General features: G+C 35.6%; 1 protein-coding gene across 3 annotated transcripts; it reads right to left on the reverse strand.

Annotated features, from left to right (window-relative positions):
* Nucleotides 1-2,843: 2,843 nt before the first annotated feature.
* CABCOCO1 (ciliary associated calcium binding coiled-coil 1) lies at nt 2,844-114,258 on the reverse strand. Of its 3 annotated transcripts, none has more exons than XM_026504292.4 (8): nt 113,841-114,258; nt 100,777-100,880; nt 95,595-95,764; nt 84,401-84,545; nt 80,101-80,173; nt 8,951-9,073; nt 8,405-8,545; nt 2,844-3,241 (listed from the first exon to the last, which is right to left on the reverse strand). In XM_026504292.4, the coding sequence occupies exons 1-8, from the start codon at nt 113,913-113,915 to the stop codon at nt 3,167-3,169; spliced, it is 906 nt and encodes a 301-aa protein (XP_026360077.2). In that variant the 5' UTR covers nt 113,916-114,258; the 3' UTR covers nt 2,844-3,166. The 3 variants fall into 3 exon arrangements, with proteins under 3 accessions (XP_026360077.2, XP_048075051.1, XP_048075052.1); XM_048219094.2 differs by lacking the exon at nt 113,841-114,258 and adding an exon at nt 97,734-97,803 and having other exon boundaries at nt 100,777-100,866; XM_048219095.2 differs by lacking the exon at nt 113,841-114,258 and adding an exon at nt 97,734-97,798 and having other exon boundaries at nt 100,777-100,864.
* Between the last annotated feature and the right edge of the window lie 9,375 nt (nt 114,259-123,633).

Here is a 123,633-nt window from a genome sequence, read left to right on the forward strand (position 1 = left end):
CAAAGACTGCTTCAAGTAGGTGAACGCTGTGACTTCAAAAAGTCAAAATTTTTCTTTATTTCTCTCACTCGTAGGAATTGCTAAGAAGTGGAGCTTAGCATCATTAGCAGTAGGAATCCTTTTGTGAAAATACTATTTTCCTTGTCTCCATGGATAGAAGTCCTAGCACCAGGGAGATGACCTTTTAAAAAATATGAATCTGATGTCAATTGCTATTTAAAATTTATCAACAAGTTTCCACTGCTATTAGCTTAAAAATGAAATTCTGTAATATGGTCTATGGGACCCTGCAAGAGCTTTGACTGTGTCTAAGTTGTTCAGCCTCTCCTTGTGTCCCAGGGACTTTGCACTGTGTCTGAAATTCCTCTTCCTTCACTTTCTTCTGTCTAGTTAGTTCTAGGTACCCCTCAGTTCCCAGCCCAAATGTCAAAACCAGTGGGACATGGCATGATCTCCCAGACTCCTTTGTTCAATACTCTCATAATTCCCCAAAGCTTGTCCTTATCACAGTTAGTATTAACTGTTTCCCCTACTAGATTATTCGGACAGAGACCATGTCTGTCTGGCTTACTACTAAATGCCCTGGTACATAGTAGGTACTCAATGCTATATACTGGATAACAAACGAATGAATGAATGAATGAATGAATGAAGCTGAGTTACACTTTCCTTTCTTGCATGACTTTTCTAAATACTTAATATGCTAACAATAAAATGGGTGTTTCCTTTATTATAACTGATTACAAAAAAGAAAGGTCAGTTTTCACTTTGTTTCGTATCGACAATGAGATAGTTCAACGAAGATAAAGGTGAAGAACATGGGTTTTGTGATCATAGAGACCTAATTTCAAAACCTGTTTCTACCACTTACTGGCTGTGCAATCATGGGAAAAGTACCTAAAATTTTTCTGGGTTCCAGTTTCCTCGTCTATAAAATAGGTCAGACCTGGGTTAAAAGCCCAGATCTATCAATTACTAATTGTGCAACTTGGTTCAAGTTGATAATTTCTCTAAGCTTCAGGCTCCATAACAGGTACAATCATACATGAGGCTAAATACCTATCTTTCTCCTCTTTAGGGTTATTAAGAGGATTAACCACACACACACACACACACACACACACACACACACACACAATTTCCTTATAAACATATGAACGTTGCTCAATCTGTGTGGAGTAAGAAGATAAAAGCAAATTAACAGTGTGACATTATGTTCTACTTATCAGAATACCAAAGATAACAAATTGGCCAATGCTTGTTTTTGGTAACAATGTAGAGAGAGGTACGTATTCTCATTTCACTATTGGTGAAATATCTTTGAAAGGCACTAAATTTGACCTAGAAATTTCCTTTCCTAGGAGTTCATCCTACAAGTACAATCATTTATGTTCATAAAAATGGCAATGTAGCACTGTGATAATAAATTACTGGAAGCAATAAAAAGTTCATCAATAGGACTATTTTAAAAAGTTATGGAATTGATAAAATGAAATACTGTACAGTCCTTAAAATGTATTGATAGGGAATTATCTCCAAAATATATTATTTGAAGAAAGGAGCAATGTAAAGAACAATGCAAATTATGTTAAAAAAATCACTCTATACAAGTATCCAGTTATTTAAATGGATAAAAAATACTTCTCCAAGAATTTACTGGGGGGGGGGGGTGGCTCAGTCGGTTGAATGGCTGCCTTTGGCTCAGGTCATGATCCCAGGGTCCTGAGATCAAGCTCTGCATCGGCCTCCCTGCTCTGTGGGAAGGCTGCTTCTCCCTCTCCTGCTCTCTGTTTGTGCTCTCTCTCTCTCTCTGTCAAATAAATAAATAAAATCTTAAAAAAAAAAAAAAGAATTTACCGGAAGCCACAGTTGCCTTATGGGGAGAGAATTGGGGGTACCTAGCTTGGGTGAAATTTATGTTTCATTGTCTACCACTTTGTTGTGGTGCCTTTAACTAAGTGTGTATATTCTTTTATCAACTCAAAATTACTTTTTTAAAAAAGATTTTATTAATTAATTAATTTATTTATTTATTTGACAGAGATTGAAAGAGAGAGAGAGCGCAACAGGGGGAGTAGCAGGGAGAGGGTGAGGCAGAAGCAGGCCAAGCCGGGAGCCTGGTGTGGGACTCGATATCAGGACCCTGAGATCATGAACTGAGCCAAGGCAGACGGTTAACCAACTGAACCACCCAGGCACCCCTAAACTGGAAACTTCTGGAAGGAAGTCTCCCCTTCCTAGTAATGCTCTCCATTCTCAAATACTCTGAAGTTTAAGAAATTTGGAAGGGACCTAGCTAGTAATTAATTTAGTTTATCCAACCCGAAAGAATCAGTTGGCAAATGAATATTTTGATTCTAAAATCATATTTTAATAAAGGTATTTAAAGGCATGAGATGTTTCCAATCATTCTACTGCAATACAATGGTTAATTTTAAGAGCTCTGTGAGTTTGATTTGTATTTAAGATTTTTACCATCTATATATAGGTTGGTCTTTAATAACCATTTATACGTTGCTTCTTTTTATATAGGTCATGTATTCTCCTGGGAGAGTAACGAGATTAGAAATAACAAATACAGTACAGAATAAATTAAAGTGCTTCAAACTGCTTTATATAATTTCGGAAAATTGGTTTCACACTGAAACGTTTAAATAAGAAACCAAGTGATTTAAGGGGGAAAAAAATACCCCACAGTATATGCATTTTAATTGCTATTGTTTGGCAAGTTTTGTCCGTGGCAGTGTGGTGTCTGTTCACAGGACTCCAGCAATGTGGCAGCTCACTAGGTCAATATGGATAAAATTATTATTATTTCTCCTTATTTAAAAAAGTTGGCTTCATTCCCCTGAAGATGAATAGCATTTATTAGTCAAAATGTCAAAGGAGTACCGTAAAAGTAATTGTATTTTCATATATAATTCTCCAAACTCTTGTATACAAAATGTTCTTATTGCACTTAGTGCCATAAATTCGGAGGCTCTTATGGGACAGGAGATAGCAAAATGGGGGCCAATACTTTTCTAATTACTCAGGATAATAAAACGTAGGGCTTGGTTTTCCTCTCCCAACGAAATGAAGGAGATACGCTGCTCTAGAGTCTACTGTTGCGGCTGGTTGTGTTTGTTTCTGTGAAGTTCAGCAGCACTCTCCTTGTACTGAGTCCTCAGGCCTTTTTCAATTTTTCTATTCGTGCATTAAAGGCCTCTTCCTGTATTTGCAGCTTTTCGTTTATCTCGGTCTGTGAAGACAATCATAAAAAAGTGGTTATGATGGAGCTATCTTTTGCTGCACATTGTCTTTGTGGTTTTGACATACTAGAGTGCCCAAAGACAGACATTATCCCTCACACACCTTCCTGTTTTGCAGACAGAGCCGTGTTTCAGCCTGTAGTGATGTGATAACACTTTATCATATTTCTCTGCACATTCCCGATGTATAGCATGGCTGCTATGAACAGGAAGTGGTATTTGGACAGCCATTTTTCACATAGCCTTGTGTTGGAAGATAGGGTAATTTATCTGTATTTTCAGACAGACTTTACCAATAAGCACCGAATCAGAATAACTGCTCTGGGCTCAGTTAGTACGGTGTTGTGGGTCCCCCCACCCCTTTGCAATGATGTTTTTGTCTCCTGTGTGATACATCCTAAATGGGATCTCAGAAAGCTTCTGTTGTGAAATCACAACACAAATAATCTCACAATTAGAACAATTCTTATAATTAAGAATATTCATCATACGTTATAACTCTTGGAATTATGCCACTTTGTGGTATAGTTTGCGTAGAAAAAAGTACGTGATTGCTGACAGGTTTTCGTGTTTGCTGCAGCTGTGATAGCATTTAGCCTCTGGCAGTGATATTCTGTGGGCTGACATTGCTACCTGCACAATTCCAGAAATCCTTCCACATTATCTGAACATGAGTAGCCCGGAAATGTCTTCCCTTTTTCATGATAGATAATAAGATTATGTATAGAGAAGCCAGTGGTGAGCGATGTGGCAAAACCGGTGTTTTGTTTAGGTGATTTAAAAAACGTTTACGAGCGTATGAGGAGGAGTTTATACACATAACTATGAACAAGCAACTTGAAGTTTAGAATTCTAATGTTTATAACATAATTTGATGTCTTCGGGGTAACTGTATGTTGAGAAACTTCTGTTATTTCAATTTATACAGAATACATTTTTAAAAAATCAAATACTGCTTTGGGCTACATATAAATTTACATTCTTAGTCATTTATTTATGAGTGTGACTGTAATAGATAGTTTTGAAGTATATACCCTGGTTACCTTATCTGATGAGATTTTGTTGCACCTTCATGGTAAGAATCAATATTTCTGGAAAGATCACACTGGAGTCAATTCTGGATCCTTATGTGAGTATCTGTCTTTTTGATTCAAGTTTTTTTTGTTGTTGTTTTTTTTAAAGATTTATTTTAGAGAGAGAGAGAGAGTGTGTGTGTGCACGTGTGAAGTGGGAGCAGAGGGAGAGAATCTCAAGCAGACTCCCTACTGAGAGCAGCACATGACGTGGGGCTCCATCTCAGCCCCTGAGATCAGCACCTGAAATCAAGAGTCCAATCCTTAACCGACTGCATCACCCAGGGGCCCCTGGCTCAAGTTTCATCAAGCCCTAGATGAAGCTCTGCCTCTGGTTCCTCATTTTTTCCATTTTCCTTTCTTGGTGGTTGGGTGGAGGAGGCAAGGAAGAATGAACATGGTCCTCCAGGTTATAAGGGAACTCTGTCATTTTTCAGGAATCACTAATCCCCTTGGTCATGTTTTTAGTAGAGGTGGAAAGAACATTGGTCTAGGAGATGGAGACCTAGGGATTAATTTAGTTATGTAGCCTTGGACAAGGCACTTAGCCACCTTAGGTATTAGTTCTTATCTGAAAAATTAAGTAGTTAAAAATTAAGTATGTTAACATTACATGCTAACTTTTAAATTCATAATTCCAACTCTTAATTTTCTGGTATATTCACCAATGTTATATTTCAGTAGTATGGCCTTGTGAAATATTTTTAAAATATGGTACTCCAGCTTCTTTCTGGCGTGCAACCTATTAGACCATATAGGAATTGACATGGTTTGAAGAAATAACCTTGTCACAATTCCAAAGGATTGAGAAGCACCACTCTACCTAAACAGTTAACTCTTCCCACTTGCAATTAATGTGTTCTATGTCCACTAATAATTTCATTTCTTTCAACTAAGGAGACAGGTGCTATCATCTACCAGCTTCTGTTTCACTGTGTCACCACTATTTGCACATTAACCTGGAGACCTTTCTGGTATTTCACTGAAACAAAATTCACTGACACAGGTGTGGGCTTGGGGGAGAAGGTTCGTGAGGGTAAGACACATGCCAAATAGCGTCGTGTGCTGACAGAGGAGAGCTACATTTCAGATCTCTAGACTATGGTGATCGGTCCTTCGGTTCAGGCACGACCAGTAGGGCCTGGATGAAAAGGCTCCTGCTCTGGTCAAGAACAAGTTTGTCATCAGTCTACCATGTCTCCTTGTTATTCCCCGGAACATGGCTGAGCAGATCAGCTGTCCCACAACCACTAGCATAGAGAAAATTTCTATTGCCTTTAAGGGATGAATGGAAAACCTATGACCTGGGCTCAATAGCCTCTCACTGACCACTACCTTGAGGCATTCTCCCACTCAGCTTTTCTAACCTGGAAATTCAAGTTGACCAAAAAATACCTATGGTCCCAAGATGGCAAACTTCCCTCAAGGTTTTTACATTATTTTACCCTGTTGCTTAGACAGGGCCAACAGCCAACATTTAATGTTAAGAATTTAGTGTTAGGATTCATATTTCTCTGAAACGTAATTCTTTAAATATATTAAAGTTTGCTCCATTGGGTATAATTTTTATTACACAACTCAGGGCCAAAATAATTTCATTTCGAATGTATCTTTAAAATTAAAATACCTAAACTATATAAGCTTAAAATGTTTGCTCTATTCAGTATAATTTTAATTAACATCTCAGAGCCAAGATAACTTCATTCTTAATAAATCTCTAGAACCATAAAGTGCGTCAATGGGAAAGTAAGTGGATTAACATAAAAAATTTAAAGATTCACACTACATTCTCTGAAATTTCTGAATTATAGAAAGTGAAAAATGCCTGAAACCACACTGGAGAAGGAACTCTAAAAAAACTATTCAAAACATGAATTCTCTCCTGCCTATTCCTCCAAAAATTGTAATAACATCATGGCTCTTAAATAAAGGAGGAAAAAAAAACTTGGAAAATTGAAAACATCTTACAAATACTAATTCACTAAATGTTCCTACAGCAAGTCGGCGTGTTCCTACCTGACCACTGACATGTGGCTGCTTTTGAACAGGGGTGCTGTAGTTTTAAGAGCCAGCAACATTGGAAGGCAGGGCTTAGAAGGGGAAAATGACTTACCTATCTAAAACACGGGAAAAAATTTAGGTAGGCAGAGAGTAATTAAACTTGGGACTTGACCAAGACACAAGGGTAAACACTGAAATCGTGCCACGCCATCGGAGTATTAAAGTCCAAAGTAGTCTGGTCGTGATATTAGAGGTTGTGTGGTTTCTGTGGATAACACTGGGATTAGAACTAGAATCCAGGTCATAGCTCCCGTTCAGGGCCTTTCAACAGTTTCCGACCCTGGAAACACTGGATAAATGATTTAGTCTTTCCGTGTCTATCATTTTCCAATTTATTTATCAGGGAAGTGCCTGGCTCGTTCTCATTAGTTTACCAGGATTGTTGAGAGAAAATACATAAAGGGGTTGCTATAGCTTGAGACATTGTGTAAATACACATCATCAAGCCATTTTATTGAAAAATCGGCAGGAATTTGGCCCAGACATATGTCCATGAATCCGCTTAAAATGGAAATGACTGTGGCACCTAAAGGATCTGCATCCCCCACCTCTGGTCCAAGTCCTTTCTATGCCTAATTGCATTTAGATGAACCAGCTAATGAACTTCCAGGCCCAGCAAGGTTGGCTTCGGGCCAAAGGGACAATAACACACACATACAGCAATCATATTCTTTCTGTTATGGAGTAGTGGCCTCAATGTTGCAAACTCTAACAGTAAAAAAAAAAAAAAAACTCAATGAACAGTTAAAAATATACTGCTCACTCCATGGAACATGGCCTTGGTAAAGATGTTTTCAATTTTGGGGGCCTGCAAACAATTCTATTACTGTCTCGTAGTTCCTCAGCAATAATTTCAGAGCTGCAGGATGGCAAAGGAGCCCAGGGCCATGATTATACATAAACTATATTTAGATGAAATGTTATCAAATCTAAAAAGGAGATATGTTCTGAACTCAGTTTAATTCAGCTGCACTCTGCCCTTCCACACAGTAACCAGTTATTACATTCATGGGATTGTTAACAATAAGGCTTTGTGTAAAACGTGTTCTACCACTATTTCTGGTAAACACTAAACACCCCTTATTAAGCTGAGGACTTTGGCTGATTCTGTTGGTATCAAATCATTAAATCTTCGTGTAAATAGTGCATGAACGTTTGATGTTTAAACAAGTTACAAGGTATGCTGATGCCAAGCTAATCTTTTGCTCTTTCTAAATTAGTTATTAATATAATGAGCTTTCGATAGATCATCTCATGTTCAGATAACAATTAAATCTTTCCCTGCAACGCATTCATATTTTAAACATGTAGTATGTTTTCTATTGATTCATGGTCATTTCCACAAGAAATCATAAATCTTCTCAAAATATGCAATTCACTTATTTAACCATTTTGCCTGAAAAATGATGCAAGCCTTTGTGTCGAGGTAGAGATGGGTGTTTGTTTTGTTTTGTTTCGACAGGAAAAAAAGCTTAAACATAAAGTTCAGCTGACTGATCCAGCTGCTACCGGGATGGCTGTCCCCACCATGTCCTTGCAGTCTCCGGTGTACATTGCTTAGCTAGTAGCGATATGTAAAAAGGAACAAACTATCTGAGACGGAGTTCAAGGATTTGAAGGCCTCTCTTTAGAAATTCGGTGAGAAGACTTACCTAAGGGTTATGGTTGATCTTCCGTGTTTGCTGTTAGAAACGTACTCCATTTACTCTTGCGTGAGCCCTGTTTACAGTGTGACAGTCATGAAGTCTTTATCATGTTACTTTTTGGGTTTTGATGATGGGTGATGTTGGAAACTGGCAACACACCCCACACTAGGGGCTGCAGGTGAATCTGTTTTGTGATCTATTTGAGTCTCGGATGACTCAACTGGGAATTACGGGGAGGGTGAAATTGAAGTCCTCCATCGTAAACATCACTCTTGCTGGCAGAGTGTGGGTAGTGTTTACAGACATGAAGCCTCAGGTTGGCTAATTAACCAGTATTAATGAAGTAAGTGGGCACACTATGAAGGCTGAGTACCTGAATGCCGATTAAAATATCATCTGTAACTTGACCCAGCACTGCTTTTATATCTTTGGTGGTGAAACCCACTAAAGGATCCACGTCGGAAGTGTTGGCTTCTGACTGGGATTCCTCAGGGCCTTGTTCTTGATCCAATCCCTGGAATATTAAAAGAAAAGAACACTCAAGTGACTTCTGGAACATTCGGTGATTTATATGTAACCTCAAACTTCTCCTGGGTACTTTCTACAAGGAATGATGTCGATCTGGAAGAGGATTTTGATTGGATGCTATCCTGCTTTTGTGTTATTCATGAGCGGCAGGACAGATCAAGTCATGGTGCTGCTAATCGGTGCTTACTTTGAGGAAAGTGAAGGTGGAGAGATGAAAATTGCTGGGCCATCCTCAGCTGGCCCCCCAGAGAGTCCACCCTAAAGAAATATCTATATTGAGCTGGGAAACATCAGAGGGAAAGAAAATGGAAGAGCATTTGGTTTTTTTCCTCCTGCCAGTAGTGAATAGAATGTTGAGCCAAGGTGAATTAAGAGACAGAAGGAAACTTACCTTCATTTCTGTATCCAATGTTAGGGGTGGCTCTATGAATGTAGAATAAATATCAAATGAGATTCCTTCTTCTAAAGGATCCGGGAAGAGACCACCTGAAGGCTTGACGACCTCTAACACTTGCTGGAAGGGAAGAAAAGAGCTGTATCGTGACAGAGCCTTTGGTGACTAACCACAGTTTCAGCCAATTCATTCATTTCTTTCTCCGCACTGTAATGAATATAATATATAATGCATAGCACATATTATCTAACATATATCATATAACCTATTATCAATTAAATTAAAATTATATGATAATATATAATTATATATAATATAACATAATTTTTATATAGGTGTGCATATGTATATATATAGTTCCAAATCTATTATCTTTTAAGTGCTATCTCCTCTGAATTCTTGACACCACGGCCCTCTGAGGTCCTTATTGCTTTTTGCTCTCAGTAACTCTGTATCTGATAATTAGCGTCTTATTCTTTCTACTGTCTTTATTCTCTGTCTATACTATGTGGCATAAGTCTTCATTTTATACTGCCTTGATCTTTAATTGTTTACGTGTTGGTGTCCCCTTTCTGTTGCCTACGAGCTCTCTGTAGGTAGAGACCATGCTTTAGATCCTCTGTATATTTTCTCCAGTTCTGGCAGAGGTTGGGTGCTTGAAACATTCACCAACAGCCTAATGGTGACCGATGTTACTCAGCGGAGTGTGGCCGTTCTTGGTGGCAATGGCAAAGTGGCCACCGAGAACTTGGTGATGAGGACAATAAAGACTCTGAAGGTTAATGCATAAAGCCAGTACCCTATGAATCAGAGAGGAGATCTGCAAAACCAACCAAAAACACAGAGGGCAAGGCAAGACCTCACCGTGAGCACTTCAGAATTGTGTAGCAAGTGTGCAAATCTGAGGGAAGGCGATGGTTGGTCAACACTGGAAATGAAGAAACAGGACTCAAAGAAGTCATCCCACCGTGACTTGGAGGTGAGAAAGAGAGGAGGGTACTGATGACAGCAAACATCTGAATCATTTAACATTTAACATTTTGATCATAATTTGACTTCCCATCTCCATTGATCTGTAAAGACGTGCCCAGCTCAGTGCTTGATCTTCATGCCTGTTACATTCCTCACTGTAACTCGGTATGTTGATGTTCTCATTTATACAGTGAGCTTGCTTTCGAGGCCCAGAGGTGAAGCCACCACCATGTGCCGACAAAGTCAGACCCTGAACATACATGTTGAAAGACAAAACTCTAGAAATGCATAAAATCACCAGATAATTACCATCCTATGGGACTTGGAAAAACCTGAAATCATCATCCATTCATTTCTAACTTCTCCACAGTATTTCAAGTTAACTTACATGTTAAACGTGTGATTAGGTATAACTTACAGGTTGTAATGTCTCATCATTTGAACATCAATAATATCTTTTATTTAGATGGGTTTGAGAATATCCTGAAAGCTCAAGCTATTGCCTGGTCATCCCAATATATTTTGCATTGAAATCATATTACTAACTTTCATTTTATTTCATAGGAAGTTGCTGCTTAGTATAAATATGGAGGAGGACTGAAGTGTTAGAACTTTATAGTCAAGGCAATTTGGAAACCAAGTGATTAAATGGCTGGCTAAAGGTGAAATCATCACTTAGTGTCCGGGCTGGGAGTTAAACCCTGCTGTGCCGACTTCTCGGCCCGTGCAGTTTTCAGTATCCATGTCATCATGTTGCCATACTTGGAAATTATTGATTGTTATTAATCACTTAATCTCTATTCTGTTAGGTGATATCATTCCAGATTGTTCTTCTTAAGTTGACTAAATGTTAATCAAAATAGAATGTAAAGTATATATATATATCAGAACAATTCTTTTCTCTTACCATGTTCATAAGTCATTTTTTCCCCTAAATGAGACATGCAAACATTTTCTTCTTCCCACAAAATTATTTGTACCTTTTTTCATCATGCTTGTGTTTCATCCTCCCACACCTTATATTGCTCTTTATTTTACCAAGCTAGGAAAATGAAACAGCTAAATATAATTTAGTGCCCTTTGCAACATTATCAGTAAAATAAATAAGCTGCACATGGGAATCCAGAGACAAAGGCAGATGATGAGGCATTTACTGAGTGGTATAGACTTTTACAGAGGGTGAGGAATGGGAATTTGGGGGAAGTGGTGCTGAGTTAGACATTGGAAAGCGGAGAGAAGGGAACCCAATAGAGCTTACTGTGTTTACCGTAGACCCTGAGAAAGAAAGCATGAGCGAATCTGCAAGGTAAATATTTCTTTTAATGAAGCAGAATTTTATTTTGTTGCTCTTGCCAACATTGTGTTGCAGCTCTGCTTTTCTACACACAGGCTAGGATGTTGTGCTAATTTTTTCTGGCCCCTTGGTGGAGGGTCTCAGCAGACTGCCCCTGCATCCTGGTGGTATCAGATCCCCCCCGCTCCAAGTAGATATTTGTGTTCAAGTTTCATTCCTTACACCTCTGTGGTCCGCATTTCTTTACAAGGCTCATCTGAACTACTTGCCAACTACCCACTTTTCCTGGTCTTTGGCAGTGTGTGTGTGTGTGTGTGTGTGTGTGTGTGTGTGTGTGTGTATGTGTATACTGGGCACATACTTGGGAACTTGGACCACTCCCAGCCCCGCATTATTATTTTTTTTGGTGGAGTGAAACTCCTGTTTATCTCAAGAACTGCTTTTGCTTGATTTTTATGAATATATCTCACAGCTCATACAGGTATTCATTTGATTTAATTCCTGCACAAAAACTCGTGGTGAGAATTGCTTCAGAGTGTTTTGCATACTATCAGTGAACCAAATCATAGCTACATTTTCCTCTTGCACAAAGTTGCATTGGGCTTTGTTACTAAGATACTACAAAGGAAAGAAATGCCCCAATTTCAGATGGGGGTAAATATAAAGTCATCTCATTAATAATAAGAAGGCATACTGTCAAATATATAGCTTGAAATAAACCTAGTGCCAGAAGCATCATAGTGATTTTTCCCCCCATTAAGTAGTCTTTTTAGAAAACAAGTTTAAGGAAAATTAGAATCAATAATTGTGGTGAGAGCACAGAGCCAGCAAATATGTTTAAATGAAACCGTCTGATGCAATACTTTCTTAAAAAAATACAATTAGTCCTTTGTATTTTTTTTTTTAACAAAACCTCATGTTTTACAACATCACTGGTTCTGTAATAAAATCTATTTAAAACAGAAAGACATGGTCAGCTTTATTAAGTTAGATTTTCTGAAAGAACGTTATAATTTCCTCAAGTCTATGAATAGTTGAAGCAAATTAAATAAAGCTAGTTTTATAACTATTTTTATACATTCCTGTAGCATTGTAATTGTCTCATATTTTTTTCCTCAAAAGTCTAATATGTTACCTCTTAAACCTAGAAAAATAAAAACAGAAAAAGGATCAAGTATGTTTATTAAAAAAACTCTCCTATTTGGTACCCGGACTTAGCAAGCACCCTTTCTTCTTCTCCGAGAGAATAGCACCCATAATCTTCAGATCAGGAAACAAAGGAAAAGACTTTAAGTGACTTGCCTGAGGCCTAATGCTGAGATTAAAAATCAGGAGTTTCTGATTATACACATACATCCATTTGGCCAAATGATTGGTTTTGCTTGACTTTCAAATACCCCCTAAATATTACTTTGAATGTAAAGCAATAAATGTGTTTCTCTTGCCATTTTTGAATGCTTGCACACAAATGGATATAATAAAAACAATCATGTTGTTCCATGTGAATGCCATTTATATTTTTTCTGATAATGAGCAGACCATTTGAACCAAGGTGAGTACATTAAAAGCTCTAATAAAGAAGAGAATAGATTTCTAAACAGAATAATGGACTGTTAAGTGAACATACAATAAATAACATCTACAGATGTGGTCGCTAGAAAATTAGTTTTGCATAACTTACCAATATACATTTCCCCCAGATGTTATCTGTTACATGAAAATTAACTTAAGTTAGCTATATTGTTCATTACGTGCACACTGCATTAGTGTTATTTAAGATGGTTTACAATCTGAGCTTTAGTTGAATTGTGCTATGGTATTTAAAGAATATCAAGTAAATGGCTTTTTGGCATAATTTAATACTCGTAAGTACAAAATTTCATCACTGAAACATTACGTAGGTTTTAAAAAATCCAAGATCTTTATTTTACAAGCCAAATGAAATCAGTAGAATACTTCTAAGGTTTTACATACTCAATATGAAATGGACATCTATCACGGGAAGAAGTGATAGGAATTTTGAGTCCTCCTGGAACTAGTGCAGGGTCAGGGTAGGTTTAAAGACTGCTGATAGGAATTAGAATCTGCTTCAGATCTTACTGTCTGAGAAGAAGTATAAAAATTTTATCTGAAAATTGTGTTACTTCATGTTTTCTTTTTCTATTTGATGTGTTAGTATTATTGATAGTATCAACTCCGGCTTACTGTTTTTGTTATTGTGTTGTTTTTCTAATGTTTTTGTTTATTGTTACTTATTTTGTATTGTTTTCTTTGGGGAAAAGTGTGGGGATTTGTGGGGAGTGGTGGTACTGATGAAATCTATGGTCAAGGTGGCAATTACTAACTTATTACATCCAATTATTAAAATATTCAAGATATTAAAAAATGCCATTGAAATGACAACTTTCCACTGTTTTGAACAGCAGAAAGCAAGATAAATCTGTTAAACCTTTTTGGAGCGATAGAAATACATACAAAAAACTGGTATGCTTTAAAAAGACATTTGTTTCAAATTGTCAGATGATGACTTCATATGTAAATCAAAACTTACTACAAAATGTCAAAGTTTCAAAAAGCAAACTTTATTGCAAACATTTCCCAATACTAACTAAGGAAAAAAGGCACAAAAATTCCTGTAACGTTTTAACTATTTTCTGCCCTTGAAAAAAGGCATTACTCATTTGCAAGTCTAATGAAGAGGTACATGTGTGGTTCTGGAAATTTTTAACAAAAATTGTAACCCATTGCCCACCATATACTACACAAAAAGTAACAACATATGAGTGCCACCTGCAAAATGCAATAAACCCTGGTAATGTCATACTGAGGCCATAAATTTAAAATCAAAAGAGAGGAAATTCAAAAGCTCAGATTATCAGAGAAACTTCAATTAATCCATTTCTAAAGTGTTTTCTTTTGTGTTCGGGCCGTTACAAACTTCTTAATATACCCCATAAATGTAGAATATCAATTCTGCTACAAGAGTCCTCCCCCTTTGCATTTTTGACTTGGAAATAAATTTGCAAATGCAGCACATTAATTTTCTTTCCTGTGCTTAATATGCAGTATTTACATTTTGAAAAGGTTCAAAATGTTGCCAGGCTTCTGCAGGGTATGAATAGACATCTAATAGCAACATCTATTTTTATCCACAACGTACTGGCGGTTTGAACATATATGACTTAACAGAGCTTTGAGACCACCAGGGCCACATGCTGATCACCTCAGCAGTGACCGGTGACACAGGACAAGTTAGGACAGGAAACGAAGACTACTCATTCCAGCTGAAGTGCCAAGGAAGAGTTTAAGTTGGCCGGGCCACAGTAAACCAAATTGCAGTCTGGCTAGGACAGTCGAGTTAACACCTTGTGCCCATTTTTATTTATATCTCTTGATTTGATCTTGTTTAACTCGGGCTTGAAATTTTTTTTTAAAAAGTGAAATAATGAAAGAAACTGATTCCAGAGTATTTTAGACATCTTTAGTATTTCCAAGCTAGTTCTGCTTAAGGCCAACATTACAATTCGAAAAGAAATCTGAGTACTCCTATCTTAATGACCTCAGACAACAAAATCCTCTCTAATGAATTTGAAAAAAAAAAAAAAAGTATCTTCTTGTAGTGTAAATGCAATTTAAAAGGAAAAGATGTTTTGATCTGGCTTTGGGGTAAACATTTCCTGAGGGATAGAACAGTTCTTCAGATACCCAGATATTTTCTAAAGATGGCAATAATCTGGAAGATAGACCACTGAATTATAGGCTTTAGACTTGGCTCTATTCCTAATTGTGTGATGCTAAGAAAATCCCTAGGCCTCAGTTTGTTTATCTGTAAAAGTAGGATAATGATAATTGCTACCTGGCTACTTCATTGAATTGTTTCAAGCACAAATTAGATAATGTGGATGAAAATTCTGGGAGTTCTTCAAAGGGAAAGTATTATTAAACCCAAAGGTGTATTATTATTATTACTTATAATTACTATTATTATTGAAAGGATCATCTTTCTAACGCCAGCCCTGCAAGACAGAGTAGAGTAGCCATATCGAGAATACTGGTTCATGCCGTTTCTATGTGAAGTTGTTAACATTGCCCTAAGAGTCCAGCTAATGCAGAAGAGTTTGTTAATAAGGACACACCATCACCCTGTTTCCATATGGTCACAGCCTTTAAATTACCAAATATGTATCCAATGTCATCTTATTTGAAGAATTCCTTGGACCCAAATAACTTCTCTCTGGAGACTTGTGGCATAGTTGTTCTGTGGCGTGATCAGGACTAAGGCAAACCACCTATTTAGTAAAGGAGAATGTTTACATCTAACTTTCAAAATTAGAAAACCTTCCTCTCCACCCTTCCCTACCCAAGTTATCACTCTTTCCACCTTTCATTTTTCAGCATCCAGTGTGGCCTGTGGTTGTCCAGACTGAGTTCACTTCCAAAAGATTTCCTTTAACAGATGTCATCAAAGGTAAGGAGTTAGGGCCTACAGGACACATTTTTTAACATGTCCTTCTTATGAAAACTGAAACACTGGAGCTCTTGAGACTGCTAAGTTCAACATTGTATTTTTGGTTCTTAGATTGACCTTATCTTGCAACTTTCTCAGGTTGAGAGAGGAAAGTATGGTTGGTTCTATTATAAATAATTGGAAAATAACTAATGCTTTTCAAAGATATTTTTAAAAAGCCACTCAGAGTATATTTGTTTAGATTACTAAGTTACACTCTAAAAGGCATATCCTTGAACTCAGTGTAAAGTATTTCAAACAGTTCTGATCATGGATAAATGTGTTTTGACTTCATCTTGGCGTTCTATTTAAAGCTTGATGGTTTTGAATATTTAAAATTGAGGAAATACTCTAAATTACCTCCTATTTCAAGAATTAAGTATCAGTAACTGTAAATTAGTCGGCATGATAAAGATGAGTTACCGAATTATCTTTGCAGAAAGCCGGTTTTGAATTTTCAAATATAAATTTTAAAAAATTGATTTTATATATGTTGCATTCTAATTATATCTTATGATAGCTTCTATGAAGACGAAATTATTTCATGGCCTTTATATTTGCAAATACTCTTTTTGAACAAGTACCTGGAATTTGCAGAAATCATTCAAGACAATAAGTCATAATGATTAGAAGAGAAACTATGATAAATGAAGGAACCCTAAGTCTTTGGTTCTAGTCTTTCTCTTTTCATGGACTTCCTGCTATCTTCACAGCTTAAATTACCTGAGTAAGAAGAGGCTGAAACTATCTGGATAAAGCTATCCATGTAATTTACTTAACTTCAAAGCATACCAATTGACTTGCACTTCAGTCCTGAAGTTATCATACTTTGGAAGCAAAAAAAAAAAAAAAAAAAAAAAAAAAACCTCCAAAACAAAACAAAAAAAATTTCTTAAAACTATATTGAAATTAATTTCACTTAGAAATAGTAAAGCTGTTTTTTAGGCTAAAGTAGAATGTTTGTAGAGTGCTATGAAGTCTTTAGAGAAGTCAACATAATATTATTATTCCTGACCTCTTAGACCCAAGATGTCTATTTTAAGTAATCTGACATTAAAAATGTGCTGACAAATATAGATTAAAAAACAACACAGGAAGTTGTAAATCAGTTGGTAACCCTTAGCATCAAGGAAATAAGAGACCACGAAAATGTAGTCATTTACTTTAGTCAACCTCAACTTTAATTTTTAACTAAAGAAAATTCGCAGAAGGCATGATGTTTACATTTTGGATATTTTATTCATAGTTTGTGTGTTTCCTTTTTCTCCAGTGGGCTCATAAATTATTACAAGGAAACATGTTGTCACAGTTATAAATATTTCCCTCTCAGCCTAGCTCCCTCCACCATCCCTCCCCCAGCCCTCCTTTTAAAAACTCCACTAACTGGTTCTTTAAGTGCAATAGTCATTCTTCTTTGATCAGCAGGGCAGGATTTTCGTGCTTCAGAGAAAACTGCTGTTGATTACTCTTGTGTGCCTGACGTTCTGGAAACAGGGCTCTTTCAGGGAGCACCCAGGCCTTCCATGCCCGGGCAGCCCATTATTATATAGATGGGGGTGTCATTATTTCAGTAACCTAAAAAGAGTCTTGTCTTTCCTTCCCAGGAACAGCTCTAGGTTCTCTAAGTTTCCGAGGCTTTTCATGGAATCTGAATTCTTGGAAATTAATCACAAAACAGGTTTTGTGGACAATGGCACATACGGCAATAGATTTTTGCAAAAAAGACCTTTCACCTAGAATCAGTTAAAAACAAACTGAAATCATGGCAACTCTGAAAAATTTAGGTGGTATCTGTCTTCCAGATTTGAATGTTTAAGAAATCTGGATTTTTTTTTTTCTCCCCTTAAATGTGTAGTCGGAGTCCTGGATTGGCTCTGCTACCCAGTAGAGAGTATCTCTGGAACTTGTTTATTTTATTTGTAAAGAAATAGAGGGAAGGGGGCGCCTGGGTAGCGCAGTCATTAGGCGTCTGCCTTCGGCTCAGGGCATGATCCCGGCGTTCCAGGATCAAGTCCCACATCGGGCTCCTCCGCTGGGAGCTTGCTTCTTCCTCTCCCACTCCCCCTGCTTGTGTTCCCTCTCTCACTGGCTGTCTATCTCTGTCAAATAAATAAATAAATAATCTTAAAAAAAAAAAAAAGAAAACTGGAAACCTGATATTTAGTGTCCTCCAGTGATTTAAAAAAAAAAAAAAAGAAAGAAATAGAGGGAGGGCTAAGCTAGGTCATCTCTAGTTCAGTTACAGATGTTATAGCCTATGTTCCTAAATTTCAAATGGCCTTTTCTCTATTTATCCAAGCCTCAAAGTCACCAGCCTGCGCAGATCCTCAGATTCAGTATTTTCCTGTCATGATATGGAAAACTATTTGGATGACAGTCTCAGTACTTAATGGAATCTTAGACAGGCTGCAGCTTGTCCATTATTTCTACTTAATTATCTTCTGCAAACCTGTTCCTCCTTCATTTTCTTTATCTCTCAGTGACATCACCAGCTTCTTGGTTTCTGGACTCAAAACGTTGAGGTTGTCTTCAGTTGTTCCCTCTCCCTTGACCCTAACATTAAATCAGGAGTTGGGGACACCTCTGTGATGTCACACCTGCCCCCTTCTTTTTCTTAACCATGCTCACCGTGTAGCCTCCAGAGCCAAGATCTTGCCTTCAGAGATCTTCAATTCCAGTCATACCATGCACAGTGCCCACAACATAGTGGGTGCTCAATAAACATTTGCTATGGGAAAACAGAAAGCCAGCCTAGCCAGCCAGCAAGCGTGATGGAGGTGCTTCCCAGCCGTGAGTCTTGCCTGTGTGGTCCTCTTTGCTGGGAGGGCACTTCTTCCTCATCCTGGCCAATCAGTATTCCATCTGCCCTTCCACGCTAGCTCATTCACCTCGGTGAAGTTTTCCTTGATCTCCCTTGTGCTTCAGAGCGTTATGCTTGTTGCCCTGGCAGAGTATTTGTTCCATTGTACTTTGAGTTATAGCCCTGCAGGAGTGATCTCCCACCGCTCTGTGGAAATGACTTGAGGGCAGAGACTATGTCATTCATCTTGGGACCCTAGTTCAGGTCTTTGTACAAAGGCGGTATTCATTAGGTGTTAAATACTCCATTAGGGTAACGAGTCATTTAAAAATTTTCAGGGCTGCCGATTTGTTTGATCTGCTATGATTCAGTTTTAAAAGTTTAACATGAAAAATTGTACCACTTGGAGAAGCAAATCTAATGGTTTATTGTTGCGTCAGTGCAATACCTGTATTTCTCAGTTATGAATGAGTCCTAGAGTATTCGCTTGTTTACCATAATACCAACAACAAAACCACCTCTCACTGACTTGACTGCATTGCTTAAACTAGGAGTTGTTTCTCCGACTAAGAGTTGTTTAAAATTCTAAAGAATTCCTCAGGGATACTGCTCCCCACCCCTACCCCCCACAGCTCCTGATGGAAGTAACATTAACATCAGAAAATCTCTAGATTTTCTGAGTTGCCCAATTCCGGGGTCCATGATTCACATTGCTCTCCACAGGCCTCCCATCAGCATCCCCAGTCCTCAAAACGAATGTGAATGGTATCCATTGGAGTTGTGGCAGCACTGACCACCAGCCAGGAAAATGAACATTGCTGATGAAGAAAAGAAACTCTCGCTTATTGAGAATCTACCCTGAGCCCAGCAATGAGCTGGTTAGAAAGCACATTATAAATATTAGGTCCTTCAATTCATACTACCTTGTGAAGAGAGGTTTTATTGACCTCATTTTTTGGATGAAGAACCTAAAGCTCCTAGAGGTTGAGTAACTCGGTCAAGGTCACACAACTAACTAGAGAATGGAAAATTCCGGTAGAACTTGAACCTGGATCTGTTTGACTACAAAGCCCATGCACCTAATCCTTGGCAGCAAGAGCAACCCCACTGTTTTTTGTTTTGATTTGTTTTTTGTGGAGTTCCAAAAATGTTTCTCTTTGGTTTATAGGTGAAAAAATACAGGATCAGAAAAGTAAAATGATATATGAACACTAGGGATCTGAAAGCATAAGTTCTCAGGGAATTTCAGAAAGAATTTGTTCACCGGTTCCTCACAGTCCTATAGTGCATAATTCCAAATTAACTCCACAAAAGTAAGGCATGGAGGTTGTAATTTTTTTTAAGATGGCGAGATGTAAAAGGCATTTGGTTTATGAGCAAATTGGAGAACATGCGTAATTCATTTGTGTAAGCAGGAAGGTGTAGGAGCATCGGTTTGCTGTTGGTGACTAAAACTGCATGTTCCCGCTCAAATAGCATTTTGTCTCATTTGTTGTAATTGTAATTACTGTTTTCTCTGGAATCACAGTTTTTTCTAGGAACAGGCACATGCAGAAAAGCAACCAATAACCCAGACAGTTAAAAAACACATTGAGAAATGAGTATGGTTGTGTGAACAAATCTCTTGTGATTATCCTTCCACTGTGTGCTGTAATGTGCTTTAAATCCATTTCCATATTTTTAATTAACACTTAGTTCCAAAAAACTTTCTGGAGGCTATTTAAATCACAAATGGAGGAAAAAACAAATTTGCTTTATCAGAAAATTGACTATAGACTATTTTGGTGGCTTTTATTATTTTTACATTTTAATGATTAAAATTAAGTATAGCCTGATTACTCGTGACAGAAGACAGTGAAATAATTTTCATGGCTGATATAATTTTAAAGTCAAACCTGGGTGAATGAGATATTCGTTCTGTTGTGGACGAGTTTCATTGTCCATCCTGTGGCTCTAATTTCTGATCAGTCCCATCCATTTCATAAAAGGAATTAGACAGCTGTACCAAGTTACTCTTCTAGCAGAGACCCAGTGGTGCTTTGGCTTGATCTCAACAGCTGTCCTATAGGGACTATAGTGTTTGTTCTGTCTTACAGATTTTAGACACCTGTTTTCATAGTTTGAATCATTCATTTCTTTTGAGTGAGAAACAGAATGCACAAATTTTATTTTAAAATTCTTTGCACCAAAATATCACCTGCTATATTAAAACACAGTCATTGTCACAAGTAAAAGGCATAACTGTAGCTCTCTGAAGATGCTTATTCATATGTGGTCTTACAACAAAGGCCACTGTCCTTGTCTAGAAAATGGGGATAATAGTAGTTACCCACCACATGGGTTTTGTAAAGATTAAATCAATATGTGTAAAGCACTTACACAGTGCCAGGAATGTAGAGACAGCTTAAAAGTGTGAAGCTTGTTTTTTTTTTTAATATATATTTTCATGTCACTTATTTATGTTGACAATAATGATAAACAAAGATCTCTCGAGGGTAGGGACTTGGTGTTTTGTTCCCCACTTCACTTCCTGCAGGTGGCAGATAAATAATGGGAAAATAATAAATATTCATTGAATAATTAAATGTAGGAAATCACTGTGGTCAATAGATCATTCTATTACCATTTCCCTCTTATGTAGAAGTCTACTGGCATACAGGGTGCCAAATTTTGTGATTCTTTTTCTGTCTCTCCTCCCTGCCACCAGCCCGTGTCCCAACTTCGGCCATCTACTATGACCTATAACTCAGACCGCTCCTCATCCAGGTGTCCAGCTTGGCTCCCTGACTTGACATGTTCTTCTCCTATTAATGGTTCGATTCTTCCGAAAGGCATCCATGTGAGATGGAGTTATGCCAAATGAATAGATTGTGGTGGTAAGACTGGAATATTAGGATGAGTGTAGCCTCTTCCCTGATGAAGAAATTATTCAGGCCAGGAAAAGCCTTGAAGGATCGTTCTGGTTTTCACACTTGTATGAACACAGCCCTGGCATGAAGGGTTGCTAATGAAGCCAGAGAATGTGGCCCAGCATGTTAATTTACTTGATGCAGGGAACTTCCTGGTATTTATAAATGAACTCCATACATTAGGCAACTGATATTTAGATAAGAAAATCAGAAAACAGCCCATGCTGTAATATAGTGCTTCAGCAGATTGTAGTATCAATCGATTCCAGCAAAGCTAACATCATTTAAGTAATCAAAAACAAGCAAGGACAATAAGGTACTGTTTCGAATTCCTACGAGAAATAAGAAACAAGGACTAAAACCATTCAAATAATAAAGGTGAATTGCAAAACGAAGCCATAGTATTAATTGGGTTAATCTAATTATACGATCTACAACTGAGCCTTAACAGATTTCGGACTGGAGTATCATTGTGAACATCAGCCACCTGATTACCATCATTGCCCTCAGAGAAGACGGAGATTTTATCTTTGAGGGATCTGGTGTTCAAGGCATGTTTTGAAGAACAGATCGAATATCAAAATGTTATGAAAAGGCACATTTTATCTCTTTAGCTTCTAGTTGTATTTGAAACATTTTATTCTGTTCATCTCAGCAATGATTGTAAATACTAAGAAACACCAGGGAAGATAATATTTTACAGTCATTCTTTATTCTAAAAAAATACCATTTTCCTTACAGCTTATTTTGTTATAATTGGTTTGCTTACCTGCTCATTGGCAAGTAATTTTATTTTTGGTTGTAGACACAGAAGTACAGCCTTATACCTGATTTATTCTTTTATTAGATCGATTTTCCTGCTGGTAGATCATAAGACATTTTATTATTTTAGCAAGAATTTTTTAAAGCGTTTGCTGCTACATCTCTGAACTTCACCATCTCACTAGCATCTGTCAGATTTAATCACCTACAAAACTACCTTATAAAGATTACCTTATCAGAAAAAGTGTCAACTTGTGAGCTTCGGTGTGAGAATTGCAAAACAGAGCCGAGCTACACTAACAACTGCAGTGCTAATTTATTGTAAATTATGTTTTTTGTTTGCGGAGATAAGACACGAGAAGTGTTTCTATTTAAATTCATTTCCTATTATTTCAACATAAATACCAAACAGCTCCACAAAAATGTGAGAAGGTAGAATATTCCTTAAATAGGTGCTAGTGATAGTGAAATTTATTTTCTAAGCTATCGGTACCAGTCATGTCACATTGTTCTAGGTGCAGAAGCAGACAGCACAATTAACACAAAACATGGATGTTTAGAATATTAGATGGAAATTGCCGATTGTCATGTGAAGAGTGATATTTATAGGATATGAGCTGGAAATAATTGCATAGCAAGCTGGGCTACAACAAAGCTTTAATTCACTGGGCTGACACTGTAAACTCATAATGTGTCGACCTGGCACCAGCCATGATAGATTATGGCTGTTCAGAGCACATAAGCATATCCTTTTCATGAGCATTCTGGGAACCGTAGTTCAGATGACCCCAGTAAAAACAACTGCAATGGTTTGGCCAAGCTGGTTCTCTAAGAAATGTAAAAATCATGATGAGTCATTATGTTATTAAAATTCAGAACTAGGTGGCAATGAATCACACGAAGTTATCACCTTCAAATCATCAAAGGGAATATAAATTGGGTCGTATAAAGTACCATGAGTCTCACTGCATTTTTAACTAGATGAACCTCTTATATAAACAAGGTTTTATTGTTATATTTATTGTTATTATTATTAAAACTAGAGTGAAATTTAGTGCCCATAAAAGTGAAGGGCTAATATTGCCGGCTGGAGCCAGAAAGAGGATAGGTCCGTGTTTGTAGACTGCTTTACACAGCATTGTCATTACATTTTGACCTATTCTTGTCTTATTGAGTCAATGTCAGACATGGGAATTTGTATAATTCTTAAAAATGCATGAATGGATGGGGCACATGATGAGAGGTCCTCAAATCAATTTTGTTTTTTAAACTAAACTAGACTTTGGACTAGAGAACTTGAGAGCCAACTGTAGGGTAACCCAACTGTTCCATTATCCTCTGTCCCCCTTTTTAATACATTGGATCTTTCAAAGAAAACAGACTAGATATACCATTTAACAGAAAAGTAAAAAACCATTTTGCTGGCTTTGCTATGACTTTTTTCCTAGTAAGCTATATGCTGTATCCGATCCCATATTTAAAAGAAGAGTTTTGCCTCTTGCGTAAGATTTAGATTTCAATTCAGTTCAATTGAGCTGGATGCATGCCATCCGGGTAGGATTTCTGCGCTCACAGGGGTTACAGTCTGGAGGTGAAGTTAGAAGGAAGGAGATACAAAATCAATTATAACAATATGTGGAAATGGCTACAGCTGGGCTAGATAAGGGCCTACTGGGTCAGTCATACCTTATTTAGCTGATGACTGAATGATGTACCGGTTAGGGAATCAGCCAAACGAAGACATTAGCAAGGAAGGGAAGGGCACGGTGGAGTATGTGGGTATTTCCACTGTCAGCTAGCTCTTCTTCATAATAATTATCCAAAGCCAGAGGAATAAGTGGCATTAAACCACTTGACTATAAAAACATTTTAAAATAAACTTGGCTCTTGAGGAAGTTGAGCGTAATTGTTAATTGCCGATAAATATTACTTTGATTATAAGAAGAACAGAAGAAAACTATTGTTGGTTAATGGTTATTTTTACTTAAAATGTTTATAGTTGGTGGGATACAAATAGGCCTCTGGTCATAGATTATGGAAAATGCATTGATAGTTAAATATATTTTAAAAATCCAAATATTAATAACTACTGACATTTGTGTAGTCCTTTTCTCCCAAAGCTCTTGACAAACATTACTGACTATACACATACAGGAATAGCACTGAAATGCTGCTACTCTTTCAAAGGACAAGATGTTGATTCAAGAGAAAAGCAGCAACTGGCTGATCTACTTAAATATAGGTCTGCAGAAGATAGGTGTGCATTTGGAAATGAAAACTCACACCACAGCACCTTTCTCCCAAAGCATTTGTCATGTTTTATTTCAACCTTATTGAATTAGTGGTTTTATTTAACTCCATTTTTTTTTACTAAGACACAGATGGTGTTTGTATTTTATTTTTCTTACATGGAGATTGAGCTGCTTTATGGTTGCTGCGTGGAGTAAGCAAGGACCAGGGCTGATGGCATCTCCTTTGTGAGCATGCCGGCTCTGGCTCTGTAGCGCCTCCTAGGGCTGCTAGACCGGTGCAACACGAGAGTACGGCTGAAGGACTGGTTTTGGTTGATTAGGAACCAAGATCATCTGAAAGAAACCACCTGTCTCAAACAAGTGTCATTTACGAAATATTAGATCAAATGAATTGTTGCTGGGCTGCTTGGTGACACCGATCAAAAATATGCCGTGTGTGTCATACTTACTTGAACAAAGTGTAAATTGCGTGGCAATAATAATTTTTAAAGATGAGAGAACATAGAATGTTTAATGTATACTTTTAGGGCTCTTACTGTAAAATGTTAATTATCTTATTGCATTCTCAAAGTATGACTGGCAGTGACAGAAATATAATTTGTTTCTTTACATTTCCTGTAAAGATGTTAATATAAATCCTCTATGTCTTCAAAAGTTCAACAAAACTCCCCGCTCCTCCTTAAAGACTTCATCATTTTTTTTTTCTGAAAACAAGGCACTTTATGTTTCTAAAACTCTCACATACACAATAATTTTTAGCATACCTTCACTGAGTGTGTACTAACAAGCCAAGCACTGTCTAGACCCTGGGAATTCAGACACGACCAACATACATCCCCCTTTCAAGGAGGTCACAACCTAGTGCGTGGCTGGTGGCTTGGTAGAGATAACATACACAGTAATTGGCAGTGTGAAATAATTATTAGAAGAATATGTAGGGTGTCCTAGAAACTTAGAGGAAAGAGCCACTTCATTGTGGTGAAAGGGAGGAGGGGAGAGAGTCAGGGAAAATGTAAAAGGGAGATGGTGCCTGAATTCAATCTTGAAGAAGAAATAGGGCTAGCAAGCAGACAGGGTCAGACAGAGAGGGAAAATCCCAGACAGAAAGACAGGCAGGGAAAGTGGCATTTACAAAAACAGAGAGAGCAAGAAGAGTGTTCCGAAAAGAGATGCACTCAGTATTGGTGAAGAGCTGGGGTCACGAGGGGCGGGTGTTTGTTAACTACATAACCTTTGGACCAGTCATTTAATTTCGCATAGGCTTTAGATTTGCCCCCTGTCACATGGGGCAAGTAACCTGCTGACTGACATTTAATAGGTAGAACCCATTTTCTTGGCGATTTTGTGGGAACATATATAAAAAATTCAAAGCACAGAGCAATGGGAATAAAAATTATGATGTAGGGGCGCCTGGGTGGCACAGCGTTTAAGCATCTGCCTTCGGCTCAGGGCGTGATCCCAGCGTTATGGGATCGAGCCCCACATCAGGCTCCTCCGCTATGAGCCTGCTTCTTCCTCTCCCACTCCCCCTGCTTGTGTTCCCTCTCTCGCTGGCTGTCTCTATCTCTGTCGAATAAATAAATAAAATCTTTTAAAAAATTATGATGTAAAAGTCTAACAACAAAATGAAATTTTGTTTGAGGAGTGCTAATGTTTTAAATATTTAAATGTTTTAAATTTAAAATGTGATGTATAGTCTTTTAGAGTAAGTCATGTCTAAGAGGGAAGTGTGTCTTTGTCTTTTGCTCGAGCTACATAGAAACGATGGGAAAAAATTAAAAAGAAATCAAGGGATTTATTTTCCATATGTCCAAATAGTATCCAGCAATTTTTAAAACAAGTTTAGTAAAAGTTAGAACAATACAGTTCCCTCATCCTTTGCTGAGAGGAAGCCTGCTTGATTAATGTAATTAAAGGGTTGCTTGTAACTCAAGACTCAATTAAAAAAATAAATTTGGCCTTATTACTTTACTTCCAACTGGTGGTTTTCCTAGTGTGATTTTTGAGCTAAAATCTGCAGCTGCTTTGTTCATGACACAGGAATTGTTTTAGCACATCCCTTCCCCTGCTGTGCATATGATTAAGAAAGCAGAGGTTAAACAGTGCAGTAAAGAACTGGGTAAATTCATTCTATTTTTGCTCACAGCGCCTTTTCGTTCCCCTCCCCCTTTTCGGGACTGAAAGAGTGCAGAAGCCTATTATCTTTTCCTGAAATAATTTAAGATATGTTCTTATGCTGAAAGTGTAACTTTTCTCTCTCCACACTTCCTAGCACACTGATTGTGATGTCTGTGCTATAGATATTACCCGTATTAGCAAGAAAACCCAACGCGAGTGCGTCCTACCATTTATTCAGTGCTCGTGGACGCTGGGCACCGTGAGAAGCATTTGGCATACGTTGTTTTATTTTTACTTGTGATAATCCTACCAGGTAAGGATAATCATTCGCATTTCTAGATGAGAAACAAGAGGCTCTGAGAGGTTATGGTATTTTTCTAAGATGCCACAATTGGCAGGAGACTGAAGTAAGGTGCTAAATCTGGTCTACTTCATTCTAAACCTGGGTTCTCATCCATTTGCATTTTTTTGTAGGACAAGTTTGATTCAAAGGATTTAAAACTAGTTCTGGTAGAGCGTCTTGTATGTGTTTGGTGTGATACATGTTAAATTCATTTGAATGGAACTTTTAAGCTCCTGAGGGCAAAGAGCAGTGAGTCCTCTACTTTACTTGAGTTTATCGTCTGATGTGGGTGTGACTGTAGGATGAAGTTCAGTATGACAAGCAGCATGAAAGGCCGTGTGGTATGGGGGGGAGATCATGACAAACTCCCCATGTCCAAAGGAACTCTTCCCTTAACCTGTTCCTTCCCCAGTCTTCCAGGAAATGGTGCTAATAAGCATCTGGCTATTCAAATCACAAGCCTGGGGCCATCCCTGCTTCCTCCCTCTCCTTCACCCTTTGTATCCAGCTCTTCAGCAAGTCCTGTCAGATCTGCTCTGAAATATAACGGCCACCTACATCCACTTCCGTCTACCTTCCCTGCCCCCACTCTCTCCAAGCTCCCGGGCGCCATCGCCTTCTAGCTGTGGAAATACGTGTCCCTGCTCCCCCTACCCAGTAAGAACCATGTACAACGGGCAGCCAGAGTAGGTTTGGGGAAGCCTGAAGCTAAGTTATGATACAAAATTACTTACAAAAATGAATACATAGAATGATAGCAGTAGAAACGAGAAATTTCGTATATTAAAAAGCTGACAGGGGTGCCTGGGTGGCTGTCAGTTAAGCGTCTGCCTTCCTCTCAGGTCATGATCCTGGAGTCCCAGGATAGAACCCAAGGGGGGTGGGTATCTGCTCAGCGGGGAATCTGCTTCTCCCTCACCCTTCCCCCCGCCCCCCCCCCCCCCCCGCGCTCGCACAGGTGCGCACACTCTCTCTCTTGCTCACCCTTTCTCTCAAGTAAATAAAATCTTTTAAAAATCTGACAAATTCTACAAATATCACAAAACAGAAAAAGAAGTTAAAGATTATTAACTGCTTGACCCCACATCTGTAATATATTTTACTTTTTTGGGTTTCGTACTCTAATCGGCTGTTCACATGACGACGATTTTGTAATACTATCTTCCCTAGAAAGAATGTCAAGATTAGCGGGTCTTTCCTCTAGCTTGTTAATGGAATTTCAGCCTTGCAACTCATTATCGGTAGTATCATGTACATTTGAGGATTGATGTCAAATTTCAGAAAACCTGTATCTAAGTTTCCTTTCGTATATCACTTGCAGAATTTAAGATGCTTTCAGGTTCTCTTCTGCAGTGAACAATTTCAAACAATCTTTACTCGTTGAATGGATGGCAGTCATTAATCAATTTGTGTCGATATCTTCGTTGTAGAGGCATATTATACGTTTGATGTTATCTTCATTGATGTTAGTATTTTTTGTAAAAATGAAAGACATTGAAATCTTTTTACAATGTGTTCCTATGATTCAATCCTCTTCACTAATTGGACTATCAAGCAATCTAGAAGCCTATTCATTGCTTCGATTTAAAATGTATTTCTTCTTCTTATTGGATTACTACTTTTGTTCTGATCTGAATTTTGGGGGCTTACAATTGCTCATTGATGTCAGAATAATTTCTACTGATTTAATTGCTCATCTGTAGTGCCCTTGTTTCATATTCCACTATACTTTAAATTTTTCTCAGTTCTTTAATAAATCAATTTAAAGATGACAAAAGAAGGTACTCTGAATGTAAGTCCAAATCACAAGCTGTAATTTCTCACTTGTTGAACTAAAACATTCCAAAAGTCTGCCCAAATTGCAGTTAAAATGGTATATTCAAAATTTATTGAATAAAATGTTTGCATTTCATTTGCACTTGGGTTTTTCTTCCAAGTCTTCAAAAATATATTTTAGAGTTCTTAAAATGTCATTTAACTCTTATTGCAAGACTTGAATAACTTTTTACACTGCTGATAATTATTAGAATTTTCCATAGACTAGCTTCTAACTCAATACATTTCAAACCTGGTTTCTCTTCCACTACTTAACACATGTCCGGGGACTGGTCCTAAAGGACACACTCACATGGCAATATGACTTTGGGCCCTGCGCTTTTTGTCAAGATGTCATAGTGGGTGGTAGAAGCCATATCTGCACAAGATGGTTAGATATAGATTATTATACAAGAAAGAGTTCTCTCTCCTGACTCAATGACCTTTCTAATGTATCTAGCTATATATCTCCAACTGTCAGTAGGAAGTTTATATTTTGTCATTCCATTATCACATTAAACTTAATGTATTTAACACGAAAGTCATCATCACAACCCTCACTATCATTATGAAAATGTCCTTTCTAATTATGTCAATGGCACAATTACTTTCAGGTCTTCTTGCTCAAATCTGTACAAGATTTGGTTCACCTTAACTTCTTAGTCTTTCAGTATCTAAATGGACATCAACTTCCGTGTTAACTTTTCTTTATAATATTTCTTACATATGCTCATTCTTTTCCATTTCCATTGGTATATCCTAGGCCTATTTTTTATTATTTCTCAATTTCCTAATTTCCTCATTTAGCTTTTTGTCTCTAATGCATTTTCATTTCAAATGTTGTACACAACATTTATATACGTATTATATACATATTATACACAATGTTATATACATATAACATTGCCACGTTATTTTGATCAAAATATTGCTTCTATCATACCGGTCTCATGCTTAAAAACTGTAATCTAGAATTGTTTTTTTTTAAACATTTAGATAAGCGTTCTTGTCAAAATGGAATAAAAAATGAGTTCAAATTTCTGAAGAATTCAATAATATTATTAATTTGGGTGACTTGAGTGAAAAGTCAGTCTCAATTTGACAGCAGTCACATTATAGAATCACATTATAGAATATTTTCTAAATAGAACTTTACTTTTAAGTGGTAGCATTCTCAACTTCTCAACCAGGATTCCCAGAGAAGTCAGCCTTTGTGCCTAAGGCATCCACTGTTTATAATAGATTAACTTCTCTCCTATGCATATAGAATCTTACTATGTATCATTCTTGAGAAAAATCAAGAAAATAGTCACCTAAACAACTTTCTGTAGGACTTAGTCTCTTGCAGAACACCTATTAAAAAGATTAGTGTAGTAACCGAAATAAACTGCTTATAAAATACCACAAGTAGAGATTCCCTAACTACCTTAATGACTTTAAAAAACCCCACTTTAGGGGCACCTGGGTGGCTCAGTCATGAAGTGTCTGACTGCAGCTCAGGTCATGATCTCAGGGTCCTGGGATCGAACCCCACACGGACCCCCACATCAAGCCCGGCCCCAAGACCCACATCGCATTAAGCCCTGCGAGCTCCTCATCAGACTCCTGCTCAGAGGGGAATCTGCCTCTTCTTCTCCCTCTGCCCCACTGCCCCGCTCATTCTCTCTCTGTCTCTGTCTCTCTTTCTCAAATAAATGAACAAAATCTTAAAAAAAAAAAAAAGCCACTTCAATTATAAGTGTCTATTTGTATATAAACAGTGAATACTGCCAAATTAAAATCCTGTCCTACTTAAGAAAACAAGAGGCTGTTTATATACAGCCTCCATGTAATCTTGTCTACATTATGTGTCTCTGTTCTTTTATAGACTAAAATTTTACTAATATTAGCGTAGACCAGGTTGACATTCTGAAATTTTAAGTTATTTAGGTTTGAATTAATGAGGTTTTTACTGTTTACAATTTACAAAAAGATTCAAACTGCTACAATATATATCATCCAATATAATTATTAGCATGTAATACAAGGTACACTAAAATGTCTATGTTAGAATTATATGAAAAATACAAATACTTTGAGAAGATAAAATATAACATTTTGACTCTGGGGCTATCATTAAAAATGCTTTTATTTAATTTTTAAAATTAAAGCTGGGTAACATTTGTTAATAATATAAAATAGTGATATTGGTGTATTTGGATAGAGTTATGCTATTAAAGTGACAGAAAATCCAAAATTCAACAGTTTTAACAAGATACTATTTTACCTTGCCTTCACATAAAAATCCAGAGTTTAGCAATAGAAGGTTATTATTTTAGGGTCTAGGTTCCTTCTATCTTGCTGCTCCTCCATGTTGGCTTCCATTTACAAGATTACCCCATTATGGTCCAAAATAATTGCTCCACCTGAACCCATCCCCCTCCTTTTTTTAAGATTCATTTATTGGCTCACCTGGGTGGCTCAGTCGGTTAAGTGCCTGACATTGGCTCAGGTCATGATCCTGGAGTCCCTGGACTGATCCCTGCGTCAGGCTCCCTGCTCAGTGGGGAGTCTGAGTCTCCCTCTCCCTCTGCTTCTCCCATGCTCTGCTTTATTTATTTATTTATTTATTTATTTGAGAGAGAGAAAGAAAGAGAGTTGGGGGGGGGTTAGAGGCAGAGGGAGAGGAAGAGAGAGAGAATCTTAAGCAGGCTCCATGCCCAGCCCAGAGCTTGACATGGGGCTTAATCTCACAACCCTGAGATCATGACCAGATCTGAAATCAAGAGTCTGACACTTAACTGACTGAGCCACCCAGGTGCCCCCATCCCTTTCATACTCAAGCCAGAAAAATAGGAGAAAGGCAAAAAGAAGGATATGCTCCTTCCCTTTAAGGGCACTTCCATTAAGTTCCACACTTTACTTCTGCTTACATCCCATCAACCAGAACTGTTTTGGCTAAGTTTACTTATTTACTTACTCAAAAAGCTGGAAAATGAAGTTTATTCCAGTCAATGATTTGCCCAGCTGATAATTTTCCATTTTTAAAAAAGAGTTTATTTATTTATTTGGCACACACACACACACACACACACACACACACAGCACAAGCAGGCGAAGCAGCAGAGGAAGAGGGAGAAGCAGGCTCCCCACTGAGCAGGGAGCCCAATGTGGGGCTCGATTTCAGGACACTGGGATCATGACCTGAGCTGAAGGCAGATGCTTAAACGACTGAGCCACCCAGGCCTCCCTTGAAAATCTATTAAGGGAAAAATGAGAGAATGGATTTTGGGAGACAATTCAGAGATTCTGCCACAGATCATATTGTCCTCAATTGTCTAATAATAAACCATACATACTTAGGAGATGGTAGGAACTATGCCAGCAAATTATACCTAGTTGTAGCAGGGAAAGTTTAATCTGCCAGTTTTCAACCATGCTTGTACATCAAAATCACCATGGAGCTTTTAAGAAGTAGAGATGCCAAGCCCTAACCTAGACCTGTTGAACTGGAATTTTGGTGGGAGATGTCAAGAGTTAATTTTTGAAAATACTACAAATGATCCAGGTACATGGTCAGGCTTAGATAGCAGCACAGATCCCTTGGTGGGATATTATTTAAGAACTAATAAGGGAAGGGATTATAGGAAACATTGGATTAGAATTACTAGCATCTCTTTATTTATTTTATTATTTATTTATTTGTTTGTTTGTTTGTTTGTTTGTTTATTTTTTAGAGGTAGCGTGAGCACGTTCAGAGGCGCAGAGGGAGAGAGAATCTTAAGCAGGTTCCAGAGCCCCATATAGGGCTCGATCTTATGACTAGTATGATCATGACCTGAGCTGAAATCAAGAGTCAGTCAATCAACAGACTGACCCACCCAGGCACCACTTGGGAGCGTCTCTTTAAATGTTTCTTTCTTCCCTCATTTATCTGACCTGGTTATTCATTCTTCTGTTCCCCACCTGTCATCAAGCCCTCAGAGCAATTTTGCTACAGCTCACATGACAGAGGAAGTAGGAAAAAAAAAAAAAAGGAATCTAGGATTTAAAAAAAACCTTTCCTCTAAGGAACGGAAGTGACAGATAATGACATCTACAGCTATAAAACAAACAACTTGAAGGTAAGGCCTTCATCTTTTCCAGGAGGACCTCCAGGGCCTATGACATGGTAGAAGCTCAAAAAATGTTGGGGTGAGGGAATACTAGACTGTATTGGTACCAGACTGGTTTAGCATAGTGTAGCTGCTTCACGGGTTTTTGGTGGGAACCTAAGACCCAGTATTTAAGGATTACCATCACCCAGTCTCAGATGTTTCAGCGGGCTGGCTTTATCTGATTCGATTGACAGAAACTGCCTGGAGCCTAGAAAGAGAGATGAAGTTCTTACTGTGCTGAATTAACTTTCTGAGGTGGTCTTTGGAGACCCATGTGTGCTTTTTTGACTGAGGACCACGTGATGTTCGTGTTGTAAACAGTTTTGGGGGTTTATCCTGATCCCTCTGCAGGAAATTTTCTGCCTGGGCCCCAATTTTATTCCACTGATTTTACTCTTCTGCAAAGATACTTCAGATTACATCATTCCTTGTCAATGGAATTTCCTATATTTCTGGCTTTGGAAAATCCCATTTTTCTCCTAGATTCTCTTTAGGACATAGAAGAGCAAGAATATGCAGTACTAAGCATGCTTCATCTAAAATTTTAAGGTTCCTTTTAAGTTAGGTTGAGTTTCTCAACTATGGTTCTAATCTCATTTTACCAAAGAAAATGAATGCCGTCCTCCACTCTGTTCCACATTATCTCATCCTATTTTTATTTTAAGATTTTATCCAACACTTCTAGTTTGGATGAGCTTACTTATAATCTCTTTGATCATGGCTATTGCTTCAGAAAGAGCTCCACTTACTTCTCTAGTCATGAATGTTGCCAGTTACCTAATAGTCTGTAATTACAGACGTTTAAACTTTGAAAAACCAGTGTTTTTCCTTCCCATTTGCAGGAGACAGATTTAAAGAGATTTATGTGAAAAGACAAAAATCCATTGTATTTGTTGTTGACACAAAGTGCCGCCGATAGCTTTCTGGTTTTTGTCTCAACTCTTTTTAATGTTTTTTCTCCCCCTCCTACTTCTTCAAGGAAGTCTTAATTAGGTTCTAGTGGTTCTTAACACCTGTCTAATTTCCCATTTAAGAAGGAAGGTGGGCTTTAGGCTCTGAGTAGTTAGGTAGCTTAGCATTAGCAAATGGAAAAGGCTGGGTGGTAAAGCAGTAGGCTACTGGAGGAAAGGACTAAATATGATAGGAATAATGAGACACCTAAATCCACAGATCTGAGGATTTTGTACACATTGAACATTATTATTAATATGTGCCGAGAGTAAAAAGGGCTTGGGATATGTATACATATGAGTGCATGTGTGTGCATGTGTGTGCATGCCACCGTGGTAATTAACAACAGTTCCAAACCCTGGGAACTAAGAGTAAAAGAAAGTTTGGGGCTGAGTGGAAAAACAAACAAACCAAATTATTTTGAAATAAATATCTAATATGTAACAGTAACTTATCTTCAGAAAAAAAGTTTAAATCTTGAAGTGGACAAAAAGAAATCTTGAGTTTGAAAAATGTCACCTTTTACATATTTTTGGGCAATAATAAGTAAGTATATACTCTAGATTAAACTTTTATTGTCATTTTTTTCTTTTGTAGTTTAAAAATATTGTAGTCTTTATGTTTCTAACAATAAAACTGTTTTTTATTACATAATTCTGAAAATGTCTTAGACAAAGAATTTATCTTTCTAGTTAAAGATTTGAGTATGCTCTTTCTTCTTCATTATTTAATTATTTAAGAAAAAATCAAGGAAAGAAATCTATTTCAATAAAATAATTAAGAAATATAAAAAGCTGCCATGCTTCAATTTGTATTTTCAACTGCAAATCTTCCTAACTGTGAATGCTTTTATATTTTAAAAGTAATTTAACATCTAGGTACAAATGAAGAAAATGACCAAATTATATCAAACTTCAGTAATTTAAATGTAATGATTTTGTCACTTAGTTTGAAAATCATTCTCATGGGCATAAAGTGAAGTTTTAACCAAACCTCCACAGGAGGGCACTATAGTGTGACTCTGGTATAAATTGCAACAACAGTAACCCATTCCGTTATTAGCTGGTCCTTGATTAAACATCTAAAATAGTGAGTCCTTCTCCTTAATTAGAAAATTCTACTTTTCAAAACTCAAGATAGGTAGATTTTGCATGTGGTAAATATTTTTTCTTTGGTAAAAAAGGAATATAGGTAATTTAATCTTTCTTCTGTGGCACATACTCAACATAAAATCTTACCACAAAATACAGCAAACTTGGCAAGATGTGTAGTCTAGATGAAGCAAAAATCTATATAGGTTAAAATTATACAATATTTTAACAAATAACAGGAATATTTTAGAACTATCAGGCTAAGCAATCAAAACCAAAAGACAGTCAACGGATAAGTGCATTATTACTTGTAAGTGGCACGTTTTTATAAGTAGCATATGTAAATGTTATATGTAAATGTTATTACAAATAATGGTATGCCTAGCTAACTAGCCAGTAGGTAGGTAAATCAATCTCAGTGAATATAGAAATAGAATCAAAATATAAATAGCAAAGCATTTCCAAACCTGTTCACCTCCTTCCAATAAGACTTTAAAAACCTTCACTATAATGATAAAAGTGGGGATTTGGTCCAAATTAAGATGTTTTAAATGTTTTAAGTGCTCCTGGTCCTAACTTTCAATTCCACAACTGCATTTTCCAGTTGTTCTCCAGGAGATAAAATATTTTGATATTTTACCAGAGTTAAACTGATATGAAAACAATCGTGCTCTTGGCAGTTACCATGTGCCTTCTGTGGGCCTTGCTTTATTATTTTTAGGACTAACAGAATGGCGTACAAGTCCAAAACAGCTATATTGAATAGGCAGTTTCGTAAAATTTGAAGAGTAACAAGATCAATAGTTACAGATAAAGTTACATGGCTCTATAGCTGTACGTAACAAATCTATTTCCATTAAGGAAATTAGTCATTTCATTATAGTTTTGCCAAAAAATGGCAGGCAATTGGGTAAATCTAAAAATGGAGGGAAAGACTGGTAGGAAGTTAAAGTGGTAAAAAAATCCCTGTATCAACCTGGCTTAAAATTCGGGTGGTATATATTCCTCTTTGTGGTCAAATACAGATAGCTTTAATGTCCTGGGAATTTATAGTTGAAGCAAAATATTATAACCGCCATATAAACCTCATAACTTTCTGAATCTGCATTCTATATTAGAAATTGATGGCATCATATTTTCATACAAATGCAAAGCACTTACTTAAAACAGAGAAGTTCTCTAAAACTTTTGATGGTTCACACCTGGGTTGAATAATTAAATTTGTTGGTAATTAAAATGCTAGTTCATCACTCCCCTGGGGATTCAAGACAGCCTGTTTTAATTTAAATATCTTTTCTTTTAGGTCATAGTTACAGATTCTTTAGCTAATAAAGAACTCGAGAAGTAGATTTAAAAGTAATAAAAAATAAAGCAAGACTTGGATAAACTGTTTCCATACAATAAAAAAATGACTTTTAAGTATCATTCTTATATAAAATTGGCAAGTTACATAATCAGATACTTATCATAAATAATAGAATCATATACCATTAAGGGTTTTTTTGCTTTTTAATCTGGAATCTATCTAACCAGAACATTCCATTTACTGGATTTTTTTGTTTTTTAGAGCATCTTTCTTAAAAAAATTTTTTTTTCCAGCTTTACTGAAGTATACTGTTATATATTTTAAAATTTTACATATTTAATGTATACATTTTGATGAATTTGGACATATGCATACACTCATAATACTATCACTACAATAAGGGTAACAAACATATTCGTTACCTCCAAAAGATTTCTTGTATCTCCTTGCTTCTTTTATTTATCTATTTTTTTGTGGTAACATCACTTAGCATGAGATCTATCCTCTTAAGGAGTTTCTAAATGTGCAATACCATATTGTTAACCATAGGCACTATGTTGTACAGCAGAGCTCCAGAACTTATCTGAAACTTCACACCCACTGAATAGCTCCCCATCTAGCTCCCCCTTCATCCTCTGGCAATAGCTATTCTATTCTTTGCCTCTATGAGTTTGACTATTTTATATACCCCATGTAAGTGGAATCATGCAAAATTTGTCCTTCTGTGACTGGCTTATTTCACTTAGTAGAATGTCTTCCAGATCCATCCATATGTTGTTGCAAATGGTAGGATTTCCTTCTTTTTTCATGCTGACTAATATTCCATTATATATGTATATGTATACATATATACCACATTTTCTCTATCCGTTCATCCATTGATGGGCATTTATGTTGCTTCCACATCTTGGCTATTGTGAGTAGTGTTGCAATGAACACAGGAGTGCTAATATCTTTTCAATGTGCTGATTTCAATTTTTTTGGCTACCTACCCAGAAGTGGGATTGCCGGATCATATGGTAGTTCTATTTTAATTTTTTTTTTTTTGAGAAACATCTTTACTATTTTCCATAGTGGCTGCTCCATTTAACATTCCTACCAACAGTGCACAAGAGTTGCAATGTCTCCATATCTTCATATTACCTTTTTTCTTTTAAATAATAACCATCCTAATAGGTGTGATGTGATATCTCATTGTGTTTTTTATTTACAGTTCTCTAATGATTAGTGATATTAAGCACCTTTACTATACCTATTGTTGATTTGTATGACTTCTTTGGAGAAATGTCTCTTTAAGTCTTTTGCTCATTTTAAAATCAGTTTTGTTTTGTTTTGTTTTGCTATTGAATTGTAGGACTTACTTGTATATTTTGGAAATTAACCCTTTATCAGATTAATAATTTTCAAGTATTTTCTCCCATTCTGTAGGTTGCCTTTTCACTCTGTTTTGTTTCCTTTGTTGTGCAGAAGCCTTTACTTTGATGTACTGCCACTTGTCTATTTTTGTTTTTGTCACCTATGGTTTTGGTGTTCTAGCCATATTGTCAAGACCAATGTCATGAAGCTTTTCCCCTATGCTTTCTTCTAGGATTTTTACAGTTCCAGGTATTATGTTTAAGTCTTTAATCCATTTTGAATTGATTTTTGTGTGGTGTAAGATAGAGTTCCAGTTTCATCCTTTTGCATGTGGGTGTCCAGTTTTCCCAACACCAATTCTTGAAGACTATCCTTTCCCCATTGTGTATTCCTGGCACCCTTGTCGAAGATTCTTTATTTGTAGACAAATTACTTGATGTTAGTAATTCAAAAAATGCAACTTCTGGGATCTATATTAGGGATGGGGCAAGTTTCCACTGAATTTTATATCACTCTTGGATACTAAAGTGTCTTCCTTACAAAGAGTTTTATTAAGGAAACTATTTTTCTTCTTTTCTTTCTTCTTTCTCTCTTTCCTCCTTTCTTTCTCCCTCTCCTTCCCTTTCCCTCCTTCCTTCCTTCCTTTTACATTTATTATTTTTACCAAAGTCAGTAAGAGATACAGATAGATTTTTCACAAAATTTAATATGTCAAAACAAAAGCAAGTTTTTGATTAAACAAAATGCTCCATTTCTTAAGCACTAAGCAAAATTTTGCTGCAAAATTTATTTAATTTCCAAATTCGACTCCACTAAAAAAAAAATCAGTATTTTAAGGAATGATTGTCATTTCAATTTTAAAGACAAGAACAATCAGAAGGTGAAATATGACATTAGGTGAGTACTAGAAACCTTCACACCACAATAGTTAAAAAGAGGAAGATAATGGGAAGTTTACAACCCTGGATTTTAGATGGGTTTCATCTTTAGGTAAATGAAATGATATCCTGTGCTTCCTTGGGCAAGATTATGTAACAAAATCCAATAGAAACAGGAGCCATAACATGAGGAAGCAGCTTCTTTGAAGGGCCCATATAAATTCCCAGTGCTCCCATAATTCATAACTTAAGATTTAAAAAATACTACATGGGGCTTTGGTCAAAATCATTTTTGTTTGTGTTACATTTTTCTTTTAAAGTAACTTCTAATTTACACATAAATTATGGAAATAATACATAGAGTTCCTGTATAACCATTGAGATTAAATTGCAGACTAATGCTGGATTTCTTATCAGACTTCAGTGTACCTTTAAGTACAATGGCATTCTCCTATATAATCACAGAAGAGCTATTAAAATTAAGTTTGATCTAATATTGCCATGTAATCCCCAGACTCCAATAGAATTTTGCCAAGTATCCTTATAATGTCATTTATAGGTCCAGGATCCAATCCCAAAGAAGCATGTTTGGTATTTAAATGTTTCTGCAGTCTGTTTCAATTTATAAGAGTTCCTCAGTCTTTCCTTATTTTTCTTGACCTTAACATTTTTGAAGGGCCTAAAACAGTTTTTAAGATATTGTTCTTTTGGGGTTTATTTGATGTTCCTCATGATTTATGCATTTTGACAGGAATACCCCATGATGTTATATTCTTCTCATTGCAGTTTATCAGTAAACAACAATGCTAATTTGCATAATTTCTTATAATATTAATGTATATTACTTGGATAAAATGGTATTGGCTAAGTTTCTCTGCTATGAAGTCAATTATTCAGCATAGTATACTTATTATTTAATAAACAATAACAATTTTTATGGGGAGATACATTGAGACTATGTAAATATTCATTTCCTTATCAAACTTACACCTTTGGTTTTAGCATTCTTTGATCATTCATGCTGAAATCAATTATTATTGTGATGATTACCAAATAGTAATATTCTAATTTCATTATTCTTTTTGGATTTATTAGTTGTCATTCTGCTGATGCATCCTATTTCCCCCTGTATATCTATTTTTTTAAAATTCATGTATTTATACCAGTCATTCTTCATGGATATGTATTTTACTCAAATGGTTACGGTTTGTTACTATCATAATTTATTTTGATGTCCAAATTGGCTAATAGGAGACCCTTCAAGCTGAATCCTGTGTCCTTTGGACAAGATCCCATCATTCTGTATACTCCTTTGCTTTCTAGTATGTCAACATATTCTAGACCCATCCAATGTTTTTTCCCCAAACCCAAAGTCAGCCATTTCTTTTACTGGACAATGGTTTTTGGAAGTCAAGAACTGGGCCCTTAGTGTGCTCATTGTTACCAAGGTATCATTATGCTAGGTTCTCTCAGCAGAAAATATTAGAAAAAAATTATCGTTATATTATACTCTATCATATATCTATATTAAAACCCATTAGTTCACATTGATAATTCTAACACCATGTGGTTTGTTGTAGTCTTCCTCTTACCACATATATAATTTCCTTCTCCTAGAGTGACAAAACCCATTTTTCTTGACATACTTATTTGCTCAATGCCCCCCGCCCCCCCACCCCATGCAACCAATTTTCAATGTTGTGCCAATCAGAAGTTCAACCCTAGACAGGTGCTATCCTCTCTTTCTCCCCATTGGCCCCAGCCAGGTTCCAAGAGGGGAAAGGGAAATGGATGAAGAGAGGAAGAAGGAGGAAAGGCTTAGGAATCTTGGTTCAGAGGGGAGGGGGGTGGGGGAATGGGATAGGCTGGTGATGGGTATTAAGGAGGACACGTATTGCATGGTGCACTGGGTGTTATACGCAAGAAATGAATCTTGGAACTTTACATCAAAAACTAAGGATGTACTATATGGTGACTAACATAATATAATAAAAAAATATTATTAAAAAAAAAAGAATCTTGGTTCTGGACACATCAGTCTCCCATCCTGCCACTAGTTGTAGTGACTAAACTCTGGACTCTGGATGGATAAGCTGTACTTCCTCAGCCTCCTGCTGCGTGTACTGGCAGAAGCTTAGCTTGCTCAAAATTTTTGAAACTCCAAATCCTGAAGTAATCTTTTGGAATCTATTCAATATTAATTGAAACAATCATGTTAGCTATCTAAGTTTATAGATGGAACTAACACTGTTATACTCTCTTTTCCTTATAATCTCAAGGGTTCAATATATTTTTCATCTTTGAGGTAAGATATAAAATGCATAGAAATATTATAGTTTATCTTTCTTTTGAATTGATAAGGGGATATCTAATGAATTTAGTTATGAGGGTAGTTCCCCATTGATATGTTTTTGCCCAGAGATCCACTATCACGTGGTGACATTTGGTGCTGCTTTGCAAATACTGATAGGCCAACTGCAATACTGGCAGATCTGTCTCATACTTCCATATTTCAAGAAAGATACTTTTATTGCCAGCATCTGAAAATTGATATGCCAAGTGTTAAAAGCCCTGATATAAACATGAGTAAGAACTAACTTTGTGTATTTAAAAGAAAAACAAACAACAAAAATAGAAAACTCAATAACACATAAGAAGACTTACAGAGGTAAAAGGATTAAAAGAAATTAGATAGAAAGATAAAATACCCATACCTTCAGGTGTCTTCAAAAGTATGTTAAAAGAAAGGAAGGTTGAAAAAATGGTTTTAGTCCTATGACATTACAGTTTAAAAACACTGAATGTGTGTGACCCACAGATTTTAAGGCTCTAGAAAAAAATATAAAACCAATTCTGTAACAGATGTTAATGTAAATGATGCTTACAGGCATTGATAAAACACTGTGCCTTCCCTCTACTAACATACTCCATAATTATACTGTGATTTAAATAGTTTATATATAGAGAGATGAATGTGGAACAGGAGAAAAGTATTCATACATTAGCATTCAGAGTAAGTAATTCAAACATCTAATTGTTCCAGCTCAAGGAATATTTAAAAATATTACCAGTTAGGTGTTCAAAATTATTTTGGTTTATTTTTTATTGAGTCATGCTGATCATTTACAAAATTAGAAAATGTTCTTGATCATTATAGATGCACATTACAGAAAATACAGAAAAGGAACAGAATGACAGGCAATTATCAGAAAAACATTTCTGCTTTTCTTTTATCCTAGATACATTCAAAAATCATTTCTTAAAACTGAGCCTGTGCTATTTGCAGAGTTATAGATGAAAACAGACATTTCTAGTTATTTTTTTACTGGAGAGAAATGCTATGTGTAAGGGGCTTGATTGTACATTCTTTGAACTCTAGAGCTCTTTTAGATGCATTCTAATTAACTTGAAACAGTTTAAATCTCTTTCTTCAATATTCTGAGAACACAGTAAAAATCATACCATTGTAAAAATTGTTCTTGAGATTTATGCAATGGCTAATTCTTAAGTCTTTCTAGTTTGTAACTAATGTAGAAATAAACTAAAGTGAAGTCACTTATGTCAAGGACGGGATGGAGACAGTCAATGCAGGCACATAAAGGAAACTTAACCTAAACTTTAAGGCATCTACAGCTTTTTTCAGAACCAGCAGAAGACACTAGCCAATACCCAAATGCCCGATCTCTTCCTTCGTGCCATCCCTGCACTTCCTGGTTCCCTTGACTCAGCTATCCTGATCCAAATCAGAAAGAAGACAACTAGGCAAACGATCTGCCAAAAAAGCCAAGTGACTTTTGAATTTATCCCATAAAAATCTCTTAGTCTTTGAGCAACTTGTAACTCTTTGTTCCTGTAACCTTGGATCTCCTGGCTTGCAGGTCAAAAGCCTTGTGATAAATTCATCTTTCCACTTAGTTTTATTCAGTATGCAGAGTCTGCTTTTTGACACTAGAATGATTTGAAAATTCCAGTTTTATTAGTGTAATAGGTATAAAGATCATGATTTTTTTAATGGTTGCATAAGTGTAATTGGTTTAACTCAATAAATGTTTACTGAATACATCCTTATTTTAAAATCTGTAGGAGACTCAATTAAATAAGAAATAGTCCTAACTTCAAGAATTTATAATCTGATGGAAGATGATAGTTTAAAAAATCACATTTTGTCTTTCATTATTATAATTTATGCAAGTGTCATAAATGAAGTGATGTGGGAGTTCAAAGGAAGTCATCCAATTCTGGGTGATCATATATGATTCCACTAATAATAGCATTTTCTAACTATCAGAATGAATAACATATCCCCAATCATATTTTCCTCACCAATGAAAATGATTTTATTGCTTTTTAATCATAAAAATGAACAGAATCATTGTGAAGGAAGTCAAGCAATACAAAATAGTAAAATGTAAAAGAAAAATAACGAAAAAATCATTCAAATCCCATAAATCTTTAACATGTAGACATTTCCCAGATATTATCCTATGTAATCAAATAAGACATAAAAATAAATCCATATCTTTTATATTGCTACATTTAATATTGCACATGTATATATTTATTTTAAGATATCGGGTGATAAGATTTAGGTATTTTGTAATCTTTCATTGTCAATCTTGTGTGAAAATTCATGAGCTCATTATTTTTAATGGGAATTATGTGGTCTTACATTGGATAGATGTATCCATATGTGTTTAATCAATTTCTTGTTGAGGAAAATTATTTTCCAAATTTTCATGACTGTAAAAAGCAACACTAGGATAAAAATCCTCATAGATATATCCCTGCACATGTTGAATTATCTTCTTGGACTAAAGCCCTGAAATTGGAATTGCCAGGTCAAAGATATGACTTTTTAAAATTTTGATACATTTTAATAAATTGTACTCTAGCAGAGTACCGATTTAAATTTCCACAAACAGGGCAGGAGAGTTTTTCACACATGGGCTAACACTCAGGATTGCCAGTCTAATAAAGGAAGTGGTATCGTATTATCTTGTTTGCATTTCTGTGATTGTTAGTGAGCCTGAATATCTTTTTCATATATCTAGTTGACCTATTTGTTTCTTCTTTTATGAAATGCCATTCATGTTGTTTGTTTATATTACTGTAGGGGTGTTTTCTTTCTCTTGTTTATTTATAAGATGCTAGGAATATTAATTCTTTGTTTAACATGTATTACAAATAATATTTCTCTTTTTAAAAAAATTTTCAAATTGTTTTTGTTGTCTCTTTCTATTAAAAATGTAATTATTTTTTTTTACGATTATCACTCTTTTTCCTACATGCTCAGAGAGGCCCTCCCCATCCAGAATTACAAAGAAATTAGAAATGAATTCACTCATATTTTCATCTAGCTCTACTATGATTTAATTTCTTAACTATGTATTTTATTTATCTGCTATTTTCTTTGATGTTAGGAGTGAGCTGGTAATGGGCATTTTTCCATTTTCCATATTTCAATCTTTGATTTGAATGCCATCTCTATTGTATATTAAAATCCCATATATGTTCACAGTTCCTTCTAAATCCTTTATTGTGCTGCAATGATCTGTTGATCATGTGAGAACAGGGGGAAGGTGGCCATCTCCAAAACAGGAAGAGCTCTCATCAAAACTGACATGGTGGCACTGACTTCAGACTTCTAGCTTCCAGAGCCATGAGAAAATAAATTTTATTAATTAAGCCACCCAGTCAGTGGTACTTTGTTATGGCGGCCAAAGGAGATGAATGTACTTATTTAATTCTCTTATTATACAGGATATAAGTCATTAAAAATGTTAAATAAGAGCAGGAACTCTAGGGTACTATTTTTAAAGGGAATGCTTGTAATATTTGTACTTCAGCTTTAAGTTTGGGAAATGCATACTTTAAAAATGTTAAGTATCCTTCTATTACTTTTTTAATAGGAGCTCCTATCACCAATGTGTGTGACTATTAAATTTTATCAAATGCTTTTCAAATATTTATCAAGGAAATAACATAATTTTTTCTTCTTGTCTATTAAGAAATGACTTATGTAAGAGGACCATCCTTGCATTCCTGCAATAACTACTCAATCACAGCATGTTGATCTTTTAAAGTATCAGTGAATTATACTGTTAAAATTGTATTTGGGTTATTTGCACCAAAATTCATTAGTGAATTGCTCTATAGTTTTCTCTTTTAGATTACTTTTGATAAGACTTAGAATCATTATTTTGGCTTCATAAACAACATAAGCAGCCTTTCTTCTTCCTGAAGCCCTGGAAGAGTTTAAATACATGTTAACTATCTATCATTTGAAGGTTAAAAAATTCACCTCTGAAGGCTTTTTTGTTTTTAGTTTCCATGGTACAGCTATTGGTTGGTTTAGGCTTTCAAAATTATCTTGTGACTATTTTGGTAATTTTTCTTCCCCTTCAACCACATTTCTCTGTAGAGATCTATGGCCATTTCTGCTTTCCACAACCCTGATACCACAACTGAGCCGAAACCAAGCGTGGGACACTCAACTGACTGTAACCCCAGGTGACTTATTTTTATTGCTTGAATGCTTTAGCCATGAAGTTCAATAACTTCACCTGGATATGTCTTCAAATTTGTCATTCTTTACCTTTTTCTTCTAGAACAGTGATTCTTTTTGTTCTTCATATCCTCTCTTCCTTCACCTCAGAAACGTTACTTCAATTAAGTCTTTGATTTTTTTATTCTGTTAATTTTGCTGCTTTCTTCAGAGGCAACAGTCCTCCATATTTTGGGATTCCAATGGATCTCTTGCAATCCTTGTCTCTGTCCTTTCCCACATATTTCTTGTGTGATTTTCTAAAGCTGGTTCTCTATGTTATAGGTTGGTTTTTCTAGTGTCGTTTCTACTCTTCAATATTTTTAAATATTTTAAGTTCTTTGATGTCATCATTTTCTCTCTTTAGGGGATCAGTTCTTTTTTCATTTTACTCTGTTTTATATCTTTATGTGTTATACATGTTTCCTTAATTTCTTTGGGGGTATGAAACATTTATAGTTAAAATCTTTTCTCTAATGTTAGTCTTCTTCATCTATTTTTAATAGGCCTATGTATATTTTTCATTCATTTTCTTCTCTCTCCCTTCCTCGTCCTCTTCTCCTTTTTCTTTTTTTTCTCTTTCTTCCCTCCTCTTCCTCCTTCTTTTCCTTCTTTCTGATTTTTGTTGTTATTACTTATAGATATATTTTTTAAAAACTGCTTGCTTATTTTTGATCGAGGGACCCTCTTTCTGGTGCCCATTAACATCACCCCAAATCAGTAATTGAAAACTAAGGGAGCAAACCACAAAATAGAACAAACTCCTAATAGAGAGAAGCATCCTTCAGTTTAGAAGCATCAAAAAATCTGGAGAAAAACACAGAAGGAAGACTTTCATACCCTACTACTTAATGTTTGCCCCAAGATGGCACCACTTCTGGTTAAAAGAACAGGTCAGAGATAACAGCGTGCTGCTTAGAGAAACCCCTTCCCATCTGTTTGGCAATCTTGCTCATTTGCAGTAGAAGAGTAGACCCCATACTGAATATTTTCTGCTTTCTGAAGCTGACAATAACAAAAAAAATAGGAATCTTTAGATTTTCTATCACATGTCACCTGCAACTCTGTACTATGTCATAAACTGGAGATCTTAAGCTTGTCTCTCTGTATCCTCTCTCAATTTGATCTAAGTAGTATTGTACCTAATAGCTGCTCTGTAGTATTTATAGCAGCAGCCTAACTTCTCTTAGTTTCAGTTGGAAATCAAAGAACAGAGTTTTGTAAACATGCCCATGTCATTACCTTTCCAAGAAGCCCATTATAATTTTCATAATTTGTTTTAGTAAGACCCAGGAAAGCAATGATCAGACTTAATGTTTGGTTTAAGATACAGGAAGACAGGGTTTTATTAATACTTTCTAAAACTGAGGCATTTAGAAGTAAATTATATATTGGAATTATTTTACTCCATTAGTAAGTGTATCCAAGTGGTAATTTATTTAACCTAATGACTTTCTGTAAAATTAACTGTGTTTTCAAAGCATATTTATGAAATAAAAAGTAATTGATGAAAGTTTTCCATTTGGCAATTTTGCTGGACTTTTTATAATGAATTGAACATCATATTCTGAACACCTAGAAGATATAGGCATTGGGTAGAAATCAACCATTTTTTTGTGAGAATTGTATCCCATCAGATTAATCAATTTTACTTCTATTGACAGAATGAGAAGCTTTTAGATCTCAACAAATAAGAGCTTTACTAATACTTTCATTAGAAAAACCTACAGTGGTTTTTCATGGTGAATTAGTAAATATATTGTTTTAAAGTTAGTTTTTTTGGACTTTTTCCGGTAAATTGTCTATTCGTGGAGTGAGATGACCAACTTGATTGGCTGGATTGACTCAGTGTAGTACTAATCTGTCTTCTGACCCACACTTTGGAAATTAAAACATACATACAGACACACACAAACACACCCAAATTCTGACCTTTGCTTCATGTTTAAATAACAATCTCTTTATGGAGAAAAATGTTTTTTTATAACTTTCTTTAAATAAGTTGGGATTGCTTTTCACAAATAATTTGTAAATACTTTAATTTAAACTCAGCTGATTAAGTATTTTCCAGTAAATTGACTACTTTCTGGACTGAAATGAGCAGCTTGCCATGACACTGTGTAGCCCTAACCTGCCTCCTGACCCTGACTTTGTAAATTAAAACACCTACACACATCATCGTGTTCATGGACACAAATACACACCCAAACTCTGACCTTTGCTTCATGTCAAAAATAATAATCTCTTTATGGAAAATTGTGCTGAACTCATGGCAAACAAGTAGAAAGCTTTCATTTCAACTGTACTTCAGGAAGAATTTTCCTATGTTAAAATTCAGTAAAGTTCCCTTTAGTTCATTAAATGCTCTCACAGTGAAATATGAAAACGCCTTTGAGTTGTTTATTGTACTAAGCCTGAACCACACACACTGACTAGCATCCATTTATAATAATCTAGCCTGCTTTATTATATTTTCCAATAATCTCCAATACATAGTCCTGCTCAAGAGGAGTAGTCTCTTCCCTGTTATCTGGTTAAAATGTAACATACTTGCCTCCATGGCTTTGCTCATATTGTTACTAATTTTCACATTCTCAAATCTGGAATGTTCTTTGCTAACCTTTTCAAATTCTGCACTTCTTTGTAGGCCCACCTCAATTCCCAACTCCTCCAACAGAATTTTTTTTGTGTGTTATATTCCACAGTGATTACTCCCTTTCCTGACCTTTTACCTTATTTTTTTTTTAACTAAAGCTTTCCTGTTAAGTCCCTAATTATTTAATTTTATCTTGTCAAATAGATTGTATATTCTCTGATGTCGGGTACCATATTACACTCTTCTAAAATTTTTCAACAGTCATAAAGCATAGCACTGAGCACATAATACTTTGTGATTGTTAAACATAAGTATCAGAAATATGTTTAATTTTCTCCAATTATAATAGTGGACTATTACCTCTAGGTAGAGCACAATTTTTTAAAACTAAGTCGTTCTTAGTCTTTGCTTTTCCTGTATGGATGATTAAAGGATTTAATATTATATTAAAAACTACACTAAGGTAATTTGAAGCCTTTGAAATTCCAGAAAGGCAGAAATTGATAATTTTGTTTTCAAAAATAAGCATTCATAAGATAGACTGTATTCCATATAAATATGGGAAATGTAGAATCTAATTCAGAGGAAAGATGCCTTTTTTTCCCCCAAAGTCATTTCCTGAGTATGTTTTTAGAGTCTGGTTTCCCTCATCAAGTAAGCCAACTTATGTCACAATTTCAGAAGTCTTGGAACTGTTCAGGGTTCTATAGGATACAATTTCTCCTGACTCTTTTGTTTCCCTTGTTCTTCATTCTTTGGTTATTTCTTCCTTTTCTTTAAAAGTTTTGCAGGGCTGTTAGGATGAAGTTCTCGGAGCTGCGCCTGGCACATAGCTAAGAGCTCAGTGCTAGACACTGTTATTTTCTTTTGTTTCTTTATTATGACATTCCCCTGCCCCCGCCGCCATATGAGCCTGGTAAAATATACACAAATATTATTTAGTATTATTTTATCTATTTGTATCTAAAAAATATGATTAAGGATGAAGAAGAAAGTAGCAAGTCAAATACTCTCAGAAGCCCCTAGTATTGGCCTATTAGAAAGTTCGGATTTTATTCCAGTGTTCCTCAATAAATGTTTATTAATCACCTCATATTTGTAAAGCAGTGTGGGAGAGGAACATATAATTTAGACATATATCCTGATAATTTTCTACAATATGAATTTCTTATTTCAGCAACTAGAAATAATGTTATTTGAAATGTAGTGGAGATAAGACTTATATAAATAATTCAAGGTTGAGAGTTAAAAGTGCCCCAAGAAAGGTACAGATAAAATGAGAGTTCACAGGGGGAAATGGAAGAGCTATTTTCAGTTTAGGGGGTTAATAATTCATAAAAGAGAGAAGATTTGAATGAACTTTGATGATAGAGTTAGTTTGGGAAAAGCATAAATTTGAGGGAGGTGGGAAGATGTGATAGATTATGGATGGCTGCAAATTCTGTGACTTCCTGAATTGAGAGGTTGAATTCATTTCCCCTCCTCTGGAATCCGAGCTGGTTCTATGACTACTTTTACCAATGCAACATGGTCAAAGTGACACTGTACCAGTTCTAAGCCTAACGTCAAAGAGGACTGGCAACTTCCCCTTCCTCCCTCTTGCAAGCTTCACTTGTGGGATCCATGATGAGCACCATGTAATGAGCCCAACTAGCCACATGGAGAGACTATGTTGAGAGAGCATATAAAAAGAGGTCGGCTTCCAACAGTTTGCATTTTCTTGATGACTAACAAAGTTGGACACATCTTTTCATTTGGATATCTTTTGTGAAGTGTATGTTCAAGTATGCCCGTTTTTTCCTATTAGTTTATGGGTCTCATATCTTATTGCTTTGTAGCTGTGTATTTATTGCAGTTAAGTCTTTTTCTCCCATACATATAATTATGGCAAATACTTTCTCCCAATCTACTTGAAGTTGTGTCCTTTTAACTGTGTCTTCTGTCAGAAAGAAGTCTGTAATGTTAATATAGTACAGTTTATCAAGTTTTTTCTTTTAAGGTTAATACTTTTTAAGGCTATTGTGATATTTTTCTAGGTTTTCTTCTATAAGCTTAAATGCTTAATCTTTATAGTTATTTATGTATGTATGTAGGTATGTATGTATGCATGTAAGAGTGGGGAGGGGCAGAGTGAGAGGGAGGGAGAGAATCTTAAGCAGGCTCCGTGCCCAGCAGGGAGCCCTATGCGGGGTTTGATCTCACAGCCCTGAGATCATGACCTTAGACGAAATCAAGAGTTGGATGCTCAACCAACTGAGCCACCCAGGTGTCCCTAACCTTCGTACTGAGATCTACACCTCATTTGAAATTACTCTTTGTTTATATTGTGAGCTAAGAGTCCAGATTCATTATTTTCCTTATGGAATTATGCACTTGATCCAGCATCACTTACTGAAGAGACCATGTTTTCCTCTCTGCACTACTTTGCCCCCTTTGTCATTAAACTACCCGATCATGTAATTGTGGGACTCTTTCTGCAGTCTTCTATTCTCTTCCAGTAGTCTTTATGTCCAAAATTAAGCATGTTGTCTTAATTACTGTAGATTTACAAATCTTGAAATATGATAGTATAAACACTTTAGTTTTTTCTTCAAGAGTGTTTTAGCCTGTTTTTGTCTTTTGCTGTTTTTTATACATTATAGAATCCGGTTGTCAATTCATGCACAATAGCCCAGATTTTTAATCAGATTATGTTGAATATGTAGATCAATTTGGAGAAAACTGTCAATCTTTATTATATTGAGTCCTCCAACACATGGCCACTGTGTATTCTTTCATTTGTTTAGAGGTTCTTTAATTTTATTCGGTAACATTTTGTTGTCTTTTACGTATATATGCTTTATGCACTTCCAGTTAGATCTCATGCTTTTTTGATGTTATTATAAATGTTGTCATTTTATTAAATTTATTTCCTAATTGTTTCTTGCTAGTATATAGAAAAAAATATTTTTGTATATTTGTTATTTGTTCATTGATTTACAAAATTCTTTTATAAGTTCCAGTAATTTTTCTGTGGATTCTTTTGCATTGTACATATACAATCAGGTCAAATGTGAAAAATGGTAGTTTTCAATCTTTCCCATTTCTATACCTCCAATTTTTCCCTGCTTTATTGCACTGGCTAAGATTGCCAGTGTATACTGAATAGAAGTAGTGAGAGCAGATATCCTTATTCTCATTTTCAGGGTAAGTTTTTCAATATTTGGCCATTAAGTATGATACGTATTCCACATTTTCTAGCAGATGTTATAATGACTGGGTGTCAGATCTATGAAATGATTGTTCTGCTCCTAATGAAAAGATCATATGATTGCCCTCCTTTATTCTAAGGTGATAAATGGCATTGGTATATTCTCAATATTAAATAAACCTTGCATTCCTGAAATAAACTTAACTTGTTCATGGTGGACCATCTTTTCAAATGCCATTGCATTTGATTTGTTAACATCTTGTTTAGAATTTTTGCATGTATGTTCATAAGAGATATGTCAAGAATTTGCCTTTTTTTGTAATGTCCTTGTCAGATTTTGAAATTAAGGTTTTGTTAATATTTTTCTAAACTTGGATAGTTTATATAAGATTAGTTTAATTTCTTTCTTAAATATGAAGATATCTGGCCTTGGAAATTTCTTTATGGAAAATATTTTAAGTTAATTTAAAAAATACTTTAATTAAATTCAATTTCTTTGATATAGAGTTATTTGAATTTTACAAATTTTATAATTTTTATATAGTATAAACATTTAGATACAATGTTGTATATATTATCTTACTATCTTTTTAATGTTTGTATGATTTTAAAAGATATCCAACTTATTACTAACATTGTTTTTTATGCCATCTTCTCTTTTTTCTTAAATAGTCTTGCTAGGACGTTATTGATTTTATTAGCCTTTCTAAAGAATAACTTCAAAGTTAATGTTCTCTACTGGTTATCTTTCATTTTGTTAATTTCTGCTCTTAGCTTTTTAATTCCTTTCCTTATTCTTTCTTTCAGTGTAATTTGATATTTTTACGTTTATTTCTCTAACTTGTCTCTGGCTCAGGAATCTGGGGTCTTCTGCCAGCATCCATGAAACTGAGAGCTAAACTGTAAAGTATGTAAAATCTCAGACCCTTCACAGTTCTTGACAGTAATATTCCCTTATTATCTTTTCAACATTTGTAGAAATTTTAGTAATGTCACTTCTTTTGTTGATGATATTAGTAATTTTGTCTTCTCTCTTTTTTTCCCTGCTCAAGCTTCACAGAGATATCAATTTTATCAATCTTCTAAGAAATAGCTCTGCTTTTGTGTTTTATTGGTTTCTGTTCCTAATTACTTCTTTTCTTCTATTTATTTTGTATTTAATCTTCTCTTCTTTGCTTATTTCTTAAGGTGGAAGTTGAGGTCAGAGATAAAGACATTTTCTTTAATGGTATAAATTTCCCAGTAAATACTGCTTTAGCTTTATCCCATATATTTTGATATTTTTTGTTTTAATTTTCACCTCATTCAAAATAGTTTTAAAATTCCTTTTTGATTTCTTATTTGGTCCATGGATTATTGAGAACTGTATTATTTAGCTTATACAAACATAGAGTTTTCTGTTACTGATTCCTAATTTAATTGTAATAAAAAACATATCTTGCATGATTTTAATTCTTTGAAATTAATTCAGACTTGTTTTATGGTCCAAAATATGGACAAGTTTGTAAATATTCTTTGTTCACTTTAAAGAAATGTTTCCTGGTTTTGTTCTATAAATGTCAATTATGTCAAGTTATTTAATAGTATTGTTCAAGTCTTCTATATTTTTATTAATTTAGTTTTCTTTTTCTATCAATTATTGAAAGGGGTTGAAATCTCCCACTGTAATTATGGATTTATCTATTTCTCTTTGTAGTTCTATCAGTTTCTGTTTCACATATTTTGAATCTCTGTTATTAGGCATATAAATGTTTAGAATTGTCTTCTTGAATTGACCCCTTTATCATTATGAAATTACCATCTTTTTACTAGCCAATCCTTTGCTCTGATGTCTACTTTCTCTGATATTTATAAAGTTATTCCTCCCTTCTTTCTATGACTACTAACATGATGTATATACTGTCCATCTTTTTACTTTTATCTAATTTGTGCCCTTCTATTCAAAGTGTGTTTATCATAGGCATCATAGAGCTGGGACACACAACTGGCAATTTGATGATCTCCTTTTATTTGAGTTATTACATTTAATGTGATAATTGATGTGGTTACGTTTACATTTCCATTGAATATGATAATTGATATAGTTGAGTTTAAATCTACCACCTTGCCATTTGTTTCTATTTGTCCCATATGTCCTTTGTTCTCTTTTTCTGTCTTCTTTTGGATTAATTGAGCATATTTTTATTTCATTTCAATTCTGCTTATTAACAGTATTTCTTGATGTATTTTTAGTGATTGATTTAGAGTTTATAGTGCATGCCTTTAATCCAGTGTACCCTAAGTAATATTCTGTATCATTTCATGTACAGAAACTTATGACAATATACTCCTATTTCTCTCCTCTTGCCCTTTGTACTACTGTTGTCATACATTTTAGTTTCTTTATATGTTATAAATCCAATAATATAGTTTTTATTTCTGATTCAAATAGTTAAATGTTTAAAAATTTTTCATTATTTTATATTGGCGCATATGTTAACCATTTCCAGTGCTTTCATGCCTTCGTATAGATCCAGAGTCCCCTCTAGTATCATTTTATTCTGCCTGAAGGACTCACCTGCAGGTCTGCTGATGATGTATTTTTAAGCTTTTGTATTTCTGAAAAGGTATTTATTTCGCCTAGAGTTTTGAGAGATATCTTCACTGGATATAGAATTCTAGGTTGACAGTTTATTTTCTTTTAGTGCTTCACCATCTTCTGGCTTGCATGTTGCCAAGGAGAACTTTGCTCTCATCCAATAAGAACTGTGTTCTCATTCTTATCTTTCTTCCTCCAGGTGAAAGAAAAAAAAAAGATGATGTATTTTTATTCTCTGGTTGCTTTTAAGACTTCTCTTTACCACTGTTCTATGGCAATTAGGTTATGATATTTCATAGTTTAGTTTGTGTCTCATGTTGAGGTTTCTTGAGCTTCTTTCTTGGATCTGTGAGTTTATAGTTTTTGTGAAATTCAGACAAAACTTTGTTACTGTTTCTTCAAACATTTTTTCTCCTTCTCCCTTTCTCTTTCTAAGAGACCATTACACATATATTTGGCCAGTGGAAGTTTTCCCTAAGCTCACTGACTTGTTTTATCTTCCTCCAGACAGGCACAAAGTAGGAGTAGAGTAATTTCAATCCAGTTATGGACTAGAAAATAATGGAGCTGGTTTCCAAACATTATAAGGCTAGGTATGCTTCAATTCACCTCCATTCTTAGGATATATCACTCCAGGTTCTCAACTGACCAGCGAATATTTGAACTTTATTTTTTTTTATGCCCCTCATACCATAAGACTGCTAAAAGATCTGCTTTGCTATACAGATACTATGTGCATAGCATTTGAGTCGTTTGCCTGTCAAAGCTTAAGAATCAGCACATGCCTGGAGTGGATAGCTGCCATAGAGCATCAGGTTCACTGCTCTGCACCTATCTTCTACCCGTGATTGCTATCCCTTAATCCTGACAGCCTTGGCATACGCATACTCTAATCTTACAAAATTGCCGAAAGTTCTATTGGCTTTTCTCCTTCTTAAAGGCTGCCTTCTACTTGCTTTGAACTTCCTAAAACAAATGTCCCTCGGGGAAAAACAACACACAAATATTAGGTTCACTTCTTTCTGGGATTGTGGTCTCTTAAGTCCTAACTTCCTTGTGAGATCTCCAAAGCTTTCAAATGGATTTCTAAAAATGTATCCACTTTTCTTTTGTTCTTGATTAGGGCATGATCTATTACAAGATAATCAATCAGAGCTGGAAGCATATGTGCCAGAATAATTATTATTTGAATGAACTACTTTTCACATTGGACAGATCTGCGATATTCTGTAAAATTTATGCTTTATTGTTTAATGTCCCAAAAGAACATATTTCAGCTACTTTGAAAAGTGAGAATATCTTTCTTTTTATCTTTTGATGCTCTTCACCCAATTCTCCTGCTGTTCACCATACCTTGCTGGCAATCACCAATTAGTTCTATCTATGAGCTGGGTTTTTAGTTTTCTGTTTTCTGTTTTTTGGGGTTTTTTTAGATTCCATATATAAGAGACATCATACAGTATTTGTCTTTCTTTGCCTTGTTTCACTTAGCATAATGCCCTTGAGGTCCATCCATGTTGTTGCAAAATCTTGATTTTGTTCTTTTTTACAGTTGAATAACATTCACACACATACACACACACACCCCACATCATCTTAATCCATTCATTGATAGACACTTAGATTGTTTCCATATATTGGCTACTGTAAATAATGCTGCAATAAATATCTATATAAGTTAGTATTTTCTATGTTTGGACAGATACCCAAAAGGTTGAATTGCAGGATCATGTGCTTGTTCTATTTTTAAGTTTTTGAGGAACTTCCATACTATTTTCCATAGTGGCTGCTCCAATTTACATTCCCACCAACAGCGCACAAGTGTTCCCGTTTCTCCACATCTTTGCCAATACTTCTTATCTCTTGTTTTTGATAATAACCATTCTAACATACATGAAGTTATATCTTATTGTGGTTTTGTTTTGTATTTCTCGGATGATTAATGGTGTTGAGAATATTTCATGTACCTGTTACCCATCTGTAGGTCTTTGGAAAAATATCTATTCAGATCTTCTACCCATTTTTCTATCAGAATATTTGTGTTTTTATTTGCTATTGAGTTGTATGAGTTCTTATATATTTTGAATATGAGCTCCTTGTCTGATCCATGATTTGCAAATATTTTCTCCCATTTAGTAGCTTGCCTTTTCATTTTACGGTTTTCTTTGCTGTTCAGGAGCTTTTTAGTTTGGTTTGGTCCCACTTGTTTATTTTTGCTTGTGTTGCTTTTGTTTTTGGTGTCAGAGTAAAAAAATCATCACCAAGATATATCTCAAGACACTACTGTTTATGCTTTTTCTAGGAGTTTTATGGTTTCAGGTCTTACCTTCAAATCTTTAATCTATTTTGAGTTTATCTTTGTGTATGCTGTAAGATAGTGGTTGAGTTTCATTCTTTTGTATGTGGCTGCTCCATTTTCCCAACACCATTCATTGAAGAGAATATTCCCCATTGTATATTCTTGGCTTTGTCATAAATTAATTGACCATATATGTGTGGGTTTATTTCTGAGCTCTCTATTCTGTTCCTCTGATCTATATGCTTGTTTTTATGTCAATAGCATAATGTTTTAATTACTATAGTTTGTAATATATTTTGAAATCAGGGCATGTGCTGCTACCAGCTTTGTTCTTTCTCAGTATTTCTTTGGCTATTTGGGGTCTTTTGTGGTTCCATAAAACTTTTAGGAGCATTTGTTCTATTTCTATGAAAAATGCCTTTGGAATTTTGATAGGGATTGCATTGAATCTGTAAGATTGCTTTGGGTAGTATGGACATTTTAACAACATTGATAATTTCAAATCATGAGCAAGGACTATCTTTCTAATTATCTGTGTCTTTTTAAATTTTTTTCATTAATATCCTGTGGTTTTCAATATATAGGTCTTTTGCCTTCTTAGTTAAATTTATTCCTAGTCATTTTATTCTTTTTCATGCAATTATAAATTGGAGTGTTTTGTTAATTTCTCTCTGTGTTATTAGTGTGTAGAAACAATAGGTTTTTGTATATTTGACATTCTATCTTGCAACTTTGTTGAGTTTTTTAGGTCTTACAATTTTTTGATTGACTATTTAGGATTTTCTATATATAATTCCCTGTCTACATTTACTATATAGCTACCTTTCCAGTGAGATATATTCTTTTCTATGTTTTCTTATTACCAATTAGTGTCTTTTCCTTTCAGCTCATAGAAGTCCCTTTAACATTTCTTTTAAGCCAGTTTAGTGGTGATGAACTTCTTAGCTTTTGCTTGTCTGGAATATTCTTTATCTCTCTTTCAATTCTGAATGATAAGTTTGTCACATGAAATATTCTTGATTGGAAGTTTTTTCTTTCAGCAGGCTGAATATATCATGCCACTCTCTTCTGGCCTACAAAGTTTCTGGTCAAAAATCTGCTCATTATCTTAAAGGGGTTGCCTTGTAGGTAGCAAGTTATTTTATTCTCTTCTTGTCTTTAACAGTTTAATTATCACATGTCTTGGTGTTGGTCTTTTTAGGTTCATCTTATTTGGAACTTTCTGGGCTTCCTGGATTGGATATCTGTTTCCTTCTCTAGGTTAGGAAAGTTTTCAGCCATTATTTCTTCAAATGATATTTCTGCTCCTTTCTCTCTATCTTTTCCTCCTGGGAACTCTATGAAGCTAAGGTTAGTCTTCTGATGTTCTATAAGTCCCTTAAGTGATCTTTACTTTTTTTTCATTGTTTTGCTGCTCTGGCTGAGTTCCACTGCCTTCTCTTCCATTTGACTGATCTTTTCTTCTGCTTTATCTAGTCTGAAGTTGAATTCCTCTAGTGTATTTTTTGTTTGTTTCGTTGGTGGGTTGGCTATCGTGCTTTTCAGCTCTGTGACTTCTACTTGGTACTTTCTTATATTTTCCATCTCTTTGTTGATGTTCTCATTGTGCTCATTCATTCTTTCCCCCACTTCAGTGAGCATCTTTATGGCCATTATTTTTGAACTCTTTATCAGGTAAATTTCTTATCTCTATTTCACTAAGGTTTTTTCCTAAAGGTTTATGCTGTTCTTTCATTTGAAACATACTCCTCTGTTTCTTCCTTTTGCTTGACTCTTTTGGCTTCTGCATGAAATAACCAGGTTTCCCAGTCTTGAAGAAGTGCCCGTATGTGGGAGATGATCCTTATCACTCAACTCTGCCTTAGTTCTTTGCTGTGTCTCAAACCTTTGTGCTTGTCCAAGCAACCTATTATATTTCTAATATTTCCCAGTAGTTGAGGATGTATGTGCTAAGAACTGTCACTGTCCCTAAGGAGAGAATCTCAGTTTACTGTATTTTCAGGGAGTATTAGCAGCATCACAACTGCTTTTAGGATCCAAACTATTCAACAGAAACTTAGGATTTCTCTAATTAACTCTAAGAGCTCCTTAAAAAGGCTATCATAATGAAATCTTTATCACTATCTCTCTCTATCTATGTCTACACACATACACACACCCGCACACACACACACACACACACACAGATTCAGTATCTAAAGCCTCCGGTCACAATGATGTATCAGGAACTGGAAATCTATGGCATAGAACAAAAGTTTTCCATTGACTACATACAAAAATCTCACTGGAAATTTCTTTTAAAATAGTAAGTAGGTAAGTTTCTTCTTTTTCTTTGGCAAATTAATGCATTATATTTTTAAATCATTCTGTCTTCAAGTTAACAAAATTTAAATTTACAAGTTATGTAAAATGCTTATTTTATGAAGTCACTCATGCTTTAACATGTCCTTCATCCTTTAATTCATTTTATAATTTTGAAATGGCAAGTGCAGCTTATGTTACCACAAACATTCCCTTTAATCTGAAAAATGTGATTTCTGAAAAGCCACTCAACACAAATAAGGCTCTAAGTAAAGCTTCCTTTTCTAAATCAGTTTAAATTACTTATATTTTAGATAGTGATGCCGTGCAAGAGCCCTACAGAAAAATGAGTGAAATAGCACTGAGTTTTGTCAATTATGTATGGTTTTTTATTTTTTGTTTTCTATTTGAAGGGAAGAAAGGCAGGTCAGTAGTGATTTAAATGACTTTTTTTTTTTAAAGTCCTTTCTCTTTTTGTCTTTTGTTTTTAGTGGTTTAGTAATTCTTGGAGTCCCTTGTAGTATGTAAAATGAATTTGTGTAAAGGCACTGATTTTTTGTGTTTGTGAATTTGTGTAAAGACACTATGAATTTACTGTTAAAATTTAACTGAGTTTTTATGGCTATGGCAGAAAGTTAATAAAATAATCCAAACATTGTAGCCATATTTTAATCAAAGGTGACTATCTTAAACTGACTTAATTCCAAATGTCTGGACTTATTTTAACTTAATGGTTCTATGTCTAAGCAATAATTTAATTTTAAGCTTTTTGTTTATTCCAAGTAAAGTCAAACAATATGTACATTTGTTAGGAATAATCTTTGGGCAACACTTGAGTTGATGTATCCCATTAGAAATGATTTGGGAAGCTTCTTTTGAGTAACCTATCTAAACTGTCTCTTCTTATGATTTGTGTAAATAAAAGGGAAAAAATTAACTATATATCCTTTCTATTCAAAATTAATTGTTGAATGTTAAATGTTTTCCACATCTATCCATTTTGGACTTACTGAAATAAGTTTCAGAAGTGGGGCCTCTTCCAAATTCTTAGAGCATTTGAACCATAAAAGGCTTAAAAATATTTTGCTATCCCATGGGCAGTAATCTGATATTTAGGATTTTTCTTTAAAGGAATGAATGGTGTATAAGCTTTAAAATTAGAACTTCATGTGTGATCCATCATAGACAGTATTATTTCAGTGCTTATAATGTGCCAGGCACTTGAGATACAAAGGAGGAAGAGAAAGGGAAATAAAATTTATGAAGTATTCCCTATTTTCCAGATACTTTAATGGTTATATAATTTATTTTATTTTTAGACTTATTAATTTGAGAGAGAGTGAGCAAGCATGGGGTGGGGACAGGCAGAGGGAAAGAGAATCTCAAGCAGACTCCCTGCTGAGCATGGAGCTAGATGCAGGGCTCTGTCTCATGACCCTGAGATCATGACCTGAGCTGAAATCAAGAGTCAGACACTCAACCAACTGAACCACCCAGGTGCCCCTATAATTTATTTTGTATAGCACTTCCATAAGGGTACAAAGCTTTCCCAATTTCAAAGATGAGGAAACTAAGGCTCAGTAAGGTTAAGTAGTTTGTTCATGATTATAAAGGCAGCAGATGGAAATGGAATTTAAAGAAACAGAGGAACGGAAAGGAACGTAAATCATAAGCTGACCACTTCCATTTCATTATCAAAATAATACATTTATTCGTTCATTCAATTGCTCACACAGTTGGCCTTTGATGTTGTGTCTAGGTGTTGACTCTGGGGTTACAAAATGATATAAGAGACATGGATCCCAAACTTAAGGGGTTTGCACTATAGCAGGTGGTACTAGGTTGCAAGTGCTATGAGAAGGAAATGCCCAAGGTGTTGGAGCCCAGAAGATGGCAAACTTAATTAATTGAGTTGCTGCTCTCTATTTTGCTTATCCTCACAACTACGAGACGCAGCTGTTATTCCCCTCATTTTGTGGATGAAGAAATTGAGCTTCATAGAGATTAAGAGTATTGTCAATGACAACCCAACTACTAAGTGACTTACTTTGGACCAAGCTCATGTATCACCTTTTGTTTTCACCTTCTGCCAAACCTGAAATAGGACTCAGTGAGTTTTTTTGTATCAATTATGCAGAGTACATTCATTAAAGTGTTAGTGACCAGTGTAGATTTTATGGGAGATTTTTTTAAAACGGAATTTCACTGTAGCATTCTTCTCTCACTAATATTATTAAAAATTCATTTAGTCGTTAAGAAAGTATAAATGTGTCACAGGAATGGTAAATGTGATCTACATTCCACACATGGTTCCCAGCATCTCACTCTCCTGCTCAAAGTCAGCCGACAGAGAACAGCCACCACGGGGTGACTAGTCATGGTACTGACTTCCTCACCAACGTGTTTCTTAATGCCTTGATGAAAGGAGTGTGTCTTGTGGACCCACCCAGGGATGATGGTTAGCAAGTGGCTAAACAGGTTATACATTATTTCCTCTTCCTGAGCTATCTAAGTCCTCCCTTTACATTACAGCAAGGGCAACTCTGGCACATCATCCAATTGACTGTAGGCCACCACTGAGTTCCATCTTTAGTTAGCCAGCCTAGCAGACTAATAAAGCCACTTCTGGGTACTCGAGCTACACTGTCAAGTCCTGAATCCTGAGTAAGTGCACCCTCATCAATACATTCATTCTCCTCAACCTCTATTTTCTCATCTTTTGTTCTTTGGTGTTGCCTTCCCACTTCTCCCTACTCCTGTCCAGTAAATTATCTGGATACCACATACATACGTGATCAACCCAGTTCAGAATTCCATGAAGGCTAATTTCTGAGGCCAATCCTATTGTCAATTACTATACGGTCAGGCTTCTACAAATAAACAGGTCACTGGCCCTGAGGAGGGCTTAATAACGGGACTATTGACAAAGATGCAGGCTGGTTTGGGAGAAACTAACAAGGATGTTTCAGCACTCTATCTGTTCTTGTCCTTGGGCCTAATGGGGAAGGGGATGGAACAGTTTCCAGAATACAGACAGAAGGGCTGTATAGACATGACCTACAGAAGGAACCTTATCCTTCTGTAGAGGACATACCCAATATGCAGTGACCCAATTGGGGGGGAGCTGAGAGGAAAACCAGTTCAGCCTCTCTCCTCCCACTTAGGGCCCGCCTCCCCCACTGGCCCAGCTAGAAGTCAAAGGCTAAAGGAGCCTACTGATAATTTCCAGAAATGTTGGCCTTCTGAAGCACAGGATAGGGTAGAAAAAGGGAGAGTGGCTCTTGGAGGGGCAAAAAAAATCTATCCAAAAAATAAGCCAAATATTTAATGTAGGCTTATCTATGTTATTTAAAATGTATTTAGGAAACAGCTACGTTCAGTTATAATTGTTTTTACCTAGTATCTAATTATGTTGAATAGGTGACTGCACTCATTTTGTGAAAATGAAACAATTCCATATTCAGAACTTCAGTCAAAGAGTTTATCTTAAGGAACATTTCAAAAAATTTACATTTATATCAGAGTAGGCTCATTTGCATTTAATGATCACATTACTCCAAAACATTCATTACTTAACAAAAAATAATTAAGTACTTTCCCTTCTCTTTTCTCAATGTTGGTTGTAACTAAATATACAGTAACAGTGTCCATTTTTATAAGCTATTTATAAGCTGAGTATATATATTTGGTTAGCAGTATTTATTATATCAAAAAGAATATCATGGGGATGTTTTGTAGAAAGCATAAAGAAATCAAGAAAACTATAAAAGTGATTAATAATTTAAAACAAAATTTTTGTATTATTATTTATATCTTATTTTTTTAGAGTACATATTTGAAAGGTAGTAAAGTTAAACTATGTCCTATTTGTTAGTATTTCAATTGTTTTAAACTTTTATAGGTAATCAATATTATGACATGCTACTTAGCTTGAAACTGGTCTGAACAATCTCTTTCATTCATGGTTTTACTTGGTGCCCCTAGAGATTAAATCAAAGCCTTTGCAGAGAAAGTCTGGAACAGCAATGAGCCTGTGGACATTAGTCCTCAGGTTTCATATCTTTAAAATGTGGTTAAGTTGGAACCCATCTCCTATGGTGAAGATTACCTATGTTGATACCTGAAGTGCTTAGAACGTTCCTGGCATCCTGTTATCCTACATCTCCACCCAAAGTTAATTAGCTCAGAGGAGCTTTCTGTGATTCGCTATGCCCCAGATTAGAGAAAGCTTTCTAATACAGGTCTTTACGGTAATCTGTATTTTTCCTTCACAGTATTTGGCTTATAATTACATGCCTGTGGGTTCATTAAATCACTGTCCATTTCTCTTGCCTGACTATATAGCATTATGAATAACTATGTTTGTTTTGCTAACCCATGTCACAAACTGATAGTGAAAAAAGTATCTGGAAACAAACTAAGAGAACTTAGTATGGCAGGCATACCACAAGTGTTTAATAATTATCTCGATTATTACAGGTGGCAATAGACACAAATCTGAAAATTTCTAGAACTGGAAATGCATTTACAAGACAGTGATCTTGAACCTACAATTGTTCCTCAGGGTAAAGTACACATTGAGCTTTGCGTATGTGGAACTTAAACGCGCACTATCCCTGGTTCCTGAAGCCAAAGAGTGTACTGAGTCCAATACCTGCTTGGCTCAGGTACCGGGTGAGCTTGTATAGTTACCAGTAGTAAGCCTGGCTTATGAAAGGCTTAGTTTCAAACACTTAAACACTTCTTTCTATAATTTTTGTCTGAACCAATTTTCTTATATTATTTTTCAAATGAATGATTTTTGTTTGCACAAATCAGGAGAAATTGAAATTTGCTTCATACTATGAAGAGATATTTATTAAGCACCTATTATGTGCAATCCAGTTTGGGATATGAGCCATTCATGGTGGAGAATTTGATTTGTTACAATTCTAGGAGGCCTTCTGAGAGTGAAGAGCCATCAGGGTAGGCCGAGCAAGTTGTGCAAGAGCAGCCTGACAGAGGGGAGGAGAAAAAGAAAAGAAGATGAAGTGAGCACTGCAGGGTGACTGAAATAGGGAGTAAGAAATAGGGGGTAAAAGAGAGAGATTTCAGCTATTGCTATAAATGGGAAATATATTACTTATCTGTTGCTATGTAAATTCCCCAAATGTGTGGCTCAAAAAAATATTTAAAGTCAACCATTCTGTGGGTCAGGATCTGCTGCTGACTCAGCTGGATGGTTCTGGCTCAGGGGCTCTCACCAATCAGACTGTTGATAAAGGCTGTAATCATCTCACCTTGGGAAGGATCTTCTTCCTATGTCACTCATATGGCTATTGGCAGGCCTTAGGTCCTTGCCAAGTGGGCCTCTCCCGAAGCTTCCTGAGTGTCCTTATGACACAGCAATTGGCTTATACCAGCGCAAATGATTCAAGAGACAAATAGCAAGAAAGTGCAAGCAAACCTTATGGTAATCACAAGATGGAAGCCACAGGTTTTTTAGCCTAATTTTAGAAGTGACATCCCATCAGTTCTGCCATATTCTATTCTCTAAAAGAAAGTCACTAAATCCGGCCTGCATTAAAGAAAGAGAAATTAAGCTCCACCTCCTGAATGGAGAAGAGTTAAGGAACTTGTGCACATATATTTAAGAATGACAGAGGAAACAAGAAGGGACAGGGAAATATCCAGATGCGGTACCTTATACATAATGTTTGGGCTGACCTTTTTTAATGAAAGCTTACAATATAAAGTAAGATTAACTATTTCCCTCCAGCTCCTAGGAATCAACTGTGTTTGTGTATCTGTACATGTGTATATGGGTGTGTGTGTATGTGTGTGTTTCAAAAGGCAGGGGCAGGCCTGAGAGGAACCCCCCTATAGTCAGGTGACATACAAACTAACACTGTGAGGCTCAATGCCTTAAATCCCAACAGCTGTCAGTAGGAAGGGAGGATTCAGCATGGCTTATGGAAGTCAGGAATGGCTTCATAGAAGACACATGAGTAGCTTCAAATTGTAAATATTAATATGTGATAGATGTTTACATATTTTGCTTTTTATTGAAGAAAAGATAATACAAGTTAGATTTCTTGCTGTTTAAATGGAGCAAAAATATCTGTTCATTTGTTAGTTGTATGTGTCTTTTCCCATCTAAAATTCTTAATCTCTTTAGTTGAAAGGCCCTAATTCTTTAAGTTACTGAGTATTGAATAAGGACTGAAAAACATTCTCCGAATAATGATAATTTCGTTCTTCTTTTGAGAGAGACAGAAAAAGAAAGACAGACAGACAGAAAGAGAGAGAGAGAGAGAGAGACTCCACCCACAAACATTGGCAGGATTCTGTGTGTACCAGCAGGCATGCAAATCCTGAAATAAGGGAAAGTAGGTTGCTGTTCCCATCTAAATTCTTATTAGTCCAAAAGCCATGCTTTGGGAGCTATGAAACTCTATATTCATCAGTTAAACTTGCCACGTTTGCTATGGTCATTAGTGTTTCAAGCAAACAAAAGAAATAAGAAATTAAAAAAAAAAAAAACAAGCCACCACCAACCAACAAAAAACACTCTACCTCACCTACCCTTATATTATTTCCTTGATTAAGCACAGAGCTAGTTTGCCACAGAAAACTTTGGGGTTTTTATCCTCTTTACTCCTATAGTGTCAATGGTGCTGATGCAGCTGCATAATTTGCATAGAAAGTTGCTTGATTCTGCAGTCAGAATACCAATAAGGTGGTCTCTTTCTAAGCATGTTTATTCTCTCTTGATTGACTCTTCACTTGCATGCTTTTCTGCACAATGCACACTTACTTGCATATTCCCAGCCATCTGTCAAACACTTACCAAGACTTAAGTCTGGCCTCGTAATCAAACTTGAATGCTATGGAAACTCTGGTATATGTAGGGCCCAATAGTATAGAACTGTGACCAAAATCTCTCTCTTAAAGAAAATAATCAATAAAAATATGTTATTTTACATACAACCTTGGTTGACTTCATTTGATTACAGAAATTTATAACAGTTAAGTCTGCATTCACCAAGATAGAGCTAGCTATCCATTTATAACAAATGACTTCCTAGTTATAAACAACTGTAGTTCTCTATCCACACCAACTACAGCAGTCCAGCGTGATTTCCAGCCTGTAGAAAGGAATATGTTTTGTCATTCTATTAGTTATGCTACCTAGAGTGAGACTGGCTCATCATAAATTTTGGACTTGACTAACGAGAACAACATTTGGAAGTATACTCAAGGGAAGAACAGGGCAAAATCATTTAAATTGGAGCTGTACTAGAAAATCCTAGAAAAATCTGGGATGGATGGCCCACACACTTATAGATGATCTGACTTAATCTCCCATCTGAAGCTTTATACTAGTTTACAAAATACCTTTCCACCAAAATCATGTAGCTGAGTCAGAATATACTCAATGAAGATATAATTTTTGTCTCTCAATTCACTCAATAAAAGTTAGTATGTGGCTTTTGTTTGCCAGGACCTGTGCTAAGTGTTGCTATTATCAAAATGTGGAAGGCATAAGCCCCTGCCTTCCCACATCTTATCCCTTCCATTTTTGGATCTATTAGTTAGAGAATGATTGCATCTACCTAGTCAAAATCTTCCTTCAGAATAGCCAGTCACTTGTCTTTGGTCTGCCATCTGGGAGTTATACAGACAAGACAAATCTCTTTTTGATCTTGCCAGAACTTTAGATCTGAAGGTAGTTATTATATCTTCTCTGAACTTTCTCTTCTTCAGAGTCAGTCCTCTGGTCGTGGAAAATCCAGGTTATTTTTCTCTGAACACATTGTGATTTGTATGCTCCTTTTCACATGTGGGCTCTGAACATTATATAATCTATTTTAGACATGTCTGGACACCTTAGAGAAGAATGAGAAGATCACTTTTTCTTTAAACCAGAAGCTAGGACTACTAATGGATTCTGCGGAGTATGTAATCACAGAATAGAGACATATTGATTTTTCTTAGACTCCGTTCATCCTGCCACTTCTTGCCATCTATTGGCCAGATAGTATCTTAAAGAATAGAGTAAATCCCTGTAGCTAGTGTCCTTGTTTTCCAGGTCTTGTTGTGATCGCTGTGGACATTTTGGTGATTTATATAACTCATGAATAATAAGATGCTCATCCTCGAGTAACAATTAAATCTTCATTTGGAATAGAACCTTTTGCTTTAGGGAAAAAGAACACTGCCTAATCACATAAACATGAAATGCATCTCTGCAAAATAAAGCAGACATTTTCATAATGTTATGCAATCTTTTAAAGTTAAATAAGCAAGAAAAAAAGAAATAATGCTGAATAAGGAAAACAAAAGGAAATGAGATAAAACTTATATAGTTTCAGTCTTTACTCTGGAAAAACAGCTATATGCTGTAATACATGCTGACTGAAAAAAATCTCAGGACATACAGACAAGTATAAAGGGAAAGCAGAGATTATGTGGTATACTGTCAACATCAAATGACTATAGCTAATGATTTGATGTCTGTCCTTCAGGGCCTATTCTCTATGACTGTATGCATATATATGGGTATAAAATTATAAACTGCAATCACAATAAACACATTTAGTAGTCTGGTTTTTTTTTTTTTTTACTTAACATACTGTGAATAATTTTCCATTACAAACACAATGCTATGTGAGTACTCTTAGTAATGACAGCATTCTAGTATATGGAGGCACCACACATTTTAAAAACTGCTTTCTAATGATAGACATTTAGGTACTTCACAGTTTGGGTTTTATATCTTTTTTCTACTGTATACAAATAAATGCATCCATAGTTCTGCCCATCGTCTGATTACCTCTTTGGGATAAACTCAATCTCAAATTGTTGGCTCAAAGGTAAACACATTTTAAAGTTGGATGTATCTTGCCAAACTGCTCTCTGGAGAGTTTACCATTTTACACTCCTCCTGTCAGTATATGAGAGTGTCAGAGCTCACCACACTCTCACAAGACAGTTTGTTACCATTGTAGATTTTTGAAAACTGATCATTTTAGTTCAATTTGTATTTCTTTGAGTACTAGTGTGAAAATCTTTATATATGTTCATTGGCTTTTTATATATCTTCTCTTCTAAATATGCTTTGTTAATTTTTCCATTAGTGTGGTCACCTTTTTGTCATTGATTTATAAGAAATTACATGTAATATTAAGACTATTATATCTTTCTGTCATTCGTAGTGTAAATTTTATTTTTTTAGAGTTTGTTTGATTTCTGTTTGTGGTATTCCCCTCCCCTAAAATAGAAGCTATACATTTTGATGTGGTCAATATATTAATGGCTTTTGGTGTCTTAGAGTCTCAATTTATAATGAGCATTCCTATTATACAACAAACAATCCCAAGGTGATCCATATAAAGCAGAATCTTCATAATTAAAAATGAGTATTGTAAGCATATTTCTTCTATATCGACTTTTAAATTTCTGGTAATGGGTTTAATGACTGATATTTAAAAGGGTTGATTCAGATTTTTTAAATTACACACTAAAATAATATTCTCCAAATGTTTTGGGTTTAGTCAATGAAATAAAATATTCCTTCTTTTACATTAATTGATTCAGTAAACAATTATCACACACTAGGTGAATGTATATAGTTCCTATACTGAGAAAAACAAGAGAGAAAATAATGTCAGTTGCCCTGATCTACAGAGATATGTAATGAGTTCCCAAGATGTAGCACTACCTATGGAAGGCATTTAATGAGGAAATACGAAAGTAATGTTAAAGAGAGTACTCTTCCCTCCTTCCCTTCCTTCTGCCCATTCTACTTTCCCTCCCTCTCTTTCTCTTTTCTTCCTTTCTTTTTCTATCTTTGATTCCTTAAGAAAAGTGTCCTCAAACTGAGCTGTAAGGGAATAATAGCTTTGGATTAGCAGAAGAGAGTTTGGGGAGCATTTCAGGTGGTAGGAAGAGTTTACTTCATGGCAGCAGTAAGTAGGAAACCTGTAATTATGAAAAGACCAATCAGAAAACTGGTCACAGAGGAGCTGAGATTAATGCTAGAGGGCCAACTGATGAAAAGACTTGAGTGACAGGTTCAAGAGTTTAGGCGCCATGTGATCTGTGATGGAAACCATCTTTAAATTATGCTTTGCCATTTATCAATTATTTTACTGAAGACAGATCCCTGAATTTCTCTTAAAAGATTTATATTTAGGGAGGGATGATTATTTTTCTGTGCTTCGGAGAAAAAGGACTGGAGTGAAGTTTGATAAATTGTATACCCAAACGTCAACCATTTTCTTTAAATGATAGATTCTAAAGTCAGTCACACATGCCAGGTAGAGCAGATAGAGTTATTTTAACACAACAATTTCTGATTGATTTTCTTTAGCAACACCCAATGTGAGTAGGTCAAACTACAAATTATGTCTTGTATGATTTTCCCTTCCAGCAGTTTGCTAATAGGATCATCCAACAAGAAAAAAAAAAAAAGGCTTTTTCAAGATTAAAAATATCATCTGGTTAAGTTTAGATTATTTTGATAGGTACATCTCAAGGGTAAACTGAATAGAAAAAAGATATCTTTACAGCTACGCTTCAGTTGCCTTTCCCCTTTTCAAAATATGATCAGACAGGCAATGTTGTTTTTGCTGCCTTTTTTTTTTTCCTTAAAAGGGTGAGTGTTTACATAAGTCTCATATTTTGTTTATTCAGGACACCGTAACTTTATAGTTCAAAGAAAGAAAATAAAATTTATGTTCCTATCTGGTTATTTTTTCCCCACAAAGCTAACAATTTTTAAGTACAGTGTCATTAACACCCATAATCTGTGTGGGTTTTGAAATACGGAAGAAAAAAGTGTTTATTTTGTTTTTGCTTTAGGAATAAGTGCTCAGAACATGAAATTATATACAATTGACATTCACTGATTTTAGAGAGGTCTGAATTTTCTACATTTGCTGACGTTAAGTGGTATTATCTTAGGTTATGAAAGGCTGCCAAAACATGACTCTAGGCAAGGTAACCACTTAGGTATATTTATCATTCTCTTTAAATATCTTTCTAAGTATACCATATTTATAATAATCAGATTCTACTACAGTACCACTTGTGAAAACAGGGCCTCCACTAGCAGCTGTAGTTTGTACAATGCACCAGTCCATTGATCACATAGACTACAATGTGAAAGGTGCCTCCTGGAGTTGGACAGAGGGGGTCTATGTGAAGATGTCCACGTTATAAAGTACAATTCTGAAATATATCAAGTATGCTAGCTTAAGCAGCCAAAAATAAAACTATATCTATTTATTACATTTTGTAAATTAGAGAACTATCAAAGCAATCTTATGAGGTTTTTATATTCAAACACAAATACGTATGTATGTGTTTAAATATATGTGCGTGTGTGTGTGTGTGTGTGTGCGTGTGTGTGTGTGTATATATATATATATAACCTTTGAAAGTACAAATGATCCAAGATTTGATGTGTTGTCACTTTGGTAAAATTAAAATGAATAAATATTTTTAAAATGTACTATGCATACATAATTCATGATATCAATTTTATTTTCTTAGGAAAAATTTGGGATGCTATAGCACAACACCAGATTTTTACTCTATAAATGACTTTTCAGCTAAACCTAATTTATACTTAAAATGTGGCAGCAACACACTTGCAAAGTATTTAATTTTATGGATTGAGAGTTCACCTATTTTTCCTATTCAGTCTTTTATTTTGTAAACACCCAGATGATCTCTCTCTGTCAATATATTAGTATGGAAACATGTTTTTATGCCTGCACTTAATTTACAAAATGTGCCTCAATATTTCTTGGGAATGCACTAGGGAGCTCTACAACCATATTAGCATTGGCTGTTGTCAGCGTTCCAGTTGGCCATTCTAATAGGTGTGTAGTGGTACCCCATCGTTGTTTTAATTTGCATTTCCCTGATGAAATATGATGTGGAGCATCTTTTCATATGCTTATTTGCCATCTGTATATCTTCTTTGGTGTGGTCTGTTAAGATCTTTGGACCATTTTATAATCAGATTGTTTGTTCTCTTATTGTTGAGTTTTAAGAGTTCTTTGTATATTCTGGATCAAATGTATTTTTTTGCGAATATTTACTCCAGTCCGTGGCTTATCTTCACATTCTCATGATACTGACTTCCCCAGAGCAGAAGTTTTTTATTTTAATGAAGTCCAGCTAAATCAATTATTTCTTTCATGAATTGTGCCTTAATGTTGTATTTTAACGTCATCGCCATACCCAAGATCATCTAGGTTTTCTCCTACATCATCTTCTAGGAGTTTTATAGTTGTGTTTTACATTTAGATCTGTGATCCATTTGAGTTAATTTTTGTAGAGGGTATAAGTTCTGTGTCTAGATTCATTTCTTTGCGTGTGGATATCAAGTTCTTCCAGCACCATTTGTTCAAAAAGTTATCTTTGTTCCATTGTATTGCTTTTCTCCTTTGTCAAAGATCAATTGAATATATTTATAAAGGTCTATTTCTGTGTTCTCTATTCTATTCTATTAATCTATTTGTCCATTCTTTACCAGTACCACACTGTCTTGATTACTTTAGCTTTATGTAAGTCTTGAAGTCAGGTAGTGTCAGTTCTCCAACTTTGTTCTTCTTCAACATTGTATTGGCTATTCTGGGCCTTTTGCCTCTCCATATAAACTTTAAAATGAGTTTTTTGATTTTCATAAGATAATTTTTTGGGACTTTGATTGTGAATGCATTTAATCTATACATCACATTGGGAAGAACTGACAGCATAACAATATTGAGTCTTCCTATCCATGATCATGGACTGTATCTCTCCATTTATTTAGTTCTTGATTTTATTCATCAGAGTTTTGAAGTTCTCCTCATACAAATGTTGTACTTATTTATTTAAACTTATACCTAAGTATTTCAGGTTTTGGAGCTAATGTAAATGGTAAAGTGGCAAAAGAAACTACTGGATGTAGGCCTTTAGTAATGCAGTGGTAAGGCATGAGGGTAGAGAACATGCTCTATGGTTCTATGAAAACATATTGGTCTTTGGGGAGCCTGTGCCTCTGGACTGCAAACTTCACAAGAGTTTCTGCTTTTTTCTCCCTTCTTAGATGGGACAGGATGGCTAGAGTGGGCTGGAGTTGGGTGTTTCCATTTACGCAGCTTGATCAGATTGTGATAATACCTCAGCAGGTTAGGCTCTGGTTAACTCATTTCCCTTGAGTGCAGGTCTTGTTAAGAATAACTAAGTGGTCTGGCATATTTCAAAGTGGTTCTTTTTCCTCTCTCCCTGCCAGAAATACAATGGCATTTTTCTCAATATTTACTGTGGACTTCTGATCAAGCTCTGGGAGGTAAATCTCACAATGTAGTGGGGCCCCTCATGACTGGGCCCATTTGGAGTTTTTAACTCTCAAGAGTTGTTAGCACTGAGCCTCCAGCAATTCATCAACTGCATTTCAGGTTTTCTTACCCTGGCACTGGTTCCCATGGCAGTTTCTACTCATAAGTCTGTTACAAGAAGCCACAGTGACCTGAATTTGCCTGTCCATCTCCCCAATCTTGGGGGCAACCATTTGCCCTGTGTCCCTCCCTCTCATATATATCCAAGAAGAGTTGTTGATTTTCAGTCTCTTCAGCTTTTTAGTCTTTGTTAGGATCAAGTGGAGAATTCAAACTCCGTACGTGCAGATCTGGAAACCAGTACTAAGGTTTTTAGAGATTTTACTATTGTATGCTTAGATGTGAATTTTACTATATGGTATGTTTAGAGGTAAATCAAAGCTAAAGTGGTGTGAAGTTTATTATTTCTAGAAAATTAATTCTTCAAATGTTGTGTCTACCTTTTCATTGTGGAATTGACTTCAGTTGCTCTATGGCATGCCTTTTTCACTCTATCAGTATTCTCCTATACATTTTACTGTGTTTATTATGCTTTTGCATAGCCATGCTTCATCTTTGGTATTTTCTTTTGATTTACCTTCCAATTTACCAATTTTCTCTGTAGTCATTGCTACCTGTTGTTAAACACATCCATTTGGTTATTAATTTCAATTATTATATTTTCTAATTCCAGAATATCCATTTAGTATTTTTAATAGTTTCTATTTTCTGCTGAAATTCACTATCTTGTATTTGACTTTCCAGAATATTTCTTATTTCTTAAGCATAATTATTTTATAGTGCATGACTAATAACTCCAGCATCTGAAATACTTATGGGTCTATTTCTATTTTTTGTGTGCCTCACAATTTTAGTGAGTGACAGACACTGGTTATAAAAAAAAACTGTTGAGTTTGTTTTACTCTACAGAGGAGGTTAATGGAACTACACATGGATACTCTTAAATCTACAAAAATCTGAGATAATTTGAAGCTGAAGTTCAGTTTATGACAGGGCTCATTTCTTCATGTATGGTCCTTTGGAGTCCCAACATGCAACTTGTCAGATTTACTGTTTCCTTCTCCTCTAGTTTTTGTTCTCCTAGTACCATGTGTCTACCAAACCATTTCCAAATGCAGACTCACTTCTTTGGCCTCCATTTTTTTTTTTTAACTTTTCTAGTTCCAATACTTTCAAACATTTAAGTCTTTAAAAAAAAGACTTGTCCAGATTTTCTAGTTGTTTTTAGGAGAAGTGTGGGGCCAAATTATAATTTCTCATTATGGGATATGTCTGCTGTTATAGGAAATAGATCTCTTAATAGGTTAGGCTCATTTTCAAGTTTGGGGTGAGGTAGAAATCTAACTTTTTAAATCAAACACATAGCACATTATCCTGACTGGTTTTAAATGCCACTTTTCTGAATACTTGTATATGTTACATACTAGAAACACACACATGAATTTAATTCTAAATTTTATATTGAAGGAAGAATAAACTATCATATCTGAACTATATAATCAACTGTATACTGATAATGGTGATGATGGTGATGATGATGATGATGATGATGATGATGATGATGATGATAATGACAAAGGAGGAGGAGGAAGAGGAGATGGGAGGAAGAGTAATGGAAGAGGAGGAAGAGGAAAAGGCATTGCCATATCAGATACCAAAACAGTCTGTAAAGCTACGGTAGTTAAAACAATATGGTATTCAGACAGGGATTGACAAACAGACTAGTGGGGTCATTGGTCAAAGAGGAGACAACTTGAGCATTAATAAGAATAGTAATTAAAATAGATCAAAATGCAACAAATGTGTGCTATTAAATCAAAGTCTATATTAGTTTCCTATTCATGCTATAGCAAATTACCACAAACTGAGTGGCTTAAAACAACACAGATTTATCTTACAGTTATGGATGTCAGAAGTTCTCAACTTAACATGTTGACAGGGCTGCATCCATCCTAGAGCCTGTCTAGGAGAATCTGTTTCTTGCCTTATCTATCCCCCTAGAGGCTACCTTAATTCCTTCGCTCCTGGTTTCTTCCTCCATTTTTAAGGCTAGTAACAGCATCTTTAAATTTCTCTCCCTGTCTCTGACTCTGACTCTCCTTTCTTCCTTTTTCTTTTATAAGGAACCTTATGATTACATTGAGCCCACTTAGATAATCCATGATAATCTCCCCATTTCAAATCCTTTAATTTAGTCACATCTGCAAAGCCCCTTTTGCCATGTAAGACTACACATTCAGAGGTTCCAGGAATTAGTATTCAAGCATCTTGAGCTGGGTGGGGGGAATCATTCAGTCTATCACAGTCACTTTTGGAGGATACTAAAAATCCAACTTATTGTTTTGAAAACTATTAAAGAAAGAAGAAGAATCTAGCAATTATCCTGTCTTTTCTATATAAACTGTACCTCAGTTTAACCAAATAATTAAAGGGTGGAAGTTTCTTTTTATAGAAGTATCCAGCTCATAAATGAAAAAAGAATGACGAAGTAGAATAGCATCATTTTTAACCCTTAATGGAATAATAGATCTAAGTAATGGTGATCAGAGGTTGCTAACATCACAAAAAAGAAAACCAGACCTATTTGCCTCCTAATATAATTGTACAGAACCACCTATAAATTCTTCTTTCAAAGCATTTGAACTGAAATCCAGTCAGTCTTCCAACATTTAACTACCCATTCACTAGAAATATGGAAGATAGAGAAATGTTAAGAATAGCACAGGAACGCAATTGGCAAACTAGGCTGTGGAGAATTCTATAGGACAGAAGATGTGGATTTTTCAACAAAGAAATTATAAGGAAATAAAAAAATACAAATAGTGAACCTATAAATTTAAAATGACATAAGAATTTAATTGCAACATGGATATTTTATTTGGGTGCTACTTCAAACAAACATACAAACACATGGATACATAAATAAAACACAAATACAGGCAACTTATAAGATAATCAGGGGCTTTTAAACAATAGCTGTGTATGTGATGATATTGAAGAGTTACTTTAAATTCATTATATTTTAGAATCACATATTAAAATGCTTAACCATTATGGCCATAAGATCATAACTGTTGAATAGTTAGTCGGTAAATGAGGGTTAATATCCTATTCCTTCTACTTTGTATTTGATTGAAATGTTTGACAATAAAAATTTTAAAAAAATTACTTGGTAAATTGCCACAATAATCATGGCACTTTGTGATTATGCTGAGTTTACAGGTTAATTTGGAATGACATGATATCTTCATAAATTGAGTCTTCTCAACTGGGAGCATGTTTTACTTTCCATTTACTCAGAATTAAAAACAATTATCTTTACTAAAACGACTTAATTTTTTTGTATTACCCTTGCATGTTTTGGTCATTTGTAAAAATGTTATAGTTTTTATTATTATCGGAGTGATCCTTTTCTATTGGGTTGTTACTAATAAATAAGAAAATATTATATTCTAATTGATGGTTTCATATAATACCATCTGCAAACAATGAAAGCTTTGTGTCTTATTTTCAATATTTTTCTTTTTCTTCTACTTTTGACTTCTTTTTTGCTTTATTCCATTGGCTAGGAACTAAAAAGCAATGTTGGTAATAATAATCAGCTTTGTTGTATTCCTTATGGTTATTTTAATGTTTTCATTAAGATATTTTTAGAGAGTTTCTTATGTTGGTATATTGTCAGTTAGGAATATAGTTATATATTACTGATAAACTGAAGTTTTTTTCAAGTGAAAAATGGGTGTCTAATTTTATCAAATACTTTATATTGTATCTATTGAGATGGTCACTTGGTTTTTCTCCCCATAAGCTGATAATGTACTGAGTTGCATTAACAGATATCCCACAGTTAAACCAACCTTCCACATGTGGAATAAATCCTATTTGAACATTCAATCTTCTGCTATATTTCACTTCCTAATATTTTATTTAAGATTGTTGCATCTATTTTCATACCTGAGATTGCCCATAACTTTGTGTTATTCTTTTTCACTTTTGGTTATAATTCATTATCAATTCATAGAATAAGTTGAAAGCATTCTCAGAATTATACTAACTTCAAAGAATGAGTTGAAAGCTCACGAACTCCTTCTATCCTCTATCATAATTTTTATATAAAAGGGAATTATCTACTTTAGAAATGTTGGTGAAACTAGCCTGTAAAATCTTCTAGGTCTGAAGCCATTTTTACGTTTGGACTTTTCAATGTCTTATGTAATTATCATTCTGTTAAGATTTTCTAAATCCCCTCAAGTAAATATTGGTAATTTACAGTTCCAACTATGGTTTTTTCTAGATTTTCAAACCTATCAACATAAAATTATACCTGATACTTTATTGAAAGTTTTCAAATCTTATTTTAAATTTCCAGGATCTCTATTAGTTCCTTTTTCAAGAATACACTAAACTTTCAAACTTTGTTGAGAATATTAATCATACTTAAATCTTCTACCATTTGCTCTATCAACTCTGTTCCTCAGCTCTTCTTTGATTTGTTAATAGAGTTTCATGTCTATCTGTGATTTTATTTTACTCAACTGCTTGGTGTTTTTGGACTGCCAGCTTATCTTTACATTAGATGGTCTTGGTTTACTTGCCTGGAGATGTTTGTTTGCTGAAGTTTGTCGCCAGAGACTATAGGAGAGGGGCAAATAATAGTGGCAGTTAGATGTGCCAGTACCTTATACTCAGGGTATATTCGTCATTTCTCCTGGAAACTTCAGAACTGCTCTCCTCTTTGGTGTCAATGTCCATACTAGCTTCTTTAGTTTAGGAGCAAATACTATGGAGTCCCTGTGCTCTGCACAAGCAGCAGAGGGTGAAGGGGCTGAATAGTGTAGTTGCTCTGTAAGCAGTCCCCTACATGCTTTTTTCCTTCTAAAACTTTCTCCCCTTTCCTTATCAGTCACGGATGTCTACAGAAAGTTCATTAACTCGGTTGCATCTTCTTTGTATGTATGAGGCTGTGGTTTCATCTAAACAGCAATCTATAATTTTACATGTTATAAAATCTTTTATCCATAGCATTATAGACTTTTGAAATTTTTGGCCTCTCGTGGAATTTGGGATGGAAGAGTCATACATGCCCGCTTAGTTCACTCTTTTGGTAAAGTCATTCTTCCCTTTTGCAAAGGCTCTTTCTGTTTCTTTGGGGGATCTATTCATCCACTGTCACCCATTCAAAATGGCTTACTTGGATCTTCTAGTAGCATTACTCCACTCCTCTGGCCATGGTGATTAATAGAGAGTGGACACGTAGCACAAGCCTAGCCAATAATGTTAACAATGTGAGGAGGAATGTCCCTTTCTCCTGGAGTTACTAAACTGCAGCTCCCTCTGTCATGTCTCCCACCAGCGGGAGGAAGGACTGTGCAGCAGAAGGCAATGAGACCAAAACAAAAGGAATCAGAGGAAAGAGATTAAAAAGGTCTAAGAGAGATGAGAATTGGATATATCCTTGCATATGCACATTCACATGTTCACATTGTTTGACTAGTTAGAGCCAGTTAACCTTAGTCCAGCTCACTTTCTATTTACCAGTTGGTGATCAAGTAATATACCCTTCCTTTTTTTTTTTTTTTTAATTGCTTGAACTATTTTGAGTAGGATTTCTTTCATGACACTAAAAAAAAAAAAAAATTACAGTACACTGCCTAACTCATTCACAACCTTTGGATTTCCGCTTAGATTTCACTTGTTCTTAGAAACCTCTATAATCCTTAACTCTACAGGTTAGATATTCCTCTTTGTCTTCTATTTGTTCTCATAGGATCACAACATTTTGGGTCCTTCACTATAATTAATTTTTTTAAAAAGATTTTATTTATTTATTTGACAGAGAGAAAGCAAGCCAATGAGAGAGGGAACACAAGCAGGGGTAGTGGGAGGAGAAGAAGCAAGCTCCCAGCAGAAGAGCCTGATGGGTGCTGGATCCCAGGGATCCAGGATCACACCCTGAGCTGAAGGCAGATGCTTAACGACGGAGCCACCCAGGTGACCCACTATAATTAATTATTTAATCAACTTTCTCCTCTCATTAGACAGTTAACTCCTTGAGGAAAAGAATTGTTGCTTATCATTGTGTGTCCCTGGAAATTAACAAACCCTTCAAGGTAATAGGGACCTGGTAACATATGTTGAATGAATAAATAAGTAATTTTATAGCTATATCATCTCACTTTAATAGATGCCTGGTGGTAGACACCTGACTAGAGCCATGACTTCGGGTATCTGCTATGAGTTTGATCATCACCATTGCTAATATCTTATGGTGTTCTTTGTGTGCAATTATTAAGTGTTTCGTGTAGTTTTTAGGTAACAAAAACAAAGAACATAGCAGTTTCCAGGTTTCTTTCTGGGTGCGGCCTTAGGCCAAGGAAGATACATATCCCCAAAGGAGAATCTGATTCCCTTACAATTCTTGTGTTAGAGGATCTGTGGGCTAATTGCATTGTCAAAACAAGACATGGAGAGTTCCTGGCTTAAGTGACTAAAAAGGAGTCTTCATCTCTGTATTTATTTAGTTAGTTTCCATTTTATTTATTTATTTATTTATGTATATTTAAATTTTAGTTAACACAGTGCAATGTTGGTTTCAGGAGTAGAATTCAGTGACTCATCTCTTTAAATCGTGAGTGAAACTCATATACTTCATCCTCTCTAGTGGCTACAACTATGGAAATTTGCTGCTTTCATTCTGTCATTCTCCTAGCTTATTCTGGTTGTTTACTGCCTTTCAACATATACAATCTGTGAACCACTGAATGAACTGCATGTTAAAACCCAAGAGAAGTATGAGTATGGTTTATTTATGTTCTTTTCTTAACAGAAGTTAACATTTAGTAATTATCCTTGGAGGGAATTTATGTGCTTTGTTATAATCGCCGATCCACAATTAGGAAAGAAACTAAATTTTGTCAGTGTTCTTTAATTTGCATGCTAGCCTGAGAGTTAAATTTGGAACATTTATGCAATTGTTGTGTGGACCTTACTTGGTTCCAGAGAACTGAGGTCAGCATGAATAATCACATTAGCGGGGCAGACCTCTGCCTCCTCTATAAAGGTTGTTAATTAAAAAACATATTTGCACCGAGGGTTATCACACACTTCCACAATGCCATTAAATATTGTAGTATAATACTTGCTTTGGTTAATCCTTTAAAATACCATGAGTGGTCTAATTCTTGAAGACCCAATATCCCTTCATTAAAGATTTTTTTATAGCTCTGGTCAGCTTGGAGAAAATACAAAAGACAAAGGAAAATAAAGGCGCCAATCCCAGTCTACTTTCTCCATTTTATCTTTCCATAAGCATAAATGTCACCTAAATATATCCTTACACCAAAGAAGAAAGGCATGATTGTGCCACTAACAAAGGGAAAAGGGAGTTCTTTATGAAATTTTTTCTTGATGATTCTAAATATCTGCTTATGCTGTTGAAGCCATTATCATTTCCCCAAAGTTTTGCTGAATAGATGAGATAGGGTTGTATTCCAAACCGATCATTATTGCAACACTGTGCCCTACATGATGTAATTCTCCAATGGAAATGTTTTCAGTAAAACTTTGTCAAGAGACACCTAATTTAAGACATAGTATGATGAGACCACAAAGAAGAAATTTTAAGGAAAGTCAAAGGCAAAAAGGGCTCCTTGTTTTCCTTCAATTCACTTAAAAGGCCAGCATTAGAACAAGTACCCACATGGAGGATGAGTAACAGTGACTGAGGTGTTTATGAAGTAAGTGCTTTATAAACTCCAGAATAACAACACTCTGGCAGACAGAACGGTTGGCACATTCCACCTGGTGCTTAATATCAAGAAAATTATAAAGATCACATAAATATCACTTATGTACTGTTTATTTGTGACCATGGCCACTCCTACGTCTGATACTTCTGGGCAACGTAGCCTCCTCCAGTAGTTGAGAACTTAAGGAGCACTTTTTATGGAATCTTTACCCTCCTTAAGATGTTTTCTTGCCCAGGATTAATTTATTGCAATTATGAATACGTAAAGCTGTTCTAAAGTATCTTCAAGTACATCATTTTTCATAGAAATGCTATTGTATTCAATGTCACGGAATCACTTATGTATTAATTGAGGGCCACTCTGGGGCATTATACTCTGTGCTTTGGTAGAAAAACAGCGCCTCATCCTTGCCGTCAAGGAAATTACAGTTGAATTGTGTTGACTATATTAATCCACGAAAAATAATTAGAAAACCATATAGCATAGTGCATATTTATGTGCTTATTGGTGTAGTAAGAGTAACCAGTATTCAGCAGAAAGAGATCAACTAGAATAAAATAATAGAATGTGATTAAAGACTTTGTCTAAACCCTTCCTTTGAGATGCAATGCAATTAAGGAAGATTTGCTCCAGTGAGGAAGTGGGATTTGAATTAGACCTTAAAAAATGAGTAGATTGAAAAAAAATGTGAAATTAGAAGAGATTTAACTGAATTAATTTATCTCACTTTTCCCAATTTTCTTTGTATGAAGACATACATAACCCATTCAATTTTGCTTTGTCAAATAATCCATAAATACATAAAGTATATGTGATTAACAATGCTTTTAATGCCGCAAGACAGCTTATTTTCTTAATCCAAAGCTCACTTTATGTAATTATTCTTTTTGCAAACTACTAGTTGGTGATATTAACACTTGAGTAATCCTGACAAGAAGTTGCTTTAAGCAGTTAAAGATCCAGATGCTGATCAGCATGCATTAAGTGATTCAGCTTAATTGGTTCCATCTAGATAAATTACTTACCTCAGTTCCTATCACAATTTCTTCCCTGGTAGAATAGAATAGAAACTCATATAGCTTGTAGTGTTGAAATAAGCTGAAATACAAAATAAATTTGCAAGTTTATTTTAGGAAAGAAAATAAATATGTGAGAGTATTTATTAAAGGAAGGTTGTTCATAGTGACCAAGCAAAAGGCATTAAACACTAATATGGAGTTAGCTACATCTTTTATTCCAAATGAATTGTCCAGAAATGGTGAGAAACCAATGATTTACTTTTTTGAGACCTTGACAGTATAACGCAGTACCTAATATAAGATCAGTAAATTAATCTGTGATGAATGGATAGATTTGGGATAAGGGAGCAATTAGATTGCATCTTGACTTTTCTTGGTTGACAACCAAATAATGCACTGTCCTTAAATAACACCAAATTTCACATTATTTTTTATGTTCTGCTTCAGACTAGAGTCAATTTCCTCGGGACTGAATGGCACTGAATTCTATAATCTACCTCTGTATCAATTCTCATATTCTCAAACTGTTTCAAGATTAAATTAATCTCTGATAACACCTGAAAATGAGGCAACATGAACTGAAATCCATTTAGAAGTTGTCTGGTTTTCTTGTAGAATATTTGATCACACGTCAAAATGAGGAATTAATTTAAGAAAGATAACTTCTTCAGTTTCTACCCAAAGACTAGGTGGTCAGTGTATAAAAACTGTGAAGAGCTAAAAGATAGGAGTCTTAAAACAAGTTTTTCTAGTAAGTTTAAAAAATCTCAGCAATGTATTATTGAGAGTTAAAAATTTACTGAAGGGCTGATTTCTAATATCCTGTTTATGATAATATTTGAATTTTTCTAATTCTCTTCCTGCTGGTTGGGAAAATTAATAGACTCATAATACAGCAAAATGCCCAAGAACAAAAAAAATTGTCTTAGTGGTTTCTCTTTCACTCTGGTGCCTTTTGCTATTTAAGAAAATTGATTTTAATATAACTGAGAAATTAACATTTGCAAAATGTAGCTACAGAGCATGTATAATAATGGCTTCTCCTGAATGCTGTAATGGATCAAAGTTTCAATTCATTTGAAATCAATGAAGAAATCCTCAGGCAGCTGGGTCTCTCTGAGTTATATCAGCAGTTGATTTCACTACTAACACAAACCATTAAAAAATGATGGGTATGCAAACTCAGTCATTTTTTTTTTTTAAAAACCCTCGTATGTTCAAATTAGTCATCAACACTCAGAAAACTAACTTAGCTTTTGACATTACTTTGATTTGTTGGCTAGAAAATACATCAAGATTAGTGAAGTTTGATGATTCAATGAAGCAAAATAAATTCAAATTCTCCTTCCCTTACATTGCTTAGCTAGAGAAAGCTTTAAGGTTAAAAATATTACACTGGCAATAACTGATTTTGAGCAGAAAAATTAAAGACTGTAGAGTATTTGGAAATAACTTGGCTTCCTGTCAGTGAATTAGTGTAAAATTTTCCTTCCATCTCATATTACACAAAGAAGTTAATTCATAAATCTTCCTTCCTGCAATTTTATAATCTTTCAGCCTTATTCTCCTCATTGTGTATAGGAATTAGATTGTCTTATGCCAAAAGGGAAGTTCAGTTCTTACAATGAAAATAAAATTCATGACTTGGATGCAGTGGTCAAAGATGCAAGTTGGGGCAAGGCCAGGACTAGGGTAAGACAGATGAGGGGAGGGGGTCACCTAGGGAGGAGGCACTTTTCAGAGCCAGGTCAAGTTGCCTCCATTGCCTCACTCTGGTCCAAAGTGACACCTCTGCTATGGGAATACATTTCCTCCTTCTTCCTTTAGAAGGAAGACTTCCAGCTGACTCAAGCCCCTAGACTATTTTGTCAAACATCTTGTCTTAGTCCTAAATCAAAGGGAGGAATAAAATGGGTCAAGACATCTGGGCTCCATGCCAGGAAGTAGGATACCCTGTTGTGCACAGAGGGGCAGTGTTGATTTTCTTATATTGAGTAAATGCCTGGGCACATTACCTTCACCTAATTCCCAAGGAATAGGTAGAATACACAATGACAGATGGATACTTGGACTAGATATATCTAAATGATGCCTTATATTGAAAAGCTGCAGTAGCATTTATATTTGTATATATTACATAAAATATATCAATGTATATATTGCATGAGTAGATCGGTCAGTACTTAATGTTAGAGAATTTTGGTATTAGTTTTTTTCAAGTCACAGACACATGATAGAATATACAATTTAGATTCTATTAACAGTATCAAATAAAATTTCAATTTTATTGCCAGTTAAGTTTCACGTGTTATAGGTCATGTTCTAAAAACTACTCTCCCTAAATTGATGAGAGCTTTCACTGGTTGAGTAAATTTAATATCAGATTAAATTGAAACATGCTTATACTTTCAATAATTGAGTTAGCTTCATATTTATAAAACTTCTTTGTAGTCATTAAAATGAAAAATATTACATGGTTTAATTGCCATTAAATTTATATTTGTGGACCTATAAGTCATTCTAAATAGGAATTGTAGAAAAGGACATTTCTTTTTACACAACATCAGAATCAATTCTAGATATTATACTAACTGATATTTTATTTTCTGTAACGGATGCATTTAAAATGTACAATTTCTTTGAAATCACAATATGAAGATTTAATAGCATCAAAAATAGTTCTGATTTACTTTACATGACTAATCTCTCAAATATTACTTTTTTGTTGTTGTTTTTAGAAATAAGAGTAGAAATTTTTGGTAAGTAAAGTTACCCTGGTAAACATTTAATAGTGACTAATACTGACATCCCTTCCTAACGTAACCATTTTCTGAAATGAAATGTCAAGAAGTTCACTGATGAGTGTCTGTCCAGAGAGACAAGATGAAAGAGAAAAGAGGTGCCATCTTTCACAACCTAGAAGGTGTCCTTAGAACGCCTGCATGAGTTTAGCTGTTACGGTTAACTACCAGTCCCGGTGCCCATTATAAACTTCCAGGGCTTAGAGCTCAGATGTAATAATGTGTTCTTCAAAGAGAGACCTGGTGGTATCAAATAGATTAAAAAAATAAATAAAAAATAAATAAAAAAAGGAAAGAAGGATGCTATACAAATGTGCAGAGAATTCCCCTCACCCAGCGATGCTGATGGACTGAAAGACCTCGGGGAACAGGTTCTCCAATTCTGGATTTCAACACCCTTCCTTCCTCCCACCCAAGGACCTTGCTTTACTTTAATTGATTTGAAGAGTACTGTAGCTTTTAGTGAGAGACACACATTAGGAGGTATATGTTTTATATTAAGAAATCAAATATATCAAATGCTATCATATAAAAACATATTATATCATATACTGTTATTAATTCATGACAGAAAACAGTATATAAGCATTATCAAATTAAACATATTAATATTTAAAAAGCTTCCAGACTACAGCTAGGATCCTTGCCAAGCAAACCACGAGCATGTCTAGGACATCATGCAGCAACCTTTATTTTGAAATTTTAAAATTTAAAATTGGAAAACACTGCAGTATATAGTAATGGAGGAAAAAAAGATATTCTGCAGAAGCTTTTAGTTAGGCGAAAGAAAGATTTTTACCAACTCTTGTTTAAATATTTGCAAACTCTAAAAATGTCCCTTGGGAGAGATGCATGCCTCTAAGGCAGACCTTGTGACAATTATATAAAAAGACAGATTTCTTAGTTCACCAATGAAGAATCACTGTAATAAAAATACCTTCTCTCCATTCACCATCATTTTCTAAGCATAAAGAAAAACTTAATGAGTTTAATTGGTCAATACTATAGAATATTTCAGGGCACATAATAAACTTGAGGAAGCTTGCACATAAATCTCTTTAATTTCTAATATAAAACATTAAAATAAATGTTTAAATGGAAATGAATGTTATTCTAAAATATGAAATTTTGATGTCAAGGCCAACTACTAAAATATAGAGTCTGTTGTAATCAAGTCTGATTAATCTAAAATAATAATTTTGTTAATAAAATATTAATTAGAGATTCAGAGAAAAAAAGAAATTTTTGGATAATTTATTATAATTCTAGATGAAATTATACCTATAAACACAAACCTTTTTAAGAATGGAAGGTTAGCCAAAAACTTAATGTCCTGAATTTTATTTATTGGATGGAAGATTTTAATATTCTCTCATCATTGACTGGGTTAATTACAGCATAAATTCTGTAAATGTCTAAAAATCAAATTCATTTCTATTTAATAGACATTTTGTAAAAGATAATGAAATGAAAAAATAAATGCTACTGAAAAAAAAAATCCATACCTGATTTTTAAGTAATCGATGACAGCATTGGCTTGTTTTATATTAAAGACATTCCATTCCTCATTTTTCTGTGAATGGGATGGTCCTATTTCAGCCATAACTTCTCCAAGCCATTTTATGCTGTCTTCCAAGGACATATGCAGTGCTAAAATAAGACCCAGAGAAGTCTTAAGCATTATTTTGATAGATGTTTTGGGAACAAAATAATCCAAGATGTCCTTAACGTGCAAATATTTACTTTTTCAATATTTGTGAGGCCAATTGTAATAACAGTGTTTTTTAATAAGTTAATAATTACATTTTGTATAAAAGAAGAGCAGCTGACACACCCAATAATTGCTGTGTACTGTAACACTACACAATTGTTTAAAGATTTTGCTTCCATTTTAAGATGCAAAGATAATTTAAAATCTACCTAAAAATTACTTTAAAATGGAAAATATACTTTTTAATGATCTTAGAATAAGAGCATATATGGAAATGACACAAAAGTTTTTTGGATTAGCTGGTGAGGAAGACCTACATGGTAGATTCAGTTACTGTAGACAGGAGAGCTGAACTCAGAACTGAAAATGTAAATGAACAGAGTCAACCAACACTTGGCTTTGGCTGATTGTTAACATGTGGGAATTTGGGACTGAAGATTTTCAATAGGATGCCAGAAATATGTATTTTTATACAAAACATTAAGAGATTTTTTTTCTTTTCCAAGCTACAGACTTATAACTTATGTAAGCTGTTTCTCAAATGTATGCCTGGTGGTGGTGGTGAGAGCCAGATGACAGCGCCGAGTGACGCTGACACCACTTTGCCACCATTACCAAAAATAAACAAGTCAATGATTGTGGTCTCTTGCAACTGAAAACAAACAAAAAAGCAAAAGTATCTTCTATGGCATGTGTCCAGTTGAAAAAAAAAAAAAGCAGATAAATGTCAAAAGCCTTAGACTTAACATTTATAGTGTTTAAAATACAAATAGGAACTTCCATTATCTTTCCCTGTTTAATTATGCTCATTTTTACTGTGACAGACAAAATATTGTTACATCACACACACATACACAGACACACGCTGACAAGTGATGAGCATAGATGTAAAACTGAAGAGTCTGGAGGTGGAGAGCTGAAAGTCTCTAGCAAAGACGAGGTTGGACCAGCTTCTTGGGGGCCATGTTAGCTGGGGGCCAGGAGGAAGGCTCTGGGGAGCACTGTGCTGTTCCATGTGAGCCCCACCCTCCCAGTCAGTCCCAGCCAAACCTCTGTCTCTCTCAGGAATCCATCAGTTAACTTTCCACTTCTTGCTAATGGAGTGAGTTTTTCAGGGCAGCAAGAGGGGGTAATGCACAGGATTTATGAGAACATAAGCTGATTGTTGGACACAGCCACTTAGGTTACACAGCTACTCTTTCACTCTGGGATGTGTTATGACCCCAGATTACTGATAAAATAACAGTAAAGCAATTAAAAATTTTAGGAAGACACTATAAACACTAACTTGCAATTTGTTTCATTTAGATTGTTTTCTACCTGTAGGAATTAGAATGAAGCAAACTATGTAACAATTAAAAACTGGTTTAATGAATGGTAATTGGTCCCTTTCTCATAGCCTTCCTCCAGATCGTCTTTTATAAATGTCAGATACATGAATTATTGCTGGTTAACTGGGCTTTCCTATATCATTCTAAGGGGAGCTCAATTATTATTGTACATTTCTTTCCTATGATAAACTTCTTTTGAAACTTTCTTGGGATAACTTCAGAAATGAAATATCTGTTGGATAAAAGCAATTCAAAATGAATGGATTGAAAATCTGAATCATTTTATTACTAAAATGGTATTAATTAGAGATGCAGAGAAAAAAGAAATTCTTAGATAATTGATTATAATTCTAGATGTAATTACACTTATCAAGCACAAAAACACATTTATATGACTATTTCCTTATGTTGAAATATAATTGACACTTTAAAACTGTTTTTCTATGTCTAATGTCTTTCTATAGATAATGGCTTTAAAAATTAGGAAAGTTATCATTTCACTTATCTAACTGAAATATTTGCTCTTTTAAAAATCGCATTTAGTGATGTGATTAAAATATGAAAGATTAAACCATTTAAATAGTAAGAGCTGTTAGAAATAAAATTTATCTTTGAAAATTTAGGGTAATGAAAGAACACGCTAGTTGGAAGACTTAAGATGGCACCATATAACTGCTACTTACTAGCTAGGTGATCTGAGTTTCATTTTCTATATCTATAAATGAGAATAAGACCAATTTTCAAGATTATACTGTTGTTGTGAGGATCAAATAAGATATGCATGCCAAATACTTGGGAAACTGAAATGATATGTACACTAGTATATTACATATGTAGAGCGCTTTCTAGAATCAGCCTAAAGCTGGCAACGTTTGATATAGTAGTAGGGAGGGTGTGTTCTCACTCACTGGGGCTAATGCTTGTGACTTTAAGGAGTTATTTAATCTTTCTAAATCTCATTTATTTTCCTCATTTTTAAAATGGGGAGAATAATAGAACTATTTCAAGATTATGTGTGAATTAAATGAGACAGAATTTGGAAAGCAAATGCACTGACTGGCACAAGTTAATCCTACCCAAATGTTACCTATTATTATCATTCCTATTTAGTGGAAAATAGTTCAATTTCATAGAACTAAAAAGTATTCTATGGTTATTTGCTAATATTCATGCTATATACAGGCGAATAAATCTAGGCCCATAGACCCGGACAGAAGTCAAATACCCAGTCTAATACTTGACAGCTTGTCCTTGGTCAGGCTCTGGAAAAACTAGACCCAAAAATGTATACTGTTTGTTTGTTTGAAGATTTATTTATTTATTTGAGAGTGAAAGCGAGATAGAGAGAGAACGGGAGCAGGAAGGTCAGAGGGAGTGGGAGAGAAGAATTTTCAAGCAGACTCCATGCTGAGCTCGGAGGCTGACCGGGGGCTTGATCTCAGGATACTGAGATCAGGACCTAAGCGGAAACCAAGAGTCAGTTGCTCGACCAACTGTGCCATGCAGACTCCCCAAAATGCGTATTATTAAGAGAACTGTACAAATCCTATGTTGCATAATATTTTAGTTTGAATCCACTCTGATTCCTGGTGGGTTGTCTTCAGTATGCCCTGTAGCACAAGTTTGAGACAAAGAACAGATCAGAAATTGAGTCAGTAGAAAATGCAGTTCCCTCACTAGAGTTTTATTAACGGGCAACCATGCTTCAGCTAACAGCCCCACCTATGTTCTTCAGTGCTTTTTCTGTTAAAATGTTGTTGGATGGGAATGTTCACTGTGGGCTCAGGACTCTACCACCTCCTCGTTTAAGTATAAACAGACTTTACCTCCTTTTCTGGCATGTTTGGCTAAAATTATATTATTTCCTGATGATAGTTATAACCTTGTTAGGTTTAAAGGTTTGAGATTTTTTTTTTTTCCTGCCAAAAGGAAAAACTAGATCCCTAGATTTTTTTTCTGGTTAGGTTTTACATATGTACTTTCACTGTCTCCTAGTTTATGAGTAGCTGGATGGATCCTGCTCAAGTTTTTAAAATTCATTTTTGAACTGATATCAATGATATAAAATTTCACATAAAAAATATTTTCGAGTCAGTTGTAAGTTATGGAAAAAATTAAAATGGAAATATCTTGTCAAATTTGGAATGTGAGATTTATGAAAATGTTTTACTTTTCTTTATTCTGTTTCTAGTTGTGAACACTCAGCTAAAAGGTTGCAAAGCATAGGACTGTTCATGTCATGTATTCTTTTTTACAATTTAATTTTTGCATAGGTGATATAATCACATGGTTCAAAAACCATATGTGAACATATATTGTGAAAAGGCTTCCTCAACCTTTGTTGTACACATGCCCAGTTCCTACAGCCTTCCCTATGGAAAATTTTTCCCCAGTGTTATTGAGAAATAATTGACATATGTCACTGTGTAAGTTTAAGGCACGCAGCATGATTTATTGTGAAATGATTGCTGCAATGGGTTTAGCTAAAACAGAAAAGTTTCAGTAGTATCACAGAGAGTTCCCATATACCCCATACAGTTTCCCATATTGCTAACATTACTGTGGTACATTTGGCACAACTAATGAACAAATATTGATACTTCATTATTGTCTAAATTCATACTTTCTTTGGATTTCTTTAGTTTTTAGTTTTTATTAAAGTCTTTTTTACTGTCCTAAGATCCCATCCAGGATACCACATTACATTCAGTCATCATGTCCCTTTAGACTCTACAGTTTCTCAGACTTGCCCTGGTTTTGATAGCCTTGACAGTTTTGAGAGGTACGATTTGGGCATTTTGTGATAAGTCCTTCAATTTTGGTTTGTCTAATATTTTTCTCATGATTAGACAGGGGTTAAGGATTTTGGGGAGGAAGACCACAGTGACAATTCTTATCACATTATATCAAAGGCATACGATATTCAATGTGGTGCGTTGTTAATGGTGCCAGCCTTAGTCACCTGGCTGAGACAGTGTTTATTTGCCTTCTCTACTGTAAAGCTCCAGTTTTCCCCCCTTCCCATACTGTCCTCTTTGGAAAGAAGTCACTGTGTAGCCCATATTCAAGGGGTGAAGAGTTGTGCTTTAGCTTCTTGAGAGTGAATCATCTACATAAATTATTAGGAATTCTGTATGGGAGATTTGTAATTTACCCAGTTGATTATTTATATAAATCATTAATTTGTATCAGTATGGATTTGTGGATGTTAATTTTATACTTTGGACTATAATTCAATACTACTATGTTATTTTGTTCAAATTGTTCCAACTCTGGACATTGGAAACTTTTCATTTGGCTTCTCTATTCCATTGACATACCACCATCATTTTGATTTTTTGAGTACTTACTCTTAGCCACTACAATATGCCCCAGGTTCATTTCTATGTTCCCTGCTCCAGGTCTACAATCAGCCATTTCTCTAAGGAGCCCTGGTTCCTTTTATTGGAGAATTAAATTATAAACCAAGACCTGGTTCCTGGGTATGCTCACTAATACTGGATGTCATTGCTTCTAGGCCCTCTCTGTGGACAGAGCTGAGAAGTATATGTGTGTAAACCTGACATACACTAAACATGTACATTAAGTTAAACATGAGTTCATGCTAATGTCGCCAGGTGATATATCTATTTTTTTGCTTTTACAAACATTACTGCAACTGATGACTTTAGGTACATGTCTATAAGTGGATATGCAGGATAAATTCCCAAATGTGGAAGTGCTGGGTCAAAGGGGACAGTACCTTTGTAAATTTGCTAACCTAAACTTCACAGAGGCGTTTTGAATATATTCTTCCATTAGAAATACAGGATAGTACCTATTTTCTTATAGCTTTGACAACTCAAAATGCTACCAAAATTTTATAGTTTTGTCAATCTGATATATAACAAATGATATTTCTGTGTAGTTTTAATTAGCATTTTCCTTATTATCTTTAATACTAAACTTTTCATTTGTTTAAGAAACACTTATACTGGGGCACCTGGGCGGCTTGGTCGGTTAAGCGTCAGACTCTTAGTTTCAGCTCAGGTCATGAGCTCAGGTCTCAGGGTTGTGAGATCAGGCTTTGCACTCAGTGGGGAGTCTGCTTCAGATTCTTTCTCCCTCTCCCTGTGCCCCTCCCCCCTCGTGCTTGTGCTCTCCCTCTCTCAAACAAATAAATCAAATCTTGAAAAAAAGAATCACCTGTATTTATTTAGCCATATCCTTGGCTTACTCTTCTATTGAATTACTGCTCTTTTTCTTCTTGCTTCTGCATACTCTTTTTATATTATAGAACTTAACAGCTTGCTGGTGTCTGAGATGGAATAATTTTCCCAGTTCTTACTCTTCTTTTGATATTTTTTTTTTTTGGTATTTTTTCTTTGTCGACTTTTGACTTTTATATACCAACTTTAATTATCTTTGTCTTTATGGCTTTGGAATTGAGGCATAGTTATAAAGGTCTTCCCCATTCAAGGCTGTTATGTTTTCCTACAACATTTTTATAGTTTCAATTATTTTACATTTAAATAAAAAAGTGATCCACTTGGAATATATTCGGGTTTATGGACAGAAAGAGGGTTGGATCCTATTTTTTCTAGATGGACACAATATTATTTATTGAATAGTACATAGTTTCATCATAGATTTGAGATGTCATTTTATCAAATACTGAATTCCAATGCTTGGGTCTATTTCTAAACTTTCCCTTCTGTTCTTTTGGTCTGTTTAGTCATTAACCACTGTGTTCAAATATTTGGGATTTTATAACACTACTAGTACTACTACTGCTAATAACAAGATATGCTATAGCTTATTACACTTTTTAAAGACAATTTGTATTTGCTTATTTTCCATATTTTTGTTAGAATCACCTTGCCTAGTAAGTCACCCCTAGGCAAAAGCACCACCAACAACAAAAAAAAGCTCTTGGTATTTCTTTGCAATACTAATATTATACATTAACTTAAAGAGATTTAGCATCTTTATGATGTGGAGTGTTTCCAAGAATGTTGTAGGATTTTTCCAAATGTTGAAAACTTCCTTGTAACCTTTAAAAGTGCTCTGAAGTTTTTTTTCATAACTTGTACATTTCTTTTTAAGGTTTATTCTTAGTTTTTTGTTGTTGTTGTTGTTGTTTTGTTAGAGCATATATTTTTTTCTTTCATTAAATCCCTTTGTTTTTCTACATAAATATATATTTTAAAAGTATTATTAGATTTCTTCAATTTTTACTTAATACTCTTTTTTTCTTTTTTTTTTTTAAGATTTTATTTATTTATTTGACAGAGAGACAGCCAACGAGAGAGGGAACACAAGCAGGGGGAGTGGGAGAAGAAGAAGCAGGCTCATAGCGGAGGAGCCTGATGTGGGGCTCAATCCGATAATGCTGGGATCATACCCTGAGCCAAAGGCAGATTCTTAACCGCTGTGCCACCCAGGTGCCCCTAATATTCTTTTTCTGTTCAAGGCTCCCATTTATATGCTACATTATATTTAGTAGTCCTGTCTCCTGAGGTTCCCCTAGAGTGATCATTTCTCAATCTTTTCTCGTTTTTGATAACCTGGTCACTTTGGGAGGTATCAGTCAGATAGTTTGTACAATGTACCTTAATTTGGGTTTGTCTAATGTTTTCCTCATGGTTGACAGGAATTATGGGTTTTGATAGCTTTGCCTATTTTTAATGGGATTGTCTGTTTTCTTATTGTTTTGAGAGCTCTTTATATGTTATAGAGACAAGTCTTTGGTCAAATATGTGATTTACAGATATTTTTTCCTTGTCTGTAGCTTATCGCTTCATTCTTCTAACAGTGACTTTTCATAAAACAAAAGTTTTACAATTTTATGATGTCTAATTTATCATTTTTTCCCTATATGCATTATGTTTTGGGGGTCATGTCTAAGAACTTCTTGTAAAACCCCAGGTCATGAAGATTTTTGTTCCAGTTTTCTTCTAAAAAATTTATAATTTTACATTCTAATTTTATATCTATGATCTAATTAGAGCTAATTATATCAAATAAAAGATTTAGGCTGAGGTACATTTTTTTCAATATAGGTAGAAGTTGTTCCAACATTTGTTGAAAAGGCTACATTGTTCTGTTGAATTGCTTTTGCATATTTATCAAAAATTCAGATGACCATTTTGCATCAGTGTATTTTTGAATTCCTGCTTCTGTTCCATTGATCTATGCATTTATTCCCTCACTAACATAACATTGCCTTTATTATTGTAACTTATAGTATGTCTTAAATTTGAGTGTATGATTTTTGCAGCTATATTCTTATTTTTCAAAGTTATTTTAGCTATTCTAATTCCTTAGCCATTCCATATAAATTTAAAAATCAGCTTGGGTATGTCTAGAAAAAAATCCTGCTAGGATTTAGATTGATATTGTATTAAATCTACAGATCAATTTGGGAAGAATTGACATCTTTACCATGTGGAATCTTCTAATACAACAACACAGTATGTTTTTCATTTATTAAGTTTTCTTTCATTTCTTTTGTCATCATTTTGTAGTTTTTAGCATACAGATCTTGTTAGATTTTTTGTTAGATTTATACTTAAGCATTTCTTTTATTTTTTGAGCTATTGTAAACAATGGTATTTATTAAAATTTTGGGATACAATGTATATTGTTAGTACATTGAAATATACTTAAGCATTTCTTTTATTTTTTGAGCTATTGTAAACAATGGTATTTATTAAAATTTTGGGATACAATGTATATTGTTAGTACATTGAAATATACTTAAGCATTTCTTTTATTTTTTGAGCTATTGTAAACAATGGTATTTATTAAAATTTTGGGATACAATGTATATTGTTAGTACATTGAAATACAATTGACTTTTGTGTTTTGACCTTATTACTGCAATGTTGCTTAACTTACAAGTTCTAGAATTTTTTTTTTAATTCATCTGAGAACAGGAACTGTTTTATTTCCTCCTTCCCCTTTTTTTCTTTTTCTTACTCTATTGCACTTATTGCTAAGACTTTCTTTCAGTCCTATGTCTAATAGGAGTTCTGAGAGTAGATCTTCTTGCCTTGACCCTGATCTTATGGGGAAAGCACCTGGTCTTTCACCACTAAGTATAACAATAGATTTACGTTTTTTGTAGATGCCTTTTATGACATTGAGGAATATCACTTTTTTTCTTCGTTTTTTTCTGACTCTTTTCTAAAACAACGAATGGGTGTTCTATTAGTCAAATGCTTCTCTGCATCTATTTATATGATCATATGGCTTTTCTTCTTCAGATTATTTACATTGATGAGATTTTCAAATATTGAAATTTTCATGTTTTATTTTCACTTACTTAAAAATCTTTTCTAATATCTATTGAGATATATGACCCACATACTATTTAGAACTGTGTTGTTTAATATGTGTTTGAAGATTTTCCTGACATATTTCTGTTATTAATTTCTTGTTCAATACCTATATGATCAGAGAATATATTTGTATGATTTCAATTATTTTAAATTTAAGGTTGTTTTATGACCCAGAAGATGGCCCACCTTGATGAATATTCTATGTGCATTTGTAAACAATGTCTATTCTGTTTGGGGTGGACTGTTGTGTAAATGTCAATTAGACCCAGGTGGTTGATGGTGTTTTTCTTTTGGTTTAGTCTGTTTGTAGTCCAGTCAGCCTCCTGAATTTATAAATTTATACCTTTTACCAAATTTGGGAAGTTTTCAGCCATTATTTCTTCAAATGTTTGTTTAGCACCATACCTTTTTTCTTGTCTTTCTGAGACTCTAACAATATGCATATTAGAACTTTGATTGTCCCACAAGTCCCTGAGGTTTTGTTCATTTGTTTGCCAGTCTTTTTCTCTGTGTTGTTCAGATTGGATCATTGCTATCACTACATGTTCAAGTTCACTGATTTTTCCTTTGTCTCCTCTCCATTTTGCTATAATTTCTATCTAATAAGATTTTAATTTTGGTTATTGTATAATTTTGTTTTAAAATTTCCATTTGTTTCTTCTCTATACCTTCCTTTTTTTTTTCATGATTCTTTTTAACATTTATTTCAAGGATGTTCACAATTGTTCATTTAAGCACTTTTGTAATACCCAAGCGCCCCATTATTTATCTTTAACATGGCACTACATACTTACATATAAGCAAAGATAAAATTCTCCCACTTGCAAAGAAGGAAAATAATGCTTTCTTCTCCTCTCATACAAGAACTACGAATTTGTCCCTTGTAAGGATGACTAGGAGTAGGAAGGGTGCATAAGGCCTGAGTGGCTTCTCTATTAGTTTTGCTAGTTCACTTTAAATTTCTCCTGCTAGAAACTGATACACAGAACAGAATAGGCTTTGTGTGGCTGCAAATAGGCACCCACATATTCTGACAATTCTGGTGTCAATTCTTTAGGGGGAGCAAGGTCTTCTACCTGCTCATTCAAAAAAAAAAGAAGAAAAGAAACTAAAAACAAGCAAATGACCCAAAAGCAAAGAATAGTTTAAAAAAAGTAAGGAATGAAGAAAAGGAAAGAAGGAAGGAAGGGAGGGAGTGGGGAGGGGGAAGAAGGAAGGAAGGAAGGAAGGAAGGAAGGAAGGAAGGAAGGAAGGAAGGAAGGAAAGAAGGAGCTCTCAACTGACATAAGTATATCTTTCAATTGAGACACAAATACCTTTGTGTTTATAGTGCTCATGGCCTTTTTAAAAAAAATTTTCATGGAGCTTTATTTTTTATTATTTATTTTTATGTGGGGGGGTTGGAATTTTATTTTTTTTTATTATGTTTAGTTAGCCAGCATATAGTATATCGTAAGTTTTTGATGTAGTGTTCAACGATTCATTAGTGCTCACCACAACACATGCCCTCCTTAATACCCATCACCCAGTTACCCCATCCCCCCACCTCCCCTCCCTTCTGGCCTTTTGATTATATACTTTGAGATTCAAGTTCTAGTTGTGCGGGTTTCCAGCTTGCAGTCTTGTTCTCTGGACTCCTTGCTCAGCTCTGAGATAGTGGTTATAATACCTCCCATGTGGGAGTTGCTCCGAGGTTCAATAATGCATGTTGAAGATTAGAACCAAACACAGTGCCTAGCACACAGAACTGGCAATATATCCGTGATAGATTTCTTTCTTTTCTTTTTTCCAAGAAGCAATTGTATTTATTCTCAAACAAAATTTATCACACTGAAAATTGCTCTAAGGAAGAATTTCCAAATTCCCTATAGTAACTCATTCTGATGTTATAGAAGAAAAAAGTCACAAAATCTAAGTGTATGGGAGTAATGTCTATTTAATGGGGTTTAGAAATTGACTAAAGTACCTCCTCTCATTAGTCATTTCTGAGATATCCCAGTAAAACTTGCAGGTAAGATGAAATGAAACAGTTCATACAATAAAAAAATACCTAAATAAATGTGAACTACATGACATTTTGGGGATGGATAAGATTTTTAAATGAAGTTAACATCTTAGGGAAGTTAATTAAGAGAACTTTAGCCTGTTAAGTACTGTTTGAAATTTTACAACTTAATGAAGGTATGAACTATATATCTTTGCTCTATCCAGAAAAAATCCCATAATTTTCATTGAAGGAATTACACTAAAATTAGGAACTTTTGCTTAAGAACACTAATTTCAACAGTGGACTAAATTTTCTTTTCTTAAAAAAAAAAGAAAAAAACGTACTTACTTCTAAGATTATGAAGTAACATATCTAGTAAGGTCATAAATTTTGAATATTGAATAACAGAAAAGTCCATTCCTCTAGCCCACAAAAATCCAGATACGTAAAAATCTAGTAGAATGTCTTCCTTTAAACAGGTGTGAAGGTTTTTGAAATTCAAAAACTTTTTCAGTTTTCTGTAACAAAAAGAAAAATCCAGACATTAAGATCATATTAGTGAACAGTTCTTTTTCTAAGTTTTGAAATTGCAGATATTTTTCTTGGATGAAAATTCTATAATGCCCTTAATCTAAAAATACCCATAGTTATATCAAAATCCTAAGTCCAAAATGACCTTCAAAAGGGAAACAGAGAAAGGGAAGAGGAGGAAGAGATAAAGAGAGCAAGCGTGAGCACTCTTGTTGGTCTTCTTCCTCACTTCTTCTATTCTTATAATTCTCTTCCTCACCTCGCTCCTCTTCTTCCTTCTTCCAGCACTATGTTCTGGAACTATATTGTTAAATATTTGTTCTGTTTTCTTTTTCAAAGCGTTCAAATTATGTATATTTTACTCATTTTGTATATAGCTATAATTTTCTACTAACTTTCAAATTTTTTTTCAAAAAATTTCCTTTTCATTTTATATGCTTTTCTCAATACTGTCTTCTAGGTCCCTTAGTGTTTTCAGCAGTGTTAATTCTCCCTTGGGTTGCTTACAGAGCTCACCGCTGTAAGATCTTTTCTACTCTTTGCTTTTTTACATGTTTTATCACCTTTTATTTCTCGTTATCTCTTCCTTGAGTTTTTATATCTGTTTTATGCTCTTGTTGTGATTGCTTCCTAAGTTTTTTTTTAATTCACGATAAATGTCTGACAGTATATTTTTATGCTCATGGCTATATTCATTTGGTTGTTTTCTTTGCCTGCCAGGTTTCCCCCCCCCCAATTCTTCAATTTTTTTTTTTCCTTAAGATGGCTTTGTATGCATATTCTGTGTTTTGTACTCAGACTTGGCTTGAATAAGTTCATGTAATATATTCCAGTATTTTACTTTTTTTCAATTAGTGGGGAAAAAGAAAAAAAAAGTAGGATATGTTCTCATTACCATCACACAAATAATCTATTTCTTGTAAATACGGGAATTATCTGTTCCAAGCCTGTAACTCTTTGGTCCTACTGTTGCAAAGAAGGGTTCTTAAAATGACACTTCAGGGTTTTCTTCTCACCTAGGAGAATAATTATATTTTTTAGCTCACTCTAAGATCTTCAACTATGTGTATCTTTCTTGTTCTTTCTCCTCCACTTCTGCTTGATCTATAATGCTTCTGGCAGTCATCCTCTATTTTGTGGTTTGGGCTTACAGCATTCTCCTTGTTTGGATAAAGAAGTTATCGGTATTTCCTTATTGCTTATATGTGATTTCTGAGGGACTATGTGTGGGTGTGTGACAACTTCATACTGCCATTTTCAAAAAAGGAAGTCCTTATTATTCATAATATTGAAATAGATTCTATAATCAGAATAATAAATACAGCAAGATTAAACAAGTTTGGGAACAAATAAAGCTGATGTTGTATTTAACTCTCTAACTTCCATCTCATCTACAATGGCATCAAGGTAGACACCTCAACCCCAAAAGAAAGTACTGATTCCTCTAAACCAATTATGATAATCTCCTGCTCTTCCCATAAAGCCATATAATGGCATTCAGTATATGGTATTCTCTATAGTAACTACTGGTCTATGGTGGGCACTCTCTTAAACTGTTCTAATTCCTAACTAAGGGTGAGGTTTATTTTCTTCTGTGGAAGAAAAATACAGAAGAGTAAATAAGTAGACTTGATTGCTACTGGCAGCCATCTTATAATTATTAAAAAAATCAGTTCTAAAATTATAATCATTTTTTTTAAAGATTTTATTTATTTATTTGACAGAGATAGAGACAGCCAGCAAGAGAGGGAACACAAGCAGGGGGAGTGGGAGAGGAAGAAGCAGGCTCATAGCAGAGGAGCCTGATGTGGGGCTCGATCCCATAACACCAGGATCACACCCTGAGCCGAAGGCAGACGCTTAACCGCTGTGCCACCCAGGCACCCCTTAAAATTATAATCATTTCTTGATGATACTATTGAGGCCTTGAGTCAATCAACTCTGGAGTCAACCTACCTGAACGTTCTGTTCCCAGCAGTTAGTCTTCCTTCTAACTGTACTCTTCATCTGCCATCTCCATGCTGTTCTTTTAAAAAATTAAATATTTGACCTAAATAGTTGCATGTGTTCTTTGCTTTTTATTTTCTTTTTTTTCCAGAGTCTGATTATACGTAAATGAACTATTTGTCTAAGAGTATTTTAGTGAAACTTCTTTGACATCCCTCTATTTTTGCTCTCCCCCATCCTTCCTCCACCACTTCCCCTAATACCATTTGAATCTTAACCTTCAACTAGAATTGCAGGGCTAAGTATTTACCATTTCTATTCTTTGTTCAGATATTTCACCCCAAAGGAAGTTATGCAGGGAAGCATTTGGAGCAAGATGCTGCTGCAATTTGAATGCAAAGTTTCCATGCATTTTATTGGCAAATTTGTAAGTATTTCCTCTGGGGAAAAGGGAAGATGGGACAGGGGAGAGGAGAGATGGCTACAGCTGTGGCATTAGAGACCACGGGGAAAGAGAAAGATGCTTAACAGGGATTTAGGGAGTTGTGTTATAGTGATAGGTGATGTAACTATCTATTTTGTCTCACCAAGAATTCCAGTAAAGGTACCACATTATTCCTACTTGCTCTTGAAATTGGAGGCATCTTATTTTTTAAATATGATGACATTCAGAAATAAGCCTTAAGGCAAGAGCTGAACAGCTCATGGAGGCCCAGTTATGGAAGGCTATTAAAAGATCTCTTAGGGTTATTTCTGTGTTTAAATAGTTCTTTTCAATTTAGTCCTTAACCTTTTTTCAAAAAGGATTTGGGTGTATCTGTAAAAAATCAGGGTTACATTAAAAGCATGAATGATTGATAATAGGAGATCATGAGAAATGTACTCAGACATTTAACTTTACTCAAAGTGTACTCTCGAAATATGTTTTAATGATACTATAATGTTTCATTTGGTTGGCTGCTTTCATGAAACACAATTTTTAATTTTAAAAGGTAGGGAAATGTGCTGATTTCCTATAATTTATTTAAATAGGTTTATAGCTTTGTAGACTACATGATTTTGGCATACTTCTGTCACTTGGTGACAGGATACCTAAATTATATTTCTGTCATTTGAGAAGTATATAATCCCCATTTATAATAATACTATTTTAAATGGAAAGCGAATGATTGATTGCAAATATTTCAGGATTACTGTTACAAAAATCATATACAGAACCTCAAGAAAATTACTTTGCAAAGAAATGGCTCCTGACATAATACTGTCATTTATCCAAAATTGATACCCTAAAATCTGAGATTACTTCAGGTAAATTCTATTAATGAGACAGTCTAATAGGTCATCCTACATTGAACCTGGTTGTTTCTATACAGTTAACTTCTGTATCACCCTCTGTACCCTTTCCTTTATCCTAGATGTCACCTAGGCATTCAGTATATGGTACTCTCTATAGTAACTACTTTAATCTTTAAAGATTAAAAATACTTTTAGAATTTAAATATTTGACAACAAAGAGAGCCAATAAGTGGGGAAGAAAAAAAGATTGCCACACAAGCTTTGGTATACAGCACAACTTAAGATGTGGTAAGAAATAAAGAAGTCTAAAAAAAATTATGCTTGCAATACCTTTTATTTAATATTAATTGCATGTAATATAACATCTTTAATATTTATTACAAATAAATTGTAAACTATATTAAATATCTGTCCTTTGCATCATATTATTTTGCCTAGCATGAAATACCTATTTTTTGCACTTTAATGATCAACAATATTTGGGATTATCTAGAAATGCAAAATATTTTACTTAAAGCATAAATAATGAGTGATACTAATACAATGAATGCATTTTACTAATAAATTCTGATACTAAAAATTGGAATTTCCAATGGGCATTAATTTCTATAAAAATGTCAAAATTACCATGATATACTTGTTTAAAAACCTGTGAAGTTTTTAATTGACTGACTAATACTTATATAGATGGTAAGCAGTATGGCCAAATCACAGATCACCAGGATTTCTAGCAAGATTTGCAGGCCCTGAAAGTGAAGAGCATCCTGGGAAAAGGCCTGTCAGTGTTATTTGCCTGCTCTAAATATGTCTTCCCTTCTCAGATTTCTCTTCCAGCCAGTACATCTGTCATATTTCCTTCTCAGTAGTAAATCACCTCTATTCCACAATATTTGAAAGATTTGCAAATGATAGCCACTGACAGAGTCATTTTCTATTTGTCCATTATGGTCCACAATATCCTCCTAACATACGGATGACTGGCCGGCAGAAGAGACATTACAGTTCAGAGCATCACATCATGTGCAGAGTGGGCTCTCTACACATTATAGTCAATCAGGCTTCCATTATTAGAGCAAGATAACTTTTAAGATGACTGATTACTCAAAACACATTTTAGGAATTTGTGTTAGATATATCTGACTAGAGTTCTAAGTAAATGATTTGCTGTAGAAATCAATGGCCTTAAGAATGAGATGTACATATATTAGAATTGTTCCCATAAATTCAGTTATATTCACATTTTTAGGCAAAATACATGAAATCAGAATATTTAGTATAGCTTCATATCCAATAAAAATCACAGGTGGATGGCTAATATTCAGGATTTCCAAAATATTAAAATGTATTAATTCTTAATATTACAGAATATACAACTTATTCTTGTCATGATGAGACAGATGACCTAAAGGTTATTTTGCGTAGTTGACAGTTTTATGAATGAAAGAAAAAAGAAGTAGAAGACAGCATATGTTAAAGACTGCTTTTAACAATAAATTCCTATTCTCTGTTAACATTTGCATGTTGGTATGAAATGCATTTCTCCCATAAAGAAGACAGCTGAGCAGTGTAAAAGTCAGTTGTTTGAGAATTTTGGTGTTCCAGACTCTGCATATTATATGTATTTGGATATATATGTATTTGCATGATATAACAATTCATTGGGAAAAAATTTAAATTATATAATAGCATATCATGATCATTTATAGATGCAGAACTAGAACTGTTCTATATTTGGTTGTAATATTGAAGTGCTTACTGTTGAACTCCATCTACGTCCTCTGCTAGCATTTCAGTAATTTGAGCAACCGAAAGAAAATCTGGAGACAGAATCTTTTCATGCTCCTGGAATTCAGCATCTCTCTACCAAAACAAAAACAAAAACAAAAACAAAACAACAACCGAATGAGTTATCTCAGTCATGATTTACATGTTAATCCAATGATATCAAAATTTGTTTACTGTGTTCTAGTTGCTATTAGAAATAAATTTTAAACACAACCGTCTTCTAGATAATCATTTTTCTCTTCTGTTTTCAAGTAATGGTACCTCTCAAAAGTTGAATGTCTAGTTAATCTGTCTGTTATGCATACTTAAAACTGGGTGATAGCTTTCAATTAACAAACTCTTTTTTGGTCTTTATTTTTTTCATCATGATAGTGTACTCTTTAATCCCCTCCCCCCCACCTCCCCTCCAGTAACTATCAGTTTATTCTCTGTAGTTAGGAGTCTGTGCCTTAGTTTGTCTCTCTTTTTTAACCTTTGTTCATTTGCTTTGTTTCTTAAATTACCCATACAAGTGAAATCATCTGGTATTTGTCTTTCTCTATTGATTTATTTCACTTGGTATTATCTAGCTCTATCCATGTTGTTGTGAATGGCAAAATTTTATTCTTTTCATGGCTGAATAATATTTATATATTTATATATAAATATTTACATATATATATAGCTATAGATATAGATATTATAGATACATATATATCCCACACCTTCTTTATCCATTCATCTATCAATGGACGCTTGGGCTGCTCCCATAGTTAGGCTATTGTAAATAATGCTGCAATAAGCATAGGAGTGCGTGTATCCTTTTGAATTCGTGGGTTGTTTTTTGTTTTTTGGGTTTTTTTTTTGTATTTTTTAGGTAAATACCCAGTAGTGCGATTATGGATCATAGGGTAATTCTAATTTTTTGAGGAACTTCCATACTGTTTTCCATAGTGGCTGCGCCAGTTTGCATTCCCACAGACAGTGCACGAGGTTTCCTTTTTCTCTATATCCTCACCACCACTTATTGTTTCTTGTGTTTTTTATTTTACCCATTCTGCCAGGTGTGAGGTGATAGCTCATTGTAGTTTTGATTTGCATTTCCCTGATGATGAGTGATGTTGCGCATCCTTTCATGTGTCTGTGGGCCATCTGGATGTCTTCTTTGGAGAAATGTCTGTTCATCTCATCTGTCCATTTTTTATTTGTTTTTTGGATATTGAGTTGTATCAGTTTTTTTATCTATCTTAGATACTAACCCTTTATCAGGTATGTCATTTGCAAATATCTCCCATTCAGTAGGTTGCCTTTTAGTTTTGTTGATTGTTTCCTTCACTGTGCAGAAACTTTTTATTTTGATGTAGTCCCAATAGTTTATTTTTGCTTTTATTTCTCTTGCCTCAACACACATATCTAGAAAAACGTTGCTATGGCTGATGTCAGAGAGATGACTGCCTGTGCTCTCTTCAAGGATTGTTATAGTTTCAGGTCTCATATTTACATCTTTAATTCATTTTGAATTTATTTCTGTGTGTGGTGAAAGAAAGTGGTCCAGTTTTATTTTTTTGTATGTGGCTGTCCAGTTTTTCCAACACCATCCGTTGAAGAGAATTTCTCCCATTATGCATTCATTCCTCCTTTGTCAGAGATTAATTGACCGTATAATTGTGGGTTTATTTCTGGATTTTCTGTTCTATTCCATTGATCTATGTGTCTATGGTACACCAGTACTATACTGTTTTAATTACTACTGCTTTGCAATATAATTTGAAATCTGGAATTGTGATACCTCCAGTTTTGCTTTGCTTTCAAAATTGCTTTGGCTATGCAAGGTCTTTTGTGGTTCCATACAAATTTTAGGATTGTTTGTTCTAGTTCCATGAAAAATGCTGTTGGTACTTTGATAGGGATTGCATTAAATGTGCAGATTGCTTTGGGTAGTGTAGATGTTTTAACAGTATTTGTTCTTCCAATCCATGAGCATGGAATATCTCCGTTTCTTTCTGTCATCTTTCATCAGTGTTTTATAGTTTTCAGAGTACAGGTCTTTCGCCTCTTTTGTAAAGTTTATTCCTAGATATTTTATTGTTTTTGGTACAATTGTATATGAGACCATTTTCTTTATTTCACTTTCCACTCCTTCATTATTCGCGTATTGGAATGCAACAGATTTCTGTACATGGATTTTGTATCTTGCAACTTTACTGAATTCATTTATGAGTCATTGTAGTTTTTTGGTGGTCTTTTGGGTTTTCTATATATAGCATCATGTCATCTGCAAACAGTGAATTTTACTTCTTCCTTACTAATTTGGATGCCTTTTATTTCTTTATGTTGTCTAATTGCTGTGACTAAGACTTCTAGTACTATGTTGAATAAAAGTGGTGAGTGGACATCCTTGTCTTGTTCCTGCCCTTAGGGAAAAAGCTCTCAGTGTTTCACCATTAAGTATGATGTTGGCTGTTGGTTTTTCGTATAAGGCCTTTATTATGTTAGAAATCCTCCCTCTAGACCTACTTTGTTGAAAGTTTTTATCTTGAATAGATGCTGTACTTTGTCAAATGCTTTTTCTATGTCTATTGAAGTGATCATATGGTTTTTAATCCTTTCTCTTATTGATGTGTTGTATCACATTGATTGTGTTCTGAATACTGAACTATCCTTGTGTCCTGGGAATATATCCTACTTGATTGTGGTGTGTGATTTTTTTACTGTATCGTTGGATTTGGTTTGCTAATATTTTGTTAAGGATTTTTGCATCTTTATTCATGAGAGAGACTGGTTTGTAGTTCTCTTTTTTATCTGGTTTTGGTATCAAGGTGGTACTAGCCTCATGGAATGAATTTGAAAGTTTTCCTTCCTCTTGTATTTTTTTGGTATAGTTTGAGAATAGGTATTAACACTTCTTTAAATATTTGCTAAAATTTGCCTGTGAAGCCATCTGGTCCTGGACTTTTGTTTTTTGGGAGTTTTTTGGTTACCGTGTAAATTTCATTGCTAGTAACTGGTTTGTTCAAATTTTCTTTTCTTTTTTTTTTTTCCTGCTTTAGTTTTGGAGGTTACATGTCTCTAGGAAATCCAACAAGGAGACATCCACACAGCAGTGACCAGTCTGCCCTGTGTCTCACTGAGACAACCATTCAGCAGTGACCAGCCTGCTGCCTGTCTCACTGAGACATCCACTGTGTCTCATTCAAGGAGGCAACATGCACCTAGCAGTGACCACCCTGCGACATGTCTCACCACTAGAAGCTAAAAACCCAGTGCAACTGGGGGTATAGCAGGACCACTTTTTTATCCTAAGAGTTTGGGTCCTCAACAGGATTGGCCACCAATCCTCAACGCAATACCAGCATCCCATAATTACGATGAGGAGACATCCACCCAGCAATGAAAAAGAAAGAAAGATTTAGAAGTCTGGACTCTATTCTAGGGAAAGCATGTGGTAGATCAAATGTGCTGCTTACACAGAGAGCTTCCCAGGGAGTCACCAATGTGATGATATTCTCCAAATGTGTCTTGGTTTCTCCCAGCAACAGTCTAAAACCACTGTGGGGGCTTGGAGAACGGGATGATCAGTCTTATGTGTGTGTTCCCAGCAAGCCACAAATAAATTATCATGGGGAATATTTTCTCTATGGGGACTCCTACATGAGGAATAACCTCTGACATTTCCCTGGGTTCTTAGTCACCTAAAAACACTTTTTTTTTTTTTTAAAGATTTTATTTATTTATGTGACAGAGAGACAGCCAGCGAGAGAGGGAACACAGCAGGGGGAGTGGGAGAGGAAGAAGCAGGCTCATAGCGGAAGAGCCTGATGTGGGACTCGATCCCGGATCGCCAGGATCACGCCCTGAGCCGAAGGCAGACGCTTTAACGACTGCGCTACCCAGGCGCCCCTAAAAACACTTTCTGATGGGAAGGAACAAGTGTCCCTTTTCTCTGGAGCTGAGTGATTCAGTCTGTTATGCCAGCTAATAGCCTTAAGAAAAACTGTCTAAGAACTGAACCAGAGAGTCTTACAGTTAAAGTGAGAGTAAAGTTTCAGAGCCAGCTAAAGCACTTCAGAGCTAACAGAATGAATAGGGAGTAAGAATAGGGAATGAGAACAGATCCCACATCAGTTCTCCCGGTTTTCCTTTTCCCCAGAGAATAGACCAGTTACACAGAGGAGCACAGAGACAGAAATTACATCAGCATTAAACCAACTCTGTTTCACAGAGGAGGAACTTATCAATCCCCAAATGTCAAATTGTGCTGTGCAGACTTAATTTTGGGGTACCATTGTTCCTCTGAGGGTCACTTCATAATCACCAAGATGATGCAGGCAGCCCACATCTGAGGACGCAGAGTGGGTCCCACAGGACCAGACAAGTGGGTCCTTGGCTTCATACAGGATGGAAATCAAATGCAAGCCAAGATGAAGTAAGAGCAGAGTTTATCAGAAGATGTAAAAAGAGTGGATACAGACGAAGCATCTGAAGACTCAGAAAGGAAAAGAGCATGAGTCTCATCTTTGTTTGGGCATCTGGAATTTTTATGGAGGACAGTGGTCTGGTTGTATGTGTCCTCTTAGGTATCCAGGAACTGATCAAACAAGAATGAGTCAATTTACGAACTTTAAAAAAAAAACCCTACCTATTCCTCATTGAGCTTGGTGCTCAAGAGGAGGCAAAGACAAGAAAAAAAAACTCGTTAGCCTCAATAACTTAACATCTAGTGGAAGGAACAAACCAAGGGTGACTTTAAAACAAGAAAATAAAATGATAAGTGAGTCATAATAAAGGGACAAGAATAGAGATAGGAGAAAGTAAGTCTATAGAGAGGAGGTCCAGAAGTGGACCTGGTGAGATTGGGCAAGAATCATGGAATGAATCAGCAACAGGACACGTGGGGAGTGGTTCTGTAAATATCAAGTAATTCACACAGTGGTGCCTTGGGTACAAGTCAGGGACTAGTTGGACCTAAGTGGGAAGTGGGCATTGGGAACATGTTGTGGGAGATCTCAAATTTAAGAATTGAACAAATATTTACTGAGTGATTACTAAATGCAAGATACTGCACAAGAGATCACACATATTTCAGACCCTTGGCTGGTCAAAGAAAATAGGCTTAAGAGTTTGTTCTTAATAAATCATATGTGGCACTCTCGTTAGGACAATAAAAACAGAAGCATTGGAAGACGATGCTCATTTTAAGAAAACATAACAAGTTCGATTTCAGTGGTTGAGTTTAAGGTGGAATATGCATATCAAGGAAGAAGTGTTTAGAAGGTAATTAGAAATGCTAGACTCAGAAAGGTCCAGTTTAAAAATGTTGGTTTAGGAGTCCCTCCAAGTGTGAGAATGGATGAAAATGCCCACAGCCAGCGCATGGGGAGAACAGCTGTGAATGGGGGATGGAAGAGGAGATTCAGAAGCAGAGGTAAGCAGCAGCATTTCCACAAAAATCAAGAACTGTGAGATTTTGGGGGAGGGAGGGGACAAATGTTTTCAATTCAACAAATAGTTATTTATCCTTCCATGTGAATGGGTTCCAGTGAATAAGAAGAGCAACAAAATGTTTTGCTATAGCTAACAAGATCACGTTCCACGTTTTCCTTATTTTTTTTTCCAAGACTAGAAAATTCTCAAAGCTAACAGTTATTGGTAATAGTAATCAACTTAATGTTTGTATTTAATATTAGGTTATTATATTTTTATTTTTAAAAATCGAATTTAGACATAAAATGTGCTACGTTATTAGCTATCTTTTTGTAACCTAGGGTTAGCAAAGTAACCTAACCTAGGTCATTCAATTAGTTTATAAACTCAATAAGAAAATAATGTTTTAGTACCTAATAGAATACCTTGCACATACTAGGCACCCAAATACTTGTAAATTGAATTATAAGCACTCAGTTTTTATACAAGATGGTATTTTAGTCCATAACATATGACTATATATTTGTTAAATGTTTGTTGGTGATGTTTTTTATTATTAGCAGTAAAGTAAAATTATTCCTGTACTGTCAACTCCATTAGACTGTAAATTCCTCAGGAACAGTCACTCAATCTTTTCCTTCTTTTTAGAATTCTGCAGATCCTAGTTATGTCAACATAGGTTGTTAATCGACTGTCTGGATTCATCTCTATCATCTGATGACATTATTAGATGATGGAGAATGATGAATAGTTGGACTTGGATTTGCAGGGCTCAGAGGGTTTGACTACTAGCAAGTATTTGAACCTAAGTTGAATTCATGTTAAAAAATCATTTTGAAATGTTTTCATACACGAGATTGCTGTCATTATTAACAAAAATATGCATGGAAAGTACATTGCACAGACATTCAGATCAATTTTATTTGATGTGAACATTTTCTGGATAGAAGAAAATAGGTCACACAAGAACCGTATGAAAGGGAACACAATAATCTTAAACCTTTTGTACAACAGTAATTCTAGTTAAGATGCCTAATATTAGTGCCTCATTTTTTTACTAAAACTTGATAGTTTAAGATAATCATCTTGTAAGAGGGTTTGCCTCTTTTGTTTGTTTTCTTTTGTCTTAAATTGAATTCCTGAACCTATTTTGAACTAGTGCTCTTTTGTTTGTTTATATACTGCCTTGCACTTGAAAGGACATAAGGTGGTAAAAAGTCTTTAATCTTTCAACACATATATTCTGACTTATAAAAATTAAAGATACAATACAAAATTCATGAAAAGGCCACTAAAAATGTGATACGTAATTTGGTTTTCTCTGTAAAATTCCATCTCTGACTAGAAAAATATGTAAGCTAAACTTCACTGTAACTCATTTTACTCCACCACCTGGTAGATTTTAGCAATTATTCCAGAAGCAATAAAATTGTAAGCCTAATATTATTTGCCAGATAATCTTTTCTCTGAAATTTTTTCTCTTATTCACCTAAGCTTTCCACATTGTGTATGTCTTCCTTCTAGAATTTAAGCTTTTGGGTTATCATTCTATCCATCCCTGGTAGTATCTCAAAAGATTCTTAATAAATGTTCTTTAAAAGAAAGATAACACAGTTCATCAAAGATGACTAAGAGGGGTTTCACAGTCACAGAGAACATAGACCAGTCTACAATTTCCACACTTAGAAAGGGTCTCTTCAAGCATGAAAATAAATGAACTAAGGAGCAGGACTGTGTTGAGCCATGTCAGAGCCTGAGGCAAAAGGAAAAATCAGGACTACTGATTCTGTCTTTATTTCAAATTTTGATACATTATGAGCTTTTTGTATTAACTTTCAATTAAAAAAAAATGCCTTCAACTGCCGTTTATCTTGACAACCGAACTTCTGGCATCCCTTAAATTTTATGCCCAAGGAGACTTCCTTACTTGCCTCACTACAGTCTGGGCCATGCTAAAGAGCCAATTTAAGAAAAAGAAAAATATTTTTTAAAAAAGTAACAGATTAAAGAAGGATATGTGAAAACGAGAACTAGTTCTTTAAAGTAATGAATGAAACAGGCAAAAATATTCGGCAAATGCAATTAAAAGAAAAAATAAACATAAGCCACATTCTGTAGAGATACATTTGAAAATTACAAGACAACGTAAAAATCATCAAATTTGAACAGGGGTAAGAAAGAGAACGGGACTGACCAAACATAAACCAAACTGGAAGTCTACTTTTTAAAAAGTCACCATGCCCAGACAGTTGTACACTTGAAGTTCTACCTAACAATGAAGAACACATAAATTCTGTTAGTGTAATAATTACAGACTGTAAACAATTCATTTTTAAGAAGCCGGCAGAGTCTACACACAAAAACCTAAACTAGCACAAAATGGAAATTATAAACCAAGTCATTCATGAATTCAGATGTAAAAATTTGAATTAAAATATTATCTTAGAAAGTTGAATCCAACAGTGTACTAAAAGAAAAAGAAGCTATCATTATGACCAAATAAGGTTAATTTCAGAAATGCAAGGATGGATCATCATTAACAACAACATACTTTTTATGTCAAATTAAATGGTAAAAAAAAATGATACAATAATGAAATAATAAGCAGGCATTTGCTAGAATTCAGCAGCAAAACTCTTAGTAAAATATGAATAGAAAAAAAATAGCTTAAACACAAAAAAGATTATTTGCCAAAACATCAGATTGAATGGTGAAGAACTGAAGTCATTCTCATGAAACCAGAAACTAAAAACGGATTCTGGCTAGTAACATTATTGTAATTCAACACTCTATAGAGATTCCAACTAATATAATAAGAAAACGAAATATGTGGCTTAAATATTAAAAATGAAGAAATAAAGAAATCTTTATTTGAAGATTACATGGTTGCATACCTAAGACACCTGACATTGTACTAACATGGTTTCAGTTAATAAGAAATTTGATAAGATGGTTACATAACACAAATATATGAAGGCTAACTGCTTTTCTCTATATTAGAAACAAATTAGAAATGGAAATGGCAGAAACTTGATTAAACTATACTTGGTTATAAATATAATAAGAAAGGTATAGGGCCTACAGAAATTAAAAACTTTATCAAAAGTTTAATCAAAAACTTAATAAAGGAGATTTATTGGAAACCTTCAAATTAAAAAAATTAAATCCTTCCCACGTTATAAATGTAATGTGATGACAATTTTAAATCTCAACTGTATCATTCTGGCACTTTGTAAAATAATTTTTAAAAATTCTTATGGAAGAATACATATATTTTCTAAAAGAAAAATAGCGAAAGGAACCTTTCCAAATTAGATATTAAAGCTAAATATAAAATAGTATGGCATTGACATAAGAATAGGCAAACTGGTCAGTGAAAAGAACAGGATATTCAAAAATATATTTGTTTTTTTTTTTTTAAAGATTTTATTTATTTATTTGACAGAGATAGAGACAGCCAGCGAGAGAGGGAACACAAGCAGGGGGAGTGGGAGAGGAAGAAGCAGGCTCATAGCGGAGGAGCCTGATGTGGGGCTCGATCCCATAACGCCGGGATCACGCCCTGAGCCGAAGGCAGACGCTTAACTGCTGTGCCACCCAGGCGCCCCCAAAAATATATTTGTAATAATATATATAAATTTTCGGAAATTCAAAAATACATATACATGTATACAAATTTATATGTGTGTGTATATATATATATGTGTGTGTGTGTATGTGTGTGTGTATATAAATGTTTGTAGTCTCTCTTCTGTTCCACTATTCTGCCCATCCTTGTGTTCATTCACATGTATATACACATAATGTGATAGTGGCAGTCAGTCCATTCTCAATGGGAAGAGAGAGGACAGTTTATTTAGTAAATGAAGCTGTCATAACTGATGGTTCATGTCTAGAAGAAAATAAAATTAAATCATTTCAAATATACCAAATATATCTATCAAAATTAATTTTAGCCATGTTAAAGACCTAATTTTAGTAATAATACTTTAAATATTAGAAAAAGAGTAAAGATTACTTGCATAATCTGAAAGGGAGGCTGAAGAGAGGAGAAGCAGGACTTTTAAAGTAAGACAGGAAACCCTAAGACCACTAGTAAAAAGAAAGACAAGCCTAAATTTTTGTCAAATTCTCCACACCCACAGCCACTACTTTCAGAGGTTCTAAATGTTTTATAAATAATACTACTGTATATTAACATTTCGAGGAATATTAGTACTGTCTTCTCAACAATATTTTAATTAACACTTTTGGCATCCTCCCCGCGGTCCTACTCAGGTTTTCCTACAGTATGTGCTGAAAATGGCTTCAATAAATCTCTTGAGTGACATAGAAATTGCAGGACCCTGATCAGCTTGCTGCTCAAGTTGAGCCCCAAGTGTTTCTCTCCAACCAGCTGATGATGGGGTGGAAGCTGTTTTCAAGGTCTGTAGGGAGATCACCTAACGTAGAGAGAATTGTCTGTGAACTCCTCCTAGACATGTTGAAGATCTCCAAGGCAAGACACCATCCTTCCACTCAAGATTATGTAAGTGTCCTCTTATCCTGATAAAGTCTCAAAGGTATTGAGACATGGTGACTTTTTAAATGTTGTCTATTATGGAATATAGTAACACTTGGAGACATTATTCAGAATAAGCAAATGGGCAACAATCATTTACATTTTCTTTTAGGTCTCTGATGTGAGTTGAAGTATAGTCCTTTCATGTATGCTACTTAAATGATATTTCCCAAATAATATTTTTTAAGACACTAAGGAAGTCAGTTTAAGAACCAACTACTGATAAAAGACTGATGCCTAAATTCTAAGTATTCATTTATAAATTCATTTACGATTTAATTTATAAACATTTATAAATTCCTTTCATTTACAGATCTATACATAGCAAATAGTTTCAGATTTTTGTCGTTTTTGTCTGGTCTTATGCATTTTGTTTTTAAAGATTTTATTCATTTATTTGTCAGCGAGAGAGACAGCCAGAGGGAGAGGGAACACAAGCTGGGAGAGTGGGAGAGGAAGAAGCAGGCTCTCAGTGGAGCAGGGAGCCCGATGTGGGGCTCGATTCCAGGACCCTGAGATCACACTCTGAGCCTGAGCTGAAAGCAGACGCTTAAGGACTGACCCACCCAGGCGACCCTGGTCTTATGCATTCTTATACAGATATCTCCCAAACATTGAGTCTTACCTCTTAGAGGGAGGCATTAACTCCCATGTTACTAAAGAAACTGGAATGTTAAATTCAGAAAGTTGGCAAAAAGAGTTTCTGCAAGGCTACAGAAAAAAAATCTTCCTGGACCTGCATCTCATGTCTGCTTGTTTACAGTTTCTCAATAGATTTTGGTCTATGATAACGATCTTTCCTGGCATACATCAGACCACCTGTGATTTTAACTAGTTATATTTTATTGAGTGCCTACTAAGTGATTGGAATAGTTGGTTGTTTTTGTTCTAGGTACTGGCAACAAATAAGTCTGGAAACCTCAGACTACTGGAAGCTTATGCTTTATTTCTGATTGACTTGGCAAGAAAAAAAAATATTTCACTACTGCTTGGCTAGGATGACTAGATGGTCTACTGGCTAAGTCAATTTGGAAACAGAATTTATTAGAAATGACACCATAAGGGACTAGGTCTTGGGGGATCAACTCTGGAAAGAATCTGACCTGAGAAGAACATTTCAGTATCTAACTGAAAATCAGTAGCCTTGGGAACGTAGATTCTGAGAGAGGGGTCTTTGCCATCTTTTCCATGTAACCCCTAAAACACATTGTGGGCACCAACGGGCAGCCGGCAGGCCTGATCACTCTAACGAATGCAGGCTCTAGAGATCCACTGGCTTCTCTGTGACCTACAGGAACTCTGCTTTCATTAGAATGGAAAACGGTGTTTTTCCCACGGTGTAGCAGCCTGTTCATCTCAATACAAGCTAAGTGAGTACGGCTCACTGAGTCCAAATTCCATCTCGATTTCTTCAGTTTGTTACTAACTAAAAGACTGAGCATTTTCTGAATTGCTCGTCACAGGGAATACCTGCTCCTCCAAGAAGTTAACAAATGTGCCCACTGACAGTGCCAAGATGGCAGATAATCACCTAAGGTCTGTAACTAACTCAATTCATCTGACCCATCCAAAATACAAAAGTGATTTTCTTTTCCCCTGGGACATGGCACTTCTTTGCATCTTCAAAAAAAAAAAAAAAAAAAATTATGAGGGTATTTCTTTTTCTTTTCTTCCTTGTTTGTTTTTTTGGTTTTTTTTTTTTTTTTGAAGTGCAGATTCACTAGCCCCAAATTATCAGAGTCATCTTGGAAAGGACATATCTATATCTACATGGATAAGTAAGTATATGCAAATGTACACTGACAATTGAGCATTTTCATAAGTATGTTTTTGTATATTTTTAAATAACATGACTTAATTGGGAAATTTTCTCTGCCACTTTTGAAATTTGTATTACTTACATTAGAGATCACAAGGGAGTAACTAGCTTAGTAACCAGCTTATCACATTAAAATGTATTTTTAATGTATGCTAATTTCAAAAGGCTCATAGGACAGTCAGCATGCTTTAGCGGTCTGCAGTATTGGGAAGAATCTCGATTGGGAACGACTTGTATATACATCTCTGCGGCAAGGCACTAGATAATTGGCTGTGTGTTTCTACATTTAGAAAATAGCAGCTAATACTTAGATTCTGCACCAAAAAAAAAAAAAATGTTATTTAGACTAATAAAGGAGTTGAGCAAAGAAATGTTAATTATAACATCATTATTCACCTCCGGTCTTAAAAAAAACTGAAGACAAAACTTCATAGAACAACATGATGGACTCTGTGAAGATTTAAACATTTTCTTTTAGCAATATCTGGAATAGCAGATATGTTCTTAATTAAAATCTCAGGATACTAAGCTTCTGAGTAATTAAAGTTACCTAAAACCCATTTATTATTGAGAGCTGGTGTTGGGTAGAGCCTAAAGATAAATCCTTCTTTCTTTCCCCCCCCCCCCCCCCCACATACAGGAAACCACTGGGGCCCAAGGAAGTTAAATAACTTTCCTAAAGACAAGGTGACAATGAGCAACTAAGCCATAACCATAAGGCCGATTTTCCAGGGCCCCTCCTTTGTCCTATCATGTATCTCTTTATTTAGAGAAGCGGTAAAAGAATCAGGGTGACACCAAGCCCTGGCCTTCAAATATTGATCAATCTACTAACAATGAAGAGTTATTATTCCACGACACCTTTGAGTAATATAGGAACTATGATCACTGCAAAAGAATTAGCTGGCCCATTTCCGATTCCAAGACCCCCTTTCGAGTGCAGAGAATCCGAGAGAAGCACGGACGTTGTGAGGTCGCTGGGACCTGGAACCGACCAAGAGGGAATTTCTAGTTTCTACTCCAGGGCACCTCGCGCGGCGCGCCGGGGCGGGGACGCGGCCGGCGACAGGGCTCGGGGAGCGCCGGGCGCTGCCTCAGCGACCCCCGCCCGCCTCCCGGACCCCGACGTCTCTCCGGGCCGCGCTCCCAACGCGGGCGCGGGGCGCCTCCCTGGGGACGGGCTTCAGCCGCGGGCACCGTGGGCCTGGGGCGGGCGCTCGAGAGTGTCGGGTGCCGGGAAGGGGCCGCATACCTCCGACTCGGGCGTGGTTCCCGCCGGGGTCGTCGCCGCGGGGCTCGTTCCCCCGGGAGTGGTCCCCACGGACATCGTCAGGATCTCGCCCCGGAGGTGCGGCCCTTCGTCGCCTAGGCAACCGGGGCGGGGCCGGGGGCGCGAGTCTGGGGAACGGATCCCTCCGCGAAGAAGCTTCCGGGTCGGAACTTGGGCCCCACCGGGAGAGGGCAGGGCCGGGACCCGGGCCGCTGCGGGGCTGCTCCGCGGGCAAGACCCCCGCCGCGGGGCTTTGAATCATCCGGTAGAAACAGACTTGTTCCTTTTAGTAAGAATGAAAGCAAAAAGGGAAAAAAGGCAATTTAAATAACAGCAATTTAAATGAATTAGTATGTGGGGAAGTGTCTAATGCTAACACAGCAAGTTCTCAGTAAATATTAAAGTGAGATATTCTTGGAACTTGATCACTGATTGACTTTTAATATTAAGGAGTTACTGTAATTTTAAAGCGATATGATATTATTGTCATGTTTAGAAGAAAAAAGTGTCCCCTTCGAGATACCTATGAAAGATTTAATGATGATGAAGTGATAGAATGTTTGCATTTACTCCAAAATAATGAGGGGAGGGGCTTGGATCATTGAGTGGAGTTAGGGTAGGTGAATCAAGATTGGGTACGTGGAGGGAGCAGGGTCATTACACTCTATTTTAGCTATGTTTGAAATTTTCCATAATAAAGCATTTAAAAATAATATATCTAGTGGCTGTATTAGTATTCTTCTCTGGATGACAACACCCGCTTTGAAAATTCACCTGTATTTACCTGCGTGGGGGTTGCTGTGCAGAAAGTTTACTGTAAAAATCAGACTTTATGTAAGTGCTTCGGTTTCCTCATCTGTGAAATGGGATGGTAACAGCGCCTGCGTCATAGCATCGAGGATTTAACATGTGAATATAGGAGGATTTTACATGTGAGGATTTAACATGTTAGTATATGAGAATGTATAGAACAGTGTGTGGCCCCTATAAGTGTTAGATGTTATTAGAATTAGTATTAGTTTGTATTATGCTTCTCCTGACGTTAATCCACCCTGTACATAGCTGCCAGGATAACATTTCATCGTGGACCTCTTCTTTTGCCCAAAGCCTTTCAGGTCAAATTGAACACTTTAGCTTTACATAACCTCGTGATAATTGTGCCCGATTGCTTCGCAGTTCAATTATGCACACAATTTCTACTGTCAACTTATGTTCATGCATTCTCCTATTTTGTGTATGTTTGATCAATGTTTCAAGTGGATTGTAGTATCCTTTCCTTGATACCTTCACTCTTAAAGAAACTGGTTTAGTTCCTAATACAGAGCAGTCATTCAACAATGTGTTTATGACTTCCAACCCCATTTAAAAAGAACTGCATTAGAACTTCCTCAATTAGTGAAAATATAGTCGATTTATAGTGAATGCCAAAGTTAAGACAAGAGCTACCACCTCACAAACTCATTACAATGCTTAATGATTTGATTGTTTCCTTCTGATAGCTACTTCAAAGAAATTGAAAATAACAAGTCACCTTCTGCTAGGTGACAGCTCTCCTCATTCTTTAAATTTAGCATTTGGTAAAGTGCTCAAGCATTGATCTCTCTAAACTGCAGTTCTAGCTTCCTCAAAGTTCTGATGTATTTTTCTGGCCTTTAATTGTCCTGCTATTTCTTTAACAGTTTTTAGGTTTTCTGCGCCCCTTTTTTGGACTAGAAGGATACTCCATTAAAGATGGAATCAATTTTCACAGTGATGGGAGAGTTGCCTCAGAGAGGGGAGAATTGTTTTGTAGGAATTCCAGTTTTACTGTATTTAATGGTGTCATTTATTGGAGAAGTCATTTTCGAGGAGGTAATTTAATTTTATGGGACACAAAATTTTTTGCCCAGTAAGGAGTGGTGTTGAAAGCCCATTAGCCTGAAGGTTACTTTTAATTTGCACAAGTTGAAGCTGATTTTAGCCTCCCACTTCTTTTGTAGGGAGGTGCCAACAAGGAAGACAAATCTCAGTAGGTGATGTGCTTTCTTACATGGAAAGGTCAGTTAAGTCTTCCTTCTCAGGTCTCTTTTGAAGATAAAGGCTTCTAACCAAAGGCTGTAACATTCCATTTTTTATCTTATTGTTGTAGGATGGAAGAGAAAAGGAAACATGGGTCTTGTAGTTTACAATTATTGTTTGAAAAGACCTTTGACTTTTACCACATCACAGAGAAATATGGGATAGCTCGGTACTGTTATTTTGATCCATCGGATTGGCCCCTGTGCTCATGAAAGTACTTCCATCCATATACCTGTACACCTGTGCTTTTTACAAATAGAATCAGATTTTCTGGAAAAGAGGCCTTTTCACAATTCTGCCAGTTCAAGGATTGGATGTTTAAAGTAAACCCTACTTGTAAATACCTGAGAAACATTTAGGAAAGAGCTAGACAATGCTATGATGGATGTTGTCGGTGTAGTACGGCAATAGATGGCAATGAGCTCAGACAGCGAGATGTCAGCTCACTCCTTAGGGGAGGGAAACATTTCCTGGTGCCTGTGTTCCTGGCTCCTTTTAAGTATGAATGAAGTTCCTTAACAACAAATGACATAATGTTGCTAATGCGATTAATGACATACTAGTAGTTCAAACAATGTGATTCCTGAGGTCATCAAACTTTTAACGCTCATGATGATCTTGAGTGGATCAAGCTGGAAATATTCCAATTTGGTCTTTAAGCAATTCTGAGACACGACAACGTTCTGAAGATGGAATGCAGATAACATGTTGTACCTTAGCCTTGAAATGTGTTAAAATTGTTAGATGTAGAAAGAAAAAAATATATAAAAAGCATTTAATTTGTGAGTAATTGCCTTCATTCTCTGTTACATATTTAATTTTAGCCAAGAAAGTATTCCAATAGCTAATCAATTCTGAAATCTATTCCGTTTTCTTAGCCTTTACCTAATCCTCAAATCTGGCCACCTTATTTCAGTCAAGTGCCTTAATCTGTTCAAGTCATATGTGAGCACATTTTAAAGCCTAATAAAACATGTTTAGGAGATGGCATAGTAAACCTATTGTAGTAGTTTTAAGTAATTCTAAGACTGACTATGGAGGCTTTTACTGAAAATAGATTTTCAGTAAATAGTTGGTGCAATTTTGACATTGTTCGTTACTTGCAGCTGGTCTTCAGAACTCTTTACTCTCCATCGTGGGTTTATCTGTTATTCTCTCTTTCTCCAGTTACTCCCTTCACAGTGGATCCTTATGCTCTTCAAATGAAAACTCCAAGTCTCTTTCCCTAATCAGAAAATATTTTCCTAATCCAGAGACCACATTAAGATAGTTTTATAACTTGTTCTTTTTCTTCCTGATCAATTTATTGAAAAAGTGGGATCTTACTCCTCATCTCTCTTTAAACCACTCTATGCCCTTACTTCCTTTGCTCTCCTCAAGCCATCCCCCCTCAAGAGCTGCCACTAGGCTCTGTTTTCCTTGGTGTGTGGACATTCTCTGTTTGCCCTTCCTATCCACTCCTTTCCTTCTCCACTCAGCCTCGTGACCTGGAAGTTTGACCATATGGACTCCAACAGCTGGGTTTACTACATTTCTTGCCTTCTGACTTGTGGTTCATTTTGGCCAATGGAAACACCAGCAGGAGTTCGGAAGGGGGAAGAGTGAGGTGAGGGTCATTTATTCTCCCTTGTTTCCTCCCTGCAGGATAGTAGGCTGGAAGTACTGGGTTTCTACACCAGAGGCCTTCAAGGCCACAGCCCATCCCTGAGCTTCTCCAGAGCTATAGCTCTCGGGGTTTTGGTAACCCTCTCCCCTTTCCCCTTCAGACCTAGGAGCGGTAATGCTTCCCTCCTGCTGCTAGCCCCAGGATGGTTCCCCATCCCTTGCTGGTTTCCCTTATGTCTGCCCACATGTTTATAAATAACTCCTCTACTATATTTTCCTCAGTTCCCACCTTTTGCCATCTGTTTCCTGCTGGTATCTTGACTGATATCAGCAAAAATTAACTCCAGAACATTTAACACAAAAGACTAAGCCTGCTTGCTCAACACCATTTTTGTCCACCATTTAGCTGTTTTGCAATGAGCAATATCGTCCAGAAGAAATCTTGAACAATTATGTAGGTAGGACCGCATCCCACCCTCCCTCATTCTCTACCTGGAGGAGCTGCGCCCAAGTTCCGCTACCCTCAGGATTGACGGCAAGCAGGGGAGTACTGTAACTACTCTTGGGACCTGTGTCATCCATGTCCTAAGCAGCTGCCTGTCTCACACAGCTCATATAAACTCCTGGCTCCCCACATTCTAACCTTTGTACGCCTAGCAGCCTATACAGTCCCCTTGTTGACAAAACTTCTTTAAAATATGTCCTATAAAAACACAAAATAACAGATCACCTGGGCCTCGGCCCAGATCCTGCTCTCTCCATGAATGATGGGAAGTGTGGGGGAGGAGCAATGCCTTCTCTTCATGCCTATCCTGGCCCTGAAGGTTTGACCTTTCCCAGTAAAACCTCCCATGCCATGTGGTATGGAATCTGGAAACCAGGAGGGTCACAACGGCAGGGGAGTGGCTTGTGAGAATGCATGTGGTTCACAGCTTCACTTGTCCCAGCACATTTAGATTTATAATCTGTATTTGCACACAAGTCCTACTAATTATTTTCATTTACAAATTGTTCCTTATTGAAGTATTTATGTTAATAGTTTCATCATTCCTTTTATGCTTCAGTGAACTACTTTTGAATCGTTGATTCATATTTGTGGACTGGTAATTTAATGCCAAAAACCAAGTTAAACCTAGGCAATGGCATACATATTAGGTGAAATGCTTCAGCTGATGAAAACTGGACTCTGTTTCCAGAATATTAGCCAAGGCAGCCTGACCCAAATTCCTAAAGTGCAAGCAGAATCTTTAAACACACGATTTGAGTTAGGCGTAAAGAATGTTTGTAAAAATCAAAATTCATCCCATATTTTACATTTGTGAAATATGTATGATCCAAATAGTTGCATTGATGTGTTCCCCTTCTGAAACTGCCCACAAGCGACTGGGTGCCACTTCATTAATGGCAGAGACTCCATTACTCTCTCAATGTATTTTTGAGAAAGCTTATCCTGGGGGATTCTGGGAAGTGCCTTGACTGGATGGGTGAGCGTTGCCTCCTTCTCTGCACTACCTCCCACCCCATTCTACTTTTAAATATAGCAAGTCTAATTTTACCTGTTTTACATAATAGCTTTCTTATAAATTTTGTTAGAAGGAAGGATTGTGAGCTTGAAAAGTTTGAAAGCTACTAGATAATCTCTAAGGAATCTTCATCTCTGGAAATGCTATTACAACATAATTTCCCAAAGCATTCATTGTCTAGAATGTTCACTTTGGCAAATAGACAATATTACTGTTATTAAACACTTCTGGTGTATATGCATGCTTATGATTCTAAGAAAGTAAAATAACATACATTATGTCATTTAATCATCTGAATCCACTGTTAAAAGTATTCCACATAGCATTGCTTTTGATCAAGGAAATTATTTCACAGCAAAAGAAGCATGGCAATGGGCCCACGCTTGTTGGTCTTAACAATGTTCCCCTCATCCTGAAGAGAAGCATGTAATGGAACAGTGGAACTTGCCTGGCAGGGCTAAGGCAAGTTTCTCCAAAAGGCTGTCTAGGCTCTGAATAAGCATCCAATATATGGTGTTACTTCTTCCATAGCTAGGATTCATGGGTTTGGGAATCAAGGCATGGAAGTGGTAGGGGCAACATTCACTCTTACTACCCTAGTAAGCCACTGGCAAAATTTTTGCTCCCTGTTCCCATGACCTTCTTGTTCCCATGACCTTCCCCCTGCTGGCCTAGAGGTATTAGCTCCAAAGGGAGGAATGCTTCTACCAGGAGACAGAGCAATGAGCCCATTGAACTGGAAGTTAAAACTGCCACCTGACCATTTTGGGTTTCTCATGTCCCTGAGTCAACAGGCAAAGAAGGGAGTTACAGTGTTGGCTGGGGTGACTGATCCTTAACACCAAGGGGAAATTGGGCTTCTCCCCAATAGTGGAGGTAAAGAAGAGTATACCAGGTATACAGGATACAGGAGACCCCTAAGTCCTCTCTTAGTATTACCATGCCCCATGATTAAGGTCAGTGGAAAACTACAACCACCCTATCCAGGCAGGACTACTAATGGTCAAGGCTTTTCAGGAATGAAGGTTCAGGTCATCCCACCAGGTAAAGAACCATGACCCAGCTAAGTTACTTGCTGAAGGCAAAGGGTATATGTAATGAGTTAGTTGAAGAAGGTAGTTATAAATGCTAGGTATGACTAAAGTTCAGTTAGAGAAACAAAGACTGTAAATGTTATGGGTATTTTCTCCATATTTGTTATGAATATGTTTGTGTATATATGTTTTCTTTCCTCTCTTTCTCTCTCATGTAACATGAGATGTATTGACTTTACATCGTAGTATTTATGTATTATTAATTTTACATCATGGTATTCAAGTTACAGGAAATTGAGGAGAAGACTAAACCTCACTCTAGGACTTTACCTTCTTTTCTGGGGAATAGGTTGGTGCATTTTCAGTCATACAGAGGTTACTTGTATCATGTTAAGCAGAATTACAACCATGTTATTTTCTTTATTTGGAGATTAAGTATGGTTTAAGGAGATGCACACAGGTGCCAAGCTGACAAGGTATAGACTTTTGACACCTAATTTTTATTTATTTATTTATTTATTTATTTATTTATTTATTTATTTACTTATTTATTTATTTACTTGAGAGAGAGAGAGAGTGAACATGAGTGTGGGGCGGGAAGGAGGAGCAGTGGGAGAGATTCTTCTCACAACCCTGAGATCATAACCTGAGCCAAAACCAAGAATTGGACACAACCAACAAAGCCACCCAGGCGCCGCAGGTTAATTTTACATGACAGCTTGACAAGGCCACAGGGTACCCAGATATTTGGCTGAACATTATTTCTGAGTGTGTCTGTGAGGGTGTTTCTGAATAAGATTAGCATTTCAGTCAGTAGACTGAAACGAAAGTGGATTGCTGTCCCTAACGTGGGTGGCATCATCCAATCCCATGAGGGCCTGAATAGGAAAGAATGTGCTTTCTCTGCCTGGCTGTTGAGCTGAAGCAGTCTTCTTTTGACCTTGGACTCAGAGTAGGAGTTATGCCATTGGCTTCCCTGGTTGTCAGGCCTTTGAACTTGGACTCCACCATGGCTTTCCTAGGCCTTCAGCTTGCAGAAGACAGACAGCTTGGTCTTCATAGTCATGTGAGCTGATTCTTTATAACAAATCTCTTCCTCTCTCTTAGTGTATGTATACATAGCCCACCAGTCCTCTTTCTCTGGAGAACCCTAATACAATGGTATTTTGTTTTACAGATGAGGACATGGAAGCTCAGAGAGCCAACTGACCTAATGTCTGTAGCTAAGTATACAGCAGGCAGGCCTAAGTATGAACTAGCTCCTGTGATCGCATGGCCCACTCTGCTCCCTGCATCACACTTCCTCAGCTGTGCTGTGCATTCAAAAGCCTGGGTGATTTGATGAGGTTCCTCACTGGAAACTTTCCACTCCCTTCCATGTTCTCCTCTCATCCCTGCCCTGCTTCCCCGTGCCCTCACCATTCATTTAGTGTTTTACTCTTGGCAGGTTATTAACCAACGTATACAGTCATAACTAAAGTGTGAGGTGATATGACTTAGCACCTATTAAAGTATATTTGTATTTTACTGGGAGACTCCTTAAAGATGGAAAATTCTTTTGTAGCTCAAATGCATGAGGTTTTAATAAAGGATTGCCGAATTGTGAAGTTTATATTTTGGAAACAGAAGGTCTCCTCTGGTGTCTTCTTAGACCTCACCTAGAGATAGCTTAATTCCATTTACTAGAGTCATAAGATACCGTGATTTCTTCTATACTCCACAGCGGCTATCACAGTGCTCTGGCAAGCATCCAATTAATAGGTAGAGCAGGATGGTGAAAATGTAAACAAATCAATAAAAAATATTCTTGTAGCTATGGTTATGCTTGATTCTAATACATTAAATGGTATAATTTTAAACATTATTTTTCTATTTCACCAAAAAGCTCGTGTGTCCTTTCAGATGAAATGCATTTTTGTGTGCCTCAAAGATGGGTTACACATTTACACTAGAGGAATTCATGATATGACAGAATTTTCTATGCCATTTTCTATTTTATTTTATAACAGAAGTTATTAACTTTTTTTGAAAGAGCTGATTGTCTATATGTGCTGGGAAGCTTGTTCTGTAAGGAGTATGAGAAGACTATATGTGGTAGTTCCCAAACTCAAGGTGGATGGTAGAGTAATCTTCAGACTTTGGAGAGAGAAAGTGAAGTCAAATTAAAAAAAAAAAAGTTTTTATTTGAAACCACAACAACATGGAACCACACTGTTTTAAAGAGTAAGCTCATAGGAGATTTAGCCAGAGTCTTCTGATAGGTTCTGCTTTCTCTGGAATTACCCTCCCCTGATAGAAGTGTTGCTAGGACAATCCCCTCTTTGGGACCTAGATCCTCTAAGCAAATGAGACAGTTTTTTTTCTTTCTATCATTAGACCCTCTCTTAAAATAGTTGCCACCATGGACATAGATACTAAGTATTTGGTTAAAGTTCAGCAGCTCAAGTATTAGAAGTATGTTTGAAATGTAGATTTTGAAAGGGCCAGTGGGCTACTCTTGCCTAAGCAACCAGGTCCTGAATGCCTAGCCATCCTCTATGAGACAGCCTTCTCACTGAAGCCTGGCCACACTCAAGAAGAGCTGGACTACTCCCTGGTTTCATAAGTGGTAGTGTCCAATGGTCATAGGTCCGGGGTGTAAGAACACCCTAAGACAACAGGGCAGGACATGCTTCTAGTTTCTTGTTGTTGTTGTGTCCTCTGGAACCCATTGGCAGAATTACAGTTCTCTCTTGACAGAAGAGGTCCTGTTTTTCAATAAGCTACTGGAAAAATACTATCTACTCCTCTCCAGCATCAGGTGCTAGGCTCTTCCTGGAGTGGTGAGCCACTATAAACTTTAACTTACCTCTTTGTCTAGGGAAGCTTCCCTTTCTTCCCTACCGAAACCTCGATGGGGGTGCCCATGAAACTGGCTTGGGTTGTATCCATTCATGGAAAGACAAACACAATGCTACAGTCCTGCTTCTAACTCCACATCTAGTATTAGTGCTTAATTATATGATTATACTGAGTTGTAAGAACTGAAAATAGAGTAAAAGGAATTTTCTCCACAATTTAAGATAGTTTTAAACTGCTGATAATGTGGCCTGAGGCATTTTCTTTCCATTCATTCATCCATTTGTTCAACAGATGTTTATTGACTACAGACTAGGGGCAGGCACTATTATAAGCATTTGGTGAACAAAAGCCTTCTTTCCTCTCAAGTTCCACTCTAGCGAGTTAATAATCTAGATTCTATTTCAAATATTAAGAACCCACTACTTAGTATTTTGGAAGGCTTTTTGTCTATGTGAGTCTGAGAAGTTAAGATCTTCAAAGAGCCTGATACAGGTGATGTTTCTTGAACTGGAAATCATATCCTACTGGTTGATGGTTAATGGTTTGTTAGAAAGTGGTAAGTGCTGTGAGAAAAAACAGAGCAGAGTGAAGGGGGATCCAAAGGGTGGGGCTGGAAGAATTTGGGCATGTTGCAGTTTGACGTAGGACGGTCAGGATGAGCCGTACAGAAAAGACACCCCTGAGCAAAGCTTTTCATCACCGTTAACATAACTA

The sequence above is a fragment of the Ursus arctos genome, unplaced genomic scaffold (assembly GCF_023065955.2).
Source record: "Ursus arctos isolate Adak ecotype North America unplaced genomic scaffold, UrsArc2.0 scaffold_7, whole genome shotgun sequence".
Taxonomy (NCBI): domain Eukaryota; kingdom Metazoa; phylum Chordata; class Mammalia; order Carnivora; family Ursidae; genus Ursus; species Ursus arctos.

Coding starts and splice junctions, on each gene's coding strand:
- CABCOCO1 (XM_026504292.4), bottom strand. CDS start 113,915: ATGTCCGTGGGGACCACTCCCGGGGGAACGAGCCCCGCGGCGACGACC. Junction 80,174..84,400: donor ATCGATTACTTAAAAATCAG/GTATGGATTTTT, acceptor TTTGTATTTCAG/CTTATTTCAACACTACAAGC. Junction 8,546..8,950: donor CATTGGATACAGAAATGAAG/GTAAGTTTCCTT, acceptor TTAATATTCCAG/GGATTGGATCAAGAACAAGG.